At 42.1% G+C, this 144179-nt stretch overlaps 1 protein-coding gene across 6 annotated transcripts; it reads left to right on the top strand.

Moving 5' to 3' along the window:
- Positions 1-38221: 38221 nt before the first annotated feature.
- On the top strand, positions 38222-96216 carry ephb3b (eph receptor B3b). 6 transcript variants are annotated; one of them, XM_086263278.1, is made up of 16 exons: positions 38222-38911; positions 66082-66146; positions 70647-71319; positions 74506-74661; positions 75580-75915; positions 78742-78866; positions 79355-79517; positions 79888-79996; positions 81502-81554; positions 81710-81832; positions 84101-84348; positions 84934-85149; positions 86145-86294; positions 86598-86797; positions 89735-89890; positions 92021-96216. In XM_086263278.1, the coding sequence occupies exons 1-16, from the start codon at positions 38848-38850 to the stop codon at positions 92127-92129; spliced, it is 2946 nt and encodes a 981-aa protein (XP_086119404.1). In that variant the 5' UTR covers positions 38222-38847; the 3' UTR covers positions 92130-96216. The 6 variants fall into 6 exon arrangements, with proteins under 6 accessions (XP_086119404.1, XP_086119402.1, XP_086119403.1 ...); XM_086263276.1 differs by having other exon boundaries at positions 81710-81916; XM_086263277.1 differs by having other exon boundaries at positions 81698-81832.
- Positions 96217-144179: the final 47963 nt, after the last annotated feature.

Here is a 144179-nt window from a genome sequence, read left to right as displayed (position 1 = left end):
ATTTCTCAGCGTGCCATGTTACTTAGAAATATGTCAGAATCATCATGTGAATAGTGTCTCTGATATTTGTATATCTCTTCAGCAAAATCATCCCAGGAGAAAACTTATCCCATGGGAATTAGTGCATCTATAGGAGTGTGCTGTGAGTGGGTATATTTGTCTGTCCATGGGCACATTTGTTTGCGTTAGCGCGTGTCTTCTTGCTGTTGGAAATGATTTGGGTGAATGGGCGAGCATTCGTGTAGATTCCCAAGCGTAACAATGCTTCCCACAAACCCCAGCAACATTAATATGTACATGGTATACAGTGTGTATACACACTCATTAGTCCTGCGCTGCCATCTGAGGAGCAATGTAAAAGGATAGGGGTTAGGTTATATCCACTGAGAGGGTGTGTGAGTGTGGCTGTCTGTGTGTTGGAGTTGGCTGAAAATGTTCTTGGCTCAGCTTGTGCAAATCTATCTGTCTGAGAGCATTTGTCTGTCTGAGTATCTCCTTGCATGTGTGGAAACATGCGTGAGTGAAGAAGCAACTTGTGGGATGTCTCGCCTTCCTGGTGAAGGGAGGGTTTTGCCTCAGTGCAGCGAGGAATGCACCCTAAACTCGTCGGAATAATTTGTTTTATGGAAGAAAAAAAAGATTAACAGGCAATTTTTCCATACGGAGTGTCAAAGACCACAGCACAGACTCAGTATCCATTCATGTCAACTGACATGCTACAAGGAATAATAGAATAAATACAAATCATGCTGCTTAACCCCTTAACACCTACTGTATCATATTTGATACATGTGTTTTTTTTTTTGACTTCTATATCATCACTGTGATCCCCCCCACCCTCCTTGAAAAACCCAAAGAAAAAATTGCACAATAAATTTTAAAGTAATAAATTGCACAAAAATACTGGATGTAGAAACATGGATATTCATATATATTGTTTTTTTTAATAGCCATAAAGTAAAGTAAACACTCCATTTGTCGTGGTTCAGGGTTAAACCATTGTGGCAAACATTTAATAACATTTCAGGCTACTTCTCCACATTTGCAGAATAAATAAATAAGTAACACATCAGGTTAATCTGAAATTCAAATTGCAAATACTTGAAGCAGTTGAGGGAACTATGGAAAAAAAAAGAGCGTCTCAGTTGGTTATGGATAAGGAAATTGATTCCAGGGCCAGGTCAGTCCCCCAACCTCCTGGTGATACTTCATTGATTGGAATTTGACTGCGACTCTGTGGCTTGAACATAAATTAACACCTGCTGACGTGCAAACCTGTGCTCTGCATTAGGAGGGACTTGGCACATCCTAAGTAATGACAGGTCCTCAGCAGCCATCTTGCGATTCATAACACCAGACGGCAATGTATTAAATTTTCAAGTGGCAGCAGTGGGATGAAAGGTTTTTAAGTGTTACCGCTTTGGTCTTCATATTGACTTATTGCCTGCTTAATGCTCAAATCTATGCCTGGTGTTTGACAACGTTAGTGTGAAGGGAAAATCTGATAAGCTGGCCACTCAGAACAAGAAATGCAATCTCTTCTCTGCATTTGACCACCATAAAAATTTGAGCTGGGGGATCGATAAAGAAAACAGATGTTGATTAAGTTATAAACGGCACGGGTGAACTGACAGTCATGCTGTCATAAAATCCAGATTTCTTTTGATCTGCACGCACTGCCTGTCTATTTAGGAACAGGCGGGGAGATTCATGACTCGCAGTGACTTTTGTAAATGCACAGGGATGCTGACACAAACAACCCTGTCTGGTCGCAGGGCTTAAAATAAAGCTGTTAATAAAGACATCAGAGGTGATAGATCACCAAGGTTGAGTTGAAAGTGAGCAGTCAACGCAGGAGTCCTGTCTCCAGACTCGATTTTGCAGGGCAAGCTACGCACAAGGTGCTTGTTATGGCAAAGCAAGGCATCAAAAAGTGCAAAAGGATCCACCCTGACGTTACATTAGCATCCCAAACCTATCCATCTCCCTGACAGGTCACCGGCATCAAGTGCCAGGTAGTGTAACAATACCGACACTAGAGTGTGCCCACACACGCACATTGCCGGAGCCTGAAGATGCCCGCATGTCTCACATCTGGAGGGAGGGCAACTTGATCTGTGTCCACAGCTTGGGGGGTCACAGCAGGAAGAACGAGTAATGGCCTTTTCACTTAAGCTGATCCCCCCTACGTGCCCCTGTGGCACTTGCATATGAGGTCAAGATCATAAAACCTTAGAATGTACAGTTGGAGAGGTTGCAGGGCCCCCAGGTCGAGGCCCCCCGGTGGAGACGAGAACTGTTTGTATCCAATGCTGTGTCAACATATTTGTGTGCATGTTTGCGTCACATGTTTCTGGTACAAGTATTGCTGCATAAGCGTTAGCAGCCCAGATAATGGCAAATTTAGAAAAATAGTTATATATATAGAGAGAGAGATGTGTGTGGGTATGTGTGGCGATGTATGTGTGGCGGTGTAGACAGGAGGTCAGAAGCTGAGACTTTGCCCAGTGTCAGCTGACCATGTCCCCCCATTCATCCTTGTCATGCGGATGGCATTGCAGGCATGTGTGACTATTTGACTTTCCTATGTAATGAAAATTCCACATGTAGCACATAAGACATGCTTGATGTTATCTGTCTTCACTGCTCACTGCTCATCCTGGTCTGACAGGCGCACATTCACCAGTACAGACATACACAAATCCCCTGGAGGAAAAACACAACAAATGGATGGATATAGTGATATAGTGACAGGACGAACTCGATTAAGCCGGCGGTTTCAAACCACTTTAAGACAACGGTAGTTTTTCATGGTACAACTCACTTTCAATAACTAAAAGTCACCAAAAAATGGTTTATATTGCTATCATGTGCTCATTCTGAAATAAAAGTGTTTTGCATCCTAAGGCTTTGCATTCACAAACACTTCTTTGATATTTGTGAGATGCAGTCTTTTCAGGAATTATTTCAGAGATGTCAAATACTTTTGTCAATATTTTTTCATTAATAGGTAATCAATCCAGTGGCAAGGAGATCGCTTCACTGCAAGGCGCCTTCCATTGAGCTGCAAATCGAACAAAGCAAACTACCAACAAGTGCATGAAAACCTAAAATTTAAAAAGTCTTGCTTTGTGCTTTGGCATTCAAACCCTCGTACTTTCCCTCTACGCTTTTTTTCCTTTCTTGTCTTCACATTGTGTCAGCAGCGGACGGTGATGATGGGATGGGATGGATCTGTAATAGGTTGTCTCTGGCAGCACAATGGAAGGAGGGATCGTTGTTAACATTATAACATATTGATCGCTTCGACTCCATTTCCCAAGGCCCTGTCACACAGGAGCCATTACTCACAGCAGTCATCTCCGCCACCACAGCACGTTCACACATAACCTCTTCCCATAGCTGACTTTGACAGCATGTCAACATGATTTTACGATGTTCATTTCTTATGACCCTTTTAAACTTTGTAACCCTTTGTAATCGGAAGGTTGCCGGTTCGAGCCCCGGCTTGGACAGTCTCGGTCGTTGTGTCCTTGGGCAAGACACTTCACCCGTTGCCTACTGGTGGTGGTCAGAGGGCCCGGTGGCGCCAGTGTCCGGCAGCCTCGCCTCTGTCAGTGCGCCCCAGGGCAGCTGTGGCTACAATGTAGCTTGCCATCACCAGTGTGTGAATGTGTGCGTGAATGGGTGGATGACTGGATATGTAAAGCGCTTTGGGGTCCTTAGGGACTAAGTAAAGCGCTATATAAATACAGGCCATTTACCATTTAAACCTTCCTGCTAATCAACAGTTTAGTCCTAAATTTCCTGATTCCATAATTCCTGCTTGAAGGGATGTAATATACAAACCAAGGACTAAAGATGCGCTTTTTAGAAACGTCCTAACCGTGATTCATATTTGTGCTCTAACTCGCATAACTGGCATGCCATTGGGTCAAAGCTTGAGAATTAATCAGTTAAGTCAGGTTATTAAGGAATCCAGCTGTACAAAACAACCATCCTCGTATTCACAACAATTTCCAATACCCTTGCAGTAATCAGCAAAATTGCTTGCCCACATGAATGTGCAGACCGATGTGACCAAAAAATCAAATCCAAATCATTAAAATGTCTCGAAAAGCCGAGCACAGCGTTGTCCCTGGTAATTGTGGGAACTGAAGAGCTGACTTTGCCAGCAGCCACAGTCTTCCAGCGTTAAGCCAATCTGCCGACCACCTGAACTGCCGCCTCGCTCTGATCTCAAATAGCAGCGAATGCAACACAGCCCAGCCTGTGCAGGTGAACACACACACAGACCCCGGCAAAGTCAGAGTAAGTGGAATATTCTTTCATTTGATGGAGAATTTTGTTATCTGGATTTTTAATTTTTACTCGCACTTATGTGCCCCTTTCTTCTTCTTTTTTTAAACAATGCTGTCTTTTTCTCGTTAGTTTTATTTTATTTTATTTTTACATTTGGAATATGAAGAATCTGCTATAAAAAATACCTTTAAAAAACTGTAAAATTGAGTTTTTGTTGAAAGCAGGAGCTTTGGTGCTGTCTTGGATAGGGTATGTTTAATAAATGATTTAATATTTAAGTAAACTTCTTGTGTGACCTACCTCCTTGTCACCTACTTTGAGCCAGTTTGTGACAGGTGGACATGGATTGAATCGCAGCTTCCAAATGGGCCAGTTGTTGGCAGGCTGAAGGAAGTTAAATGATGTGTCCTCTATAAGATTCACCAGCTGGCTATGTAGAAGGTTATCAGCTGATCTTTTTTTGGGTGGTTCAGTAGCTGTGTCCTTTTTAATGCAGCCGGCACATGTGCAAAATGCACGCCATAAACTGGGGTCATGATAAGTCATCATAACTTGAAGAACTGTATTTTTAGGCAGCTCTGCGCTCAAATATATGCAGCGATAACCAGTTACTACAAACGTTATGGAGCTATATTGCTTCAAAATATGGAAGAAGTAAGTTAATAAGGCTAGATTATTTAATGTTGCACTTAAGTACCTTAGTGCCACTTTGCTTCCATTAGTAAATGTTAATAGACAGTGATGGCACTGAAGTGTGTGCAATGAGTAAAACTGCCTCTTTCTTGGTAATTCTTAACTGATGATCTCTTTTTCACCTATTGCAAGCCTACTCATTACTGCCATTGTTACTGGTTTGCACCACAACATAAAAAATCTTAACATCATAGCAAATGCTTTGAAAGTTCAGTCACAATTCTGCCTTTTGTGGTGCACCAGTCAGTGGGGAAAGCCTCTGCATAATTGCCAGTGTAAGTGCCTATAACAGGAGCTTTAACTGCTTGGTCTTTAATCGTAGCACTGTGAGGAGTGGAAATATTGGAATAGTGAAAGTAGAAAAGACAGATTTTCTGGGCTGCAGATGTCCCTCTGCTACGGGCTGTATGAGATAGAACTGACAGGCTTGAAATGTCCAAAGACAGTCTGCTTCAGAGGGACTGTCCAGCCCAATATCAAGGGCGGTGGATCTTCCCGGATGTTAATGAGTTACGATTGTTACCTAGCTACAGTCATGACCTTGTTTAAAGGCTAAACTGTGTGAGTGTGTGCACACTCACACAGTTTGGCCTCTTTGAGAGTATGCATGTGTTTGTTATATAATGTAAAACAGAAACACATTTATTTCTTTTTTTACTAAAGCCACATAACCACATACCTCTGCTTCCATAACTACTGAAACCAAACATGTTCTCTATCCCACTGTTCCCATCACCTTCCAGAAAAAACGCCTATCTAGCCACCAAGATTGGATCCATCACAACTAGTGAATCCAATTGTCTTGCTCTTCACTGTCCTTGTCTATTTGATGACCTACAGATGATTGGTGAGCAGAGCACCACAAGGTCATTTGAGATGCCTTCTTTACCACTCCACCATGGAAAACTTGTGTTTTGATCTTTAGACAAAAATCTGTCTTGCTTTTACTCCACGTGTTGATCGATGGTACGGGAATGCCATCGCATACCATGCAATGTGAGGTCTGATACTTAAATATCAATTTCCCAGCCGGTCATGCATCAGCTGCAGGTTATCTGTCTCACTGTGTTATTCCACTGTGAAATTTTGCTTTGAATTTCTTTGTAGGTCACACTGCTGCCTCTTCTAGTTTATCTATTAAAAAACGTCACTATATAAGCACTAACATGCTCGTATGTGACTCAAAACGCACACTTTTAAGCATGATGACAAGACACAAGACATGAGTCTTCTGAAAATGTTTAGATATGCCCACACTATTGTGCAAAAGTCTTGAGCCACACCTTTTTATTGTCCTTTTCAGTTGAGTTTTTGTAACTGACCATTTTCTTTCAAGCATAAAAAGGCACTTACCTGAAGAGATGAAGCCATGTTATGTCTACACATAACAGAAATCTTGATGGTCTCTGCCCTAGTAAAAGCAAAGACCTGACACAGGACCTAAAGCTCTCTCTGGCCCTTCATCAGAAATCGTTGGAAGGGTGGCTATCAAGAAGCCATTTTTATCAGAATCAGAATCAGAATCAGAATACTTTATTGATCCCTGGGGGAAATTATTTTTTGTTACAGTGCTCCATTTTAAACCAACATTAAGACAAGACAGACAATACGCTAACTAAGAATAGTACAATATATACATATATATACATACATACATACATACATACATAAGTCACTTATAAATAAATATTTGGAAAAGAAACATGTGTAGCTGTAGCAGCAAACAGTGTGTTAAGTGGATGCGTTGTACAGGGAGATGGCCACAGGCAGGAATGATTTCCTGTGTCGTTCAGTGGTGCTTTTCGGTAATCTCAGTCTCTCACTGAACGAGCTCCTGTGACTGACCAACATGTCATGGAGTGGGTGGGAGGTGTTATCCAACATTGTCTTTATCTTGGACAGCATCCGCCTCTCCGACACCACCTTGAGGGAGTCCAGCTCCATCCCCACAACATTGCTGGCCTTACGGATCAGTTTATTAAGTCTGTTGGCATCTGCGACCCTCAGCCTGCTCCCCCAGCATGCAACAGCATAGAGGATCGCACTGGCCACCACAGACTCATAGAAAATCCTCAGCATTTTCTGGCAGATGTTGAAGGACCTCAGTCGCCTCAAAAAATAGAGACGACTCTGGCCCTTCCTGTAAAGTGCTGTGGTGTTTTTAGCCCAGTCCAGTTTATTGTCAATGTGTACTCCAAGGTATTTATAGTCCTCCACAATGTCAACACTGACCCCCTGGATTGAAACAGGGGTCAAGTGTTTCCTGGTCTTCCTGAAGTCCACGATCAGTTCCTTGGTCTTTGCCACGTTGAGCTGCAGATGATTCTGCTCACACCACGTGACAAAGGAGTCGACCACAGCCCGGTACTCTGTCTCATCATCCCTGCTGATGCATCCAACCACCGCAGAGTCATCAGAAAACTTCTGAAGATGGCAGGTCTCTGTGCAGTGGCTGAAGTCTGTGGTGTAGAGGGTTAAGAGGAAGGGGGAGAGGACAGTCCCCTGTGGTGCCCCTGTGTTGCTAATCACCTTGTCAGACACACACTGTGGGAGACGTACATATTGTGGTCTTCCTGTCAGGTAATCAACAATCCAGGACACCAGAGAAGCATCCACCTGCATCGCTGCTAACTTATCACCCAGGAGGGTCGGCCTGATGGTGTTGAAAGCACTGGAAAAGTCAAAAAACATGACCCTCACAGTGCTCGCCGGCTGGTCCAGATGGGTGTAGACACGATTGAGCAGGTAGATGATGGCGTCCTCTGTTCCGAGACGAGGCTGATAAGCGAACTGAAGGGGATCCAGATGTGGTCTTACTATGGGTCGCAGCTGGTCCAGGATGAGCCTTTCCAGGGTCTTCATGATGTGGGAGGTCAGTGCCACGGGCCTGTAATCCTGGGGGCCACTGGGACGTGGCGTCTTTGGTACAGGGACGAGGCATGATGTCTTCCACATCACCGGGACCCTCTGCAGACTCAGACTCAGCATAAACAGTTTATGAAAGACTCCACACAGCTGGGGGGCACAGGCCTTGAGGACAAGGGGACTCACTCCGTCTGGTCCAGCAGACTTGCCTGAGTGAAGTCTCCTCATTTGCATCTCAACCTGGTATTGAGTGAAGGTGATGGGTGGGGGAGGGGTGTCAGGAATCTCACAGGAGGCAACATGTGAAGAGAGAGGCTGGCACAGTGGTGTGGCTCTGGATTCCAGGCTGACTGCAGGTGAGGTTGTGGGGGTGGGAGCAGACACTGTGGTGTCGAATCTATTGAAAAACAGATTCAACTCGTCGGCTCTATTCTCACCTCCCTCAGCTCCCCTGCTGTTGGTTGGCCTGAATCCAGTGATGGTCTTCATGCCCCTCCACACCTCTCTCATGCTGTTCTGCTGGAGTTTCCACTCCAGCTTCCTCCTGTAATTGTCCTTAGCCTCTCTGATCTTGTCCTTTAGTAACACCTGGATCTTCCTCACCTCCTCTTTGTTGCCCCCTCTGAAAGCCCTCTTCTTGTTGTTGAGGAGGGCTTTGATGTCCTTAGTCACCCACGGCTTGTTATTTGGGTAACAATGAACAGTCTGAGCTGGAACAATGGAGTCGGTGCAGAAAGTTATGTAGCCTGTGATACACTCAGTAAGCCCATTGATGTCCTCGGCGTGAGGCTCACAGAGTGTTTCCCAGTCGGTCACCTCGAAACAGCCCTGTAGTTCTGCTAAGGCCTCCTCTGACCACCTCCTGACAGTCCTGGTGGTCACAGGTTCCCTCCTCACAATTGGCACATAGCGGGGGGTGAGGTGAATCAGGTTATGATCTGACCTACCAAGTGGGGGGAGGGAGGAGGAGCTGTATGCATCCTTGACGTTAGCATACAGTAAGTCTAAAGTTTTCTCTCCCCTGGTGGGACAGTCCACATATTGTTTGAATGTTGGTAGTGTATTGTCCAGTGATACATGGTTGAAGTCACCCGAGATCACAATAAAGGCACTCGGGTGCTGAGTCTGTAGCCGAGCTATGGCAGAGTGGATAGTGTCACATGCAGCTGTGGGGTTAGCAGAGGGGGGAACATAGACAGCCACCAAGATGACGTGAGAGAATTCCCTGGGTAAATAATACGGCCTGAGTCCAACAGCACACAGTTCAGTGTCCGGGCAACAAATCCTTTCTTTGATTGTTATGTTGGCAGGGTTACACCACCGGTTGTTAACTAAAACAGCAAGCCCACCTCCTTTACGCTTACCGCTAGCGATGCTGTCCCTGTCCGCCCGAACAGTGTGGAAGCCTTCCACGGAAGCATTCTCATCGGGAATGACCTGGTGCAGCCATGATTCGGTGAAACACATCAGGCTACACTCTCGGTATTCCCTCTGACTCCGTACCAGTGCTGAGAGCTCGTCGATTTTACTTGCCAACGATCGCACATTTCCCATCACGATAGACGGCAGACACGGTTTAAACCTCCTCCTCGCTTCGAGCCTCCGCTGTCTCACCGTCACCTTTTTTCTTCTCTTCTGTCCTTGACCTCTGCATCCCCGATGTGTTTTCCTCCAAATTTCAGCTGGTACTTCTGCGGGCCTGGCCAGCGAGCCGGCCGGCATCAGGGCGATCAGCTGATCTCTGGAGTAAACAGTCCGTGCGTGTAGGAGATGTGCCGCGGTCCCGTTCCATGATAAAAGTAACAGTTCCACGGCCACCAGAAGAACAAAAACTCTCTCAATCCACATGATTGAGTAAGAGGTAGAAAACGGAAGAAAATACAAGTCAGAAAAAAAAAAGAATACGTAAGAAAAAAGAGCTAAACTAAGAGAAAAGCAGGAGCGACTGTAACAGGCTGCACGCTGGTTGGCGCATGCGCACTATTATGAAAGAGAAACAGAAAACTCGAAGTTGTTCCAAATTGCACAAGATCTGGAGTAACAGTCAGCGGCAACAGGGTCTTTCTCATCATCAACATGTGCAAATTAGGTCTGGAGACACGTACGACAGTGAGGGTCTACAGCCTTCTGTAAAATACCGTAGAGGCTCTGTCATGGTTCAGGCGGCTTTTCAGTCAGTGGTGTTGGGGATCTTGTCAAAATCGATGGCCTCATGAACGCAGGAAAGTACTGTCAGATTTTGATCCATCATCGAATACTATCTGCAAAGTGTCTTGATTGCTGTGTCATTTTTCATCATGAATATGATCCCAAACATAGCACCAACGCAGTAAAAGGACAGCATAGGTGGAAAAACACAAAATTGACCTCAAAATTACTGAAGCAGTGTTGGATCATCCTGACAGAGTACAGAACAAAAGGCAGCCAACATCCACAGAAGAGCTTTGAATATCCTTCAAGAAGCCTGCAGACCTGTTCCCGACGACAACTTGAAGAAATTACAACACAGTTTAAGAGAGTTTAGCTTGTGATGAAGAATAGAAGGAAGTCGCACCAAATACTGACTTTCAAGCTCGTTAGAATTGTACAAACTCTTTCTTTGTCTTATGTACTGTATTTCCATGTATGTTTATACATGTGTCAATAAATTTCTGTATCTACTTCAAATTTTCCAAGCAGAATATAAAGAAATGAGACTCTTGCTTAATACTGTGAATTTGTCTTGTTTTTAAGTGATTTTTTTCCTCCACCATGTAGCTATGAGTGTAAAAAGTACAGTAATTTCCTTTGTACACATAAAAACCTTTGATGTTTTTTAGAACTGGAAATCAAGCACTAGTTTACACAGACATACCATCACTAAAGGCAAAAAGAAAGGAAATGCTTTCCCCACTGCTGAAAAAAATCCGCTCTTCAAGGACATTCTTAGGACACGTTCCTGTTGATCAGGATCCACAAAAGATGTGCGTGAAAGACTGAATGAGTAACCTCGAAGCAGTATTATAACAGTAACCACAGAATGTCCTACTGAACAAATCACTGAATACGTAAAAGAGTGAAAATATTGAGTGAAAAACCAATAAAATCATATTAAGGGAATCATGGCCGTGGATGGCACGTGACTCATGGACTGAGAAGCGTATTTGGCATTTGAAAAAGTAGCGTAAACTTATTATATGTATGTTTAACACAATGAATTGATTGTAAACAACAAACTGCTTACAAGGCAGCCGGAAAACATTAGCATTCCTGGCTTGGAAAAGTTTTCATAACTACAGAAAATTAAGCATGCAGTGGGCTAAAATCTAATTACAATCTAAATGTTAAACTTCAGTTCACTACCATCCTGAAAGCTACAGAGCACCATGTACATGTCTGTTCTGTCACTGGTTGAATAATTTAGTTCCCTGCTGCATTGTAATTCAACAGAGCATCTAATTTTCACCTGTTCCAAGGTGATTCATCACACTTCCCCACATTCACTCATTTGATTATGCCAACAATGTGCCTTGTCTGCTTTTCAGGTTTTTTGGCAAGCAGAGGCACAGACTCGGGATCTCTCAACAGTTATACATTAACTATTCTTTTGCATTTTTCCAGTCCTCTTTGTTTTTATAATCTAACTTTTCCTCGCTTGTTTACACTGCTTGGATGCAAAATGATAGACTGAGGTCACAAACTTGGAGAGTTTATGAGACAAAAGGCGTCTTACTTGCGGCCACGCTTTGTGGATGAGATTGGAGGTTTCGCTCGGAGATTCAGCACTCAAACTAAGAAAATTAAGATCTCTTGTCATCTTCCACATTTCGTCCGTTTTCATTACCTCCTTTTGTTCCTGATTTTCTGTAAGGCCACCCTCTTGCTTTATGCCATCTCCATTCTCTCCACTTTTTTAAAGTCCCAGGTCTTCCGATGGAGGCCACTGCTGTCCTTGAGCAGGAGAAGGGTCAAGAAACTAATTTGTTGTATGATTTAGAAGCCACCCAGCCCAGTCTGTGGCTCCGACCCTATTAGATTCTTGGTGAATTTTAATCACAGGTGAAGGTATAGTTGGTTATTAGTGCCCGTTTGCACCTTACCTGAAGAGTTATCTGCGATAGCCTCGCTGCCTGCGCTGCCAGTCCTGGCTGCAACAAATAATCATGCTTGGGTGTGGTGAGTTGGATTCTAATTCATCTGTTAGTAGCTTCAGCTGAGAGTCACATGGCATGATGCGCAATATGGTGCAAACTGACATTAATGATAGACTGTCTGTGTCACTTCATGTACTGATTAATAGATATTAGTGTGTGATAGCCCATGTTTGCAGAACCATGGATATTTCCTAAGCAGCGTTTGGGAATCAATGTGCGTTTCTCAAAGTTGGGAGTCGGAAATCTGAAAAAAGAACTTGGCTCAGTTAAATGTTCTTATCACACTGTGCTCATCCCACCTATTAGGCTGTTTTGTCCATTTAGTATTTAACTTCTACAACAGTACTGAAATCATTGTAGATGTTATTTAATGAAAATATAAAAATCAGTCCTGAAGAATAACACATGGTCTTTCTTACGTCCCTCTCTGTTAGAATCTGCTGTCAGCATCACTAACAGTATAACTCACCTGTTGATGAATTTGTGTTTATCAGTATTGTGTTACACTGAATTTGAAAAGTGTTTTATAGCAGAAAAAAAAGACAAATGTCATATTCTGATTTTAAGTGCACTTTTTCCAAAACACCTTAACTCCTACTGAGACCCATGAAGCTCATTTTTTAACTGTCATATTTCAGGCCTACTTATTGAACAAATAGGCGGGGTGTGCTTTTAGAATTTAGGTGTCTATGCAGCTACCGTTGGAAAAAAGCTGAAACTATACTAATGGTCATAAAACCACGTCATTATTTAATGAATACCGAGGTGTTGAAACTGGTCATTAAGGGTACTGGGGGAGCTCGTCAAATTTAATCTTTAAAGTTAGATCTTTGGATAGATAGTGTTGTTTTGTTAACTTATGAAAACCTGATTCTGATGCCTGTAAGTATATAATCTTCCAAACAGCATTTGTCTGTTTGTAAATTGTTTAATTTGGTCTGGATACCTCTTCAGGGTGTACCCTAGTCTGAGTTTTGGGGGGTTTATTGGGGTTTTTATTGGGGCTTCATAATGAAATGCAAAATTAGCAATAGTTTTAGTGCCTCCTGACAGATGGCTGCTGATCCATCAAATGATCCTATATATTGTGCTCCTGAGGTTCGACAAACTTATCCGCTCTTCTCCCCATCCATCCATCCATCCATCCATCCGGCCCTCCCTCCTTGCCTGAAATGCTCAGCACTGGGGTTGTGCTTGAGTGAAGCATTATAATAGCTCAAGGAAATGGCCCTTCTTGAGAAACTTTCAGAGAGCTGTCAAGGGAGAAGATTAATGCCTGGCCAGGCTCTCCAGGGGACTGGGACCCCCCCCCCCCCTAACATTTCTCTCTTCCTTACCGATTTTTTCTTCCACCTCCTTCCTCCTCCCTTCTCATCACCCTCTCTCAGCCAACAATGGCATGTCCCTTGCAAACCAAAGATTTAACAGCAGAATCGCTCTAAATGTCATACAGATAATTATTTTGTTTAGTTGCTAAATTGTCGGTATTTTGCTATTTTCAGGGGGATCGCTTTGAAGACGAATGCAGGAGCCACTATCAATGTGCTCATTATTCCCTCCTAGATGACTTCGTATCGCTCAGGCTGACATGTTGGAGAACGTAAACATGCAGCTGGCTGTCATTTTAAAGTCACAATTAGGTTGGAATTTGTCTTGCAGGCACCCAGATATTTCTGCAGGGAAAATCAATCTAATGCTCACCCTCCGAGTTAAAAGCATAGAAACTTTGCAATAAGGTACCGGGGAGTGAAATCCATCTACACACATGCGTTTGTCCGGCACTAGCCGCTCCTGTCATCAAAACTTCTCTGCCCCCAGCTGACGCTGATTACTTGGAGGCTTGTCTCTCTCTCTGGGTCTTTTTTTTCTTTTCTCTTTGTACCCCATCACTATCTCTGCCTCTCTTCCTTCTGCCTGTGCTCTGTACTTGACACAGTGGTCTGCTCTCCCCTCCCCTGTATCTGTCTGCCTCCGGTCCTCCTGTCTGTCTCTCATCATCCTTTCACCTATTTAAACTGATGCACTTGACATGCGTGTCTGGTCTGTTTGCAATGTGGCATTTTCAGTCTGACCTTAGCAATGATCACAGAAGACCGAGGTGGACTCTCCACTAAACTCCGTCCTCTGCTATTTTTGTTACCTTCAATAGTTCCATGTGTTCCCCCCTCCCTAATATAGATTAGAGTGCCCGGTTTGTTAGTATGTGTGCCACTCTGTGACTGAAAAATGAAAACAAAACCCCAGTACAAGACTCAACTTAGCTTTCAAGTTCTGTGATGTGTTGTCACTCCACATTCTTCGCAACCATATTCTCCATGTGTTTGACACTCGGAGCTTGTAAACTCCGGCCCATCCTGCTGCACAGCTGCTGAGAAGATGGCCAGCTTCTCAAACCGTTTCTCCTTCTCTAGTTCCCCTCCCCACCCATTCCAACCTCATCTTTCCCAGTTTTTCAAAAAAGTGAGTATCAGCGGGGTGCTCACATTCTCTGCTCTGCAGTAGAACCAGCCGTCCTCCTCGGGGACTTCTTGTTTGAACTTTTAGAATCAGAATTTGTAACGATATGAAGCAGAGAAGATGCAGCCGTAACAGAGCAGCGCACATCAGACCGAGGCGACGAGGGGCCAGATCAAACGCGCACCTCGGGGAGCGACGCTGAATCTCCAAGCGAAACCTCAAATCTCTTCCACAAAGCGTGGCCGCATGTAAGACGCCTTATGTCTCATAAACTCTCCAAGTTTGTGACCTCAGTCTATCATTTGCATCCAAGCAGTGTAAACAAGCATGTTATTTGTGCAGCATTCCCTGGGCCACCCACCCATCTCTTCCACTGACAGCAAAGGAAGAATTAAACCCTTGGGGCAATCCACAGTTTTCTGCAGCAAACACTTTGAACAAAGACAGCAGACTGGAAACCCCTCCTAGCAGAATTTTATGAGCCAAGATATTTCATTTTTTTAACCCGATTCCAAATTGCTTTTGTACATTTGTGTTGGCACTGCTGCAGTGGCTGTGCAATAGAGATGACAAGGCTAATTACATAGCTCAGAAAACGTACACTGAGAAACTAAAGCAGTCTTGTTTTTTTGAACGTTGGACTGAAGCACACAGCCAGTGGCACTGACCCCAATATCACACCGTATTTATTCTTCTGACAGAAACCAGCACCACGGCGCTGATTTTATGCCACTAGAGTTTGTATGTATCGCACTGCTGTTTTTAAGTTTTGCCAAGCCAAACTAATGAGCTGAAACAAACAGTTCTGTATTCTTTAAAGAATGGACTGTCCCTATGATTAGACACAGGTGAACCTAGGCCAGCTCAGCTCTAAAGACAAAAACGGCCATATAAAGTGGTTAAAGTCCCGGCCTGCACATAAGCTGGATGGAAGTGAACTTGCCCAGGAAGAAAACGCCACGAAGACCCTTTAACATCAGGTCTATCGGAGATTATGGGGAATAAGAAAGGATTTTCTGTAAGTGCTCTGTGAAATCCCTTTTTGCTGTAGCTAGTAACTGTGCCAATATGTAACTATTTGTAGAGTGCAGCACATTGTGCTAGAGTGTATCAGTTTTAGCATGTGTGTGTGGGGGGGGGAGTGGGGAGATGTCTGTGGGAAAAAAAAGGAATAGCCCTCTAACAGCTTAAATCTTTGAAATGAGGCCAAGAGTAGGTTACGGAGGGCTGGCTTATAGTTCACCATTTTTTCTTTTTAAATTTCACTTTGATTCAATAAATGTCAAGCTTACTTCTTAAAACACTTCATGCTTGGGATTTATTTAGGTTTGCAGATCAGTGCAGAGTTCAAAAATTCTCTGACCTCGAAAGCATTAATATGAATCTGAAAAAGTGCATTGAAGGAAAAAAATGCTCACACTCTCAAACATGTGGTTTATAATTACAGCCAAAACCATGTTAGACCTTTTTTTCTTGGAAATCGCCAGAGCGAGGAACTGTCATCTCAGCTCATGCTACAAAGACATACTGTATACAGTATATAGCAGTTTGACTGGGAGATCAAAGATAAGATCAGAGTCATCACTGTTTCAACAAACAGGTTTGTGCTTTGTTTTCAAATACCTTGAACATTTCAAATATATTGGACGATGTCATGATTATTACCCACTGTAATCACATTACATTTTTTGGTAACACAGTAATGTTACGCGCTCCATCATTTTTACCAATTCAGGGTCACGGGGGCGCTTGGAGCCTTTCCCAGCTGCCATGAGGTGACAGGCACAGTTACCCTGGACAGTGAGCTTAGTTTGTCACAAGGCTAACACAGAGAGACAGACTACCATTCACACTCACATTCAAATATAAAAACCTGTTAATTTAACCCCACTATTACTCTCTCTGGGTACTCTGACTGCAGAGGAAGTACCTGGAGGGAGTCTTCGCACAGAAAGTATGTCACATTTTACTGCAATTATATTGTTACTTGCAATACAATGGTTCTTCAGTTATCTGTTATGAATAGAAAGAAAACAAATCAAACTGTGTTCAGTAGAGAAACAACTGCATTATACTGCTACAGTACTGTTACCCTTGGCTAGCTAAGAACCCAGAACGATGGTAAAGCAGAGTGTATGCTGACACCAGTTCAGCAGCCAGAGCCTGATCTTCAACAGGTGACAAAAGCAGTGATGAGCAGTCAGGCATCCTCCGTTTCTACCTGTTTATGTTATAAACTATCACCATGGCGACCACTTTGAATTTTCTTTGCTTCGTGTTGTCGGTTCTGTGTTCATACGTAAATATGAAGAAAAAAAACTACCCCTCTGCATTTCCAGTGAAGTCTGCATGAGATAACACACTGGGACCCAACATAGCTCGGATAGTTTTCACTGTATCTTATCCCTCGTACACATCGAGCTTTACCTACGGCAGACGTCAACATTGACAGTCTCTCCACATTAGAAGTGTTTAAGTGGCTTCAGCCAGCAGCTCCTCATCTTAAAGGTGAGTAAAGTGTTATTAGCAGTTGCTCCTCCTGACCTCCTTAACACAGCTGGGTCCCCCTTAACCAGTGAGGTCATAATGGGTCAAAGCAAAGCTAACCATGTGACCGGGAAAGGTCTTGGAGAGAGGTCAGAAGATCAAGTCCACTTCCAGAGAGGGCAGAGGATAGGGGCGAGGAGGTGCTGGTTATAGTCAAGCTTTTGTGTTGCTTCACAAACAGGGAGCATAAGTTTGTTCAGTGCTACTTTTAAAAGTAGACTCTTAAATAAAATGTGTCTCCTTTCTTTTACCCCAGCATTGGAGTCATGGTTCATTATGAATATGTTTAGGCCCGTGCACGTGTGTGTCCTGCTTAATAAAGCATAGCCTCTGAAATTCAAGTCTCTTTTCCTCTGACTTCAAAGACAATTACTGGCAAGCATGCACATAAACTCACACAAGAACCTTTGTAAGTGTGTCAATAGGCACACATGAATTTTTCTGTCTCTTTTCTTCTTTGATCAACTTCTCAGTCCTCTGGTTTTTTCCAAATCACTTTTTCCTCCACCTATTTCGCAGACACAACAAACCCAGATACACAATCAGTCTCACTTCCTCTCGTCACTCGCACAACATGCCACGTGGCTTTATTTCCTGATGTCTGCTATTTAATTAGTTATACATTTCCTGCTCACTCATCCTGAATTTCATAGATACTTTGGAGACTAAAAACTACGAAGTGAGCTGATGGATTTAAAGTTTGAGAGCACACTTTACTTTGATGCGATTAAAGTATTACAGTCATTGCAGTTGCAACATCCCTGACAGCAGGCATTCAGATTTTTTTCCATCAGAACTGAAAGGGTATGGTTTTACTTTGAAGCTACCTTTTTTTGTGCCACTTAACAAAAGCTAGAGTGCAAATATTTGTGTATCAGTTTGAATTCTTTTCAAATAAGGATTTGGCTGTCTCTAGCCATTTTGTCTCTGCCCTTAAAACAACAATAACAGCCAAAGCAAGATTGCATGTCTGTTTACTTACATAAGAATAAACTGTATCCCCTCAAACGGACCACCATCTTCATTTTCGGTTACAAGGATAACCCTGCATGCTCTGTAATGGTTGGGTTAGAGGTTTAGCTGGAAAACATCTAAAGTGTGTAGAATGCAGGTAACAGGTCATGATTAATGTCTTCATTTTTACACATTAACTGTTTAACTCATAATAACTAAAACCAATGAATGCATTTCCCCCCCCCCCCCAGACTTTTTGTTGTTGCTTATTCTGTGAAAACCAGGAATTTTCAGGGGCTGCAAGGAGACTGATTTCTCCCAAAACAATTGTTCCACTTTGTTGTTTCTTCACAGTGAAATCGGTCACAAAGTTTTGCAGATATGGTGAAATGGGTAAATGGTGTAATTTACAACACATAGACCTCCACGACCTCTTGGATGTGTTAACAATGGGTTTCCTTTTAAGCATCATCAGCATAATACGTATACTTGTGTTTTCTGTTGGAATATAGTGAAAATCACTGCATTCTCATAAGATGATGGAACCACTTACTTTGTCAGAAGTGCAGTGCTGGTACGAACAAACATTATTCAGTGTTGTTACGTTACACTTTACCAATTGTGTGAAATGAATTGATGATAAGAAATTAAAACTTGGCTATGCACAACTGAGTTGAAGGCATATTCTAAGCAAGACTTATTTAAAAATGCAGCCACACATACATGTTCACACATTCTTTTCTCACCTCCTGACTTCCAGCAGTCTCTGATGTTTTACTTTAGTCCCCCTGTCCACCCACTTAACACCCACTCACTAATCTCTTTGGCTTACTGATGCCAATCACTTAGTGTGGCTTCTGGCAGATAAAGCACCATGTAGCACATCTCCATTTACCTTCCCCTCTTATTTAACTGCTATCAGAAGACTTTTTTAAGGTCTGCTATGGCTAAAGCTATCGGATTATACGTCATCATTTTGACAGAGCAGTCCTTTCCTGGTAAACTTATCAGAAGGAAAGTGTTTTGTGTGCACCAATTTCCTGGGGTGGTTGTGTCGAGCATGAGAGTTAAGGAGGAATTCTGGGATCCATATTATCACTGGTCAAGCTGATGGTGCCATTGCTCCTCACGGGCTGTCCGGCTGGTGTGTTGTAAACGTTTAACTAGGGTATTACAATGAGGGGAGACCACACCTTTGAAATGCAAAGTGAACATAAACGGGACTTGATAACCGTGATGTTGCCCTCTTTTTTTACCAGGAGAATGTTGGTCAGAATTTTATCAAGGATTAAATTCATGCTCGCTCTGTGTCATTTCAATTTTGGAGACTGTTTGCTCACAGTCTCGATAACCCTGAGGTCTGGTGTGACTTTGAAGTGGTTTTGTTCCAGTCTTTTCTCTTTTTTTCTGCCCCAAGAAATTATGAAACGGCCATAGTTGGAGAATGAAATTACTGGGCTGTTGCATTCCCATTCATCATATTAAAGGAATGTAGTCATCCAGAAAAAAAGAACGAATAAAGAACACAGGGGGATCGAGTGGAATAATCCTTCAGCCCACTTAAGCTTGAATCATTTTTTTTCTTTAATTACATGTGAACCAGGTCACTTTTGACAGCCTGGTTAAAGCAAAAATGGCAATTGCCATGGTACAAAAGACCTTATTTCTGACCATACAAAATGTGTCTGGTATGTTTGGTTTTGGGGACACTACTAGGAACAAATGGTGAGGGGTTAGTGGTTTTATAATACCAGACAGCTTTGTGCTTTGAACCAGACAGTCTTAATAGACTAACAGCCACCCTAAAACACGATTTGACACATTCAGCAGGAAGTTCGAGCCACTTGGCCACCAGGATGTCCTGTGTGACTTGTTTTCAAAGGTGGTGACTAAGCTTCTTTAGACTTGGTGAGCGTGTGTCCATTGAAAAGACACCAAAACTGCTCAATTTCAGTAAGCTGAGGCGTAAACCACCGAAAGCCCCTATATCAAAACAACACCAACCCAATCAAGCCTATGAACATATATAAACACGAATAATGAATGCCTGCTTGCTGAATAAATGCATTTCCAATCCTCACATTTTGACTAAAAAGTAGCAGGTTTATGTGTTGAAAATCAAAATATGTAAATTTTTCATCCCTCAGTATACAAGACTGCAAGCGAAATGGTTTGCATTTCAATGACAAAATCCACACTGAACCTCCACTCAGACATTTAAATCCAAAGTTGGAATTTCAATTAGAAAATTTTCATTTCAGGTTCCTTCATCTCCCCCATCTTGCTGGCATCTTACTCTCTGATTGACACCCAGTTAGTGTCTGTGTTCCATTTAGTGGGATAAATGTGGATTTCCCTGACAACCACATAATGGAAGTGAAAGCTGTTTATTTTCAACATGGCATTGTAGCAAAAAAGCCATTAGAAAGACACGCAGACCAGTGTAAAACGCTGCTGCTGAGAAAAGAGCATGAGTGAATGTAAGACCAGGGCCAAATGATGGTTACAATAAAGATATGTTTAGAGACAACATCACTGTTGTAATGTTTAACTTTAACTGATGCATAAAGAAAATATAGAGAAAACCTATATTGTATGATACACTGCTTTTTCCCATAAGACTTCATCAATATGTTGGGACAGGAGGCTCAGTAAAACACAGTGTAATGAGCCAGGTCCACGCTTCCAATAACAGGTCACTGCCAACTTCTTTTTCTTGACTCCAGAGAGCACTTCTTTACATAATGAGATGAACCTTTTCTAAATTCTTTGCCAGGAAGTTACTTTTTGCATTTACATCAGTGCATTTACAATGGAAATTGTAATTTAATCAGCCATGCATTATTTATCTGCATTTTTCTAGGGCAACATACTGTAGAGTCGCTGATGTAGACAGAGAATGTGAGATAGGAAGATGCAGTCAGGCTAATAAGAACAGTCTCAGAAGAGGAAAAGAATTCCTGAAATAGTTTATTTTTCTAAAATTTTGGGTAGTGACAATCTGTCCATGTTCATACAATATATCTATCTTTATAACTGTAAAACGTTATATAGGCCATCAATGTTAAATACTCATATAAATTGTCACTTAAGGTACACTGTGTCTAACTAAAATTATTTTAATAATGCCAAAGACTAAGAAAAAATACATACCTGTCTTAAGTATTATATTACTGTTTATTAGAAGGTCTGAGCTCATAGAAGTCCAAGAAAAGAGCACAACCGCTCAACACTGCACGACAAATTCATGATTCAAAGTGTGTTAAAATTGACTTCCAACCAGCAGACTTGAGTTTATTATGTTTTTTTTTAACTGTAGGACTCCCCCCTAGTTCTGATTGACTGGTTGAAAAAGAAGTTTACATGAAGTGGTGACATTCAGTCTCGTTATTGGGAATCTGGGCTCCTAGACTAAAGATAACCAAAGAAAATGATTTGTAACCGCTGCCATTTTTCTGACTCATTATTCTGAAACATGTCTTGTCATTTTTACCAAGCAGTTAATTAATGTTAGACATTTACCATTAACACATTAGATAGACAGTTTCCTGGTTGACAGGACATATTTTAATTTGTATTTGTCAAAATGCACTATCCAATGAAAGGATTAGTCACAGTTAGCAGTTAGTCCAAACCAAATTTGTACCCAATGTTTTTGTGTAAGTGTCATCAGGGTATCATGGTGATCATTGCAAAAATAAGAAACAAAACATTCTTAAAATATAAAGAACAACCGACCTATTACCCAATGAAATTACAGGCCTCTTACTCGTCTCTCTAATAAGGGGAAAACATTCTGATTCATGCTAACAAATGGTGAAACTGTTCAGATTGGTTTCAGTTGGATAAACTGCATTTACTGAATCAAATTTCCAGGGATGAAAAATAGATATTTTAAATATAGACTGTTGATTTGCTCCCCGGGTGCTTCACTGAGTGAATGGGTTAAATGCAGAGAGGAATTTCCCCACAGGGATCAATAAAATATACATTATATTATTATTATTATTATTATTATTATTATTTTAATTGTTATAGATAATTGTCAGTATAGTTGTTTTGCAGCTTCAATGGTGCTGTTCAACCATCGACAAAGACATTTGAATACCAGATCCTCTCTCGAGTTCTCAAGATTACTTATATGAGAAAATAGGCCTGTAGAGTTGTACGCTGATAGTAGTGCTAGCTAACTTGGTCAGCAATCTGCAAAGAAGTAACTAAATAAAATCTATGCTAACACAAAATTACCTGTTTCTCAGTCTGTACATGTTTAACCTTGTTACAAATTACATTAAATTGAATAAACACAGACACACAAAGAAGGCATTTGCTATAGAAACCCAATGATTTGAAGTAGAGAGCTGTAAACATACATGTTCAGTCTTTACCTTGCAAACTATTTGAGGATCTGCAGTTTTTTTGTGTCTTCATTGTTGGCTTTGAGGTTTGTTTGTGACAACACAAAGTCACTCAGCTGCAAGTCAAACCAAATATGATATTTCATTAGCAAGACCAGACAAAAACAACATTGTTATTTCAATAAAATGTCAGCGACCAAAGTGGGCATAAAGTCACCTTTGCAAAATTATGGACACACTTCCCCTTTACAGCCCTCTCTCCTTTGTAAAATTGTATCCAGGCTCATGCACCAGGCACAAATTCAATCAAGAAACCAAGTGTGAAGTGAAAGGGGGGGGGGGGGCTATTCTTAGGCTACAAAAATTTAATTTGTTTTTGCTATTCCAGGGATGGGATCCCAAGCCCCTCTCCCGTACACACACCCCTCCCCAAGAGCACCTTTCAATTTGCCAGATTAGCACCACTGTTGTACCTCTGGCATGTCCCAGAGACAAGCAACGGCACAGCCCTTGAAAAACACCAGTGCTACCCCCACTTCTCACCTCTGTTGCTCCGACCAACCCCCCGTCTCCCCAATCTTATTAAACTAATTAACTCTTTCCCCCTCCACCAATATTATTCCATCTCATTTAGTTTCTTCTGCCACCCCCGACCCCATCTTTAATCACGTTTAAGGTAAATTTAATGCACCTCTACCAGGCTTGCTTGCTCTCAGGCATCATGTGAGTGACAGAGAAGAGCTTGCTATTAAGAATGTGTTTGTTCAAACTGTATCTCCTGAAAAGGAGACCAAAAATATTCAGTTTCCATGGCAATATGGACTTAGTCAAGCTTCAAGTAGCATACCATATGAGTGTCTTAGGCTGGACTTTTCCTCAAGCAAGGAAACTAGCAGCAGGTACTACAGGCTGAACATTTTTTTATACAAAATCCATTTATTTATTTATTTTTCCCCTCAAATTTCTATTTCTCAACTGTTAACTTGTAGTTGGCTGATCATGTTAATATGTGTGAATATTTCAGCTGTAATGATGCATTGTTTTAGTGCAAAAAATAAAACATGGGCCAACAAAATTACTTCTAGATTTAACAGAAGCACCAAACAACAAGTACTTTTTAAACAATATATTTGTTACCCATACAAATGGTAACAAAATTATTTGTTGCTTAAATTTGATTTAGTTATTTTTTCACACAAGTGGTTTTAAATATTTCCTGTGATAACTGGTTTAATTCGTACAGGTATGCCAGTTCAGAACTGAAATAATGCACTCTTTCCAGTCAGATGCTGTATCAATAAAATTTACAAACTACACATGTAGATCTTAGAGAAGAATATTCATCTTGAAATGTGCTGCTCTCTGTGTATTTTATCCAAGCCAAATTATTACTACCCTTCTGCTTGGCTGTTTGAAGCGTTATCATATTTCCACCATAAATAAATCATAAACATCTTGAATTAGGCTTACTTTGACAAGTCTATCAATCACAACACATACCGTGGCCTCCGAAGTGAAATTTATAATAAACATATGTGGTCCAACTTTAATCTTCTCAGTCGTGATGTTTACACCAACACATAAACAGAGACCGGCAACCAAAATTCCCCTTCCTCGAAGCACACACCTCTCTGTAGGAAAGGATGCGACCTTTTGATTTCAGGAAGGAACACTTTAGTGTGATGAGAGACATTTTATGACAGTGCTAGTCAAGGGAACCCAGAGCACCTTCCTTCAGAATAACATATCTTTTTGTCGTTGTTGTTGTTTTCACATTGCCAGCCTTCAGTCAAGAAAGCCAGCAATTTGTAAAGAAATAAACTTCTAGCGAATGGTGCTCCTTACAAATGATTGGCTTTAACGTGGCTGAAATTTTTCATGCTGCCTGGATTTCACCGCAGGTGGTAATGGGCAACCTACATTCACTGAGAGCGTGCTGGTATTTGTACTGAAAATCATATTTTATCAGCCTTTGAAAACCTGTCCATACCAGAGCAACATTTCACACTAATTTCTTTAATAATACTGTGCTCAGGTAGGGCCCAGCCACACTGCAAACAAGATATCATATAAACAACCACAAGGAGAACATAATGGAGTTAATGCAAAGTGAAAAGGTTGAGATTAGCAAGTCGACTTAATGCTAGTCAAATCTATTTTGCCATCCGACCCCAGCAAATCGGCTTTCCCTCTGCCATTTTTCTTGCATTATTTTATGTTTCTGTTTTTATGTTTTAACCTAAATGGATCTGACTGAATGGTTCAACATTATGAACAGTCTGACCTCTCTTTACCTCTCTTGCTAAATAAGAGAATTCTGCTGGTTCCTTCTGAGGTGCTTCTAGGAGATCAAAACATCTTGACGAGAATAAAGACAAAGCTTCACGCCTCCACATGACTGCAAGCCGTGAGTGGGTTCTGGCAGTTTAACTAAGATGAATTAGAAAGTGGGTGCTAGGCTGGTCACACATCCCTCTTTCTTTAACACTGACTCTGAACAAACTTCCTCCAGCACAGCGCCTTAAAAGCAAAGCCACACCCTGGAGCCACACATCTCTCACCAGGCATCAATCCGTGATTACAAAGTCCAGATCCTGTCTTTTCTTTACACACCCTAGAAAGCAGAACTCAAAGGGTTAGGAAAGGCAGGAAGTGACAGAGAAGGAAACAAGGAAGAGATGGAAGGATGAGCTCCTGTTGATGAGTGCTGGAGCGGCAGCTGAGAGAAGCCACATTGTCAATAGGGTGTGAAATTCCTGCTTAGATGGGACCTCCGTCTGGTACATAGCTGCGGGGACAAAGAGGGGAGGAAACGCGTCAGCCTGTCTGCCCACACTGTTCCCCTGATCCTTCCCATCATGCCCACAGAGAGAGGACGGTTTATCTGTGGTCACTGATGCCCAACCTATCTCCCCACTGACCTCTGTTGGCAGCCGGCAGGGAAACTGCCATAAAGGCCAATAAAGCTCTAGCTGAGGAGGTCCTGCTGTAAAGGTGTGTGGTCTTACAGAAATATCAGTAATATCGCTGCCTGGGACCAAAGGGTAACAAATGAAGAAAAAAATGCATTGTGTGAATGAGCATACAGCGCAAAGAATTCCAGGAGTGTTTTTGCCTCAGCACATCAGTGTTATTTCAGAGATGATGTAATGTGAAGAAATATGTCTTTTGATGAAAAAAAAAATTGAAAAAAAAGTTGGGCATAATAGACTCAGCTGTCAACACAAATCCACAGCTGTCACCACAATATGGCTTCAAAGCAGCCTGAATACATTGCATATTGTCACCATATTACAAAGATGTGACAATCTGGGCCTTTTAACAAGAGAGACCAAGGAATCAGGGTTTTTTTTTTTTTTTGCTCTGTGAGACGTGTGTATAACAGGCTGATACAAAACTTATCGCGGAACACCTTGAAACTTTCATTAGCAGAAGAAATGACACGGTTACATCCTATTATCAGGGACCTCGACCTTTATTGGACTGGGGTCACACCACTCTACATCGTCTCACCTCAGACTCAGTGACACAATTCTCCAATAACAGCCCATTAATTAGTTGAGCACATTACACTGTTCAGAGGTGGGACAGTTCTTTGCCTGGAGCTGGCCACCTCGTCTCAGGCGGATAGACACATGCAAATCTGTTTGTTTCATCAAGTGTGAATTCAATTTGCAACGTTCTTTTTAATCTAGAGCACCTTTGCCCCCAGCGCATAGGAGACCACAAAGCTCCCGTTTGGTAAAGTTTTGATGAAAGGAAGAAGAAGGGCAAAAGGAGAAATAGAGGAAGTCAAAAAGTGACAATGAAAGGCAAAGGTGGGCCTGTGTTATGGAGGGAGGAAGACTCAAGGTCCTGTAACCTTGGAGAGAGTCTACAAGAAATGTTGACAGGATTTTTCTTTCCCCGTCACCACCCATGGGAAACATTTGAACATTCAAATAGAACAGCAGATAATGCCCAAGACAAAATGACAAATAATGACAGATAGTAGAAGACTGAGACGGGAGGGGGGAACAGAAAAGACTGACGTTATCAGCATTTCTGTATCGGCGCACAGTGTTTGTAGTCTGTTTTGTCAGGGTGTTTCTCATGCTTGTCTGTAGAATGTGTTCTCTTTCCCCGGTGGACGCAGCCAGCTGAGAAAACAGGGATTTGCTACAAAGACAGAGCATCACTTTTTTGCTGGAGTGGGTAAAAGAGGGTATCACGGTCCCATGTGAAAAGTTTTTTTTCCTGAAAGCATGAGAGGAGATGTGTGCTTGATTTGTTCACTGGCACATGTAAGAATGCTCACATATTCCCGACACATGCAAACATACTTTAAAGCATGCTTTTATTATTACACTCCTCCCACAAACCACTTTTTTCCCTCTAATTTATCCAGTCATGTAATCCCATACTGTACTACTGTCACCGTATTTGTGTATACACATGATCAATATGCACAACTCATACTCCAGACTGTTGTTTTGGTGATTTAGTGTGTTGGAATGTGTTTGGGAAGTGGAAAAAGAGGCAGATGAGGTTGTATCCTTGATGCTTCATTCTGGTCTGAGTAGGTGTAGGCCTGGATGTGTCATTGTGCGCCAGACAGTGTTGGCTATCAACACTGACTGCTGTCAAAGATGAGGCATGCAGCAGCACGATATAGTCTGTTATCACATGAATGTGAATCAGCCCCAAAAGCAACAGACTACAAATCAACAAGGCAATATTTTTCATTTTAGGAGGAGGGCAGCGGGATGAGTAAAAGGCCCCCAGGGCCAAATGGAGATTTTGTCTGTATATCTATTTTTTTGTGACAGGCTGAAGGTTTGTCATGAGAGCGACTGTAGTTTATGCAAAATGATATCACGGGCCGGCTTTTCATTATTCTTTTTTTTTAAACAGTGTTTTAAGCTATTATCACGGGACTCTTCTTCTTCAGTTGGTTTTGGCAAAAGGACCACAACAACGTGTTTTGAAACATGCTCTTTATTTCAAATTTAAATCCAGCTTGGCAAGTGCCACTACACAGACGACTACACTCTCCTTTGTGTTGCTGGGAACGAAGTACACCCAAAAAAAACTAAAAATAAAAAAGAAGCAACTTCTCTTTTTTTCTTCTCTCCAATCCTTTTGACGAGGGAAGAAAGCAGGAGGAGTGGGAGGGGTGTAAGCTTGTTAGCAATATTTAGGGAAAAAAATCAAACTTTTATTGGAAATGTCCAAAAACTGAAGCATCATAATCATGGATGAAGAAATGCTTATTCTGACTTTTCTCTTTCTTCTTCTTCTCTATCATCTCAAGCTTATGTGATAATTAGCTGGTGTTTGAATTTCCACTTTAGCTGCTGTAGTTTTGGTTTCCTCTCTTACACGCTAATGATGATGAAGATGAAAATACATTCGGTACAGTTTCTTGTAAACAATATTAGTTTGGTTTTTATTCTTTAAATTAACAAGGAAAATAAAGGTTTGTCTTTTTTACACATCTTGAGCTCACTTTGGTCCTTCCTATTTTGCTTTGGGTGTAAATGTTTGGATAGGCGTCCTTATCCTCCAGTGAGCAGTTATCTGCTTGAAAGCCCGGCCTGCATTCTTTTCTTTGGGCTTCTTAGCGAGAAAACTTAAATTGGATGAAAAAAAAAAGTCATCTTTACTTTGTCTGTGTAAAATAAAACTTTTTTTCTTTCTAATGAGAAGATGAAACACTGCAAATCCTTTGGGTTTTTTACTACTCTTTATTTTTACAATGGATATTCAGTGTGATGACCCCAATTTTTCCTCAGATTAACAGTGAAGCTCTGGGATCTGGCTTAGCTCCGTGTGGCGAACTGTTCAGATGACAAGTCCTCGCAGCCTAACGGGACGACTACTTGACACACACCACACCGCTGTACCGCAGCACCTCTGAGGGATGCAGTAATCCTACCGTATACCATTACACTGCACATAGACTAAACACAAAACCAGGTGAGAGAATGACAGAGTGGTGTGTGCATGTGAGTTCATAGCATGCATGTTTGTGTGCCAGAGCGTTCTTTCTTGTGTTCGTGTGTGTGATGTCAGTGTGTGTACATCCACATGTGCATGTGTGGGCCTGCTTGGCCAGCTCAGCCTGTGTCTCCAACACTACACGTTTGTGGTGAACAACATTGGATGTGTGTGAGAGCCTGCTCGCAGAACATAATGCAGAACAGCCTTGCCTCCCACTCCAACTTGAAACAAAAAAAAAGTCACAGCCAGGAGGCCACTTTGAAATACCAGGTGCTCATTTGGCAAATCCAGGCAACTGGGGTGTTTACATTTCAGCGACTGAGAGGGGAAAAAGACCAGATGCCCCCCTTGAGCAGCTCAGCAGCAGCGTCCATAGAGGCATCACTCACCTCACCGTGGGTGACAGACCTCTGCGTGTGTGTGTGTGTGAGTCACGGAAGGAGAAAGGGTATAGAGAGAGCAATGTGCAAAGTCATTAAGCACCATATGACGACCTGCAGCAGAGAGACATAAAATAATGCAACAATGCTGAAAATTGGCCACTCTGGAGAAGTTTGTTTGTTTGAACACCCATTCACTGGCCTTGCAAAACACGTGCACATCCACATCCCCTACACACGTGGCTGTTCTTCGGACTGTTTCTTTTTCCCCTCCTGTTACCCTGCTTTTATTCTCTCTGGCTCTTGAATGGCTCTATTGTCCTCTGTTGCTGTTGAAGCACTGTTTGCAAATAGCTCAAGTACTTCCTTATCAGTTAAAAAGGAAACAATGGGACATCAAAAAGCGAGCATGTAATGCTGGGATCCGGTGAATTGCAAGGCAATGAATCTCGTCCGCCACGCGCAGCACATGCACGTGCAAATATGTGCGCACACAAACATCCGGCTACAGACCGTCTTGCCCTGGCTGGTGCTGCACACACTTTTATTGTTTCATTATGCCTACTATCAATTTACTGGCAGTAAATTTACTCTGTCTTGATAAAACATTGCCTGTAAATTTTCTTCACAGCACCTGCTCATAACAAATCACCGAGGCTCTCCTTCTGACTGATTGCTTCTTGGCAGAGCATTTTGTGTTGTCTGTTTGTATCAATGGCAGGCATAAGGCCGCTGAATGGTGGTTGTTGTGCGGGTAAGTGCTGCCAGTGACTGGTTTTTCATACATGTATCTGGGCTATAAAGACTGGTGGGATTGGAAATGTGGAGAAAGAAAAGGCTCTGTCTGCACGCATGTGTATTTCCACACATAAAAGAAGCGGAAGTTATGATATATTACATCAATTATATTCCTTCTAAATTAATTACTCTATGCAATGTGAAACTAAATACCTTTATGCAGTCAGCTTCAAACATTTTCCATACCTGGTAAAATGTTTTCTTGGAGAGTCATACTATCATATTGTGGAGAAAGAAAGTGTGCTTGTTTGGGTTAATGTCAACCTGTGTGTCATGTAAATGTCACTGGGGATTGGAAAGTGGTTGAACTTGGCCACCTCCTGTGTGTTGCTGTCTGTCAAATGCTTGCTGGGTACAGTCGTGTGTGTGTGTGTGTGTGTGTGTGTGTGTGTGTGTGTGTGTGTGTGTGTGTGTGTGTGTGTGTGTGTGTGTGTGTGCAGGCACAACTGCATGCATTCATCCCTATTGCCATGTGCCATGTGCATACTGCACAGGCTTGCTTGTACATGGGTGCATGTTCTTGAATTACATATCCGCATTACCAAATTACTTTCTCTGCCAGGCATCTTGCTTTACTCCTCGGTCTGCCCCATTGGTTGCCACAGCATGAATACAGAACATGAGAGTAAGACGCTACAGCATTATTCCAAGCATCATATTCACAGCAGTTTGCATTCAGCTTTTAGCTTTGGATTTGTGTCCCATTTATCTTGCAGAAGCAAAGCAACTAAGAGCATAGAGCTTTAGAGCTGACTTTAGATTCTTGGGAGTTTGTGGTGTATACCTTTTAAAATATAAGAACATTCAGTCAGAGTCATCACCAGTCACTCTAAAATTAGGGGTTATTATAGTGATACCAGACAAAATACTATAGAGTGAAACCGATCCATCTGTTTCTATAACAGCAAAACGTGTTGTGACTCATAGGTGAGATGTTATGAACTCCAGCTGAGTAATGCTAGTTTTCCCAAATATTAACACTAGCATGATGTAATCAAGTGTAAGTGCACGGACAAGCCTTTACCCTGAGGCCAACGATGGAGCCGATGGAGGCCGGGACAACTGCAAAACAACTGGTTGGGTTTTTCCGTGTCATAACATCCTCTTTGAGGCGGTATTTACGCAAAAGCTGTAGCTTAGTTCGAAGAACATGTAACTTTATTGTCTTTGCAGAGAGAGAGAAAAAAAACTCGAGTTACCTGTGCATCTCTGAGCTCTGAATCAGTGGGGGTTTTTATCTTTAAAATACAGAGAGCTGTTGTGGATAATATGTGTATTGTTTAACAGAGACAACCTGATATTCACATCCACTACGTGCTGAAAATGATGCCTTTTTTGGGACCAGCCAAGCTATGAATGACTTTAGAACCCTTTTGGGAATTTTTTTACATTTCTAAACAATTCTGCCTCCCCCTCAGCTTTTTTTTCCTTTTAAATTTTACTCTGGCTTTGCATAACTACTTCTTTTTAATGAAAAGACTACAGTTCAATATGCTAAATACAAATTTTCCGTGTTGTGAAGGCACTGAATAAATTTCACAGCTCCCAAATGCACTGGGACTGAGTATTTCCTCCCACTAAATGAAGCCATTTCCATATACAGCTGTTTGCTTCCATGTGACGATAATAATTAAGGCTATTAACCTGCAATTTTTCCTTGTTCCCAGTGTTTATGGCGGTCATGAAAGAGTTACCGCTGTGCTTTCTGTGCGTGCTCGGTAGTGGCCAAGGTGTATCATCTAGTGAGGAGGAAGAAGCAAATACACACATACACTATAAACATTAGACACTTAATGCCATGTCAGTGTATATGCAAAGGTATTAAGGTCTGAGCATGAATGCACAGACCACCACACACCCTCCCAAACTGACGTAATGAGGGCTTGACTTACAAACATTCACACAGACGCTACAGTATTCCACCATCTCGCCAGGTGCTCTTTTACTACATGCCTAAGAGCCAGCAGACCAAGCCAGTTGACCATCTGACTCCCTTTAGGCTCGCACTACCACCCTTACAAAGCAATTCGCTCTCATTTAGACATCTTTACCCTGCTTTCAGATGATTCACCAGAGCTCTCTTACACATACGAGCAAAGTCTTCGCAATTTACTCAGGGATACGGCTGACATTTCCTATCGGGTGCCCACATTTAGCAGTGGCGGTTAAGGCTCTCTGCTTCCCATTATGCATCCTTTGGGTTATGGTATGTCATATACAAGTGGTGTGATCATGCAGAGAGAGCGAGTGCAACCGGATGGGAGCCACATTGAATGGTAGCGAGAGCTAAACTGAAACCATGTGCTTTTGTGGTTAGAAGTTTTGTCATGACTAACTACCTCTGGGAGAGCAGACACAAAGCTGGACACAGAGGGGAAAAAAAACCCTTTTTCATATGACTGACGGTAACTAGACAGGGACGATTTATTGTGATTTGCTGCTCATAAAAAGTTGACACCAAAAGCTACTGACCTCTGCTTCAGTCAACAAGCTAAAGTATTCGCTAAAAGAGAGGGCTGCAGCAGTTCCTATGCTATCACGGGCTTTGATGCGCTTTCAAATAGCGGAAATTTCCTCCAGGCCCGTTTAATGACTTCATTTTCAGGCTTTATTTCAGAGGAATTTTGATTGTGGCCTCCGATGACATACAGTAAGAGAACATCACACAGCATGTGCCACTGTTGCCAACCTTTCAGGTCATGGGCACGATGGATGATTGCGTTTTGCAGCTGGACATGCTAAAGTGTCAAGGGTCAAAGCGAGGACTGTGGGTATGGAGGAAAAATGGAGACCGCTGGGGGAGACGCTGTGTTGACATTGTGTTTGGACACTTTGAACATTGTTATCTCAGACAGTACGGGGCTATGGGCCAATCAATCATTCTGTTATTGGACCGGCTCTGGTGATTATTCATCCTGGACCTTTGATATCAGTCGATGTCAAACTGATCCCTCACGAGCTTCCTTTACTCGCTCACTGTCTGGACTTTGTCCTTGGGAATTTGTCACGGCTGTATTTCCTCAGAACATTTAGGTATTAAAGTGAATCGGGTGTTCATTTTCAGCCCAACGTGAGCGTAATCCACAGCTACGTTGGAAAGGTCCAGAATATTTATTCATCTAAAATGATTGTGTTGGCACAAGTTCCACTCAAGACAGTTCAAGCTCAGCCAAGGATGTAAGAAGACAGCATATTAATCTGTAATACACAGACAGACATGCCTCGGAAGCAGAGAGGGAATAGAACGCACTTTGAGAAGAATAAGCATTTACATTGTCAGTGATAGTAGCAACATCCAGAAGACATGTGTTGGAATTGTTCCACTGTCTTAATGGAAAAGCTTTGAAGCTGTTTCTCCTGGCCAGTGTACCTGCCTTGACGTCCTCCACCTGCTCTGGATACTCTGGCTAGAGAAAATACTGTAACACAGAGAAAACACACGTGTGGGAGTATGAATTAAAAAGAAAGAATAGTTTTAGAGTAATGTGTTCAGCTAATCAAAGGCACACTTCTCGAATTCACCACTATTATGTTTATTGCTGTGTGTTGTCTTGGTTACCCAGTTTTCTACATTTATTCTATAGTTTGGGGATTTGAATCTGCTGGTCATCGGGGTCTTTCTAAGTGCAGTTGGCTTACTCTCCATATGTACACATAGGTTTTCTCTGGGTGAACATGAAGTTTGCATGTAATAAAATGTGCTATATAAACACAATTTCCATTTTTAAAAAAGCCAAAAACAGATCCCTGACCCACATGAAGTAATGTTAAGCAATAATAAAGTTTTTTAAGCTACAGCAGACGATTAAGTTAGTCATGTCACAGGCTTCATATATACAAACTCACACACAGTTTTTGTGATTGTAAACACAACTACGCTTTATTAGCTGCTTTTACAGCTGAGATTGGGATAGGTGTTTTTAGGGCAGTGTCTTGATTAACAGTTAAATTTTATTATCAATTTTTCGAACCATGTCAAACAAGTTTGTGTTCTCTGTGCATTGCTGCCGTAGTGCTGAAGGGTTATTTCTTTTGCTTTTTCTCTGCACAGCGTATAATTAGCATGCTCAGGCAGTTTGTCAGCCGTGTATGCGTGCGCCTGCATGGCGTCATGATCCCCATACGTGTATTTGACTGTGCCCATCTAAAGAGACTCTCCCTCTATCTAAATGCCTTCCTGTCAGTGTCTCTGTCAGCGTACAAACAGCAAAATCAGGATGACGGCAGTTTGAGTCATAAATCTGCAGTCAGCTGAGACAGTGAAGCATATCTTTTCTCAGTTAGGTAAAGAAAGTGCCGAAAGGCGATAGATCACCAGAGACAGACAGTAGCTGATTGTGGCTGAGATTGGGCTCTCAGTCATGGTAAGGAAAGAGGAGAGAAGGTAGCAAAAAGGTGCCGATTTACAGACACAAGGATCTGGAACTGGTATCGAATGTGTGTTTGTCCTGGTGTGTGCAGAAGAGTGTGGATGATGGTGGTCTTCGGGGAGTTCAGTTGGGACTATGTTTGTGATCCTGTGTTAAGTGCTGGGTCAGTGGTGAAGGCCTGGAGGATTAGACCCCCACCCTCAAAACTCTTGTGAACAGCCCTACAGTCTCCTACACACACACACACACACACACACAACTCCTCTCTTCCTGGATTCCAGCTTTGAGCTTTTGTGAGATTCTCCAGAGCCACCAACACTACCAAGTCCTCCTCCTCCACCAGTACTACCAGTACACTTTGGCTGTTCACACACACATACATCAAAAGACACTCTAACATAACCAACAGCTCACCATTCCCCTAATATTGCCGGAGTAAAGCGATCCTCTCACACTCACATCGCATTAGTGCTGCTATTAGACCAGACCCAGACATAAGAGCTACAGTGTGTGTGTGTGTGTGTAGTGTGTGTCTGCATTAGTTTTATACATGCTAGAGGGGTGACCGTGCGTGTTTGTGCTTGCACCCATGCGTGTGATTTGTGAAGGAAGTTCATTGTGTATAATAAAAGGTCTTTTTTGCAATGCTTATGTGCATCTGTGCAGAGCTGCTTTAAAACAGAAAGTAGAGACACTGTTACCCTGGCACAAGATGAGTGGGAGGAAGGATGGATGAGGTTAGTGAGGGTCTGGCGAGGGCTCAGTAGGTGTAAGCTTGAGAAATTTCCATATGGCAGTAAAATGTCTGCCACTTTACTTACTGAGTTTCTAATGTGTGCCAGGTGCTGTTGTGACGCTCCCAGGACTTAGTGGACTGTTTCCTTCTTTGTTTGTGGAGAGTATGTCTGTATATGTATTTGTTTGAGGTTATATTTGGGAAAATAATGGACATGAAATTTCCCACTCGTGGGACTAATAAAGGTATCTTATCTTATCTTAACAATTTCATTTCAAAGAGGCAACATTGAAAAACTGCGAAGTATCCTGCTATTATCCTGTCCTCAGTATATATATACATATATATATATACATATCATAATACCGGTAATAATATATGGTAAATGGCCAGTATTTATATAGCGCTTTACTTAGTCCCTATGGACCCCAAAGCGCTTTACACTACATTCAGTCATCCGCCCATTCACACACTGGTGATGGCAAGCTACATTGTAGCCACAGCTGCCCTGGGGCGCACTGACAGAGGCGAGGCTGCCGGACACTGGCGCCACCGGGCCCTCTGACCACCACCAGTAGGCAATGGGTGAAGTGTATATATATACATATATTAATGTGGAAAAAAACACCCCCTCCTCCAAAGTCTGTTGGTTTATATCAAGACTATATTTATGGTTTGACACATTTATCTTTATCTTTTTACATTGCCAAACACGAGGGTTCTCTAATACTTGCCCTGGCACTCTTTTGCTTATCGTAGACCACGATTTGTGCTCTGTGATCTTCAGAAAGAGAGAAAATCAACAGTGAAAAGTAGTACTTGTAAAATTCTTTAAAAATAAATGCAGCTAAACATTCATAATTTTGAAGTTATAGTTATGTTTTTCTTTCCTTTACAAAGTTGATCCTCATTTCCTGCAAAGAGAAGTTAGAAGCACATAAAAGTAACAAAGGTGGTAGTCATGAACTTGTGTGCTTCAAGTTGCCCATTAATAGCGAGCAGGCAGGAGAGTCTGGGCTTCAGTGGCTTTTGGTAATGAAAAGTCTTCTTTGAAGCCACCGCAGATCCTTCTACCCACGTTGCTAAACTTGTAAAATGATTTTCCTTTCAAATGGACTATGTCATTGTGAGGTATACAGGAATTCTTATTGGAAATGGACAAATTTTGTGTCAGTGAGCCCTAACCCATAACATAGGGAACTTTAAATGCCAAAGAAATTTTACTGCACAGAAATATGGAATATTTTCTTGCAAAAGTAAGTCTGACAGTACATGCTGGTTTAAAATTAACTTTCATATAGAGAGCATGAAGAGCATTTATTTTGCGTTGTGTGGATGTGTGGATCCCTATATGCTGAGTTGCTGTGTTACCAAAAGAGGAGAAACAAAAAATTATTAATAACTATCTGAAGGAAATATTGCAAAAGTCTCATATAGAGTTTTATTACTGTCTTACACGGAGTAAATGTAAGAGAGTATTCATACATAAATCCAACCCCTTTGTGAACTTTTTGTATTCTCATATAAACAACGTTTTTCTCATAATTCCTGAAAAAAAAACCCTGAAAAACTGAAAATCAAAATTAAAAAAGTTAAACTTTAATTCAGTTTTACATGTTAGAACAATTCATTGAATAAATTATACATTAAAAACAAAATTACATTAAACAACAAAAGTAAAAGAGTGCTATGCTAACAGTGGTGTAAACTGCTGTTGTTTAGGTTTACAAGCTAAAGTTAAATTTTGAGAAAATGTCTAACTTCTAATTTCACAGAATATTGCATAATGATAAATGCTTAATTACCAAATAATTAAAATAAAATGTATTAGCTTTTAATGTATTCAACTGCTTGTTGATGACAACAGCAAACTTAAATTCCACAAATTCCAAAATATGTGGAAAATTAAGTCTTTAAATAAATAAATATACAAATAAATAGCAACAATCCCATCGACGCTGGCGACCTAACACACGCAGGAAAACATTGTTTCATCTGTCTGACTGCAGTTCTCAGGATATGGCAGACAATCGCTTTACAACTCTACACTAATGATGACAAACCCCTCATTTAGCTTCACTTTGGCTTCATTGTGTAGCAGCAAAAGCGCTATTAGTTCCGAGTAGAATAAACCAGTGTAAGCAAGATCACTCTCTTATCTCCAAAGACACGAGAGAAAACAGCGTGGTAACAACACTGTAGTTACGCTATTTAATCGCCCACTACATAACTGTTCAGTGGAGAACATTCTCTAACATCTCTGGCATCATATAATTATTACTAAGCATAAAATAACAAACAAGACACAGTTTTACTCACCTCTAAAGTAAGTACCAGTTTCCTATAATTAATCAATAAATCACAGTTTTTGTGCAAATGACCAAATGGCTATTTCCGTTAATTCAAAGTGCTGTAATGACCCCTAAAACTGACAAATGGGGCATAAAGGAAATCATTTCCCTGTGAGATAAAAAGCGATCTCACTTCCGAGTGGAACGTAAACTTATTTCAAACCCCTCTGTTTACTGGTGTTTGAAAATAAAACAACATGGTAGCAGCATGACAGAACGGCTGTAGATTCAGGGAGGTTGAGGAGAAAGGCTGGAAAAGCCCGCTCGTGACAGATGCCCTCTGCTTAACTTATCCAGGGGAGAGGAAAAGTAAATAGTAGCTCCGTGGTCCCGAAGGAAACAAAAACCGCTGCTGGCAACATTTTGCCCGACCAATTGACTTAAATGTCTCATTGAATTATAAACACAGAGAAGCGATTTACATACGGGGGCTGTTCAATGTTCAGCTCAAGTTAAGGGCTTCGTTTCTTTATAAGTTTTTCCATTTTTGTTATTATTTTAAATCTCAAAGAAAAGTCCGACGTTTCCTAAATCGAAAATTGGAGAAAAACTTTTATCACCTTTCCGACTTGAATATAATCACTAAATCGCTTTTTATTTATGTGTGTACTCTTTCAAATAAAAACCAAGATGTAATGTCCAAGGCACCGAATTTGAAAACAGGCGAGGTCCTTTTTAATATATCTGAGAAAAAAACAGTTAAAGTCCGACGGAAATTCCCCGGAATGCTTAAGTGCTCTGGAGTCAAATAATTGAGGAGAAAGAAGTTTTAATCAGACCCTATTCATCGAAACGGAAGCGACCCGCAAGGGGGCGCTGTGTGTCCATGCTTTTACATGCGCTCTAAGCCAAGTCAGTGACCCGCTGCAGAAAAAAGTAAACTAGAATTTTAAAAAAAAACCATCAAGTTAACAAAGCTGCCATTGTATAGGACTGTTGAAGCTTCTTATAGGTAGTCACTACACAGTTAAACATCTGGCAGAGAAGCAGAGAAACCGTCTCCTGTGTTTGCTTTATTGTGGATGTGGCACAAACAAAGGCTGCTCCGGAGATAAGTGCAGAAAAATGTAGCGATGCATTCTTATTTGGAGCAGACACAGATTTTTATTTTAGAATAAATGTGGAAAGTAAATGATTGTCATGGTACAGTTTTTCAGTGCAGCTGCTTCAGCCGTAACCCCTCCTCTTGGTTCCCCCCCCCCCCAGGTCTCTCTCTCGCTCGCTCGCTCGCTCTCTCCCTCTCTCTCCTCTCCTTATTCATCCACCGCCTTGTGCTTCATTCCAGTGCACAAGCCGAGCGAAACAAGACGGTTTACGCGGCAGCCAAAGCCGATAAATTCGCTCAGGGAATAAATATCTATAAACCGCGGCTCTCTCCTTATAGGAATACCACTTGACGCACGTGAGCGTGCACGTATGGGACTATACAGCATGATCCTGACAGCACTGCCGCTATCTCTGCCTCTGCTCTGACTATAGAGAAAGTGCTTGGATCTCTCGGAGAAGGTTGGCATTTCCATTTTTTCTTTCTTTTTTGTTACCGAGTATCATCCAAACGCTGCTGGAAATATTCTCCGGATGGTGACCACGGGCTGGACTACCTGTTTTCAGTGCATTCGCTCAATGCGAGGGGAAGGGACCGTGAGACTTGCGCCTGTTGTCTTTTCCCTGGTTTAATAAGGCACTTTGGAAATCACTGAAAAGGGGAGAAGGGTTGAAATATTTTATATCAAAGGCGATATTTGATTTGAACTCTCACCTCTATGTGTTTTGGTGAATGGAGGTAACTCTGGTCCTGGAGGTTTGACACAGCGGGGACCGGGACGGGACTGGGTGCGTGGAGCGTCGGATCACCCAGGATTGTATTCCTTCCTCACTCTCTCTGCCGTGGGTCTATTTACATGTCCGACCTGACCGCTTTATGACAATGGATTACTTTCTGCTTTTATGCAGCCTCTTGCTGCCTGTGGTGTCTGCCGTGGAAGGTAAGAAATTTTAACTGTTCTAGAGGTTTCATGTTGCAGCTTTCCTGAAGCCTAATATTTCTCCACACCAAGCGAGTCCGCACCCGTGCCTCTTAAAGGCTGGGCACTGCACCCTAAAGCTCATGTAGCCGTACCCAAAAAATGATGATTCCATTTCTACCCCCCGAATTAATTTCATTTTGGAAGTGACCAGCCGTGGCTGATTTCGTTCTTTCTTTTTTAAGCATCTCTAATGAAATTACTGACTTTACAGGATTCAATTGTTGTGCGTCCACGAAAGCTCATCCATTTCAATGATCGTTGTGTATTCTTTTTTGGAGCACAAGATTGTGAGGGCTGCCAGTGCTTTCTTTGTCATTTAAGGACATTAGCTCCACACTGTATCTCACTGGGGAGTCGCGGCTTTCCCCCCACGCACACACACACAGCACTTTCCCCAGGTCAACTGCGTGCATTTTAAGGGATTGCTTCGGTGTGTGGCCTTCTGACATCTGGACTATGCGTATATTTATGTGCCCTTCAAAAGAAGGCGAGGGGATTGAATCATAACCCACATTTTGAATATTTTTTTTATTAATCTGAAATATCTGAAACGCGACGTGTGATTTGGTAAAGTCATTTTTATAACTGATGAGTTGTCTCTTCTCTCATCTGTACAGTAATTATTATTTTAGTTTTATCAGATGTTTTTATTTTATTTATTGTTTTTTATTAACGTGATATGAATTTGGTAATCCTCAGTTATATATTTTTATCAGTTTCCTCTGACAGCTCATCTGTCTTAGCTCTGTGTGGATGTTTGCAGTGCGTAAAATCAATGAGAAATTCCATCTGTCGTTTTTCCCAGCGATGTAAACGACTGCCCCGCTCTTCTATTACGTCTTCCCCGTACTTTGTTTCACTCTGCGATGTTTGGGAATTTAAAAAAATGGACTAGTCGAAATAAGGTTGAAAGAGGCCTAAAGCTTGAGAGTATGAATGTCGGAGCCCAGGCGAGGCTCCCGGTTGGCTTGTGATGCCAGTAGGAAAGTAGGACAGTGGGCCACTGGCTCAGCAAACGCGTCTCGATCTCAGCTTATTTCTCCACCTGTCCACATAACGTCTGAAGTTTTTGTTTTTTCACTCTCAGAAACTGAGAAAAGGTTGTTGCTGATGGATATTTTTTCCCCAAGGTACATTTTACTTTCTGCCGATTTGTCACCGATTGTTTGAAATACAAGTGGCGCACCAGATTTACACTATGAATAAACTAGCCTGCTGTAGATACACAGGGCCTTTGATTTTAAAAAAAACTGACAGCAGGCTGCACGGAAAAAAGAGTTTAATTTTTTTTATTTTTTTATTTAACTGCAGTGGAAAGTCGCTTTGTCTGCTAAGCTAATACAAACACAAATTACTCTAAATGAAGATTGTTTTACAGCCTCTGAGATGGCTCTCAATCCATGTTGTCCGCAATTTAAGAAATTCTTATATCCCACACTTTCTTAAACTCTTCACAACCAATTATTCTGATTTCCACGTAGTAATATTTGCTCGGTCAGGACCTAGAGTCAAAACTCAGTTAATAAGAGTGACTTTAGTAACACTATGGTTACCGGTTAAGATGTATTTTGTTTGGTTTTATTCATTTATTTAATTAATTCTACACAAAAGAAGACCAAAGTAGGCTGTGATTTTTTTTAAAAAAGAAATATTTTCAATGAAAATCTTTTATTAGAATAATCAAATTCTAATATCTATTTCCAAATCTTTAAAAAAGTCCCAAATATCTTTTTTCTTCTTCTTCTAAGGAACCTTGAATGCCACTTAGTGGCCCCTGTACCTCACCGGACCCCAGTGAGGAACCACTGACTTAAAACATATGGCTTTGAATGGATGGGTGGATTCCTGTCGTGCAAAAGTTGTGGGGTAAAGAGGTAGACACCGGGAGTGAGCCGGGAAAGGGAGACAGAGTGAGAGAGGGCTTGGCCTTAACAAAAGCAGAAAGTTTTCCTTCGCACTGCTTGAAGTTGATGTATTTTGTTAGAACAATCTATTCCCTACCTAAGTGATGCCATAAACTCTGCTCTACTGACCTGGCTGTGGGTTTACCTAAGCTTGTAATACAGCCGGATGATTTATGGCTGCTGCTAGGACTTCTTTCTGGGATATATGGGTTTATGGCGAGTTAGGGAGCAACAAGCGGCCCGGTGGGGGGACGTTTGCCCAGGCTCACTGTGCGCCTCTCCGGTCCCGGGGTCACACTGCCCGCGGAAAAGGCTGTTAATTATTTCATGTTTTCTTTTTGACCCTTTGGTTTTACATTTGATATTTTAAAAAGCCATGTAGGATAAAAGTCACTCCCAAGGTCTTCAACAGTATAAATTCAGTTTATTTGTAATCGTGTAATTATGGGACAGTTAAACCCAGGGTTTCTGAGTTCTCCGTGGCAACATCAGCGCAAAACATTAATTTGACTCCTCATTCAGCATACCTCATTTAACTGATTGGGTGTTTGATGTGGCGCACATCAGGCACGTAAAAGCATGACGGTTGTTTTCTTGCTGGATTTGATACTTTTGGTAATTTTCTTAATGTGGCTGTACACGAAACCTTAACATAAGAGTTGTTTATGCTATTGAATTTTATGTAATCTTTGTTATGGGTTGGACTACTCAGATGGGTTAAGTGTCTTAATTGTATCTCAGTTAAATAAGAGATGAAACCATTAACCTGTGTTTATGTCGGGGTTGATTGATGCCCTGGCGTTTTGGGTCGTCCTCGGCGGATGCTACCGTGGCCTTGAACTTTGGGGTGCTTAGCAGTGTGCTGAGGAGACAAATTGCGTCGATAATTGTGCTATTTAGTGCGCAGATGTTTTGGGAGAACGAAGGCACAAAAAAGTATGAACGGGCTTCCTGGTGATATTCGGGACAGGCAAAACACCCCGCTAATACTGTACAAGTGTCTTAAGAGCAGGCCAGATTTTTTCTTATTCTTTCTTATTATATTTTTCTCTAAACTCAAACACTGGACCCACTGGAACTAAATTTTTACTCAATTTAAACCGTTTTGTATTGTTAGCTGAAGCCACATAAACAGCGACAGAGAGTTCCCCAGTCTTTTTTTTTTCTATTTATGGCTGTGTGTTTCGACGACTGATTACGCACAAGCAAGGGCTTTGTAGCGCACATGTTTATGTTTTTATGTGGGTGAGATCACACCTCCACGGGAGCTTTCCTGTGCCTGTTTGCAGTTGGCACATTTCTCATCAAACTCTCTCCCGTGATTTATTCTCGCTCTTTTTTTCCAGCAGGGGAGTCCCCCTAGTCCTCATAAACATTTTTTATGTATATATATTTAATTATCATTTCCAGGTGGTGATTAATATATTAACAACGCATGCATAAAAAATATGCGTAAACTCTGTCCACACTGTAAACGCTCGAGTCTTATCGAACTTGATTTATTTCTCCTCCTTTGGTCATGTGACTGCTTGATTGATATTTCTCACTTTACCCGTGTACAGATTTCAGGTGACCACATCTTGCTGAAACGCAACTAACCTTCGTAATAAAGAGAGTAATTGGGCCATTCTGGCCGGGACCAGCTGTCCCAAGGCCTACATACACCGGGCTTTATTTAAGGGCGCAGGGTCAGTCTGTGTGGCCTGAGCGGGACTCCCAGTGAAGCAGCTAAGTCAAACCTTTCCTCCGGAGCTCGTCTACATAACATTCAAAAGCAAATTTACTGAACAAATCTGTTTAAGGTCACTATTGAAGTAACAAAAGGATATATTAGTGACCCTATGGTGCCTATCACAGAGACCATTGAAGGGCTAAGTGGATGTGGCGCTAAAGAGGCGTGAAAGTGAATTTGCAAAATAAAAGCGTCAGTTCTGCTAATCAATCATTCTACAAGGGGACACGATCTATCTATCTTAATGCGATTATGAAAGATATATAAGATGAATAAAACACAGACGCACAGATGGACACCCTCAACACAGGGAATGCGTAAAGTCTCCATTAATGCGGTCTTATTGATCTAGCCATTCGCCCTTGCTCAGCCTTTCAAAACCACAGATTCAGATTTGATTCGGAACACTGGCTAAAGGTAATAAACGACGCATAAGGATAATTGTCGATATGTCCTGAATCAATTGGCCCGATGAAGGAAGACTGTATGTTGTGAAATATACTCCAAAATGCAATTCAAATAGTAGCAGTGCTATTGCTACTACTATTAGTACTAATAATAATAATTATAATTTATTATATATAAGTATACATTAAATATATAATTTATTATTATTGTTATTGTAATCTATCTATCTATCTATCTATCTATCTATCTATCTATCTATCTATCTATCTATCTATCTATCTATCTATCTATCTATCTATCTATTTATTATTTTGGGGCTCTGTCTCTCATTGGTAATGTTCTCTTCAGAATTGCATGCTGCACGGCATGATGATCTCATCCTATTTACATTTTTTCAATGTTTTGAACAACAAACAAAAGAAATGATAAAGTCATAAGAGGCAGTTGTGCCAGTCAATCAGCCAACAGGGATCCCAGACCGTCTGCAGGTCGTATGCTAGGCTGGAGCCGCGTTGAACAGATGCATTCTGACATAGGTTCAGGCGCTTGGGAAGAAATGGCGTGTGGATGACGACATGTAGGGAGTTGGGATATGATGGTACAGGGGAGCAGTCTGGTGGTTTTCAGGGTGTGGGGTTGGATTTGGATCAGCAACCCAGAGGGCAACAGAGCTGACAGACTTTACAGATGCAGCGGGCCTGCAGGAGCACTCATGCACACCGAAGGACGGTTCATGGCTCTGACGGCGGCATGGAAAGATTCACCGAGCTGGAATTTCACATGCAGACAAGCGGCAGCCATGTCAGGCCTGCATGAGCCTTCATACACCAGGAAGTGAATGAACGAGGATTACTAGTCAAAATAAGGCAGCAAGGATGCAAATAGGGATATAGTCAAAACAGGATATTTTTTTCTGAGGAACTACAGTGAAGAACAATTAATGAATATGAACCTCAATGTGACACATCAGAGTGTGACCAAGTAAATTTTCCTATGTTTGCTTAGGGCTTTAGAACATGGAGGCAGGCAGCAGCTTAGCTTCAGCTTCAACAAAACTTTACCATTTCAGACATATAAGTAAAACAATTACAGAAATATAATAGTTTCTCTAGGTTGTGACTACTTTGCCTTAAAATATAGTTACAATAATCCCACTAAGCAGTGTTTATCATATCAGCGACTATGTTTATATCCACCTCAGATTCACCAAATATTTATATTGGACATGTACACGGCACTGTTAATGAATGACAGTGCCATTAGTCGAGTTTATATAACATTCTTGTGATTACAAGAATGTTATATAGACACATGCACTATTAAGTGAAGTAAAGCACGTAAAATATTTTACCGCACAGAAACCATGACGAATATAATCACACGAATAAACGGCGTGTATGATGTTTAACTGGGTTTATCCTTCTCACATTACTGCCGTGAGGACTTGTTGTTACGTTAATGTAAACAAGCACTTGTAAGTATTCAGAATTGATGGTAGTTTTACAAGAGGTTGTTCCAGATCTTTTTTTTATGCCAAACAAAATGTGTGCGCACAGTTTTTGTGTATGGATTTCCTTGCATATGGCACTGTGTGCGCAGTCTTTCCTGGTCTCCAACAGAGTGGCCTTGTGGGATGGCAGGTCTTTGACACTCAGTGTGGAGAGCAAGCAGGGGAGGGTGAATGTGTCTGGGCCAGCCCACCACACAGACACACTGCTGCTGTCTATATTTAGCCAAGCAGAACACGAGAGAAAGGAAAAGAGACACACACAGACACAGGGAACGAAAAGGAGAGCAAGGAGAGATTTTTCACTTATGGGCGAGGGGCAAGATGGGCTGTTGATCTAAGCGAGAGGAGTGTATTTGGGAGATTACAGGGGTTGGGGAGGGTCTGTGTGTGCACTGCTGGAGGTACAGTTTGTCCATGTGTGCAGTCTCAACTAACTTTTTTGTTTTTTAAGAAATGTTTTGACTGCATTGAGAGATGGAGGCACTCAAGCTCAACGTCCAGCAATGCTGATATTTTTTTGAATGAGAACCTAGTTTTTAAAAACAACTGTCAAACATTAAAAATAAGATCTCTACTATATTTATATTATTTCAAACTTTTATATAACCTGATGACTTTTGTCCTGCAAACTCCCTGCATATTAACCCTTTAATGTGTAAGCTGATGGTTGATTCATTGGTTCAGTTTTAAATATATAAAACTAAAGCGCCAAATCACAACAACAGTTTTCTCAAGGTGCTTTGACTCTGCAGCAGTACAGAGAAAACCCTATAAATCAGATGAGGAAGCACATGAGTGGGATATTCCCCCCGCTGTGTTTAACTGACTTATGATAATGACTTGAATACTGTTAGAAAAACGTTAACTTAATAATAATAATGGCTTTCTGAGATGACATTTTATAGGCTCTGTCTGCTACTCAAATGACCATGTGTCAGAATGTTCATATTATAGGTGAGTTAGTATCTGCTGTGCTTTCCACCCACGCTCAGCCCACATTGTGTGATCCCTATCGAGAGGTCATGAGGGGGTCTTTTTGTATGATTTTGATGTGGGGCTCTCTGCCTAAGGCTAGTCTTGTTCAGTAGCTGAACAATCAAAGCCCAGAGCTTGTCCTATTCCAGTGGGGAAAACAAAGTATATCATAAAAGAGGATGTGCATATTTGTAAAGAAACTTTGGCAACTTTTCTAAGGCTCACATGTAAAAACTCACAAGCAGAGCAGATTTAGGGCACAGTGGGTGACTGATGTGTGCATGACTCCATTTTGTCCCATATGGCTAATCTGTAGATTAGTGGTGTTTGCATTTAAGACTCAGTCTGCTTATGAGAGACGACAAATAGTAAACATGAAAAGCTAACGTGCCTCTTGCCTCTCAGAGAGCCGAAAAAGACCGGGTCAGCGGGAGGTTTGAAAGGTGGAGTTTAAAGGAGCGGACTTCTCCTCGCAGCAGTTTGATCCACCTCAGGGCATCCTCCTACCATTTCTTTACGAGCTACAGGCTCTTGTAACAAATTTTTGCCAATGGAGCAGAAAAGAGATCTTTGATATTTGTCTTTGAAAATGGCTAGTTACATCTGTCGGGAGAGTGGACACAGCTGTAAAACAGCGTGCCTTCAGGGGGAATAAAGGCCACATTACCTGGTTTCAGCCTTTGCTGGCCTTGTTAAATGTAAGAAGGAAACAGAGATGCAGGAAGCGGGGAGGGAGATTTCTTTGTTGAGTTTAACCATAGCTGGGTGGTTAATGGTAAGACATTTTGTGGCAGACAGCCTAGCTCCAGGCCCTTATTCCTTTTCAAGAGCAGGGAAACAGCTTTTGCTAATTTTCAAATAGCCATCCTGAGCAAGCCTATGTGTGATGATAGGCACTGCTTCAAAGGAACAGCTGTAGTCAGAACTGATGTGATGGGCTCAAATGTCCACTGTAATTAACCATAATGCATGTGTGAGAACAGGAGTGTATATTTTACTTGGTAAGAGGTCTGCGCAGGAGTGCTCCTGCTCACACTGAGTACAGTGTTGCAGTAGAACTCTATTACAACTTATTGTGCCCCACTTCTCATCCTGGGTGTCAAAAACACTAACCGCCCACACTTCATCTACACTTCAGAAGACCCAGGAAGACTCCCCACCTCTATTAAATATTTCTCCCCTTTTTTTCTCTCGTCTTCTGGAGAATGGCGGAGGGTTTAACTAGACCCCTGCTCTCTTATCAACAGCTCATCCAATTCACTCTGAACATCTTAAACACGCTCTCCAGCACGGCTCGCACAGGGTGGGTGAAACCAACACATTTGGGTGACAGAAGCAGCAATAACATGTGACCCGATGTCCATATTTTTACATACCGTAATCTCCACAGTTCCACACTGCAGCTTCCCTTCAGACACTGCCGGCTGTGGGGAGCATTTACTTAACCTCGGCTCACAGTGAAACAGAGTTTCAGTGACACCGTGACTTTTATGTTCCAAGTGAGTGCAATATTTAGAGGACGCTGAAGAAAAGGTAAAAAAAAAAAGCCACAACGACTGTTATAAAAGTAAACGTTTCATGAGGGCAATCTTACAAATGTAGAGGCGTCACTTTTGGCGTGTTGTTACTCAGATTGCCCTAACACCTGCCCATTTGGTAGAAGTGTAGATCACATATGGCTATAAAGTGATGTTTGTTGCTGAACCAGAGGCCACCCTGTGGTTTTGATATCAGCTTCAGTCATCTCACAAAGTTGGTGTTTCACTGTTAAAGAAACTTGTTTATTCCGGTTTCTTTTTTTCTCACAGTAAGACGAGCTTAATTGGTTTAATCTTGTATTGCACACAGAAACTGATTTCATTGCATCCACGTATTATCTGTGAGTAAGTCCTGCAAACTGATATCACTGCAAAATCAAATGGAGATGAAAGTTGAAATATGCCATACAATGAGTACAACATATAGAGGATGCTGAAGCAAATGTAAAATAAATAAATAAATAAAAGAATCAAACTAACAAACAAGCCTCAGTGACTGTTATAAAAATAAACATTTCAGGGCAATCTTGCAAATGTGGAGGTGTCGCTGCTGCCATGTTGTTACTGAGATTGTCCTAACACCTCTGCACTTGGTAGAAGTGTAGATGACATAGAGCTATAAACGATGCTTGTTGCTGTGGATGTGGCATAAGAAGGAAACAGAGGCCACCCTGTGGCTTTGATATCAGCTTCACTCATCTCACAAAGCTGGTGTTTCACTGTTAGAAGAAAGTTTATTTCTAAGTTTGCTAATTTGGGACAATTTTAAACACTTTTCTGTGTCTTTGTACCACCGTGCCTGTTTGTCATGGTGCTTGCCGACTGTGACTTTAAAAGGGATTTGACAAGTGCTGTGAAACACTAATTGCAATGAGCCAGATGAAAGCACCACACAATATAGGCTGACCCCCTCCCTCTGTGCCAAGTCAGGCCATAAACAGCTTCCCCTTCCCCTCTTACACCTTATGGAAATCCCTTGTGACCTTTCTCTCTCTCTCTCTCACACACACACACACATTGAAAACACGAGCGGTGACAGTTTCTTAATCACGCGGCTGGACACACATGTGCACATAAATCCCACAAAATCTTGATCCTTACGCCTGCTTCTTAGGGTCAGAGCCCACATCTACATCCATTCACTCCTGTGCTAATGAATCAATCGAGTGGCTCCATTCATTTCATTTCTGTCAGACCCAATCGATCAGCCTCTTTCTTCCTGTCCTAACAGAGCAGCGGGGGACCTCAGAGATTGAGGGGAGTAAAAAAAAGGGTCTGCTTGAAACATCCAGACAGTTGAAAGACTCCTCATTTCTTTTTCTCTTTCGTTTCCTAGAAATGTAGTTTGAGAGCGTTCAGCTGTGTATGTACTTTATGTATGTGAACTAAATTAAAGAGAAGGGATTAAAAAGAATTAAGCTAAAAATTATACACGATATTCAGCGTTCATCTTACCGTTAGCGGGAATCACAGTTTAGCACAGTGGATTCTGTTGATGCTGAAATGGAATAGCAGATAGAAGGTAGCAATGATGCATAAACTAGCCCACACTCCTCTGGAGTTTGAGCCTCTAACTTGGCTAGGGGAGCAATGTGTTTGATGAGTCCAACTCTCGCCACGCTCCACTCCCCCACTGAGTCAAAGTCAGAAAGGTTATAATTTTTTTTCCAAGCCCCTCAAAGTTTAAGCAGTTTGTGTGTGTGTGTGTACAAGGCCATGCAGAGAAAGGAGAGGCAGGCCAGAAGAGAGGGTTCAGAGGGTTTTCATTTTCAAAACCCACTTAGTTCTGTTTATTGGGCTGCCAGTTCATTTCAAAAGGTGTTGAGCGAAGCAACTATGCAGACCAGAGGTTGTTGGGAGCCAAGGTCGCCTCAACTGAGTTTGGGGAGGGGGAGGATGGCCGAGGATGGTAGTGGACAGGTAGGTAGCAGAAGACCGGGAGGAAGGAGTGTGACGAGCTGAGCTTCAGAGGAGGAGTAGTATCTGAGAGATCCATTTGAGCACAACAAAGATCATCCCATCATTTGGAATTCTGCCACTAACCTATCATCAAAGCTTTCACTACACGATGGTATTTCCTCTCAGGTAGAAGATTACACCAGGGAAGATCCACTGCTTCCCATTAGTGCCTTTCAATAACTCTGCACCTTGAACACATGCACATAGTCCCACTTGAAGGAACCAGCCTTTAACAGGCGTGCTCGTGATTTTTTTAATGAATGTTGCAAACGACCAGTAGTAATCAACCGAAGCATTGTACGACAATTTCGAAATGCATTCACTGAAATTATCAGAATGGGGGTCAAAAACACATGAAAAAAATTAGGTCAATAATATGTAAGGGAAGAAGCTCCATCCACCCATCCATCCATCCATTCATTCATCCATCCATCCATCCATCCATCCATCCATCCATCCATCCATCCATCCATCCATCCATCCATCCATCTATTTTCTTCCCCTTATCCAGTTCAGGGTCACAGTTGAGCTTATGCCTATCCCAGCTGTCACTGGGCAAAAGGCGACAACTCCGTAGACGGGTTGTTAATCCATCAGAAGGTTTCTAAACATCTGGTTGAAACTGGCATTGATGGCCTGTACACTTTATTTAGCCTTACTTATATTCTAGATTGTTCCATGTTCATTGTTATCCTACCATACAGCTTGTCTTCTTTCTTCTAAGCAATTTAGAGAATAAAACCATAAGTTTTAAGGCCTTTCAGCTTAAAGGCATGATCTCTGAGTTACACTGTTATTTAGCCCTTTTTTCTTTATTTCATGCTTTTTTTTCTGTGGTTCTTCCCTCTGCCCCTTTTCAGTTACCTCTTCTGTGACTGCAGCTTATCACACTTGCAGTAGGCCCTAATTACAGTATTATTTTCCTCCGCCTGTTATCTCACGGCCTTGTGATATCAAAATCCCAACAGCGACAGTAAGCAGCTGGGAGACAGTTGCTATTTACTACTTGGAGACCCATTGTTGTTGCCTACTGTGTGATAAGGTCTTGATTGTCAAGATGACTTCCCCCATTGTCTGTAGGGAGAGAAAGATACAGTGGAAAGGTGTGGTGAATGTACACCACCTCTGCTCGTTCCACCGACTGAAACAGTCCTGTATGTCACAAAAACCAAATGGTGTTCCATATACAGAAAATAGAAACAAAAAAAAGGTTCAAAGCCTAACGCTTACATGACAGCTTGTCGCTTTTCGTGACACACTGCTTTTTTTCCTTCTTCCACAAAACACGTTCTTCGCCTGTCAGCTTTAACAATATAAAAGATTAGGACAGAAAGAACGACTGCAAAAAAAAGGAAAAAAGAAAGACAATAGCATCTCACTTGGCTGTAACTTAATATGTTGCTTTAGGTGGCAGAGGGTTTCTAAGTGTGAGTTGCAGGAGGTGTCTGGGGTTTAAATACCAAGGCAAACAGCTTAAGAGTGTGAAAACAATTGGCAAAGACATGAAAGTGTAAGCAAGAACACACACACAGGGGTCAGATAACCTCTGGCCAGATGGGTATGGTCAAGTGAACACAGGAGAAAGGTTGTCGGGTGGGGGGTTGCGCTGTTTATGGCACCGATGTCAGAAAAGGGGACTCAAAAGCATGACCCTGTGTGCCAAATTTGGCCTCTGTAAATCCCCCAGGGTGCAGGAACTAAAAGGGTGGTGATGATTGGGGATTCAATTTGGCTTGCTATCAATCAATGCCACCAAGATAGACAGGATTGCTGCTGATAGCCCGTCCTTGCAACCAGATTGGGTTTGTGCCTCTTGAGATTCACGCCCTTTTTTCACGCTTTGTTAATTAAGCGCCCAAGCTGCCCCTGCACTTACTTATTTATGAATCTTGGCTTCGACCGGTACTGGAAACCACTTGGTCTCCCCTAATTAGTCTCTCACTAATGGCCAGGCTTCCAGACAATTTCAAACCGCTGACCCCCATTTTGTTTATGCACACACCAAACCATACGACCTTGACGTTACACAACCCATGTTTTCTGGTGTTGTGTTTCTGTGGTGCTGAATAAAGTGCCCCACATGGGATAATGAGGCGACACTTAAAAAAATCAATTTCCTTCTCCATCTGTCTAAGTAATTCCTCACCTGTTCATTAACCCAAGAATAGAGTACTCTGGATGTGTTGAGCCTTGACAAGAAGAGAACCCGACGAAAGAAAACAAGAAGCTTCATGCTGGTGAAATAGTAACACTTTCCCAGTACGCTCAGGGAAAGAGGGGCTTAACTCTGGCATGATTAATTGTCATTATTAATTATTATTGTCTTGGGTTGTTGCAAACAGCACGCTGCTGACTTTATATCGCTTTATTGATCAAAGTAAGCCAACGGCATGACATCACTTCTCTAAACACCATCGTGCAATTACTTTAACTACTTACTTTTAACTCGGCGAACACCCGAGCATTTTTCCCTTTGGTTTTAATGGCACAGTCACTGTTCAGGGTCAGCAGGCTCATCCACTGTGGCCTTGTGTGGTGTGGTTTGCATCACATAAACACTGGTCCCAAGTCAAATTTACTGGCGAGCAGTCCTGGAGATTCATTTGCATTCTTCCCTCTTTGGCTGGTTCAGGGTCAGGCATGATGACTAATCAGGTCAGGACTGACCCACACCCTGCGGTCGGAGCACTACCAACCCCACCTAGCTCACTTGGACCACCAAGTGTATTTGTGCTGAAGGTAGAGGGAACACACACAAGCTGGATGGAAACGAGCTGATATTTTTGGTGCATCTCATTTCCCATGTCTCCAGTTGTGGAGAAAAACAAACTTTTACCTCGTTCTTGTTTATTCCCTTCAGATTTTATCGCCAAAGGCCACAACAGAACTGAACCCAGCCGAACACATGCGCTAATGGGTGAGCTTAGGCATAAGGGGATTGTTATTTTTTTAACTAGCTAACTTTGCCACAGGCTGTGTTATAAGTATAACAATAATGCAGGTGGGAATGTGAGGGAAACTTTTGGGTTAGTTATGAAAAAAGTTAACTGTTGCTTGACTTGGACAGCCCAGGTGAGAAACAAGCTTTCTGTTGTTCGTGTGCATTTGAAAGCAATTACATTCACAAATTTGTGTGTTTAAAGAAGCACAGGGAAAAGTAATAATTTCATTTAATCTGTTGCTCTCCTTATTATGTGGTAATTAACAATAACCTTAACAAGAACCCATACCGCTACCCTAACTTTACCCTAACCTCAAAAGACGTCCTCACCTCAATGTTAACAACGTCAGTTATAACGACTTTGATTTTAGGCCGCATAACAGCGACACATTCCCAAAATATGAGTAAACCACAGTGACGCACACGCACGTTACACTGAAACCCATGTTTTCGATACAGGAAAAACAGTGTGTGCTAGCTCTGTGTGCTGTGTGTCAGCACATTAATAAATGGGTTCCTGGTGGCCTTGTGACTAGAGCTTCTGTGTGTATGTGTAGGTGGTGGTAGTGTGGGGTAATTGGTGACACCGTGCTCCCTCCAAACTGCCAGGCTTAGTTACACATCAATGAAGGGTGAATAATACATTAGCTAGGGTAGTGCATGTCCCTCCTACACATCCCAAGAGAAGAGGGGGTGGGGGCAAGGTAGGCAGATGACAAAATGAAAAATATCTTAAATTGGGGTGAAAAAAAGCTAGAAAAGGTATTTAACCCTAAGCTCTCCATCCCCTGACATATCTCATTTGTCATCTACACATCTTCAGCCAGACCATTTAAGCTCAGCTTGCCTTGAACATACCTATTTTAGCTAGTGTCCTTACCTTCCTTGTCCTGATGTACAGTCAGTCTTTTTCTTTTGCATTGGAGCTGCTTTCAGAAGAAAGAGGAGACGAGCCGTAAGCAAGCTTGGGATCAGTCGGGCTTGCTTGTAGTGTGTCACGGTGCTTGAGTGTTGATGCAAGTGGTTCTGTTGTCATGTTACAGTGAATCCAAAATCTTGTTGTGCCTTTGTTGACCTGCTCTGTGTGTCTGCAATTTGGGACTTCTGTATTTGCCATTCTGTCTCTTTCTGCGCTAGTGTATATGCATATAAATGTGTGTGTGTGTTACTAAGTGCAATATGATTTATTCCTTCTTTCTCTGGTGTTGCTGTCTGGGCTCCTCTGTGTGTCATGCCAATACACACAGGTCTTTATGTAATTGAAGAGCGCCTCTGAAAGCCCCCCGCCATATGGACCCCAACAGCCTTGGATGGCAGTCTGTCTGTCCATCCCTCAATTTCTTTTAATTGCCCAGCGCCAGGATTCTGTGCTTTGACTGTCTATTGAGTGGTTCCTCAATAGGTTAAATACATTAATATGTAATAAGGTTTGGGACCTCGACAATCCCAGACCATGAGATTGACCAGATAATGCTGAGCGGGGCTGAGGACAAGGAGTGCAAATACTAAAAGTTTTAGTCTGGCTTTAACTTTTCCTACCCTATTAACTCAACTTAAGCTATCCTTTTTGATTATTAGTATTATAGATAATCGGACATACGCTTTTATGATTTGTCATAAAACAATGCTGCTAGTAGTAAACATATGAATCTGAATCAAATACATCGTGGTGGAAGTAGAACAACATTTTACACTACTTGCAATATAAATGTTAAGGTTCTTTGTCTGTACTAGTTTTAAGGTTAAAGTCACAGATTTTCGTATACTTTGATTATTGATTATACTTTGACTCATACATGAAATAAAATTATTAAAAGTCATTATATTTCATGTATGAGTCAAACCAGCTCTCCTACTCTGAGCCTTCTGCAAATTTCCATGGCATCAGACTTTGATATATAGTTAGTTAGTTACAGTTATATAACTTTTTTTTCTGTTGCTATATTTACAGGAGGACGCTTGGCTAATATGTAATTGTAACATTATGAAAGGTTGAGCGGATATTAACACTAACACGGCCGTGTTTTTTCAGATGGCTCATTACTGGTGCTTTTAGCTGCTAAAGAGGCAAAGTCCATTTGCGCGGAAGAGGTCTAACAAGTCAAGTTATTACAGTGGCCAAGTGTGAGATTAATTAACTTAGTGGCAATTAAGAATAAGGGGCCAGAAAGAATCTCAGTGGCAGCAAGGTGGGAGGGAGTGAGACGGAGACAGAGACAGAGAGAGAGCTTTCCACCCCAAAACATATGAATGTGACTAATCTCACAGATAGCTATTTGTAAGAATGTCCTTAAATAATAACAATCGCCCTCTCCTTTACCTTTTATGCTAAGTTATAGGTGCCAAGAAACAAACAAACACATGTATATCCACTATCACAAGCTTCCCAAAGTGACATAAAGTCTGTATTCTGAAATAAATGTGTAAAGCCTTTTCAGCAAAAAGTCTGCTGTTGTTTGCCATCAGAGATCAGTAACAGTTGTGATATGATAAAGATTGTCCAGAATGCAGTTGTCTCACGCAGGAGAGCAATGCCGTCGTCCCGGCTTTGCAAAGGTGAAGCATGAATTGCTCTCACACTGGCTAGTTTGTGATATCTATCAAACCAAGCCTGTCTCGCAGAAGTGCGTAAAATGACTGCCCGCCTTATCTTGAAAAAATGGTCAAATGACAAAGAAGTCGCTGCCTTCTGTGCTACCAGCATTTTATTTGATTGTAATATCTACTGACTGTAACATAAGAGATTTCGAGGTGTTTTTGGCCACTTGTGTGTATTTTTGCAAGACCAGGTGGAGCAGGAGGGAAGAATGAGAAAGAAAGAGAGTGGCAGCGATACGTGTAAAGACGAGGGAATGGTGATGGGAAAAAAAGACAAAGCTGGAAGAAGAGAAAGGATTTGTGAGGGGGAGAAAAGGGACAAAACAATGCAGCTGACCTACCCAGTTTACCTTGCCCAGTGTTGTATATCCTTTGCGTGAGTGCATGTGGGTCATTGTTTCTGTTTTTATTTCCAGTGCTGCGTGATACATTAGAGCTTCCTGATTTTTTGGTTTTTTTTGTCGTAAGGAACCACTCCCGAGCTAGTGTTTGAGGGTACAAAGAAAAAGAGAGAAGAGAAAGCGCATACTTTTGTGCGATCTTTGTGTTTATGAATTTGTGTGGTTGTTACAGAAAGGGTGTGTGTGTGAGATTGTGCCAGTCACTGGTCTCCAGAGACCTTACCCGGCAGGTTGCATTCCTGGCATTAACTGCCCTAACCTCTCTTTTGTTTCTGGTATCTTCGACCTGAATGGCTAATGACTGGGCTACCTGGTAAACTTTAACAAAACGTATGCATACTGATGACAGAGTCTCCCACAAGCCAGTGTCTTCATGTCACCTGGTTCCGTCATCCTTCAAAAAAAAAGTTGTGGTGAGGGATGAAAGGGTATAATTACTCATCTCTTAAAATTCCCCATTCGCCATTATTCATCTTTTCCATTTTCATTTTTATTCACAGGTAAATGAGGGCATACCTGGCAAATTAACATGACTGGCGGTGATAACTGACTTGATAATTATCTAGCAACATCTTCATAAATCATCAGCGGGTGCTCGATGAGCCGAAAGACAGCCTTTGGGTAGACTAGCTGGAAATCCCTGCTAATAGGGTAGTCCCCGGCTCTATTTTGGTTTTGTTATTTTGTTTATCCTGTCTGCGAAAGTTTCCGAGGAGAAGCAGAAAAGAAACAAGCAAACCTCAAAAGCCGGTTGGTTTCGACCGCCGCAGTGTTTTTTAAACTGTTTTAAAGTAATTGGAAGCCACTGGCATGTGGAAAATGCGAACCGCTTTGGGGCTTTGCCCCTTACTGCAGACACACAGGCAGCTGTTCCGGGTGTAACAGGAAGTAGCCATCTTTAATTAGATTCAACACAATCACTACATGCTGCGCAGGAAAGTGCAGTGTAAGGTGACCTGATACGTTGGCAGATGACTGCATTAGCAATGACTGTATTAACAGAAACAACGATAGAGGGACACAGTGTGTGTGTGCTTGTGTGTCTGTCAGAGAGTTAGTGAGAGAGAGAGAGGCCATGTATTTGTGAGAGAGACTCAGTGGCTGTTGATACAGAATGGCAAAGCTGGCTGCTAAGCCCTTTTCTTGTGGTGCTCAGCCATTCAAAAAGCCACGGCTTTTATTCAAAGCCCGGTTCCAGCTCTTTCTAGGCTACACCCCCAGTGAACAAACAGGATTTGTGTGTGTGTATGTGTGCATTTGTGTGCATGTGTATAAGTCTTAATAACATGTCTCATTTTCTGTTTGTATGTGTTGCCGATAATGTGTATGCATTAGTATTATGTAAGTGTATGGTTTGTGTTCCCCTGTGTTTGAGTTTGTTGAGTCAGCCACTGCTGACACACAAAATTGCCTGAAAACTGCTATTAAGAGCTGTGAGGGAACTGCTCGCACACAATCCGACTGCACAGGCAGCACAATAGCCCATCTCCTATTGAACAAAAGGTGTGTGCATGTGTGCACGCTCTTGTGTATGTTTATGCTTCCAGCACCCCCGTGACAGTCAGATAATCAACAGCTTCCACCTATACAAGCAAATGCACATTCATTCATACAGGTGTATTTCAAACACTCTGCTCTGCACCAATGAAATGCTTCCCCTCAAATCCACACATAGATTCCCCAAGGGCACGTTGCTGCTATCGCTGTTTGGTATTTGGCTTCGGAAACCGGGCTGCTATCATCTGTACAGACTGATACCAGGGCAGCTATCAAGCTGTTATGAATGAATGCCTTGGTTAGCAAAGGGCAGCGGAGCAGAGGAAGGCCAGGGAGGAGAGAGCAGAACAGAGAAGTACAGCAGCAAAGTACTAGACAATGGCTCCCTGGGCAGCAGTAGGGCAATGAGCCCATCAGGCTGCATGTTAAACACAGACACTCAAGGCAGGCACACAAACATACAGAAGACACTGCAGTTGTGTACATGCACACAGTCACATACTGTCTCTGAAGGCGAAAGCGTGTTAGCATGCCAGCGACACAGTGGCAAAGAAAGACGTGCCGGGGCTGTGGGGAATACAAGAGAGCGTGCAGCAGCTCTCCATCCTCTCCTCTCCGTCCGCCCCCCACCCCCTTTGTTACCTTACTGGCCCCTCTTTGCCTTTCATTCCCATCTTTTTCCTCTTTGCACCCCCTCGCTTTGTCTGTACGTTGAATATCTCTTCCTTTCTCTGCATTCCCATCCCTCTCTCCCCCCTCCTTCCCTCCCCCAGTTTTCCCTGACTCCTGCCTCCCTCCTTTCCTCATTCTCTCTGTCTGATTTTTGCTGAATTCTATTAAGACTTTTAAGCAATGCCAGTATGAATGAATGTGCATTGAGTTATTTTTTTGTAATCAAAAACGGCCACACCCAAAGCAGCAAACCGTGTTCCCTCCGATTCTGCTTCCTCACTCCACCTAATTCTCCTTTGCATATCTCACATAAAACAGTGTTCAGTAGTTCTTTTCTTTGTACTTTGTGTGGAGGACTGGGAGGTGCTAAGAATTCAATACACATCTTTTTTTCTCTTTAATTTTCCACTGATCATCCCTCCTTTGCTCCCTTTTGTATCTGGCATATATGTTCCAACATTTCAGTATTGCTGCAAAAACTACTACTTTTTGCTTTGATCTGGGGTGAATTACAGTTTTTGAACAAATGTTGTGGTGCTGAGGGATTGATTAGATCAAATATAAGACTGAACTGATGGCTGAGAAAGCCCCAGATATGCTATGCTAAGTGGAAGTAGCAGAGAGCCCTGACTCTCGCCTGTCACAATTAGCCTAGACCACTAATGCCCAAAATCCACCAGAGCTTCAGCTCACAGATAGACACTCATAGGCAGGTAGTGCAAAAAGATGAATGTCTGATTTTTATACCTAAACCAAAAAAAAGAAGTTTTATTTATGTGTATATATATATATATATATATATATATATATATATTAGGGGTGCAACGATACTCGTATTGATATTGAACTGTTCGATACAGTGCTTTCGGTTCGGTATGCATATGTATCGAACAATACAAATTGTTTTTATTTATTTTATCAACTTTTCTTCTGACGATACTGTCTGTGTTGAGCGCTTAGTGGATCTGCGTTCGACTACTCCGCCTAGGCTGCACTGTCGATTGCAGCGCAAGCTAGCAAGACAGAAGCTAAGCCTCAACGCTACCCGAAATTGAACCTCCCCCACCCTCATTCATATCTGGCGTTTGGAACTATCTTGGTTTTCATGTGAAGTATGACCCTGAAGGTAAGCGCGTCATGGACAAAAGTAAAACAGTATGTCGGATGTGCCACACAATGCTCAATTCGTGGGACCTGGTGCGTTAGCGCAGTTAGCTTGTTAACGTGTTGATGCCATCCAGCCGCACGCACGGGGCGATCCGCGGTAACTCGTTAAGGGAGATTTGCCGCGTTATGGCGTTAATGTCATTTTAACGAGATTAACGCTATATATATATATATATATATATATATATATATATAAAATCCGCTGTTTACTTTATACAATTCAAAATATTGTGGTAAATTATTTGTAAAATAATGATTTTAGTCTGTACTGTTTGCAGAACTGCACAACAGCTGCCAAGGTGCCCTTGAGCAAGGCTTTGAACCCTTTTGCAAAAAGGAAGCCTTGGTGAAAAAAATCTGTGTATTACACAGTAGAAGTTTAAAAATAAGTGAAAAATAATTGAGGTGCACATGCTAGAAGATCTGTATCAAAAGAAGTCTTTTTATAGAAGTTTGACATGCGTTGCTGCTCGTGTTCATGCACATGAGTATGCAGTGTATTTGTTTTACAGTCTAGTAAATCAATCTAATTCGGGTTGCAGTTGTGCTATATAGCGTTTTGAATATGAATCGTATACCAGGTATTGCTGCCCCCTCAGAGGGAGTGTGGGGTAAACACTAAATGAAATCAACAGCTGTAGCGACGCACACACACTCCATCATACACAACCACGCAGATGCAAAAAGACAAATTACTCCGCTCCAGCGGCCTCACTCGCATAAAAACAACGAAAAGCGCACATCCAAATGCCCAGAGTTTGATAAGGAGAGCCACATTTCCATATGCACGCCTTTGAGGTAAAAGCAAACCTGCTACTCGCTAACTTGTATTTTTAAGTTGCAGCCGGCTGAGTCATTTGCCAGGAAATCTGATGATGGCATCTAAGCGTCTCACGCAGAGGCACACGCTGCGCAGTTCACCCAGTGCTCGCATTAATTCAGCCATCTAATTCAGGACTAGAGGGCTCTGCTTAAACACTGTTAATTGTCAGCATTTTTTTTAAAGTCTTAGAGTTAAATTTAAAATGTTGTAAAATCTAGAAGGAGAGTGGGGCGATTAATTTCCAGGAAGGGCTGTAAGCAAAAAAAATACTTCATCTATGGCAAAGTTTGAGGCAATAGTTTCCATGTTGGGTGATGTAAACACCAATCATTTCTACAGAAATCTGGTTTTGCGCCCATTTCCTGCTGGTTTTTAAACAAAGCCAGACCTGATGCCCTTAAAGTAATCATTTGCAAACGAAGCACACGCCCTTTCCAGAGCAGGTTGTAAATGATAAATATTACACCAAACCTTAAAAATGATGATTACAACAAAACATTACTGAAGCCTTAATTATCTATTTGCCTCTTGACATTTTTGCCAAAGTACGTGATAGTTTAACTGTAAATGTAAAAAGTGCTGTTCTGTTTCAGCTGATCTGAGCATGGTACATGATGTAATGCTTTTTTTTCAATAATGAGTAAGAAAAATCACAGAGAGCTATATTCAGATTTCAAAAGACAAGGCCAGACATCTCCGTGTGGTAAATCCACAGTGGCTGGAATGACTCCTCCGCGGGAATATTTCAGTAGGGGATGAATTCGAGTAAGTTTTGTGTCACACAGGATGCATCACTGTGAAAACACTATAAAAAACACCCTGAAAACTGCGCTATTGCCTCTGCAGTGTTGTGGAAGCTTGTATCTGCTCATATACTGCTCCATACAGTAGTATATGAATATGACTAGGCAGTGTTTATATTCAGTGGTAAGGCAGAGCAAGAGGAAGAAAGCAATAAGCGGATGTTATGAAACAAAAGCAGTATGGGAAATGGAAGTTGTAAGCATAAGCTACAAAGCCAAGTAATGTGATATGTGATCTTATTGTGACTACTCATATTTTCAGAACAATAAAAAGAATAACTGATCAGGTCGAGGCGCCGTAACAAAGCCGAGGTCGCTCTCCTAATGAAATGCTGATACACTCACTATGAAGGACCTCCATTAAATCTTAGCAGCATTGGATTTTGAAGGCAATCCGAAGTGCTTGTGTCAGCCAATAAAACAAGCGCTAATGACTCACCCCCAACTGTGAATGTGCGTGTTTGAGTGGGTACGTATTATGTTGTCAGTACTGCTGATGAAGGTGCTGCGACTTATTCAAAAGCAGGCAAAACACAGAGCCGTCCAATAAAACCACGGCACAGTGTCGGCTCCTGCGAGTGCTGGGTCTCAGGCTCGGGTTAGTTAAGGTGAGGAGAGGGGGATTTCAAGCATTCCCAGAAAACCAGTTATATTAACAGTTAACTGGGTTGTGTAGTAATTAACTCAGTCAGAATGCCACACAACTATGCAGTAAGCTAAACAGAAATTCTGTGAGTCAAACTAAGGCCCGACGTACACACATGCACTTATTCACTCAAACACGCACACGTACTGACAAACATGTGTTCCCACCCGTAAAGGCACACCTGGTTTTGTAGACAGCTGCCCTGAGGGCTACCTGTTCGTCAGATCCTCTGCGGTTAGTAATTAGAAGTAAAAGGGGGGAGGGAGGGGTGAAGAGAGGGAAGGAGACAGATGAGAGAAGGACAGAAGGAATGAGTGAGTGAGAGAGAGAAAGACAGCGAAGGAGGGGTGGGGGTGGGTTAAGACAAAGAAGCCGGTTCCACTGACAGGACAGGAACTAGATGAGACTTCTGAATGAGGCTATACCCCTCCTCAGTTTGAAGCAGGCACACACACACGCACACACACACACACACACACACACATGCACACACACACACACACACACACACACACACACACACACACACATAGGCCTATGTATTGGCTCAGCTTCGCTAGCTTGCATCCTCCTTGCTGCGATCAAAGCCCTTTCTTTTTCCATTTCAACCACTTTGCTCAGCTCTGCTCTCTAAAAGCATCTCACAGCAAAAAGAAAAAAAAGCTGTTTGTTTTTTGTTTATTTATCACAAAAGTGTCGACAGGTAAGAGATGCTTGACAGACATTGCCTCCGGAGACAAGGTGGGATAAGCAGACAGACGTTCAACCCCCCCCCCCCCCCCCCCTCCCAATGCACAAAAAAGGTATTCAGCCTTGAGATATCCCTTGATGAAGGGAAGGTAACCGAGGGCAAGGTCGCAGCCACGTATTCATAGAGCAAAGATTTAATTTAATTTGACGTTTCCAGTGATGAAAAAACTATATTTAATAAATAAATAAGAGAAAACGACAGAGAGGTAAAGACAACTTACTCATGAAGCTCCAGCAGCATTCCCTGTTAGCATACAGGCAGGACACACCTCTTTTGTGACAGCCATTGTGTGATGACTGACTGCAGTAGTAGGATGAAGTATGTGTGTGTGTCTGTGTGTGTATTTGTGCTAATGGGAGGTGGGGGGGTTGTTGTCATGGGAGGCGAGTCCCTTCAGGAATTCCACAGAGGAATCAACTCCTTGGCTTGTCCATGTTGCAGCAACCAATTACCGTGACTGTGTGTGTGTGTGTGTGTGTGTGTGTGTGTGTGTGTGTGTGTGTGTGTGTGTGTGTGCACACAGGGGGAGTGGGGGTGTGGGGATGCTGAAGGGGAGGTCTAGCTATAAAATGGAGGGGACTTCTCCTAATCATCGCCCTCTGGCCTCGCACAAAGGCAAAAAAGACTGCTCGGACGATTTGAATTTGAATAGCATCTCTCCTCCCGCTTTCCTTTTTTTCCTGCCCCGCTTCCTCTTTCTCTGCCTCAGCCTCGCACTGGATGACAAAAGTGGAGCCAACAAAGATAGCGCACAAAGCAATCAGGCTAATAGCGCTAATAAGTTGAGTGTGGGGTCCTCGCTCTCAGTGTTGACACTTTCCACTGTTTCAGTGGCTAAACAGAGGCTCAAGTGTTTGGCAACCAGACGGCATAGTATTTTAATGGAGTGGCTACCCCATGCCAGGTTGCCATGTGCTTGGTCTCTTCGACTGCAAAAAAAAAAGATACAAAAAAACAACAACAAAAGCAACTCAGAGGAGAGGTGGGGAGAAGATAATTAACTACTGAAGAAGCCCCGAGCAAAGGATTATGGGAAGGGAGTCATTAGGGTTTGGAGTTGAGTTTATTTTTATGTTATTATGGGTTTTCCTGGACGCAAAATCTTGCTTTTGTCACGTTTCATTAACACACAAGTTAGTGGTAATTTCTAAGGTGAAGCCGTTTTGTTTTGCACTAATAGCAGAGAACTTAGTCGGCTTGATTGTCAAGGTGGGAAAAGAACATTTCATTAAAAATATTAGTTTGGTGACTGCTGTCTGAATTTTGAAGAATCACACATACCAAAGACATCCACACTCAGAAGCTCAAAGCAAGACCTGAGCTAAATCACTCACCTGTGTGCTCCCTGTGACCTGCAGCCTTCACCCTGAAAACGACTGCGCATTCCTCCCTCTCAATAATAGCCTTTCTTCTCTTTTCCTGCTCTTCTCCTTCTCTTTTTTCTTTCTTTTAAGAAGTCTGCTTGTTTGAACAAAGAAATATTTTAAGAGGCTTGTAACTCTGTGTATGCGTGTGCGCGTGTGCGTGCTCGTACGTTGGATGCGGCCATAAGGACGAACGCTTCAGTGCCCTCCCCTGTTATTAGGCCTGCCCTGTCATTACAGGATTAGAGTGTAGGGGTTTGGCTTTGCATGCGTGTCTGTATGCATGTGTGTGTGCGTGTGTGTGTGTGTTTGTGTGTGTGTGTGTGTGTGTGTGTGTGTGTGTGTGTGTGTGTGTGTGCATTTATTTGCCAGAGTGCGATCTCTCCAAGCCTGTTTGTATTCCTACAATTTTTCTCACACAGTCAGAGGACACAGAGAAAACAAATGTCACAGCCGTTTTTTTCCCCCCATGGTTTTTATGATAATCCCCGGTGCATTTGACCTCTACCATAAATAACACTTTACTAAAGCAATCCTTAGGTTACTCAAACAGTGACTCGCTAATTGAAAAGTCTTTGTGAGCAACAGGGGGTTGAAAAACACCCCCCTGAACAGCGCATGTCACATCACTGTGCAGCAAGAACACAGGAGCACGGCTGCAGATATTGGCGTCGAAGGCAGAGAAAAGAGAAGGAGATTTTAAAAAAACAATTTTTTTTAGTTGAAGTAGGAGAGAAAAGTGGGACAAGTAGAAGAAACATAACAAACTGGGAGAGTTGGTTGAGAAAGAGATTGAAAAAAGGAGAAAGTGTGAGAAAAGTGAAGCCTTGTGCCTCTCTGTTTGTGACCCATCGATGCCTCCCTCTCACCATGTGTGTGATTTACAGCAGCCAATTTGCATGTTCGTTTGCCTGATTTCCTTTGTTTGCTCCCTTCAATTTTCCCCTATCTCAATTTACAAGATTTGAAAGAGTAAAATGAAATGCATAGAAGGCAAACCAGTGCACTCAGTGTGTTTAGAAATCATCTCAGAGTCTAATTGAGATTTGTTTTTTTTCTTAACCGACTTGTCCTTCTGGTTTTCTTTCCATTTATTTTTCTTTTGTCTCACTCGGGCCCTTAAGTCGTGCTGCCATTATAGTCTTCTAAGCTTTCAGGGCTTGTTTCCTTTACAGAATACCTTTCGCTCTATAATCTAGTTCCTTCTGCCTCCTTCTTGTCCTTTATTATCTGTACGAGTCTGCTTTGCACACTTTATTAGATTTTTTTTGTCCGTGTATTAGATAATTTTAAGATGCTTGGACTTTCAGTCCAGGCTTTATTCTTACAATGTGCTTGTAATGCCAGGTGTGTTATTTAAAATCACAGCAATATAGTGGACAGAGCATGGCAGGCACCCATACACACACACACACACACACACACACATCCTGACACACATACACTGACAGAGAGGGAGCGGCCGGGTTAGGTCAGGGTCATTCACCACTTTTGCTCTGGCCCATTGACTCAGGATTGGTGCTCCACTTTGGGCACAATGCAGGACTTTGCACCAAATACACACACATACAATTGTCCTCTGACACAGACTTGCAAGCACACAGTTATGCACGCACACAAAACACAACCCCGGCCAGATCAAACAATGCAGATGCAGCAAGAAAGGAGGGTTTCAGCGATGAGTGTGCGGTCTCGAATCATCTGCTGTCCCAACCACTGAGTCAGGCTGGACAGGTGTGTCTGTTTGCACTTTGCATATCTATCTCTCTTTCACGTCACGTCCCTTCTGCTTCATCCCCGCATCCCATTCCTTCCCTCCCCGTTCATCTTTGCGTTTTGCCGTGCTGTCATTTTCAGCGAGGCCAGCTCTAATGACAAGCGAGCGCATCAAACACAAGGCCGACTTGTAATAATAAGTACCAGGCGGCAAACATATATAATTTTCACCTCACCGGCTTACCTACCTGCACGGCTGTCAGTAACAGGTCCCAAATCACACACTGTCACAGTATGAGTCACAGGAAGTCCTGCAGCTAGTGAGTGCTGGCCCATTCTCTGAGAAAACACAAGCAGGCCCTCAGTTGCTCACATGTGGCTACATCTGGTTACAAAGGGAGCTCTTAGCAAACACCACGTTCATGAGTTCCCTGCTTTAACACTGGAAACACATTGAGAATATTGCAAACCCGCTAAGCAAAAGGAATCACTTATGATAAAGGCTTTGATTTGGCTCATGGTGACAGTTTTAGACCTTTTTCAGTCAAAGTCTGCAGGGGTGAAAATGAGTGGGACTTCCCCGTTGTAAGAGCATAACACTTGGACAAAGTTAGATATAATTCACAAGGGGCTTGAAGTTCTTTTTGTTTGCCTGAATGTAGCAGTTGCTTGATGTGTGGTAAAAATCCTTGAGTTATAGTATTGTACTTATACCTAGGACCTATTTACAATTAGTTAGCAAGCCAAAAAAAAGAAGTCTGCAAAGACTTGGAAAATCTCAAACTTCATTTGATGACCAAGCACTCACTGGCTGCACCGTTTCATCATCTTTCACTATCTTGTAGAACAGCACAGCGGTTGAGATAATAACGGTGGCTGCACATCATGCCTTGAGCGCCAGGTAGTAAAAGACTCAACATTTATAGTCTTCCTTCCCCGCTCTCGCAAAGCTCCCATCTCTGCCAGTAGAAACAAGAAAGTGGAAAGTGGAGAGCAAAAACGGTTTTGCAGGGGAGATCCTCTGTCCACTTCAACTTGCGCGAGCCATTTGTTGATGTTTTTGTGTGTGAAATCCCCCGTGTGTGGCATATAGATACGTGTAAGAATGTTCTAAACTGAAGTGCCTTCAAGTATTGACGCAAAACGAATCCTATTGAAGTTTACCGACCTCTGTTCCACTCGAGAGCTCCTCTTTTGTGACACCGAAATTTATTGCCCCTGCTCTCCATTCAAGTATTCTGTTGGGTTGTATATCTTGAGTTTTACAACTGTGTCTATATCTTATCAAGTGTGTGTCTGTGTGTCACGTGTTCTGTGGGAAGCGGAACTGTTTCGCAGTGAGAGCTTTGTTTAAGGGAAACACCTAATTGGGACTAATTAGCTTAATGAGGAGCAACAGTAAAATATCACACAATACCTCACTGATCACCTATCGGGACCTTTGTCTCGTGTTTCATTTATAATACATTCACTCACACACACCCACACATACTCACTTGCACATAAAGTACTCCTTTGTCTAAATCAATTCAGTTAGTTGTGAGCTTGTGTGTCCTTTATTCACACAGTTTTCTGAAAGCAGCTTTGGTCAGAGCCTCGTATCTGTTCCTTGGATCATTTTGCAAGTTTTATGAGATTGTTGTAAAACAACTGAAAGTTCTACTGATCTCTTTTTTTCTTCCTTGTTTGATTGTGTTGTTTTCTTTCTGCTTCCATTTTTCAGAGACGTTGATGGACACAAAGTGGGCCACGACAGAACTGGCTTGGACTGCACATCCTGAGACTGGGGTGAGTTTACTGGGCATAGTGTGCATTGTGTTGTGTTAATAATGAGCAATACTCCAGGCTATGTTTTACCATTTGATGCAATTAAAATATTTTAGGCAGCAAAACAAATGATGCACTGACATCTAATTCACCTGACTGACCTGATTGACTCCCTCTTGCCTCCTCTTGAAAAATGCAAAAAAAAAAAGCATTGGTGTTGTCATGAAGTTCCCTTTTAAACGCTGATAAATGTCTCAGCACCCAAATCTACCTTACACAAAGTGTCCATGACAGCCTCACATGGCTTTCCCATGTGGTCTCCACAATGAGGCAAAAAGAGCCTCGACCCCTCCTCGGATATACTTCAAAGACTGCCAGCACTCCTCCCTTGCCTTTGTGTGGTCCTCTGACTTGGCCCTTGTGTTTTGAACGATGGGCCCCCTTTTTTTTAGTATATTTTTGCTCTTACCACAACACACTTGTCAGAGGATTCTTCCCCAGCTGTTCAAAGTCACCCACCCTCCTTATGCTCCTTTTCGCCTAGCCATTAAACATTCACTGTGCCAGACACACACTAGCCACCTCAGCTGTAAACAATCAGGAGGACAAACCCTCTCACAGCCTGGCATGTCCCATTTCTGTTCCCCCTTCCCTCCAAACACACACACACCTCTTCATCCTGTTACGCTACAATGCAGCGGTGATGCTCCCACGAAGTCCAGGCAGACATGGTTTAGGAACCTAAAAAACATGCCTCTCTGTTTCTGTTCCAACAATCCTACAACAGATGCTCCTTCTCAGTAGATGTACATACAGTAGCTGCCCTTTTGCAATCCAGATTTCCCACATTACCTGCCAAAAGGGTGGAGATGAATTTGTCCCCTTGGCCCTTTTTTTTGGGTGGGTGTGTGTTTGCAGCAGAATGTGCCACAGACAGCATTTGTTGTCCCTGAGTTATTTTTCCACCCTTTGTGTGTTTGTGTGCGCGTTTTCCCTCCTTTTATTTTTTCCCTCCCTCCCTCACTTTCACTCTCAGTCCCTCGCTCTCGCAAAATCAATCGTCCGTGTTGCCTTGTTCCTTTCTTCACGCAGACTTTTATTGTATACATGTTTGTTTGCTCTCGCAGTCTTGCGGTGGGAACGACCCAACCTGTTTTTGTTGTGTGTGACGAGTGTTTAAGAGAAACCGATGCCGTGGATAAGAGGACAAACAAAGCAGCCTGCGGGGAAAGGGACGAGAGAGAAAGAGAGAGAGAGAGAGAGACAGGGTTTCAGGAAAATCCAGAGCAATGTCCGTGCGTCAAGAAGGAAAGAGTGTATGAGACAAGAAAATCAGTTCCTCAAAAAGCAAATCTAACACTACACATTCTCTCATTCATGCCAAACACGAATCATATCGTCTCCATCTTTTTAAATAACATTGCAAAACACATGCAAATGAAACTACAAACATAAAGCTACACAGAAGCTGTGTTTGTAAGCGCTGATAATCGTAAGGAAGTGTCTTTACATGCTCCAACACTAGGTTGTTGTGTTTTACACACATTCTTTTAGTATATTCTTTCACGTCTCTGTTTGCTATGGTATGTGCATTTCTCAGTCTGTCTGCATCTGTCTTTATAGACTGTAGCATCTCTGTATGAGGCATGGATGCATGCAGCTCAGCACCAGTTTGGTTGATGCGTTTGGATTTCCAGCATTCATTATGCCTCCATGTGTGACGTGTGAATATTTGTCTATAAATCATGCCGTTTATGTTCCAAACCAGATGGGCGAAGAAGGGGGAATTCCGCTGAGTAGCTCTCCTCAGACCCGGAATGATACCCACAGGGCTTTCCCTAAGCATACGTTGACAACAATATCTGAAGTTAGCGAGCCTACAGAGATAATAAGTATTGTCGGTATATGACTGTCTCCTTCACAAGACCACCTTCCCTGCACAAAACGTGTCATAAACAAGCTGGAACAGTATTAAATTAGCCTTAGTGGGATTATTGAACCGGCTAAACAAACAACAAAATAAAAACACACTAATTGGTTGCATTGAGCTTGTTGGAACTTTCAGCATTTCAGGCAATGCCTAAAGCTAATAATAATAGTTTATCCATGTTGCCATGAAGGTTTCTTAGAGTAAATGTTCTCTTTTAATTCATCCAAGGTCGAAGGATGAAAAAACATGATAAAACTGGCAAAAAAAACAGCTTTAAATGATGATTTTGAGAATTATTGTTGCACCAAAATGTGCAATGTGTAAGGCCCGTGCGTTGCCATCTGGAGGTGAAAGTTAAAGCTTTGATTGGAAAGGACAAAGAGAAAACAGAGAGGCTCGCCAATCTTGCATAACAATTCATCTTGTTGAAAATCGACGCCAAGAAACTTGACCCTTTTTTGCACAACATGCTTAATTCATTCAGGCTTGGTAATCAGGCTCTCAGATTGTTTGCCCACTGGTGCATGTCTGACGGGGGGTTGGTTGACCCCTTTCTAACTGCACGCATACACAAACAGACCCACACCTATACATATATATATACTCTCAAACAAACACACAGAGTGAGCACAAACTTGGCCAGACAAGCTCGCATGAGCAAATTTATACAAACGCACAGCCACAAAACACTTGGCCGCATTGCTCTTTTGCGCAGGGTGATTTATTACACTAAACTAAATACCCATTGACACTTCATGCTTTTAGCCATTCCATTGACCTGGCTGGTGATTATCGATTCCCTCTGGTCGCTTCCTCCTTCTCTCCCGCTCTTGTGGGGCCATCATTTTAATGCCACAGCCAAACTACACCCATTCTTCCCCCTGTGTCCCTTATGGCCTCCACGGTCTTGGATGAATAGCCTTGTCTCCACCACATCCATATCACAGCCTTAATTAAGATGCTTCAAGCTCAGAAGGAAACGACTGGCTCTGAAGAGGAAAAGCGGTATCTATTTACCCGAGTGTTGAGGAAGGCAAATGCTTTGAGGTACAATCCAGCCCCAAGAACATAACTGTAGAGATTTAATTTTACTATAGATATCTCATATAGCAATGTCTCAGGTTCAGGTAGCGAGTTCACCACCAGTTACGCTAAATATGCACTATGCATTTGGTGTATAGTTTTAGCAGTCATCTCAAGGCGCTTGAGGATATTGCAAGGTAACGACCCTACAGTAATACAGAGAAAACCCCCAAAATCAAACAAATTCTGAGCAAGCACTTGGCAACAGTAGGAAGGAAAAACTAGCTTTTGGCAGGAAAAAACGTCTGGTAGAAGCAGAGATTAATAATGATCAATACCTAAATGCAAAGTGGTGTGTTAGCTTTTGACTGCCCTGTGACTTATTGGTAAATGGTTTATATATAGTCACTCAAAGCACTTTATAGAACTTGCCCCATCCATACATCATTTTTTTCAATGTCTCACATTCTCACACATTCACACTCCAGTGAATGCATCAGAGCAACTTAGGATTCAGGATCTTGCCCAAGGATACTTTGGTATGCAGACTGGTGCAGCTGGCAATCAAACCACCAACCTTCTGATTAGTAGGTGACCCGCTCTACCTCATAAGCTACAGCCACCCATTATTCCCTTCTCTAGTATTATTTTCCTCCCCTGTTCCCTCTACATTTAATGCTCTAAAGCACTGGCACGTCTTTTGCATAGCACTGTTAACTACTGTTGTATTTAAACGTGTCTAAAAATACTTTGACTCAAATGTTTGTCTGATAAAAGAAAGGGGAGCAGATCCCTCAGCGTGCGCACACACGCACGCAAACACACACGCACACACTTAGATATATTATACACACAGGAATTGCTGTTTGAAGTGAAATGATTTAATCGCGGTGTCCTCATTCGAGATTGAAAAAAAGAAGAAGAAGAAGAAAAGACATAACATTAACGCGTCTCACAGCAAAGCTTTTACAGTCTGGTTTGCTTGCACTCATTTAATGAAGCTGGTAATCAAAGTTTAGAACATTTAATCCCATTTTATCCCGAGTAATTCACCCCCTGGGTACTGTAGTAGCATTGAAAGATGTAGAGTGTAAAAACAGAAAAGCATGAAGGTTAACTGCCGCCTTTTCCCCGCTTTTATTAGAGGACGTTGCAGTCATTGCTCGGTAATTGAAGCGTAATTGGTTGTGAAGCAGTGTGGCTGGTTCTTCCAAACAGATATGAGGTAAACATGCTTTGGTGGCTCTGTGGCGAGGAGGTGACAGGTTCCTGTAATTGTGATGAATTTGCAGTCCTTGTGCCTGGCTTTTCGCCACACTAATCAGGAATGAAAGGTGCATCATGGCAAAAGCAAGGGAATGGAAGTAAAAGAAATACAGCTAAACTGAAAAAGTCCAATTCTCGCTCCCTCATGACTTGTGTCCTGGTACTTTAATCACTTGCTTTTTATGCCACTTGATTTAATGTAGCTCATCTAGGTTCGATGGAAGATGCCCCGCAGCAACTCAATATCTATCAGACATTTACAGCTGCTAATTTTTCATGTTCTTCATCTGATTTCTTTTCAGTGGGAAGAGGTCAGTGGCTACGACGATGCCATGAACCCCATCCGGACGTATCAAGTCTGCAATGTACGTGAGCTCAACCAAAATAACTGGCTACGTAGCGACTTCATCCCGCGAAAAGATGTACTGCGCGTATATGTGGAGATGAAATTCACAGTGCGTGACTGCAACAGCATTCCCAACATCCCTGGTTCCTGCAAAGAAACATTTAACCTCTTCTACTATGAGTCTGACTCGGATTCAGCTACGGCTACCAGCCCTTTCTGGATGGAGAACCCTTATGCGAAGGTTGACACCATCGCCCCAGATGAGAGTTTTTCCATGCTCGAGTCTGGACGGGTAAACACGAAAGTCAGAAGTTTTGGCCCGCTGTCCAAAGCTGGCTTCTACTTGGCCTTCCAGGATCTCGGTGCTTGCATGTCGCTCATCTCAGTCAGAGTGTTTTATAAGAAGTGCTCCACCACAATCGCCAACTTCGCCGTATTTCCCGAAACGGCAACGGGGGCTGAAGCGACATCGCTGGTGATAGCCCCAGGAACTTGTGTCCCCAATGCCTTGGAGGTGTCTGTGCCGCTGAAGCTTTATTGCAACGGAGATGGGGAGTGGATGGTTCCTGTAGGAGCCTGTACCTGCATGGCTGGTTTTGAACCGGCCATGAAGGACACCCAGTGTCAAGGTGAGTGTTTTCACAATATATAATTTAGGTCAGTTTATGACGTGTTGTGGCGGATTAAGTGGATTAGACATTCTTCAACAGGTTGCTCAAGGTTCAAACCCACAACAGAATAGTGTGCTACTTCATCTTATGTTACAGTCCTCAGATTTCAGGATGGAGCCTTCTTACGAAGATCATATGAGAAGACATTTACGTTTACATTTTGGGAACATGGAATGGTATTAGACTAGTGGTCCTAGTCTTCACAAAGACTTAACTGCTGTGGAAAAAAACACACTGATTGCCTGAGAGATTAATTGGACATTATTTTGGCTACAGGATACACTGTTTTATGCTGGATTGTTCACTCAACACATCGTAATGAATAATTTATTTTATCTTGTTTTCTTTTGACATGTTAATCCAGTGATTACAAGCTATAATAATACAGACTAGCAGGGCTACGCACTCCCGTGACCTCAGTTTTGCCTTGAGGTTGGTTGCAAAATGAATGCGCAGTGTGTTGTCTCTTTATGAAAGCGAGTGGCTAATGGCTTCAGGTCTGATGGAAAACATGACAGGTTCACAGAGGTGAAAGAGAAAGGTAAATTTAAACAGCAAGGTCCCGACTGAAATGGAGTGCAGGTGACAGCATGAGAATAATGAAGGATAAATGGAAAAACTTGTGCTTGTGTGTACGTGGGTGTAAAATTAGGCCTGGGCGTGCAGAAAGTGTGTGAAGAGTGAAAGAGCGATCTGGTGAGGTTATTGATCACGTGAATGCAAGGTGCCCCGTGCGTGTTCGCTGGGCTTCGACTTCGGCGGTGATCCCTGCCTGTCTGGGTCCTTCTTCCTATAATAGAAGAAAGCGATGACGCTGCACAGGCCTTATATTTTGTATCCACTCCACTCCAGGAGTGGGTGGATACTGAATATGCGCTCACCTTTAGAAGGAGAGTGTTTGCACGAGACAAAGGGGAGAGTGTAGTATATCTAAAGTGAACGTGGTTAAAAACTCATTTGTTTGTTTCTGGCACCTCAAGGTTGAAGCTCTGGTGACTGGCCGCTGATAAAATGCTCTCTAATCACTAGAAACCACAAGGGATAAATCTCGCTTTCTTGTTCTCGTTAGGTCCTCTCTCCTTTTCCTTCCTCTCCTTCTATATTATTCCATGCTCATTTCTCATCACCCTTTTTCCGTGCTTTTTCTGTCCTCCTAGCATACAGTATCTCTTGCAGCTCTTCATTTCTCTCTGCGCCAGTCTTTACTTCTCCAATTCCTTCCTAATCTGAAGGCCGTTGTGCTCATTAATAAGCCACTAGAGTTACAGTAAGGATGTCAGTATTAATATTAATCGATGAGCCTTTTTTGCCTTCCCACTCATTAGCTGCACATTTTTTACCCCCAATATTCTTTACTTTTTCATGCCTCAGACTTTCCAATTTCAGCATACATTTTAATCAGTTCCTTAAGCTCTATGTTCTGCATGAGAGGATAAGACACAGGGGAGCGAGGAAGAGGGGAGGTGGGGGTCCTACAGGATTAGCATTTTCTATGCCTCCACCTCTTCCACCTCTCCCTCCCTTTTCGCTCTACCCCCTTGTCTGTCTTTCTTCCTCATTCTTTAATGGTTCCTCTAAGGGAAAATAGATAAAAGGAACAGGATGACCCCTTTACTCGCTGGAAGTGATTGATCAGCGCTTTCAACCTTTTGGTGTAAAAAAAGAGGCTTCCTTTAACGGGAATGCTTCTTCAACATCTTTGCTAACAGTTAAAAATATTTTTTTTCTTGCCCTGTGAGCTCAGAATTAGCTTGCAATTTGTTCTGTGTTAGGTGAAAAAATATGAACAAATTTGTTTAAAGAAACTGTTCTGACACCTAAATTCAAGGTCAGTTCTTTATCTGTTTATCAAACCAAACTTCCTGTTAGCCAGCAGTGTGGATAACTCTGACAAATTGGTGGGAGAACAAATATACTCAGTGCTAATGTACACGGTGCAGCCAGCTGGTGGTTTTGAGCTAATATTGAACTTTCAGAAGCAGGAAAACAGCAGGAGCAGTAAGTGGTCTGCTGTAAATTTGACCTCTGACCTCAGTCGTTTTCAAAGGGGAGCATAAATCCAACATGGAATCTGTGACGATAATTATCATTCGGGGGGGAGGACAAACATTGCAGTTTGTCCTTGACGTTGACGAGCTAATGCGCTAGTGGGTCAGCTAATCAACTGGCCCTTGTAAACTTTGCCTCTCTTACCTGCTCCTGCCTCTCTTTTTTTATTAGGCATGGCGGCAAACTCATTCATCTTTTAACAAGACAGTTTATGAAAGATATGGAGCCTACCCAAGCGTCCTGAATCACAATGTTGCCGTTACAGTTTCCCTGCACGTCTGTAACTTATCACACGAGTTATAAACGTCCAAACAGCAGCTATAAATGGAGATATGGCATTTTCAAATCCTAGCAGTGTTTTCATGTTACTGACTTGCCTTCAAGAACCAGTTTAGGTAAAGTTATGCTGAAAGTAGTTTCCTGTATAGAAGTAGTCTCAGTAGAAATACAGAGAAAAAACAATTTTTAAAAAAAAGAAACTTTGACATGGTCTCTGTCTGTATACAAAGATTTATGTTTGCACGTTTGCATTTCCTGATTTCCTCACTTTGCAAATTCTGAATACATCGTCCACTAAGTAAATGTTATTTGTACATTCAAAAATAATTAATCAATATAACATAAGCACACCAGTCAGATTTTCATGTTTTTGACACTGCGTTTTTAGGAGACCTGGGATGCCAATGTTACCTCTAAAGCACTTCTGTTGCTTCTGTTGTTTAAGTGTGCTGTAGGCTATAAATAAAATGAACATGGCAGTCAACACAAACCGACATGTTTGATGTATAGTTTTTTCTTCACTTCCAAAAACATAATTTATGTAACACAATTCAGTGGGCTACATACTGAAATTAGAAACAAAGTATCAATCCTATTGTGCTAGTATTGATCCGAGACTACTACAAATACTATAGTACTTTTTCCACTAAAAATGAGTAGAATTACAGGCTATTGGCATGGATTGGCAAAAGTAAAATTTGTCTTTTCATTCCAGAGTAAGACACTTTCTAAAATGATAGTGGTAAAATCAGTTTGTTTGTGTTTTTTTTAAGCTGTTGGTCATGCTTTCTTCATCATTCCCTCTTTTGCCATCAGCTTGCAGCCCTGGCACCTTCAAGTCCAAACAGGGGGACAGTTTGTGCTTGCCCTGCCCAGCCAACAGCCGTGCCAGCTCGGGAGCAGCCAGTGTTTGCTCCTGTCGAAACGGTTATTACCGCGCAGACACAGATTCTCCCGACTCCCCCTGCACTAGTAAGTAATGCTTCCTTCAGCCATCTGTATAACTCAGTACGTTTTAATGCTGACAACCTTACATCTAGTCTATTTTTCCCATCAGAACTGGGCCAAATGTGTTGTAATCATAAAGTTAAAGTTATTGTGTATTAAACGTCTTTGGATATTTCCATCAACTGCTGATAAAAGCTCCTAGCACAATGCTCCTGCCACGCCACACAGACAGCAAACAAGTCTGCTTGCTTTCCCAGCGTTATCCACAACTTTATCATCCAACCCCTCCCCTTCCCACCAACCTGCACTCACAACGTCTCTGCCCCACTACGGCCGGAAAGTGAAACCCACTTGTTTTTTTGTGAGCTTTATCTTTCTTTTTTTTTTTTTACTGTTGGCTCTATTAAAAGCAAACAGACACTGAGGGGTGAATTTATTCAGAAGTGAAGAAAGAAGATCCTTTTTTCTGTTGCTGGGGTGTGGGGCTGATTCTCCCACAGTGCAGTGAGAGATAAGGCTCCGGTAATTGGATAAGAATTGCCAAGACTCTGCCAATAGTTTGTCTTGCTCGTTGCCCCCAAGCACTCTGTACACACAGACACACAGTGGAAATAAGCATGCAATTCAAATTTGAACTCCTGTCCTCTTTTTTTCTTTTTTTTAATGAAGAACTGCTGGAACAGTCTCTTGTTACAGTGAAAGAAAAGAAAATGGTCTAGTTAATGCATAAGAAATGTACTAATACCGCAGCGCAGTTATGGAATAATGAATGCATGTGTGTGTAATGATATATAAACTGTGCTTTCCAGTATGAATCTTTTGTCTATTGTCCTGATGTCTCTGTGCTGTCACCAGGACAAATTTCTTTACACCCATTGTGCACGGAGATTGAATGCATTCTCATTGCGACCTATTTTCTTCATCCCATCCTTCCTTTTGCAGCCGTTCCGTCTGCCCCACGCAGCGTCATCTCCAGCGTCAACGAAACCTCGCTCGTGCTGGAGTGGAGCGAGCCTCGTGACCTGGGCGGCCGCGATGATGTCCTCTACAACGTCATCTGTAAGAAGTGCCTCCCCGACCGGGGAATGTGTTCGCGCTGCGACGACAACGTGGACATCTCACCGCGCCACCTGGGATTGACCCAGCGGCGTGTGGCGGTCCGGAACCTGCAAGCCCACACACAGTACAGCTTCGAGATCCAGGCGGTCAACGGCGTTTCCAACAAGAGCCCCTATACGCCCCAGTTCTCCGCCGTGAACATCACCACAAATCAGGCCGGTAGGTGCAGCTTCAGCACTGTGGCTACCTGGCAAAGATCAGCATTGATGTTTCGGGCGATGCCAACTTTCAAAGGCTGGGAAAAGACACAAAAGGATGTCAGAGAATACGCTCTGCGCCTAAAAAGCAGAGATCAATTTCTTGTATGTATGTAGGAGTGTGCTACATATTTTTCCTTTGAACAGGGATTGAGAAGGAAGACATTCTTCTGAATGAGCTTAGAAAGCGACCTTTTTTTCACACGCCCACAGCATGCTCTGTGCTAACACCACTGCAAATAGCAATAGCGAGGCAGTGTATATTCAAAGTGTGGAACCTTTAGTATTCTGGCTGCCCACTGGTTCCAACCCACCGATCCTTCAGCTCTCAGCAAAAACAGTAACTAGGCCAATGTAGCAATCAGAGCTGAGATGATTTTTTTTAAACCCATCTGGTATATATAGATATACAGAGTAATAGAACCCGCTATTGATAAGCCAAGTGATGAAAATAAATCAATAAATGGAGGGAGACTGTAGACCAGGGACGTCAGAATAATTGTATATCGTGCATTGGACCAGTAACACTCCACCTGTCAGTGAAAAAGGATAAGTATCCTAAGATACCTTAATATAAGAAAAAGAAGTGCAGTTTCAACAGTATGTCTCAGTTTTTCCACATGATAAAGAAAAGCTGCTGTAGTAAATGAAAGAAAGCTTTCAGCATTATTCTTTGGGCTAAAATTATAAGGAATAAATGTTTTAAATCACAGAAAAAAATCCGAAAGGTTTAGAAAGTTTCCATTAATTCACATTTTTTGTGGACATACTGTAAAAAACAAGAACTCTTCTTTTTTTAAATGGTTTGTTTATTACTTAACTACTTTGGTGCAATATGAACGGTCTTTATCAGAAGGAAAAACTCCAAATACATTTAAAGTCCAGAATGTACGCCCTCCTTGGATTGGAGTCTTTGGCCACTGAGCCTTATGTTTGACACTATAGCTGGGGGACTATTATGATCATTTTTTCAGTTACCTAGGAAATCTCACTATTCTCAGTGATGTACTTTTACTCACTCCAGTTTTTCTTTTTACTTGTAAATTGAACTCTTTGCTGCTGTGTTAAGTTTGCTCTTTCGGCTAGCCTAGTAAACACCAAGGATTATTCCTTGGCTCCTCCTCCCCCACCCTTTTTCCTTCTCTCCATGGCCTTGTCCTCCTCACCTTTGACCTTGTGTGCCTACTCCTAAAAGATTCTTTAGGAATGCCTTCTTTTTGTGAGTCTGGAACCCAAAGGCCCCACCAGCCCCACATGAGGGCCTCATTGTTTCATGGGGAGGTTTGGCGCTGGGCTGACAGGGACAAGTGTCCACCCTTGGGTGCTTGGGGTCAGGTGGGTGCGGAGGGAGCAGTGAAGAGAAAGAACAGGGCAAGAGTGCATCATCTGTGATCAGATTATCCATTTGTGTAGTCCCAAGACCATCCCTGCATGTGCAGTCACCTTTTAAGAATCAAAATAAATACTGGGTTGGTGATAAGCCCCTGGAGCCACCTCCATGGTTACTCCCAACGTCTCCTCCTGGAGGAGGGCCCCTAATCCCTTGGCTAGAGTAACCAGGGGATCTGCCTAGGAAGCATTGTCTTCTGGGGGAATAAGAGAGACAAGGAGAAATGGAATAGATGGGACTTACAAGGAAGGGGAAAACTCAGGAAAGGGGAGGTGCAGACACCAGAAAGAAAGACAGAGCAACAGAAGGTTGTCTGGTCTCCAAGACAAGCAGCGAGGTTAGAAAGGAAATGGAATGGGGACGATGAAAGAATGTAAAAATGGGATGTAAAAGTTTTTAACAAAGCCAGCGAAAACTGGTGTGTGGTATGGGGGAATGAGAAACACTGATCCAGGGATTTTCCTAAAATGAGTGCGGTACAGTATCGAATAATATTATTGTGCAACACTTGACTTCCTTCACTTCACTTTCCTTATTGACCAGAAGTGATTATCAGCACATCTGTCTTGGTTAGACAGGACATCTTGTGAAGAAGTCATAAAACTCTGGAGGAAGGGGGGGTGGATGGAGGGCCATAGCAGTGAAAGATAAGCAAAAGAGTTGAAAAGTCCACTGAAAAAGCAGGAAGTGTATTATTTATATTCAAGTAAAGGTAATAGTGGAGATAGACAGTGGAAGGTGTGAAGTAAAGTTAAAAGGGTAGACTGAGTGGAGGAGGGAGTAAAGGAAAGAGCGGCATGGGCTTACTGTTAATGCGGCACGTGTAAACTAAGCATGGGAAACTCCAGTGATTACATGTTTCATAAAATAATTAGATTGTATGGTGTGTGCACATTTTTGTATTTGTATATTATATTCATGCGCAGCACTTAAAGAACAAGATCTTTTTCTACAGCCGAGAAAAAAAAGGAAAGCACAGCTCCTCTCAAACATTTCAACGAGATTGTGGAGTAACAGCTCAGCAGCAGTGAAGCAAGTGCACAGACACATACGTGCAAAACTCTGTATGTGCGGCTGTTCCTTAGCTCGCCCGCCGTTAATATATGACAGAGGGAACTGCATGGACCTTATCCATCAGTTTCTAAAGTTTGATTCTCTTGCTACAGGAGAATTAGACATAACCTCTCGTTCCCCTAGGACTCTGGGAGGGAGAATTTGAGCATTAGTCGGGAATGGCTCTGCATACTAACTAGTGGCCAAAGCTTTTCACAAAGCTCACAGCTAAGACTTTGTATTTGGGCTTCTGTGGACAGACAAAGGGCACAGAACTTCAAAAGACATAACACGAAAAACAATAAATAAAGCGGATTTCCCTTTATTTATTTTCCCCCTGTGAAGCTCCCTCTGCAGTGCCCACAGTTCACCTGATGGCGGCCACAGCGAGCACCATGAGCCTGTCCTGGCTGCCTCCAGAGAAGCCCAACGGAATCATTCTGGATTATGAGATTAAGTACCATGAGAAGGTAAGCGCCGATGTTAGAGAACGCCTGTAATTCAATCCAATTTCAGTGACTCGCATGGTTTCTGTATCATCTGTGTTTCTGTAAATGTGGAAAACAATGGCTCTGCTGATAAACACATGTTGGCCGTGAGGCTTCCTTTTCTTCTTATTCCACTCTTTCCATCTCTTTCTATCCTTCCAATCCCTTCCCTGTTGTACTCTTCCCTTTTCTTCTTTTCCCTCCCATCCTCTGTCAATCCATGCCTTAAAAAGTTTCTAAAACCCCAGAAAGTTTAGAGTTTTCCTTGGGGAAAGAGCACAGTCCTCACTATATGCTGTCTTCTGCTGTCAGATTAACATACCAGCTATGATATGGCACTCCTTTTCTCTCTCTCTCTCTCTTGGTCTTGTCTTTTTTATATATTTTTTGTCAACCTACATCAAAACTTTTAGAGAAGGAACAATGAGGAGCAGGGGTGCGTTGTTTAATCCCTGTATTTGTATGTGCAGGATCAGGGTGAGGCCATTGCCCATACCATGACTGCCCAACGGAGCAACGCCCGCATTGAAGGTCTTAAGGCTGGTACGCCTTACGTGGTGCAGGTCCGCGCTCGAACAGTCGCTGGTTACGGTCGCTACAGCAGCCCAGCCGACTTCAGCACCAACCTCCAAAGTACGTTACACCCCGCCTGCGTTACTACCCGGGGATATACTGGGATATGTCTGTACAAATAGTGCAATGCAAAGCTTATAGATGTGTTGGATTTTTTCAAGCGTTTATAGTGTAAGAAGCCAATATGCGAGAAATGAAAAAAACTGAAATTCTTGTAACGGACTTATGATTTGATGAAAATGTACCTATGGTCAGCCAGTATGTGTATCAGCCATACCCTTCCTCTACTTTATAAAGGATGTGCAGATTCTTCTGTATACAGATTAATAAACCTCGTACTTTTGTACTGAGCTGGATTGCAGCTAGTTTGGTCGATGCTTGCGGCAACTGACTAACTAACTGATCACCTTCTCTCTTTAATCTTGTAAAGCTGACCCCCCAAAGTCGCTGCAGGAACAGCTGCCGCTCATCGTTGGATCAGCCACCGCCACCTTAGTCTTCATCATTGCAGTTGTGGTCATCGCTATTGTCTGCCTGAGGTGAGAATCCCGCTACTAAAACAGCAAGGCTTACAGAAGCATTGGTGCCAAACTGTTGTTTTTCCCGTCAATTTGAAAAAAACAAAACAAAACACCGAGATAGCTTCAAATGTCAGCTTTGTTTGCTTGTCCTCCAAACTGCCCCGGAACAGTCTCAGCGGATTGCTTTGCCACCTGTGAGCCCACTGAATGCCAGATTAGCCTTCTGAATCTGTGAATAGTAAACAGCTTTGGCCAAAATGCTACTTTGCTCAGTGGAAACAGCATGGTGGAGCAGCTGTTGGGCCTGATAGGCCTGCCCTCACGGCCCAGCACTCAGAATCAACTGTGCGTTTGCCCGACCACAAAGAACCCAGATGCGCCCCTGTCTGCTGAGCCCAATTGACTGGGAAGCTGCAAGTGGCTGCTCTTACCTTTCAGAAAGTCTGACACTACATCAGCTGGGTCTAACCGCACTCATTTATCCTTTATACCATTCATTTGTCAAGCAGAAAATGCCGTGCGAGGGTGTCTATATGTGCGAGAGGCTGGCACCCACTGCTGACTGGTGCCCACTTGGGTTCTCTCTGCAAGCCAGTTCAGGCAGCTGCTGACAAGCGTGGGCATCGGTCATGCTAGACTGAATAATAATCTCCCTGGATCCCCCTCCTTTTCTTTCTCCCTCCTGCCTCTTCGCTCTCCCTAATTTTCACACCGCTACATTGTGTCTCTCTCTCTCTCAGGGTCTTGGCTTAGCCACTGCTCTGACTGCTACAGAAGAAGGGAGAAAAATAGAAATGATACAAAATACACAGCTTCGGCATATACCAGAAGAAAATTAGAATTTAAAATAAAATGCAAATTACCATCGGGTATTTTTTGCCCCGGTTACTGGTTAGACAACAAAGGAAGCACATTAACATGTGATTTCAACAACCCAGCTCCGTATCCGAGCCTACACCCCATCCCCGCTGGGTGCGAAAGGGACAGATGCATGGAGGTGAAGCTGGAGGAACTGAGTGGCTATAAGAGGACAAGAGTAAATAAGTTCATAAAAACAGAAAAGGGAGACTGACAACCAGAGAGCAAGATTGAATTGAAATGTGCAGTGTGATGTCTGCGGGGCGAGGAAAGCGAGACAGCTGAGCTTGCTGTTTGAGTCCGCTTTTGTCACGGCTGCTCATTTTTTTTGGGGGGGGGGGGGTACTGAGAGTGAATGGCTTTCACTTGCCGCTTCAGACAATAGTATGATATCCTTTTGTTTACACTTGCGCTACAGTCCCCGAGTATGAATCATTTTTACCACTAGGCATTGATACAATCTTTATCAGCGTATCCCTTGCTTCCAGCGCACAAAAAGACTACACATATTTACCATGCCACATCACAGTGCGACTGCATCTCACGCTACAACTAGGCATTATTAGGGATCTGTTTTCTCCCCGTGCCTTTGTTCCTCAGCAGTGTTTGTGTCCCACTGTGCAGGGACCACGTGACTCAGTTTGTGTTTTCATCTTTCTCAACAGAAAGCAGAGAAACGGTTCAGAGTCAGAGTACACAGAGAAACTGCAGCAGTACAGTAAGTCTCTCCGCTAAGCTCGCTTGCCTGTTCCAACGGCAGCATGTCTGTGCTTCTCGCTGTCGTCAGAAGTGATCAGACAGATATCACATTGAATATTTATTGCTTGGCAACGGAGATTCACTTTCCTGTTCTTGCCACTGAATCCCCAATAGTAACGCCGGGAATGAAGGTCTACATTGACCCCTTCACCTACGAGGACCCCAATGAGGCAGTGCGCGAGTTTGCCAAGGAGATCGATGTGTCCTGCGTGAAGATCGAGGAGGTCATTGGCGCAGGTAACCCACCAAAGCTCCTGAGCTACAGGGGGAAGACTGCTAGTCACCTCCAGGCCATACCATTAGAGGACTTCACACCAAGCGGTACTTTCACTCAATTCATCGCTAGCCCTCTTCTTGCTCGCCTCCCTACCGCATACCGTCACCTCTTAGGAACGTTTTTGTGTTTTTTGTTTTTTTAGCCTTCCAGATGTCCAGCACTGTGTTAGTGTGACTCACAGTTCTAGCACCCCCCACGTTTACCACGCCGTGTGCGTTTAAACTAGTTTTAATACCCATTGTATGGTAGATTATTTTTTCACCCATGTCCTAAAAGGCAAAAATTACCCCAATCCTGCAATGGGAGCAATGCAATAAATATGGCACAAGAGTTATTGATAACTGATTAAATTTTTGTAAAAGCACAACCCCATACAGACAGGATTGATTTCTCTAGGGGAGAGTTTAATCCCATCTGATTGCATGTATTTTCCAGTATAAGCTACAAACCTGTTTTTTTGCACACTTATTGAACTTTCGTGTGCACAGATAAACACTGAGCGTTAAGGTTTTGAGTTTCAGCAGCTGCCATCATTGAAATAATGCAGGATGTTGTAATTCTAGTGGTAATTATATCTGGCTACTGGCAGGAATGCTGTAGGATACCTTATCTACCTCTTAAAGTGGGCTTGTTTTCTACTTCTTTCATACCTCATTGCACTACTCTGCACTTCAAAACTGATGCAAAGGAAATTGAAATTTTAAAAGAAGGAAGACTGAAGGTAATGTGAAAATGTACTGTAGTTGCTGTAGCTCACAAACTTGTGTATGTTGTGAAATATCGAGAGATTTACTGGCCAGCGATTGCCTTAATGAGCACTGTGTGAACCTGCGAGGGCGTGATTGTAATGGATATGTACTTTAGAGGACTTAAAGTCCAGCTCTTTGGCTCTGTGTCTGGTTTTGTGTGTGTAAGCTTGGGGAATTCCTGTCTCTAAGAGCCATGGCTAATATTTATCTGTTGTACTCTTCTAGAGGTTTAAATCTGTCTGGTTGGGGTGTAAAATATATTAAATTGCTCCAAGTCCAGGATTGGCTGCCTGTAACCCTGCCCACTTTTTTATATCCGGAGAACCTCTTAATTAAAAAGAGGATTTTTACTGGATCGTTATGTTTGACCTTTTTTTCCCTGGTACTCACACCCTATCCACTATGTGGTTGTAACCCCCTTGTTTTAGAAACCCTCCCTCACATGATGTTGTAGACAGTGAAATATTTTATGTCTTTGATATATTTGACAGTTATATCTCTGCCTAAAAGCTACAGGACTGTGCCATGTGAGGTTCAGATATTTTAGCATATGTTTCTGAGCCAAAAAAGGAAGACGTTGTGATGGCAGAGATGGGAATCGCTTGCTTCTGCTACTACCATTACTACTACTACTACTACTACTACTACTACTACTACGACAGCTCTTCTACTGCTGAGGCAACTTCTTGAAACCCTCGCTCCCCAGCATTCGCCTTTAAAGTGACAAACCCTCAACCCCTGTCTTCCCTGTCCCCTTCCTCTCCTCTCCCCCTTCCTCAATCCATCCCTCCATGCCCCTCAACCCTTTGCCCCCGCCTTCCCTGACCTCCCCCTCTTTGTTACCTTTGCACCTGTGTTGACACGCATCACTTTCATCACCTGATTTTTCTTGGCTTCTTGCACACGCTTGGTGTAGAGTGTAAACATAAAGCGTCCACAACCCCCAAGCTTCTGTCTCCACCCATCTCTTCCTCCTGTGCTCACTTCTCCGGCCCCTCTGAAGCTTAGCACCCCCCCCCCCCCCCCACAAACCCTTGACCCCCCTTTCCCCGTAATCACCCTAAGTCTGGCCTATAATGTCACCCAACTTTACCCTAAAAATGTTATGCTTTTTTTTCCCAGTCCTGTGTCATTTCACATTGTGCCATTATGCCTTTCACTCACCATTTGTTTTTCTTTTAGTATGTAAGTTAACAGTATAAAGTCACTGTATGCCTCCCCTTATATCACAATCCCTTAAGACTGGCCTAGAGTCTTGGCTTCTCTTGCAGTCCCACACCCCCTTGTCCCACTCTGCCCCCAGCTACCCTTCCCTGGCTCCTTGGTTCTAACCAGTTAACTGTCCCCTCTTCCCTCTTTCCCCCCACTCTCCTCCACTCTTCCGTCATGCCTCTCTTCCCTCCCTCTCTCTCTCTCTGTCTGTCTTTCCATCTCTCCTCTTTTGCTGTTTTTCTGGCTGTCTCACCTGGGCTCTCGCAGGAGAGTTTGGGGAGGTGTGTCGCGGTCGCCTAAAGCTGCCCGGGCGCCGGGAGATCATCGTAGCCATCAAGACTCTCAAGGTGGGCTACACCGACAGGCAGAGGCGAGACTTCCTATCTGAAGCTTCCATCATGGGCCAGTTCGACCACCCCAACATTATCCGCCTGGAAGGTGTGGTCACCAAAAGTCGTCCGGTGATGATTGTGACCGAGTTTATGGAGAATGGAGCACTGGACTCTTTTCTGAGGGTGAGAAAAAACTAATTAAAAAAACAAGCACACACCAGAATAGCCTTAAAATTTGTTACTCTGTATAAAATGTGATTTTATGAGTGATGCAACACTACTGGGTAAATAAGCCCATCCAAAGCCGCTGGATTTTTGTTTGCAGTTATCTCACTGTCTTTGCAACCTTAAAAGGTCTTCTTAAGTGCAGCTGCAGAGCTCACTATGGATATCTTACAAATCCTGTATTCTGGCAGTTGGTGACATTTACAGAGCTCAGTCTCCAATGAATCTCTGCCTCAAAGTCACATCATACACTGTCTGCCAGAGAAAAGAGGGGGGGCTGATACAGAGATAATGGAGAATGGAAGAATATAGAATGGGCATGTAGAAAAGAGAAGGAGATTACGGCGTGAGATGATGAGAGATTAAAGATATAGGTAAGAGGACATAAAAAAGTGTAGAAGACACTGAATATAGAGAGCTAAACCATGAAATAACCATGAGCTAAACCATGAAAGAAGAGGCACACAGGCTGTTTTCTCCTTTGAAAATGGATCCTTGATCTGCAATGCAGTTCATACGTGTCACTCTCTCCTCCTTTGCTAGCTCAATGATGGGCAGTTCACAGTGATCCAGCTGGTAGGCATGCTCCGTGGGATCGCAGCAGGCATGAAGTACCTGTCAGACATGAACTACGTGCACAGAGACTTGGCTGCCCGTAACATCTTGGTTAACAGTAATCTGGTGTGTAAGGTATCTGACTTCGGCCTGTCTCGTTTCCTTGAGGATGACCCCACAGATCCAACCTACACCAGCTCACTGGTGAGTTAGTGGATATATTACATTTGACTGCTTTTTGTGTTTGTCTGTATTCCTGTGTTTAAAAAGGCTACATATGTTGTTCCAACATCAACCCATTATTGTTGTTTTCTTTTAATCATCGTGTCCAATAAATGCCCGGTCTGTTCCCACAAGATCAGAGGTTTTTCTTGTCACTGTGGCACAGACACGTGGACAAATTAAGAACAGTTAAGGGTATAGAAGTCTATATTAAAGGGTGTGGAATGATCCAGTTAATGACATTAATGAATACGTGAAATTTAAAGATCACAAGAGTACCTCCAATCGCACGCAGGTGTTACACATGATTTGTTTTAGAGTCCCAGAAACGTTACAAAATCGGTTGTTGACAAATTGCTGGAGTCTCTAATATTCTTCAACTGGCAAAGCAGTTTGGGATTTATGTCTGAAAGGGTATACTGAGGATAATAGACTTATGAATATGAACGATGGTATAAAGACAGCTTTGTTTTTTTCTTCTCAGCTCTGATTCGGCCCGATATGAAAGACGCTCACCATTTTTTACATCCATGTATAGTAAAGCAAAGAAGGAGATAAAGCACAGAACAATGTCAGGAGGCGTGCAGAAGGTCAATTCTCCTTATGGCAGGAAGCAGTTGTGTTCATTTTTGTGCTCTTTACTCCAAGAGACACTCCTAGTATGAGTCAGCAACTGTCTATCGGGTACATAGTTGAATGAAAAGGATTAACAATGACACTGAAAAATGCACTGTGCTGCACATTTCATATCCTTAAAGTTTCACCTCTCTGCACGTGTCATTTGTCTGTAAACGTCTGACTAACCTTGTGTGAATGCGGTGTTTGGGTTCTATGGCATGCACCCATCTGTTGTGCATCAACGTTTCCCTTGGATAGTTTTTTTCTCACCCTCTCTTTCCCTCTTGTATGTGTGTGACTGTGTTTGCGCTCCATCTCTCCAGTATTTCATGCTCACCTACTCATTCGCATATCCACAGGGAGGGAAGATCCCCATTCGCTGGACCGCTCCAGAGGCAATCGCCTACAGGAAGTTCACCTCTGCCAGCGACGTCTGGAGCTACGGCATCGTCATGTGGGAAGTTATGTCGTATGGCGAGCGGCCGTACTGGGACATGAGCAATCAAGATGTAAGATCACAAGAGAATTTATGCTTATATATAAGAAACCACCTTCTTCTTCCATTTATGTGGAAGAGCCATTCTTTTTCTCACCACACATCCACCCACAGCTCCAACTTTTGCTTGCCCTTGTTTCTGTGAATAACCAAAGCCATTTTTTCCTCCTTTATCCCCGGTTTTTATAATTCCCACCATTCACTCTCTTCTGCCGTGCTGTTTTCCATCGACCGCCTCTCTCGCATTGTCCGCCCTCCCTCTGCGCTACACTCTGTGATTAGAAGTGATTGGGATTTCTCTGTTGTCCTTCCCCAGGTGATAAATGCCGTGGAGCAGGACTATCGACTGCCCCCACCCATGGACTGCCCGACGGCTCTGCACCAGCTCATGTTGGACTGCTGGGTGAAAGAAAGGAACCTACGACCTAAATTCACCCAGATCGTGGCCACGTTGGATAAGCTTATTCGCAATGCTGCCAGTCTCAAAGTAGTCACCAACAGCACACAGTCCTCGGGGTAAGCCTTAATATAAAAAGCACATTGGTCACGTTAAAGTCAAAATTAGTATGAAGGCCATGTCAAGTGGAGATTTGCAGTAAATGCTTGTTTATGCTGAGGAACGTGTTATCATAGAAGGGGACTTTAAATGTGAGGGTGTTTTTCTAAATGCCCCTGAGGGCTCTTGTTAAGTGTAATGCTCTGTGTATTAATAATGCATAATTATGGTCATAGCATAAATGGATATTAGTAATGACTACCTTTCCTGAGTCATATGGCGGATTAGGCTTGCTTGGCTTTTGCGGTGTAATATAATAACAAGAACCTTCAGTCAGTTAAGTTTATTGATTTAAGAAACTCAGTCAGTAAAGAGAGTGCTGGTCAGGCAATTTCATTAGCACCAAGGGAAGAGAACTCTGCAAGTATTGCTAAGTTTAAATAGTGGATATGAATGTTCCTGAATCATCTGCAACAGGCTTCTTTTTTATTGTTCCGATATCATCTCATTCAACTCTTTAGTTTGCACAAGCTCAGGGTAAGCTGTTATACAAATCCAAATTACCATTGCTCAATTCGAGCCTTAAAGCAGCTTTATCGCCAGCTGGGAGCTCGACGTGTCACATCTACATTTAGCTGAACTATCTTTCCGTCCAATTGGTTTCTTGGAAAGAATTTGGAGGAACGAGTTGGCACAAAGCTGATGGGGCTGACCTACCTATCTGTCTCTGCATCGGGGTCTTTCTGTCTTGAGGGAGGGACGGAGACAATCCTGGGTTGTGCTCAAGGGGGAAACCAGGGTCTCGGTTGGCCACAGGAGCGACGCTCTTAGAAGATTAAGCTTGCGGTTAATTAGCCCGATTAAGGCGATGCAAAAAAGAGATGAGAGTGCCTTTTAATTAGCCACTAACGAGATTTTAAATGGGCCAGCAGAGAGGTGGCCTCCTGCCGATAGACCTAACAAGGGAGGAGTAAAAGATGTTACAGTCGTCCTGGTCGGCACTGAAGGGTGGCTGGAGGTTAGCTAACGCTGTCTGACATTAAAGACTTTGACTGCGGGAGTTGCACATGCCTGACCTGACTGAATATTTGCCCGCGTGAGCTTCGGTGATTTCTATCCTTTGCTGCAGCTCAATCGGTCAGAACAAGCAAAGAAAGAAACATCAAACTTTTTAAAACAATGACTGCATAAAAGGCCAAACCACTGACTAATGCAGCAGCCATTTTTTTATGACATGAAGTTCGGCTCGTAGTGGACTCACGAGCTAGCTCACAGCACTATCCAGCCTTCCTGCTGCGTTGTGCTTGTGGCTAACATGTGGCCAGCATAAGTCTGGACCCCTTTTGAAGCCAATTTTATGGGAGGACCAACAATACTCCATTAAGAGAAGCCAGAGTCGTGCGTTAACGACAGCCCAAGGGCTTGGATGCCCAAGCACAGGCCTTATTAAAAATCACTCCATCTACACCACTCAATGGAGCCTCTGTATCACTGTTATTAACTCCCCTCCTCCTCCTCCGTGTGCTTTCTCCTTCCCCTCTCGTTCTCTCTCCATTCCTTTTAATTGTTAATGAATCTAATGCCATCAAAAAGGATGACAGGGATCAACGGAGCAGAAAGGAGTGGAGACAGTGGTGCTCTTTCTTGTTTTTTCCCTTCACATCCCAGGACATTCTCTCCACCTCCACCTCCTCTGTCGTTCATCTGTTGCGCTTCGCTCTGAGTTGTTGCGCCGTTTTATTAAAACTCCCAAGGTGGCCTCTCTATCTGCAGCGTTGATCAGCGCAGGAGGTTAGGTTCTTTTTTTCCCCTAAAGAAGCCCTTTTGGGGCTGTCAACAGGTGCGCAGCAACACGCAGAGCGCCCTCCGACACGTTTTCAAGACGTTTGAGGGAAGCGTTGCGCAACTAATCACATTCATGCGCTGTCAAACACACATGAACTATGAGTTTGTGAGTCATTTCTTCCAGAGTCCCCAACATTGCAAGTCGGCGCTAATGCGAAACCGCGCACACATGTGAGTGACATCTGTGTTTACATTTCAGTGTTTTTCCCTCTTTTCCTGAAAGCAATTTTTAAAAAATATTTCCACCTTTGCGGACTCGTGTTGCACACAGTGTATCATTTTATGCATTGGTAATTATGCACTGAAAGGCATATGGCTCCCAGCCCGTCGTTTAAGCTCGTGTTCTCACAGCCGGACGAAATTTGATTTGAACTGACCTGCAAAACCGCAAAGAGTCCAATCTTTCCAGATCAGATTTAAAGCACGTTTGTAGATGGTTTAATAGTGCAATCAGTACAACCACACAGATTGAATTTCAAGTTGTTGTTGATCTTTTGTTTTTTTCCTCCTTTCATCAGTCCCCAAACAATACACCGACATCTCTTTGCAACAAAAAGAACGAGACGCAAAACACAAAGACAGAGCTTTTCAGATATTTCCAGGTTTTCATTTCTTGAGGTTTTCATAAAGAAGGCACTTTTCTGCATTGTTATTAACATTATCACCATCACCGATGCTGCCAGGCAGATGCATTCCTGACTAAAACGATCTCCACTTGGTTTCTTTAACACTTGTTGCTGGTTTAAGCTAGATTTGAAGCTCTGTGTGTGAATACACGTGACCTCCCCTCACCAGCTGTTGCGCCAACATCCACCACCCAAGCCTCCAGCCAGTCTCTCCACAGTCACAACTTGCTCCTCACCCACCCTGTACATTCCCTGGGTCCTCGCCCCGCCCCTCCACTCGCCCCTGCACACAACTCAGTACAGAGGAGAGGAGAGGAGGAGGGGGGGGAGAACAGAGGAGGAGAGAAATGGAGAGGTGGCGCTCAGCGGGGGGCGTTTGGGGGTGAGGTTGGCCGGTAGAGGCACACAGAGTGACGACCTTAACCCTCTCTCTCTCTCTGTTTCTCTTTCTCTCCTCCCTCCCTTCCCCCCTGTCCCCTAATGTAGGGTTTCTCAGCCCTTGCTTGACCGCTGTGTGCCAGACTATACCACTTTCACCACTGTGGGGGACTGGCTGGATGCCATCAAGATGAGCCGCTACCGTGACAACTTTGTCAACGCAGGATTTGCTTCCTTTGACCTGGTGGCCCAGATGACAGCAGAGTGAGTGGAGCTACTCAGGTCTACAACGCCTGAGCGGGACTGAGATTCAGAGTCAAATTAAAAACACTTAAATATGATGATGAGATGCGGAAAACAGGTCTCTGAACCAACTCAGATATCACAGAATAAGAAAAAGAATACATTTATATTTGTTTTCCAGTAGGTATGCTCACATACTTTGATATATGCTGAACACTAGTTTAATAATTGAAGATGTCAGACATAACAAAGTGATTATATTTGGTTGATCAGAAGTTGCTTGCTCAGAAACTGATACTTTGTCGCCCGTTTTAGAAGCAAACAAATCACCGTTACACGATTGCACAGCACCGCAGCCTACAATTTTTAAGCTAACTCCTGCGGCTGTTTCCTTTACTGCAATTTGGTTCAGCTTTGATCATGTTTACAAACAGGAAATGATGCAATGGAAACCATGGAAATTGCAGGCCAGTGATGATTAAATAAATGAATTAGGATTATAATGATAAATAAATCATTCTCATTAGGTGCATAATAGACAGTGGAGGTGGGAGTAATTTGTTTCAATTTGGCTAGGCTGACAGGTGTGGTGTACTGTGGCTCTCTGTTGCCCTTAATGGCCAGTAATTCCTCTAATGGTGCCCATTTATTATCATTTCATCCTCCGTCACTGTGCTGATGGGGTTGGCAAAATATGGGGGGTGGGGGAGAATTTGTTTGTGTGAAGTTGTGGCGACTCGAATGTGACGAGAGGACAGATGTGCGCTGCGAAATTGTGTACCTGCGATTATGTACATATCTGGTTAAGTGATAGACTTCACTGTATACCTTTGTTTTTGAAGCAGAGAAACTCATAAAGTGAGAAAGCATGTTGTCTGTAGGTTATATTAGATCAGAAGGGACAGGACGCGTACAGAGGCAGAGCACTCGTGGTCAGCTGGTCAGCTGATGGTCTGCTCTCTCCTCAGCTATTATCTGGAGAAGTCAACTAAGTGTATGTATAGACATATTTATACTAGTATGAAATTACTGACATTGAAAATATCCTTCACACCATTACACCACAACCAGTCTGAATCATCGACATAAGGCCGGATGGATCCATGTTTTCATGTTGTTTTAAGTTCTGACCCTTCGAAATGTCGCAGCAGAAACTGACACTCATTACCCAGGCACCTGCTATGGTCCAGTTTTACTTAACCTCTGCGTACTGTAGCCCCTGTTTCCTGTTCTTAGGGGTGACACCCAGTGTGGTCTTCTGTTTCAAGGTTCAACTTGTTGTGCATTTGGAGATGCTCTTCTGCATACTTTTGTTGTAACAAGTAGGTATTTGAGTAACTGATGCCTTCCCATCAGCTCGATGCACTCGCAGGAGGCATTTTTAACTCAGAGAACAGCCACTCGCTGGAAAAATTCTCTTTTTTAAACCATCCTCTGTAAACCCTAAAGATGGCTGTACGGGGAAAATCTCAGCAGATCAGCAGTTTCCAGCCCGTCTGACTTTGCCACGTTCAAAGTCACTTGACAACCGAGCTTTGCAATGGAGACGCTCTGTTTGAACTGCAGCAGGTTGACTCGACCATATGCACACGTCTAAATGCATTGAGTTGCTGCCACGTGATTGGGTGGTTGAAAGATGGACCTACCTGCTGAAAGTAGCATGTAGTTATACAGAGAAAGGCTGTTGTTGATGAAGAAAACCTTTTGCTTCCGTGTTCCCGTGTTTTTTTTCTCGCCAAGTGACAGACGGGTATAGACTCTGTGAAGTCTGCCACCTGCCAGACAGTAGCGAAGTTTGCACTTTAATCATTAACTGTCATTACTGCTGCTCGCCTCACATCCTCATGCCCACCTGCTGGGTAACAAAGGTATCATGCATTAAGACTAACACTCAGATGAGTGCTCCCATTTTGTTACCTCACTCTCAGAATCCATTTTATGGTCCATCGCCAAGGTGAGGCCTATGTTGCGTTCCCACCTGGTCGAGTATGTGTTCACTTGTGGTGAACAGTGAAATTTGCACTTCAGCTTCATGTGATGTTTTCCTTCTTTTATTTCTTTTCTTTTCTTTTCTTTTGTTTTCACGACTGAGCCACCTGTTCTCATTTTTCCTTTTTTTTTTTTTGTTTCCTTTTTGTTCTTCGCTCACAGGGACCTGCTGCGGATAGGGGTTACATTGGCTGGCCATCAGAAGAAAATTCTTGGTAGCATTCAGGACATGAGACTACAGATGAACCAAACACTTCCTGTCCAGGTGTGAGTGAGAAGACACGCAAACCGATGCAGTCGAAGGACAGCCAGACGGAAAAAGGGGGAGAAACTGTGCCAGAGATTGCCACTGGAAAACCCTAGCTGCCTGACCCATCTCTGCCAATTAGACACTACGAAACTGGCTTGCAGTGCCTCTGAATATTTTTTCTTTCTTTATTTCATTACCACTTACATTTCCTGTTTCTGCATTTTTTGTTAGTTTTCTCCCCCCATCCAATCGGAGCTTGTGTGTTTTTGAAAGAGGAGAAATAGTAAACCCCCGTATATCCTTACGCGTGCCTCACCAGCTCTGGAGTGAGTTGATGTTTGCATGCATGTGCATTGTAGTGGAGTTGGCCTTAGTCCTGTCACTTAAATGTCACACTCTTATCCTCACACAAGAGCCCCTCCCCTTGATTCCTGTTCCCAGCTCTGCTGGATGATCTATGTAGGAAAGAAGGAAGACCCTTGTATAAAAAAAAGTGAAAACGTTTTTACATATAACGAAAATCAACGCAAAAAAAAAAAGTGTTTCAGACCACGAGAGAGCGAGAGGACAGTTTCCTTGTTTTGTTTTTTCCTTGCTAGAAGTTGTTTTATTGTGCATGTGTGTTGTTCTCCATCTTCATATTGAAGGTGTGTTATCTAAAAGGGCACTTGCTGGAAAAGGGTGGGGTGGTGGAGGAGGGCAATACGATGGGCTGCGGTCTAAAGGTCGAAGGAGTGACGGAGGTCAATAAAGGTCAAAGGGAGGCGGCCATATTTCTGGACACCTGTTTTGGTTGCTGGATCCTCGGTAGCTCAGAGACGACCTCTTCACTCTGACCTGAAGTGACTCAGGATAGTTTCCCAGTGTGGGAACACCTGCTCATCAACTGCATTTTACACCTGGTATTTTGCTTTTCTACTTTCCTTTGTCTGCACCATATTTTCTGTTTGTCAGATTTTTTTATTTTAATGTTTTTCTTTCTTGATCATATTTTGGGAGATTTGTGGTTTCAAAACGACTGGTCAGACTGAAGTACCCCCGCTGGATACGCGGTGACGACTGGGGGGGAGACGAGGACTGTGGCAACAAAATAGAAAGACCCTTTTGGCCTTTTGTGTGCATTTTTGTATGTGAGCGTGCGTGCATGTGGGTTTGTATGTGTGATCAAGTGCGACTGGATGTGCGGGTGTGGCGAGTTGCACACAAATATACTGTACAATACGGCTTCCGCTATTTGCCACCATGGAGAATTTACGCATGAACTGAACTGTGATAAGGAGCAAATATATCTGAAACACTTATGCTATATTCTGTGGACAACTGTTAAAAACATTCTTTTTTTTATTGAATCCAAAAAAATGGACTTTGGACGTAAACATATATATATATGAAATTATATATATATATATATATATGCATCATGCAGAAACTGAAGACAAACCATGATGGACACTTTAATTTCTACTTTCTATTGTGTGGGTTTTAGAAATAATCAGAATCCTTGTTTTAATTTCTTGGCGTCCTGCCCTATGTATTTATTTGTACCTCACCAACCAACCCACACACCCCTCCCCAACACCCAGAAGGACTTTAGGCCGTTTGGGGACTTGGAACAATCAGAAGGAAGAGAAACTCCCAAGAGGATTCACCTATTGAATTGATGATTATTAAAACAAGAGAAATTGCATAATAATTGGATATTGTATTTTTGTTGTTGTTCTAAACAGCCTGTACATGTTTTGTAACAAAAAATAAGATAAATAACAAGAGAAAAAAATGGTGTTTTGACAAAACGGACGTGCTGTTGTGAAATGTTTGATTTTGAGCGAAGAAAAGGACAAAGGAAGAAGTGGGGAAAGTCAGGAAGTAGGGTAGAAGAGTTGAACACCATTTGTCTGGGTTTCCTCTGAATGGTCAACTCACTGTAGGTGTGTTAAAGTTTTTGTGTGCCATTTAAACTCGATATTAAGCTTCCCTGAATCCATTCTCATTCGCAACATGAAGAGCGTTTGTGAAGCTGTACTTAATCGTCTTCCAGGCACATTATTTTCACTCCTGAAAGTCACTTAAATGCAGACCAACACATCTTACCAAGGACTGTTATTATTAGGGAGCAGGTCCAGAGGCATTGTTGTGTCAGACTAGTCATTTCCACCCCAAGAGGTGGAACTCCATCATGTGACCTGCACTTTCCTACAAAACGATACTCACGTGAGAGACATCAGAGGAGAACCCTGCTGGTCACTGTTGGTTAAAATAATGCAGGTGGCCCATCGGGTCTCACAAGGATATAAGCATGCGGCTGACACAGACATCCAGGGCAAGATGACCCATCATTAGAGCTCTTCATTCCCTCTGTGGCCTGTAATCATCCTGTTTCAGCTCATGCCGCTAGTGCACGATTAGTACAGTGCAGGATCAACAGCCCAGACACGCAGTCAAAATCTGCAGCTCCTTTCATCGTAGCTGAAAGCCACAATTCTGAGACTGCACCATCTGCACTCCTCACGGAGAGGTATTTCAAGTTAGCTGAATAGGGATCCGCAAGGTACATCACCGGTGTCACCTTCCAGAGGTGATCAGCACATTATGACAATATTATTCCGTAGATATGTAAGGACAGCATGATGTTAGTGACTGTGGAGCGTGCCAACCCCTCATAAGTTCTTTCAAATGAAGAGGACGTTATGCAAAGCACACAATGCGTTCCCACCTTTGCGTGTTCTCATTCCACATACATGTGTTGTCACTACTGCTAGTACACTCTATTAAGGGCTTACTAACATGTAACAGTTGTAGGGGAAACTCAAATAGGAATTCTGCAGTTAAGTCAGACTTCATTGAGGTCGCCAAGGCATATTTGACATGATGGCTCACAACCAGGCGTGTCAGTCCCGGCGACAACATTTGCTAACATGAGTAGAATCTGTTGGCAGGCTTTAATTTTTTTCCACAAGTATATTGTTTCCTCTTATGATGCAAAACACTGTTTTGTTGGAAAAGAGCGATAGACATTGAGATATGACAGAAGCAGAAATAACAGACTCGTAGTCTCACTTTTTTCATTTGTCAAAGTTTCTTACCATACACTTCCTTCACTGGGCTCAGTCACTCAGCTTAACCCCACTGTTGTCAACTTGGATGCGGTGCCAAACGAGACACAGCTGACGGGCAAAAAAAGCTGGAAAACAGGGAATAAAGGGGCTCAACGAAATCAGAAGGCAGACATGCCTAATCATGAAAAATGACAGTTTTGGAGCTCGCATGAACTCTTGATGAGGTGCACATGGTGTTCCGGACCCTGGAGCTGGGTTCACCAAAGTTAACCGGCCATGAGTGATGAGCTCAAATGGCAGCGTTGCACATATTTAAAAGATTAAACCGTAACCACATCAACGCAAACAATTAATCTTTAAGTGTATTTTTCACACATTTGGGAGAGTGTTTCGTATTTAACATCGCTGAGAGGAAATAGCTTTCTCTCCTGTGTTCTTTGTTCATTTATCAGACTTTATGATGCTGAAATTGAGATAAACTGGTACTTTTAGTCTGTGTGAGCATGTGTGTGTGTGTTTGTGTGTGAGACCATATGTTAGAAAAGTATTGCCGTTTTCATCATCAGAGATCGGGCTTTGTCCGCTATCTCCTTGTGTGCCACATGGATTTAAACTATCCAGACATTCCTGCCTTTCTTTACATTTTACATCATCCACCACAGCACATTCACCCGCCCTCTCCCAACCCCGCCCCTACCCCCGCCCCTCACTTATATATCTTTAGCTTTTTTTTCTTCAGTTGTGTTTTAAATAAATATATACAGTACTGTCTTTTCTTCTGTCTTCTCTTCTCACTACGCATATGTCTTCTCGCCACTTTTAAACACCCTCGTAAAAGTAAGCGACATGTTTCAGAGAGTACTGTACATGTTTAGTGAAATGGGGGTAGGTGGGGGTGAATGAAGAACTGATAGACTCAATTGTTGATTCCTCTTTGAAAAGGATTGAGATGTATTTAATGATGCAGACATAAACAAGAAATTACTAAAAGGTGATGATGCATTCTTGTAGAAATATTTTTAAAAGACCCTTTTGCATTAAATTATTTAAGAAATGAAGCCTTTGTGTTGTGTTTTGAATTGATAATTTATGCCTGTGGACTTGGACGTGTATCATGTTCTTATTTTATGCCATGCCAGTTCGTAATCACTCACTTGTTTTGCAGTCAAATTATTGCCCGTTACAAACATTTAATGTTACTGTGACAAACCCAGGGCTTTAAAGTAATGACAATAGCATGTCTTCTTGGGTAAAGCAACATCAAAGCCTTCATCAGGACAGAAAGAAAAACATATTAATAAATAAAAATTACAAAAATAAAAGACAAATCAGGTTTAGCTTAACCAGGGGTAGGCAACTCCAGGCCTCGAGTGCTGGTGTCCTGCAGGTTTTAGATGTGCCCTTGATCCTTGCAGCTGATTCAGATGGCTAAATTCCCTCCTCAACATGTCATGAGGTTCTCCAGAGGCCTGGGAATGAACTAATCATTTGATTCAGGTGTGCTGACCCAGGGTGATATCTAAAACCTGCAGGACACTGGCACTCGAGGCCTGGAGCTGCCCCTGAGCTAAGATCCCACTCTGTGGGCAATTTAGAATAACCAGTTAACTTAACCCCACTAATTCCATGTCTTGGGACTGCGGGACAAGCCAGAGTGCTCAGAGAGAACCCATGCAAACATGAGGAGAGTATGCAAACCGTGCACAGAAAGTCCTTGGCCAAGTGGTGGAATTGAACTCAAGACCTTCACGCTGTGGGGCAACAAGGTAACTCATCATACCGCGTGCTGCCTTCTTAACTCCAACTGAAGCAATAAGGCTTAAGGATGTTTCAGACAGGCTTAAGCTGCATTACTGCTCTTCCCACAGAAAAAAAAAACAAACCAAACCTGAAGATAACAAAATCTTTAAGACACTAATAAATAGAAACTGATCTATGGAAGACGTTACCTGGAGTTCATCTGTTTCTGCTGCACCTGTAGTTCCATGATGGCATTTACAAAGCCAGTTGGTCCGTAATGTGCGTGAGTATAAAAAAGGAACATCTTAGAGAGGCAGAGATTCCAGAAATAAAGATGGGCAGAGGTTCACCAGTCTTGCAAAAAACTGCACCTACCCAATGAATAAAAGGAATATCTCCTCATCTACAGTTCATAATATTGTTTCTAAAAATACAGAATCTGGAGAAACCTCTGTGCACAGGAAATCAATACTGAATGCCCTTAATCTCGACTCCCTCAGACACAGCTGCATCAAAGTGAATCAAATGATTCTGTCATAGAAATCACTGTCTGGGAACACAGTTCACTGTGCTATCCACAACGCTTGCTGAAAGCTCAATCATGCAAAGCAGCCATATGTGAACATGATCGAGAAATGCTGCTGTCTTTTCAGGGCCAAAGCTCATTTAAAATGGACTGAGACAAATTGGAAAACTGTTCTGTGGTCAGCGGAGTTGAAATTTGAAATTCTTTGTCAAAAACATGGACGCCATTTCCACCAGATTAAAGAGAAGAGAGACCATCCGGCTTGTTATCAGCCCTCAGTTCAAAGTCTACGTTTCAGCTGAGGGCTGATGGTGTGAGAGTGCATCAGCACCTGTTGAACTGGCAGCTCGCACATCTGGAAAGACACTGAAAGGTAAACGCAGGTTTTGGAGCAACATATGCTCCCATCTAGATGGTGTTTCTCAGGGAGGGCCTTGCATATTTAAACAAGACAATGCTAAACCACATCCTGCATCTATTACAGTAGCATGGCTTCACAGTAGAAGGGCGGTTAAACTGGTCTGCCTGGAGTCCAGACCTTTCACCAGCTGAAAACATCTGACCGTGCACGAACAGAAAAATATAGCAGAGACCTGGGACTGTTGAGCAGCTAGAATCCTTATTAGATCAATTTTAAAATCCTTTCTATAAAACATGGGTGTACAGGATGTTATGTTTTTATCTAGATTTTATTTACCTAACATATAACTGGATGTAAGCCGTAAAATATCCTCTAAAGATATTTTTTCTTTTCTTTTAAAATTCTACAAATGCATAGATTATCCAAATATACAAAATAATGACATTAAACTATTTTGGTTATGTAAGTTTTCTTTTTAGAGGATGGGTTGGTATTTCTTTTTTTTCAGTTTCAGCTTTTAGATCGGTTGTAACGAACCATAATAAGCTTGGTCACAATCAAATCAAAAAGTTATGTCAATAACCGACAACTTTAAAGCTCCCCATATTTTCTTTCAAGCTCACTAATTAATATGAGCTCAACTCCTCTCTGCAGGCACTGAGCAACAATTTTGTTTTCCAGCAGAAAGGCGAAGACGCTCAGATCATAGATTCTACCTCATTTGCCCCTCACCTCGTCCCTTGGCTCCCCTCTCCTTCGTTTCTTCTTCCAATTAAACGCAGAGCCTTGGATCAGTCCTCCTCGGTGTCTGGGTAAATCAGATATTTTCCAAATGCTCCACCTGTAGTAGATGTGCTCAGAGAAGTTTGAACATAGAAATATTTGAAATGCGTTGAAGCGAAATTATGTTTTTAGCCTTCTTACAGATTGATTTCAGTTATTGTAAATAGAGATAGACCAATCCGATATTACGTATCGGTATCGGTCCGATACTGACCTAAATTACTGGATCAGATATCGGAGAAAAATAAAAAATGTAATCCGATCCATTAAATATCACGAAAGCACCTCACAAAACTTGCAACACGCTGTAACTCACCTCAGAACGTTAGCACGTCGGAGCAGTAGGCATCACCTGATAGAGCGGCTGTGGCATGCGGGACCTGTCGGTGGTCTGGATAGCATGTGGAGCTTCGCTAGCAACCCGGCATTTCATCTCCGACAAAGTTATCCCCGAGAGAAGTAAAGCAAGTGTGTAAGTCCATCTCTGAATGTTTGTAAAGCATTCCTGCGTTAAGCTTAACGAGCGATATATGGAGCGACTGCCTCTTCTTGCTGCTACTTCAATCATGAAACTGCTTAAATGATCAGCTGATCGGCTTTTCTGTCGCGAGTCTGTCTCTAGTTTGCTTTTGGCCCACTTTGCACCAGAAAGAGCAAACCAGCGGCTGAACAACAGCAGCACGTTTAAGCTTGATCAGCTGTTGTTAGAATTTATTTAATATTACTTTCTACACCAGGATCTTTTTCTACGTAGCTGACGGCTGGTAACTGTGCAGGGGCGGATCTAGCAAAGTTTAGCCAGGGGGGCCGATAGGGCATTAACAGGGAAAAGGGGGCACAAAGACATACTTTTCTTTCTTATTCTCATTTAAAATGTCGAGCTTTTAATAAATAATTATCTGACACCCAAAGTTTTAATTTGATGTAAAAGGAATAGAAGTCAATTACTGTATATAGTGACTATTAAGTCTAATATATATACCCTAGTAAGCTATAGTACTTTTTCCTTTGGGAAGGTACCATCTGTGCAGTCTGCAATTTTGTTGAAGAAAGATGTTGAATCTATTTAATATTTCTTGAAAAATAATTGATTTCTGTGCATTTTTTTTCACACTGCATCAAATTAAGGTTGATTACGTCGATTAAGCATCATGAGGTGGAGCGTGAGGGGTGGTTCCCTATTTTTTATTTATTTATTTTTGTTGTTGCTGGGAGTTGGAACCCTATTAGTTAGGTTGCTTAATATTTATGCTAAGTACTCTTTAAAATACCAGAATAGGGAGGATGGTGTAGGTTTAAGTTTATTAGATTGATCAGTATTGCTGAACTATGAAATATTTTTTTTTTGCATACAGGTATAACAGAATAGCTTTAGTGTAGTTGTTGTTTTAAACTTGAGTATGAACTTGCAGACTTGCAAAATGCAGCAAGATATTTTAAAAAACACTTTTGTTGATTAAAAAAACACTATCGGATTCATATCGGTATCGGACATAAAAAAGTGGTATCGTGCCATCTCTAATTGTAAATAAAGTAAAAGATTCACAGGACAATTCTTGATATTTTTAATCAGACACATACAGTGGGGCAAAAAAGTATTTAGTCAGCCACCGATTGTGCAAGTTCCCCCACTTAAAATGATGACAGAGGTCAGTAATTTGCACCAGAGGTACACTTCAACTGTGAGAGACAGAATGTGAAAAAAAATCCATGAATCCACATGGTAGGATTTGTAAAGAATTTATTCGTAAATTAGGGTGGAAAATAAGTATTTGGTCACCTCAAACAAGGAAAATCTCTGGCTCTCACAGACCTGTAACGTCTTCTGTAAGAAGCTTTTCTGTCCCCCACTCGTTACCTGTATGAATGGCACCTGTTTGAACTCATCATCTGTATAAAAGACACCTGTCCACAGCCTCAAACAGTCAGACTCCAAACTCCGCCATGGCCAAGACCAAAGAGCTTTCGAAGGACACCAGGAAAAGTATTGTAGACCTGCACCAGACTGGGAAGAGTGAATCTACAATAGGCAAGCAGCTTGGTGTGAAAAAATCAACTGTGGGAGCAATCATCAGAAAATGGAAGACATACAAGACCACTGATAATCTCCCTCGATCTGGGGCTCCACGCAAGATCTCATCCCGTGGGGTCAAAATGATCATGAGAACGGTGAGCAAAGATCCCAGAACCACACGGGGGGACCTGGTGAATGACCTGCAGAGAGCTGGGACCAAAGTAACAAAGGTCACCATCAGTAACACACTACAACGGCAGGGAATCAAATCCCGCAGTGCCAGACGTGTTCCGCTGCTGAAGCCAGTGCATGTCCAGGCCCTTCTGAAGTTTGCCAGAGAGCACATGGATGATACAGCAGAGGATTGGGAGAATGTCATGTGGTCAGATGAAACCAAAGTAGAACTTTTTGGTATAAACTCAACTCGTCATGTTTGGAGGAAGAAGAATACTGAGTTGCATCCCAAGAACACCATACCTACTGTGAAGCATGGGGGTGGAAACATCATGCTATGGGGCTGTTTTTCTGCCAAGGGGACAGGACGACTGATCCGTGTTAAGGACAGAATGAATGGGGCCATGTATCGTGAGATTTTGAGCCAAAACCTCCTTCCATCAGCGAGAACTTTGAAGATGAAACGAGGCTGGGTCTTCCAACATGACAATGATCCAAAACACACCGCCCGGGCAACAAAGGAGTGGCTCCGTAAGAAGCATTTGAAAGTCCTGGAGTGGCCTAGCCAGTCTCCAGACCTCAACCCCATAGAAAATCTGTGGCGGGAGTTGAAAGTCCGTGTTGCTCGGCGACAGCCCCAAAACATCACTGCTCTCGAGAAGATCTGCATGGAGGAATGGGCCAAAATACCAGCTACTGTGTGTGCAAACCTGGTAAAGACCTATAGTAAACGTTTGACCTCTGTTATTGCCAACAAAGGTTATGTTACAAAGTATTGAGTTGTATTTTTGTTATTGACCAAATACTTATTTTCCACCCTGATTTACGAATAAATTCTTTACAAATCCTACCATGTGGATTCATGTCTCTCACAGTTGAAGTGTACCTCTGGTGCAAATTACTGACCTCTGTCAGCATTTTAAGTGGGGGAACTTGCACAATCGGTGGCTGACTAAATACTTTTTTGCCCCACTGTATCATTCTATTGCTCCTTTTTATTTGTTTTCTTAACACACTTAACCACCTTAGCAGAGAACTCTAAAAACCTGACTAGCTGCTAGCATAGATTTTGAGCTAGCCCTCGAAGCTAGTGCTCTATCAGTACTCGATCTGTAGTATAATCTGTCAGTCTGAAGTAAATATGGACAAATGCCAAGATGAACTAGAGCACTGTATACTTTCCTACGCCTATTGACATTGTGTCACGTTACTCCAAGCTGGAGAATATCGATTGTCGGCAGTCTAGTTTCATCAAAATGTGTCACGGGGGACACATTTTGCAGGGGAGAATTATTAAGACGCCAATAAAGATTAATTTCTTATCCCAGCTCGGTCAGTAAGGCAGCATTAGCATAAATATTGCTATGCATTAACATGTCTTAGGCACATGTCGGTCAGGAAGAGAATCAATGGAAAACATGGATCATACAGCGGCAGGGAAAAAAGGAGAAATCCGCTCCCTCTTCCCCTCAGAGTCTGTCTGTCCCTTTATTCTCGCCTAGTCCCTGCAGACTACCTCCCATCACACCCCCCCCCCTCCCCCCCATGGGCTCCTCACTAACACCCGCACAGCCCATTCTCTGTCTACTTTTTTCATCCTCTCCCATAATCCTTCTCTTTCACTTCAGCTTGGCACAGCTAATTGGTCACGTCTGTACTATGACATGGGGACCTGACATAATTGCTGGACAAATAGCGAGGCGTTTAGCTTCAGACCTGTCTCAACTAAGCTGTACACAGACACCAGCCGACTGGAAAGCCCAATTACCACTCCAGTCCCACAACTTGCTAATTGGCAAATACTCCCAACAAAAGAATATGTGTATGCCTCTGTGCACGCGTTTGTCTGCAGCCGGCATTTCCTCTCTTGAATTAAGGGCCTTTGAAACAGAATAAAATGAGAAAGAACTCAACTGCACAAAAAAACTAAAAAGCAGTATGCATGATGCGTCACTGAAGAGTCATGCAGCGATTATCCTTAAAGTGTCACTTGTGTTTTGTCATACATTACATGCCTTGTTGCTGCTGTATTATCTTGTTGTCTGTTATGACGGTGCTAATTACATGCGTTGCTGTTTGGTTAGATTAGGTCAGTCCATTTTAACATTCCAACAAAAGCACTCACTTCCATGTTTTCTGCTAACCCAGTCTGATATTTTAATAAATCCAGAATTGTAAGATTTTTGTTCCTTTCATGTGTCCTGACAGTGAATCGATATATTACCGTGCATAAACAAAAGGGGAAGATGAAACAGATCATTTTCTGAAAAATTGTGTCATGCTGTTTTGCATAAAAAGTAGGAATGCATCGTCTCGACTGTACAAAGAAAACCGTAAGCTTCTCACTTTATTTAATGCTCCCAAAACCTTCAGACCATTGCTTCCTTTCAAAGAGACATCACAAAGGATTATCCCATTGCAAACCCCCTGAAATATCTGACCACCCGTTCACATCGCCCCCTTCCCCAAAAGAAAAAAAAAGGGGGGACCCATCCTCTTCTCCCCTAGAACAAGCATCCTATTGTTGGGTGTTTGGGTGCAGCTGCATGGGCTTTCTGTCTGATGGGATGAGTATGTCTGCCAGGGAAACAATATTCAACAGGACTGCGCCCAGGGACCAGGGGGTGACCTGAAGTTCACAGTCACAGGACTGGACAGTTGTGGGAATGTGTCACATGTGAGAGGTACGGCAGCCTTCAGGTACACCAGCGCCACTGAGCTATCGCATGAAAAGGCCGTTGCATGGAGATAAGATGTCCTCATGGCTGCAAAGCCTGAATTTACTGTAAACAGATCATGATACTAGCCCCACGCAGTGCAAGTTTAGACTGAGAGATGACTGGACACTAGAATCCAGCTAACATTGTGTCATCATCACAGTTTTATCAGGCAGCATTGCACTCGTGTGCCTTTGGAGGAGCTTAATTCCAGTGATTCCAATGTGCAGTGTTTACAAAACCCTCAAAACAGTTTTTATTGATTTGAATTTTAAAGTAAAGAACTGTATGCTCGGTTACTGGAGTCAACTTTTATGACGGGGCGCCGGCGACAAACATTTAAGACGTGCTTTTCATCAGCTAATTGCAACCTGCCTGAATGAGCCTTTTGTTGTCTCTCTCTACTTATTATCTAAAAAAAAAAATCACTCCTTTGAAAAAAACAAATTATATTAATTGTTATCTTTTTAGCTGACAAAGTCAAGAAATGTGACAACTGCCGGCCGCTTCTTACAATCAAAACAGTGCAGCCGCTTTATTGATGATCTGGCACCAACTAATATGTTGCGCTGCTTTTATGAAAGACGGTCGTGACATTGCAAAGTCGAGGTCATTTTTCCTCTCCATTGGTGTCTCCATAGGCATGAAGGAAAGGGCCTTGTTCCTGCCTGACATCTCATTAACTGCTCGTGGATATTTATCAGTCTTAATCAGAGCTGTGGCAGGTCCGGTGTGATTACTTCCTGGGTGTGAAAGCAATCACACCTCGTCCTCCCCACTGTCCTTGATTTATGGAGGGAAAAAAACAGCCCGGCATGGTCGAGGAAGTCTGAAAGGACTACGTCAAGAGAAGATGCAGTTGAAAAAAAAAGAGCATATTTCCCACCTCCTGCCTTATCGCTTCTATTTGCAAATACACCGCGCAAGATGGAATATATCAGAATCCAGGCTTGGCAGCCATGACAGACTATTTGTTTTTCCTTTCTTAAAATTTCACGGGGGGAAAAAAACCTGTTGTTTGCGCGTCTGCAACATAAATAACCACGATTTATAGAACAGCCAAGATTTCACATCTCACAGTGTGCTGAATACATAACCATGCCCATCTTTTACAGGTATTTTCAGAATAACTTTAACAACCATTTTGCCCATCAGATCATTTATTTTGTATGTGATATTTCCTTTTTGTTTTTCATGGCTTGCGTTATCTATAGAATCCACTCGCATTTTCAAATGAAACTTGAGCGCAGAAACAACCAATATTTAATCTTGATTTCCAATGTGGAGCTGGGAAAATGTTCTTACCTGAAAACAGCAATACTAATAAATCAGAAAATGATTAAATAAGAGAACAGAGTGAATTGAAAACCTCGGGTTGACACTGCCTTTTATAATTCACGTAATTCTTTTTTATTCATTCAAGATATATAACTTTGTCGGGTCACACAATGTGTTTTTTAACCCCTTGAACACCTGAGTGCTTTCTGTCTTGTTTCAGGCCTGCTTATAGAACAAAATGACTGGTTGCACATGCAGCTACCCTTGGGAAATCCCAGAAATTAATCTAATGATGGTAAAACCATATTTTATACATGTGTATGTACATTAAGGGTACTGGGGAGGTCACCAAATTGGCGTTCATAGGGGAAAGATTTCACCCGAGACAGAGGCAAACAAATGCATCACAGGTGGATGTTACGGCGGGGTGCGCCGATGTGAATGGAAACAGGACCCAAAAGCAGATGCTGAAAGGCGGAGTTGCTGGCTGAACAGAAGACGATCCTTTATTTGGATGTTGGCACACGAAAAAGCATGAAGCTATGAAAACTAAGAAAACTGTGAACACTCAGAAAACTAAAGGACTAAGAAACTCAGTGAAAATGCGATGACAAACTATGAACACTGAGTAAACTATGACGAAACACTATGGGGATGCAAACAGACGACCTGACAATGACATGCAAAAAACAGAAGGCTTAAATACACACATGAGGTGATCAGGGGAAGTGGAGACACACATGGGAACACAGCTGACACACATGAACTTAACGACAGGACAGAAGGAGTGAAACTGAATACACTGACCGTGAATACAGACTTTCAAAGTAAAACAGGAAACATGGAGATTAAACAAGACACATGAACTGGGGAGACGTAGTACAGGGGAGATGACATAACTGACAGCATGGACTTGACAATATAAGACACGCAGACATAAACACACGAAGGGCAAGGGAGACTTAATACACGGGTAATATGTACAAATGGCTGGACTGCCTTAGTGACCCTAAACAAAGAATAAACATCAAAATAGGCTAAAACACAAAACACTGGGTCGCACGACCCAGGACCATGACAGTGGAGGGAAGAATAGTCCTTCCATGCAACATGTGGCTTCAACATAAAGGGACAGCGGAAGGTAAAAGACAGAAATGCTTTTTTCAAATAAAGCATTTTAGCAGTCAAAAAAGTCCCTGGTAGAATAAACTGCAAACAAGCAGAATAAAATTAATTTCTCGTTCACACACAAACTGTGTCTGCCATCAGGTGTCCGGTCCTACTCCTTGACCTCACTAATGACCTCTAACAAGGCCGGCGTGGACCAGTCTAATGTCAGGTGGCAGGGACACAAAGGTGAGCCAATGGGGGGTGTTGGATAATTCTCGCAGCTGCGAGTTGTTTCTATGAGGAACAAAGTGTCAACTCATTAGGAACTTGGATTCATCTTTCTGGCTCGCCAGTGACCTGTAAACAGTACGAGTTACAATGAGTTGTCACGGAACAAAGGCGAGGGTTTAGAAAATGTAAGGCAAGCGCAGCGGGACGAAGTTTTCTCTGTTCGGTAAAATAATATGACTTGCGAAAAGTGAAACACTGACAGATTTCACAGATTAAGAGACTTGCCGCTTTTTTCCTGCTATATTTATTGGTGTTGCTTGGTGACACCGCTCCACACACCAGTCAGTCGCAGCAGAGAATTCCGATTGGTCAAAAACGAACGTTACGCGATTCCGCCCGCAGCCAGACGCTGTCACCGCGGTGGACGGGGGGTCACGGAAAGGCCAGATCGTGATGCATGTTGGGTAAAAGCGTGCCCTCTTTTTCCACGAAGGAGGAGGAGCAGTTGTGGAAGTAAAAATGTAGGACAGCTGGCAAACAGAGAGGCCGTCATTCTGTTAAACTAGACACAGATTTAAATAAACTAATCAGACATTAATGCTCTGAGGATAGTTGTTGCCGTCGTGCCACACCAGCAAGCGCTGTGTTTAATAGCCGTATTGAGACAAGCCTAAACACACAGTACTCACATATCGCTCATTAACCAAGATTTGCATCAAGCCTAATTTAGCAGAGTGCACTATCAGGGTGCAAATGGTGCCCAATAAAGAACAATAAAGGCTTTCGATAGCGGCGTAGTTAGCGTTGGCAATTACCTCTCATTACATTCTAGATCATTAGAGCCGTCATATTAAACACATGGAAAATGTGAAATAAAAGCTATACTCCACACATCAAAGACATCCCATAAACTCAGCTTCCATAATAAGATTAAAATGAACTGATTTGTGAAGCTGCATTTTAGAGCACTGTGTTGCAAGTGTTTGAGAAGGGGAAGAATTTTTCAGATGCACTTTTAACAGCAGTGACATCCTGTTTGTTCTGCACATCTGTTCTACCCTTAATCCTTCTCCCCTTAATCCTATGCTCGATTCTCTCAATATATCGGTGTACAATTACAGAGCATGCTTTAAGTACAAAGCTAGTGATTTACAGCTTTCGCAGCGGCGTCGTGTGATAGCATAAACGGGTTCAGTTGGTAAAATGTTACTGTAAATGTTAAATTTGGCATTTTGAAAATGATTGGTTCCTTCTGTGAGCATTTTAGCTGAAGTCTATCAGCTGTAATGTGAGTGTTTTCACATGGTTCTACCTGTGCTTGACTCGTGACTACTGTACATATCAATCTGTGACTGAAACTGAGCGCCGTTGCCTGCTGTTCATTACTGCTTTCATGTTTTCATACTGAGCTGAAAGACTATGTGCGGCTTTGCTATGTTGTTGACATATGAACGCCATCCCTGCCTGACGGGAGCAGAAAAAAGGATTAGCAGCAGGTTTAAAAAAGAAAATCTAGACATGCTTGACAACAACAATACAAGCATACCTCCTACCACACATGCTCCACTAGTCCCGTGTGATGTGATAAAAACCATCACATAGGCTGAGAGGCATGGCAGACAGTTGGGAGACATGCACAGACACAGCACAATCCAATAGATATCACTTGTCTCGGCGCACTATGCACCACTGAGTTGAGACGAGGCCGCACCTGCACCTTACAAAATGGCTTCAACGCGACAAACACAAATTTAACGTGACACATTATTCGATCTGTTTTATTTCCAAGGAAGGCGGCTAAGAAAGTGTAACATTAAATGACTTACTTTGATTTGATTTTCTGCCTTACACTCACATGTAACATTTGACTGTATCATATTTACAGAGTTGTCTTTGTAGTACCGTGCGTAAAAATAAACATCCACTCTACACACTAACATTACTTACATGTAGCACCCGTTTCCTTTTTTTAAACTGTTGTATATTCTTAGTGTGCCACTTTAGATAGTGAATCAGTGGCTCAGTTTTTCTGTTCTTGGGCATTGAAAATCAGTTGATAACAAAATTCTCTTGATGTTAAAGGGTAGATTTTCTAAACGGGCCAGAATAGTGTGTGAGCGCTCCAAGGTGTCGTTAGTTTTTTAAAAAGCTGTGCTGTTTTCTAAAAACAGGTGCAATTGGTTAATTTCAATTGCAAAAAATAAGACTTGTTTTGCATGTTGCAAATGTTAATGTTTGCACGCCATCTTTTCTTATGCTTATCTTAGCTACCATAGGGCGACAGGCAAAGTCGACCCTGGACAGGTTAACAGTCTGTCCCAGTGCTAACATAACCATTCATACTCACATTCACACCTATGGGCAATTTAGAATCACAAATTAATCTAAACCCACTAACCGCACATCTTTGGAGCTGGAGTACCCAAAGAGAACCCACGTAGACATGGGTAGAAAATAAAATTTGATCTAAATATTCTCTTTACTGTATTTTACGACTTGAAAAATGAACTCCCACCTCATAGACACAATCCTGTCACTACATTATCAACGTAAGTGTCAACAGTACCTTTTTTTACTCCAAAACACAGGCCTTGAGAATGGTCAATGACCCCTGCCATCCTCCATGTGTAGTCCCCTACAGTTTGGTGTGTTTGCTGCAGATTGCTGTCTGTCTGTGAGTGAAATCTGTCACAAAGAAGGTTCTGTAGCAAAGACCTCCTGTGGCTGCTTTGGTCAGCAGCAGATTGTCACAGTCACCTGTAGTTTGCATGGAAGATGATGACTTATATGTAGACTCTTGGTAAATATCCGCCTTCAAAGTAGTGAAACTTGAAAATGCGTGATGCAAACTGGAAGGTACAATTTGTGGCCTGCTGGCTGCAGCCGACAAATTTCAAACGAAGCAACTTTTACTTTGTTTCTGGCTTGCGTCGCTTTTCTCACACTTTCACGACTGCTTGGCGAGTAGATGGCGGGTTTTTACAGACCAGTCAACGTCTTGCAAGCACACTACTGGCAATTATGGCAACCTGCTAGGGACCAAAGAAAATGTATGGACAGTGATAGTACAACATTGCTAGCTAAAACACAGCTGCCAGGAGGTTATTGACCAGTCTGACTGAGGTCCTGGGTCACTGATGTCATTTTATCTGTAATCCATTAACTGATGAAAGATAACCCTATTTTTGTGCTACTGTAACGATAATGTAATGAAATGCTAACTCGATTCAGACTTTTAGAGGCAAAACGACATGTTGCACACCTTCTTGTTACAGTTTCTAAATTGGTTTGAACTGCCAGCTCTGGTCAAAAGCTCCCGCTGTTAACTTGCTGCCATGTGTGGTTGAGATAATGTGGCTGTAGTTACTGACTGAGACGATTTTTTCCTCCGGACATACACGCTCTCACTGGACTAGTGATTATTGCCAGACTTAATTTCCTCTGCCAGAGAACATTTCTCTCTATACACACACAAGCACTGTCCATATTCTCCTTCCTCTCTCTCTCTCTCTCTCTCTCTCTCTCTCTCTCTCTCTCTCTCTCACTCACACACACACACACACACACACACACACACACACACACACACACACACACACACACACAAATGTTACATGCATGCAGTGTCAAGCATTCCTCTACACATCGCTCACCTTAAACACAAAGATACTGAGGTTTCTCCCAGAGCACCTGGAGAACACTGGAGGAGAAATGAATCGAATTTGATGATGGTGGAGTAACTGCGATTATGGTTATATGTCTTTGTTATGGCATACTGAAAAGAAGAAAGAAAGAAAAAACAATACAGCTGGACTGTAAGAGGGGTGTTAATTTCTCTCTACTGTTCCCTTTTGTTGCGTCGTCTTTGATCTCCTACGCCTTCGCTCCCATCATCCATCTGATGCGCTCCTTTTTAATCCTCGTCAACATCTGCCCGCCTGCTCCGAGTGTCAAAGAGAGGTCATGTTCATGAAATCAGGTTCAGTTCTAGTGAGAAAGTATGAACCTACTGTAGGTTTAATACAATGTGAGCGAACAGTTCAGCCCGTGGGAAGCACATTGGCCACGTTACTCCCGCTGCTGTCTGTGCTTCTCGTTCCACCCACCGCTTCAATGCAGTATGACAGCATGATTCCTACATTTACCAAGTAATATCCTGTATGTCCCTCTTTGCGTTTAGATGGTTTGCTGAAGCACAAAACAGAAGGTTATTTCAACATAGTCCATCTAACATACCTAATCAAATATGTTCAATGAGGTCTGCCATCTGAGTTGCAGTGAACAATAAATGACCAACGACCAAAGAAAATACCAGCTAAAAGACCTTACATTAGCCTTAAGGTAGTGAGTACAGGCATACAACTACTGTATCTGTATTACATGGATATTTTTTTGAAGGGCTGAGATGAGACACACACACACACACACACACACACACACACACACACACACACACATATATGTATATGTGTATGTATATATATATATATATATATATATATATATATATATATATATATATATATATATATATATATCACATCACACTGGCAGTGAAGAGACTGCCAGCTGTGATGAATGGCTTTCAATCAGACAAAAAAATGGGTTCGCACACCTGTTGAAAAGAGTTTAGTCAGATAGGGCTTGTTCAGAAGAAAGGGTATTTGGATTGTAAAATTCATTACAAACTGATGAGATGGAATGGCACTTGAAATATGTCTTTGAGGTAATTTGTATTCACCTGAGATGAAAGTTAAATTTCATTTGTGTTTGAAAGTTGTTGAGGTGAATGAGCACCATGAAATGCCATCAATTTGTAGAATTTAAAAGTGGTCGACTGAAGTTATATCAGCATTTATTTTATTACATCACACTGCATTTACTCTTGATTGTTATTTTCTAGCCAGACAACAGTGGATTAAATAAGCAGCAGTTTAGAAAGATATCAACGTTAGTGGTTTACTGGTACATTATGCATTGATGGTTTTGCTAGCTTTAAATCACATACCAGTCATTTGTATCTTTTACTGTTATGGGTGACTGCACTCTATAATGTCCAAGTACCACAAAAAGGAAGGTAACAGCAACAGATCTGCAAAGTATCTCTGTGACACAACTTATAGCTTTTCATCATTTTCATTTTGCTCGAGTTAAAAACGTGTGTAGCAGGTTACACATCTGTAACAGCTAGGGATGGGAACTGTGAGAATAAGATAGGGATAAGAATTTAGCGATTGTGATTTCTGGTAACAAGCCACGCAGACATCACTTATTGGTTTGATTCTCTTATCGGTTCTTATTGGGTTTTCATTGACTCCGAAAGTGACTGGCATTGCTAAGCAACATATCAAAGACATTAAATTGATGCAAATTAATTGCAAGCTGTGGGTCAAATGGTTGAAGGTATTTCCACTCTTTGTTGTGATCAGTGTTGGGGTCGTTACGCAAAAAGTAATTATAGCACATATTACACAAAATGCTTTCCTTAAAAGTATTGCAGTATGTCACTCGCCAACAGCACAAAGCAAAGATGAAAACCAGCACAAAGAGATTTCAAAGTGATCGCCACGGTGATTGTACTTTAGAAATATGAACAGGTAGAAGCAGAGGCTGCAGCCTGACTGCTTATCAGTTTGTTACCTGATGAAGTTCATGGTCTGGGTCGGCATCTGGGTCAGCATTCACTCAGCTTTAGTCACTCTAGGTTCTTGGCTAGCTTAGCATTAGCATGCAGATGCTTGCTAAGAGCTGGAGTTGTGTTAGCAGAACAATGCAGCTGTTTCTGTCCTGGATGCAGTTTCCGCTTTGCTATCTCTCATCTTTTTGTCCTATAAAAATGAAATTTATGTCCATATCCATGCTGTAGACTGCACAACTTCCTCCTGCAAACAAACTGAAATTAGCAGATTGTAATGCAAGTGCAAGTGGAACTAATAATTGGGATCAATTGACAAGCAGGCTAACAACTCCAGTTGGGAGTCTGAGTCTCGATTCCCAACCCTTATAATAGCTGTCAGGTTTCCTGATGTCTCTGAGTGTCTTTTGCATATAAACAAAGCTATGTGGTCATAGTTATGTTTGGATCAACGTGAACCAGATAGACAAGAATGTGTTTGGATCAACGTGAACCAGATTGTCACTCATGTGTATGATGCTGATTTAATTCGGTCAAACAGCCAGAAAGTCCAAAATATACAAGAATAAACAAACGGAAAAAAATCAAAGCAAACACATGATTTGATAAGAGGAACTAAACGGCAGAATTCACTGTCACGCTCTTGCTATTGCTGTAAGTGTCCATTTCATGCTATGGAAGAAGCACTGTTAAACCAGTCCAAAGCCGGTTATCCTGACAAGGACAGGTATGCTTGCTGGTGGACTGCAAGGGAAGCAATCCCACTCCTTCTGCAGCCAGCACTTAATGCATGTCCAACTATACTACACAGAGTCAGCACTGTGATATGCTTTTTCCTGCCCTTAGACAAAAGGATTTCTGTATTACTTAACACTTTATCATTTCGTTGAAATTTAAAGCTTTTCTTAAAGTTTGAAAATTTATTGTATGCGTTTACAGGCATTATGTGGATATGATATAACGATGTACAGCAATGTTAATGTAGTGCTTTCTACTTGTGATTAGAAAAGAAAAGGTTAAAAAAAAAGCTTTCTATGTACTCCTGAATTCCTGTCATTGACTGTAGTGGCGTAAAACTTAGCACAAGTTGTTTAAAGCCTTATTGCATTAAATATTAAAATACATAGTCATTGTGTGATTACAGATTATAAATTAATGTAAAAGATGTAAATATTATTTAGTATTGTACATAAAAATTTTTAAAAAAGGAGGCTGACCTGCTTCACTTTAGATGTAGAAATAACAGTCATTAACAGCTATTCAAATAGCCTCCCACTTTGGGACACACAGCATAACCCACCATAGCATAACACAGCATAACCCACCAGGACCGAGTGAGACTTATTACCAGGAATACAGACAAACAGGGTGGGGTGTTCCCAAAGCACCCTTCACCGGATCCCCAGAGGGATGCAGTCAAAGTTTGTCTCCAAGTCAACAGAACACATGTAGAGGAAGAGATGGTCTTGTTGTTCATGAGTGAAAGATGAACAAAGCGGGACATTTACCTGAAAGAATTAGATCAAGAATACAAGTGTTTGAAATTAGCTTCTTTCAAAGAATTGCTGGGCTTTGCCTTAGTGATAAGGTGAGATGCTGGGCCATTTAAGAGGGACTAAGTAGAGTCAACACTCCTCCACAATGGAAGGAGCCAGCTAAGTTGGCTGGAGCATCTGACTAGGATGCGTCCTGGCTGAGGTATTTCCCTGAGAAGGCCCCCAGGGAAGACCCAGGATATGTTGGAGAGTTACATATTTCGACTATCTTGGGAAGGCCTTCAAAAGAGCTGGAGAAGGAGGCAGAGGAGAAGGAAGTCTAGAATTCTCTCCTTAGACTGCTGCCCTCAATAAGCAGTAGAAAATGGATGAATGGATGATTACAGATGTGATGGATAACATTTTAAACTGCTGAATCCCAATATTAGATGGAGCAGGCTACCATATTTAGAAATCCTCACCCAGTGTGCCTGCAAGGTTGTGGCAGGTGAGAAATTATGAGATAGGATAATAATTATCCTATCTCAGATTGTTGTCTTGACAGAACCAGAGAGGGCTGGGGGTAGTGGTGGTGAAATCCCAACGTCATAGCCAAATCACATACTGCTAGAAGTCAGCACTGAATGGGGGACAGGTTATGCCCTTTCACCCTTGGGTGTTCTGCTATGTGGAACTGTAGCCCTATCTGGTCCAGATAATAGTACTTTACTGCATTACTCCAAGAAATGACCCGAGGTTAAATATCAAAGCCACAAAGGCCTCATCTCAGTTAGTTTCTCACATGTGAGCAGGTTTATTTGATAATCTGAGAGGGTTTGTTCCTTTTTATGCTTTTGTGGTTGCAATTTAAGGTGATAAATCAATACAGTGCAAAAGTAATTCAAAAGAATAAATCAATGATTTTCATAACGACAGCGTAATACATAATCTACAAATATTCTACCTTTAAACCTCAATTCCATGTGCAACTCAATATTGTTTCATTCGCTTCCCCTCAAAGACTGGCACATTATCCAAAGCCATTACCAACCTCTTTCCAATTCAAGCTTACTTTGCCCCAAAGTGGAATAAAACACGATTAATGATTTCAATTACTCTGACCCTGCTTGCCGTTTACAGTGCCTGAAGTCTGGGTGAGAGAGCTGCGCTGCATAAAAGCTGATGGTGAAGGACATTTACTAGGGGAGTGATTCAGTGAGGAGGCTGGCAGTTTGTGCTGGCTCATCAGAGGGGGAACAGAACTTCTCTTTGTGCTGGAGGCTCCCCATTGCTCAGCATGGAAACCACATTGTTGAATCACACTGCTGATGCTGCTGGTCTGCCAGTCTTTCTTTCTTTCTTTTTTTTCTTTTTCAGTCTCAGCATGGGATACCTGAGATTTGACAGATTGGTCTCATGATAAACAACAAAAACTGTTTAAAATATAAAATGTATACATACTGTATTGTGGGGAACTAGGAATATATTTAGACTGAAGTATCATGCCACAGTGCTGGCGATCGGTTCAGGGTGTACCCCGTCTGAGCTGAATAAATGCTAAAGAAAATGTATCACAGAGGTGAGGATGGGTGATTGATGTGACTACTTGAATGCAAGAACATGGACTTCTTAACCTTCAGCCTTGTGCGCAGCAACATAATTCCAAGTTTCTGCTTCTAGCAGGAACAATGAACAGCAAAATATTCAGGAGAATTTAATCCATTGTCACTTATTCTTTATTTTCATTTAACACACTAATTGTTGTTATCCTCCTTAAGAGAAAATGTTTGGGATAATCCTAACATGGCAGCAACACAAGCAAAAGATGACTAAATAGACACAAAAAACATTTTTTATTCTACCAGGAATGAATGCTTCTCAAATTAATACATCGAGTGACCAAAACACCAATTGTATGCAATTCTGCTTTTCATCTGCAGGCTGTGAAAGCAAGAATAAGCTGGCTTTGCCCATTTGCCATGAAAAAAAAAGAAACTTTACAGAGTTACAGCGGCCAAGGTCGATTTCATAGATTATCTATTTTATGGGAAAATGTTGTCACAAATCTAGGTTTTGTAGTTTAAAAAAATAAATAATTTGTTTAAAAAGTTTGAAACATAGTGAACTATTTGCTGCATGAAGCATTCAGCGTATGATAAGATGAAGCGATGTGACGGTAGAAGGAATGTGACACTTTCAATTGAGAGGAGAGAGACGACAAAAAGGGGCTGTCTTGCCCAAGGTCTAAAGATTCCCTTTAACAATAAACTTAGCTCTGGATAGGTTTTTTTTCCCCAAATTACCTGAACTCCTTTAAAGGTTTTTAGGGAATGTAGTACCTGATAACAGAACGTAACCACTGGGATTGCCATCAGACCTCAACTACATTTTAATCTATCCAGCGCTAGTAACACAGTAAAAATGTAGCTGCCAAATACAACTAATATGCTGCCTACATGCATCAGTAATTCTCTGGTGTTGCTCTGCTTTAGGGGTACAGGCAAGGACAACATTTGGCACAATTTTGCGTGCTTGCAAACTCAGTTGTAGTCAACAGAAAGGGACGCAAAGGTCAAATTCTTTGTGTGTAGACTACGGCTACAGAGAACAACTTTTGATGCCGATGTCCTGTACTAATCACTGGAACATTTCCGCATCTCGGGTCAGCTTAGCATATACTGTACACACCATGTGTAGAATACCCAAGTACGCCTGATTGGGAAAAAATTACAATAAGCCTCTTCCAAATGCATACGAATACTGTATCTTTTGCTTTGACAAATGTAGCAAACTCTGAGCTCAAACGGAGCCGAGTAACTGCAAAAGCACCTTTAAAATCTTCATGCTACGCCCTGCGACCCTGATTCTGTCAGAACACTGGGCGTCAAAGGAGACAGTGACCCAGCTCAGTTGTCATGTTCTTAGAATCCAAGCTTGTCATTCGGTGTGGTGTTAAGTATCATGTACTGAGCAATTATTACGACAAGAAAGAAGCATGTGTCTCTCTTCAAGCTACACTTCAAAGCACTCCAGTCGCCTTTGAAGTCATAGCGTGCCAATGCCTAGGTGCAACAGATAGAAAGCAATCCCATTTGTATATAATTCCTCCTTTTCATATCCCCACCGCTGAGCAAATAGGAGGGGAAGAAAAAATAGAAATACAAAACAAAACATGTTAAGTGGATTCCTTCATCGCCTGTAATCTCTGCTCGCTGTTGAAATGCCTCTGGAACTCGGCGGTGAGCTCGGACAGTAACAATGTCCTTTTCAGCGGGCGATGAAAGAGCTTCAAGTCATTCCCTATTCTCTGTGGGACTTTGGGCCCCTTATCCACTTATTCAAATCAGTATAAACGGCAGTGTGTCATATTAGCAAGCTGAGAAAAAGAACTGAAAAATGCTTTGATATGTGTGGAAACAAAAGTGAAAAAGACTAGCAGAGAGGGCAGAGTGAGCACACAGGCCCAATGCACTGATCCTAGCTGGGCTGCTTTGTGACATTCCTGCACCGGCAGAGGTTACAGGCAGCCAGTGTGTGTCTGGCAGACTTTTACGTTCAGCTCTTCACACTCGGACACCTCCCACCACATATAGGGAAAGGAATTCTGGAGTGTCTATCAGGCAGACTGGGCCCCAGATTGACACAGTCAACTTGGAGTGACAGATGATGTGAGGAAAGGGAGAGGGTGGGGGCTCTGGGAGTAGCATGAGGAGGCTGCAAATGTCAGCACCATATCCATCATCCCAACATATTAGTGAATGCAAGAACTATGGAGAATAATTGTTAATTAGCTGGGGCATGAACTAGCCTTGAAAGAAACCCAGAACATTCCAAGGTCTTCCCACCCTCTCTTTTGCTTTTATGCTCCCCTCCACCCCCCCCCCCCCCCCCACCCCCCCCCAGCACTTCCCCAGTGGTCCTATCTCTCCTTTTACAGAAGGGAGGATAGCCGTGACCCTTTCTCACCCAGCCGTCCCATTTTATCATTTGAAAAGACAAAAGAAGAGGGTAGAGGGACTGGAGGTAGGAGAGGGTACGGGGGGGAGGCCATTCAGAGTTCTGAGAATGTTGCTAAACAGGATTAGATTTAGTTGGAAGAGAGGTAAACAGTAGCATGCTGCATGGGGGGGCAGTAGGAGTTTGCTCGAATGGGGCTGGGTGCCGAAGACAATGGTTAGATTAGCCATCTGTGGGGCTTCTGGTGCCCGGCGTCATTAACAGGCTTAGGGCCTCACAGTAACACCAGACACCCTCTTCCCCTCCATGCATTAAGCATCAAGGCTTGTGAGCCTTGTGTGTGCATTTGTCGGGATGGCTGGGTGACAGAATGAGCTAGCTGTGACATGGTGATGTCTGAAGAAGCTCATAATTGCATATATAAACACGCATGCACACATCCACACATGAATAAGTGCACTAATGTGTGTTTTTGCACATTTGCTTGAATACATAAGCCCAGTGCACCCCACCAACCAGTCCCTACCCACCCATTCCTGCACCCCTGGTCCCCAGTTCAGGGGAGCAGAGTTTGACATTTGCTTTGTCTCCTTTTTTTTTGTCTCCTGAGTAGATCGGTGCCTATTTGCATATCACTGCAGTTCAGTTGAAGGACACACATGGCTATCACCCGAACCTTTTTCAAGTATCTTTTCCACAGAACAGAGAGGAGAGATAGAGAAGCACAACATCTAGTGTCTTCATATATGGTGTTTACGTTGCTTTTATAGCTATATAAGCAAATCTGATGAGCACTCGCTTTCCCAAAAGTGGGGCTGAACATTCCTTGCAGCTCGCACTGTGCGTTCTCTGTCACTGTCATTTAATTATTGATTACTGAGCCCTGTTTCCTGCTTGATTCATTGTTTTTTTTTTATCACTGTCTTTTTAGATTAATTGTGTATGGGTTTACTGCAACATCACACCAGTGGGAAATTGAAACACTTTGAGAGAATAAGATGAAAAACTGATAATATAATAATAAGTTAACTTGTCACAGTGACTGTAAATCATTCATCACTGCACAGGAAACAGCTCTGTGCAGACTCATTAGGGCATGCAACCCCCTCCCCAGCTCCCGTTGAGTGTTTACACCAATATAAACGTATGGCTCACTGTATGGAGTGCGAATGCATGCGGTGTGAAATAACAGTGGCACAATTGCAATGATAATCTGAATTGGGTTCATTAAAATGCTTGTTATGCAACATGTCATCATGTCATGGAAACGAAAGTAAAAGCTTGATCTATTTGAACCTACTGTACCTGATTAAGGTGATCATTGAAATCTCATCTTTTACAGTTATTCAAATATCCTCATGGTTTTTTATGCACGCAGTCTGCACCAATGGAGCCTTTTTCCTTGATGATATCAAGATTTCTTTCAAGTCGTGTTAGCTGTTCAAGATGCCATGTTAAATAATTTTCATTCAATTCAATAAATCGGATTTACTTAATAAGAAAATTACTTATAGCTGAAGATTACTTAATAGGTTCAAGGCTGGTTGGGCTGGAACTCTCCCTTTATGCTTAGCAACAAGATAACTAGGTGTGTATGTGTGTCTTGCTTTGTAAGTGCCATTGTCAGCTCACCTTGTAATCGTCCCTGACATCTTCATTCTCAATTGCAGAAAATGTTGGCCTAAATAGCAGGCCGATAATCGATTTTTTTTGGTGTGACTGTAACAGAAGCACAGGAACTGGCAGATTATGTAAGACTGCAGGAGGATGTTATAGCTACTAAAACTACACTAAAGAAAAGCCAAATGAGTAAAAGCATGAAATAAAAAACAATAACTACCCTTTGAGGGAAAAAAAGGCAGAAATTGTATTTCTGTAATTCCAAAACAAAAGGAAAAAAAATACACAAAAAAAGAGAAAAATCTTTAGTTTTGGGGTTTGTTGATTTGTTTTACATGGTCAGCAAAGCCTGTCAGAAGAAAGTGTTGATGCTTTTTATTCACTGAGAGCGGGATAAATTATGGTTGGGTGTTGTTTTGCTTTAATTTGTTACTGTTCGTATGTTCTTAAATTATAAATCTATCAAATACCACCCACACCATGATAACAGAAGCTAACTAGAATAGACTAGAATAACCACTTTATTGTCACTCTGAGCATACACGCGCTGGACTGCACAATCTAAATCTAAAGGGTATTAAAATATACAAAAGAATGGAATATGTATACAAATAAGAATGCAATAGAGTTTTGTCTATATAGATTATTATTAGTAACTAGTTAAATTCATTGTAACAAAGCAAACCATACAGCAGCTGTGGTTAGGACACATAGGTGTAGTCGATCATGGCCATAATCACAAGATCCCAAACCTTTCGGGATTTGCTTACCTGGATGATTGAGCATGCATCAAGACATAATCACAATCATTTTAATATTACATTATCATATCATATTGAGGGCATACATAAAAAATGTATTTAAAGTCACTGGTATTTGTCCGTTATCATAGATCATGTATACTGTTATTCCCCTCCTGCATTTTAAGCGCCGCACATGAGCCCATTCTTTTGACACTTAGGCTCCATGAAACCAGCCCCCTCCCCCCCAGTAGGCCATTAACTACATGATCATTTTAAACTGGAGGGGATCTGTTTGCTTTGGACTGATTAGCACCATTGTCTCGATTAGACTTCCTGATGGAGCCACGCAAACTCAAGTGGCACTTTATGATGACGCCCATGTGCAAACGAGATCCCGATTAATGGATCATAAAATTGTTCATTAGCACTCCACCTGCCAGAGCAGAGCTTGAAAAATGCAAATTGGTTGTTGTTTTTTCTCCCCTCCCCCAATAACCTTTCAAGTGCTGTTTGAAGTGCAGATAGGCTATTAGTAACATTTGGGTGTGAGTAACTGGTTTAGGGTGAAGGTTCAGCTCAAATCCACTTCCACAGAAAAGCGCTTATTCCGGTGAAAAAAATAAATAAATACAGGAAAGGGGAAAAAAAGGAGCTCTTCGTTCCGTGATTCTGGGAATTTATTTCAACAGATACTCAGTTCAGATGAATGTATTCAGATGTTCCTCAGAAGAATCCAATCAAATTATTGGACATTTGTCTTCCACTACATCTGTCTATTTCTATTATACTTTCTTCTACACTCTTCCGAGTATAAGCTAAAGTATAAGCATATGCATCAAGGATATTTAGGAATGTCACCGACGAGAAACTGTCCCGTATTATCTTCACTAAGGTCTCAACTTCAAGGGATTTCAAGTGATGTAAATTTATTTTAAAAAAAAACATAATAATTTTATCAGGTACATATTATTGACATGTATAGGTAAACCATAACACATGGAAATATGCAATCATCGTGAAAGTCATGACATCATATTTGGCTATATGGGTGCTCATTTAGTTAGAAGACAATCTTGTATAATGATTTTTAACTATACCCTTTATGGGGGTGGATAGTGTGCTGTACTTATTATTTAGACAATGCGTGGTTTACCAATCATACATAGATGTAAAAGCATTCTCTGCGTATAAACGCGCAATGGGTCCCATATTTGTCTTCTGTTTATTTATATAAGCAACATCTGTATTTCTCAGTGTGATTATATTATCAGTTTGCCAACTGCACGGACAGACCAAACAAAACTGCGGCATGGGCACGTTCTACAGCTAATGGAATATTTGCTATTTGCTATTATAACCACTAAGTGTCTTGTTATATATGAAGTGGTGAAAATCATCAATTTGTTGATTTTGTTAAACAGCGAAAAGGTTATTACATGTTTTTGTGATGCTGTTGCAAGTCAAACACTTTCCAGATGGTATTGCATGGTGGATGAAAATCTGTTGATACTTCATAATTCATATTTCCATCAATTCTGACAAGATCCCCAAAACATTTTTGAATATGTGTTCTTCTAAATGTCTGCTATTAACAAAGTGTCTAAAGATGCAATTTAAAATTGTTTGTTTGCTAAGTTGTGTTATGTTTCATCTTACCCCTTTTTTCATCCCTTGGGTTAGATATGAAACAAGACTTGTGCAGAGTAGTTTATACACACATTTTTTCTACTCTTGAATATATTGAATGCCAGTGAGAGAGGATGACAATGAAATGGTAATCTCAGACACACAATTCTAGCTGTGAGTATAAAAGCCCCAGCCATCTGCCAAATCGTTTGTTTGCAAGGGACAGCCAATTAGAAGAAAGCTGTCTTAAAAGGTTGGGATGGGAGATAAAACTGCTTGCTTCTCAGCTGACTGTGCTTCTCAGCTCACCTCAGCTGACTGTGCATCAGCTGAGGTGTTGCACCAGGCTGCACTCAATATAACATTAATGAGGATTATGTTGAACTGTGATTTATAAAAAGTTACTCTGGTGGAGTCTTCAATAAAGGCAGTTGGAAATAAGCAAAACAGTTTTTTGGAATTCTCTCTCCAGCAATATTCTCATGGAGTTCCTTCAGGTAGTATTCCTTTCCAACTAGCAGTGATGGAAGAGGCTTTCTGGGGATTGTGGAGATTAGGTGTCCTCCTAGATTAGGGCTGACAGGGCGCCATGGCTCATCTCTTTAGTCCTCTTGGTATTTACACAGTACTTGGCTTACCCACAGGTGGCTAATATGCCATGAGCCTTCACCTCTTATATGGCTTGTGTACATATGTGTGTGTGGAGAGAAAAAAGAGAGTGATAGATAGGAAAGTGTTGACTGGCTCCTGGATAATCAATCAAACAAACAGAAAAAGAAGTGTGTATACACAGGTGCGTTCAGAGTCCCGTATCACACAAAGGAATGCACATTCACAAATACACTTCCATACACACTCACAAAAGCAGGCAGAGCTCTTTGATTGCTTGTATTCACCATATCCAGAGGCTTCGTGAGTTTCTCTGACTGTATCCAGGTGGTCCGAACACTCCAAGTCCAACTGTCAAATTAATTTTCTCAGCTTCAAGTCACAAATCATACGTTTGATTAAATATAAAGAATTACAGCAAACATAAATGGATTTTGTCTTTTTCCCGTCCAGCACTGAGTGCTGTGTTTCCTGGGAAATTTAGAGACTAGATTCCTAAAGACAACACTCACAAGTTTTACAGTACTGTGCAAGTCTTGAGCCACCCTTTTTAATTTTTGACTTTGACAGACTTTCTGAAGTTTTTTCATTTTTTACTCATTCAGTCCAGTCTTTGTACCTGACATTTTCAGCCACTTAACAATAACCAATGAGTCATTCAAGCACACAAAGGCACCTACGTCACGGGATGAACCACTATTGTGTTTATACTTAACAGACACCTTGGGAAGGCTCTTACATGGTTTCAGGACACATTTCAGCCACACTGAAAAAAAGGCCATGTTGGATTCACTTGATTCAATAGTGGATATTGGTTGCACACAAATGTTTTGCTTTAGCAGAAACTTAAACAACTGAGTTAAATCAACACAACTTTTTCATATTCAGTAAACCTGTGCATTTTGTGTTCATAAAACGCGATTGGAACATGTTCAGATGAAGTAAGTTGAGCTCTTGAAATATTTTTATCCTTCACAATTTTGTCATTTTATTTCAACACTATTCAATAACTTTTACCCCAATACTACTTGGTCACTTAAATACTACACACTGTCTTCATATTACATAATGTTCAACAAAGTCTAGATCCTGGTTACCATAAAAATTGAATGGGTCTTCAACAACTACCATCCTTCTATCTTTATCCTGGTTGCAGGAGGGCTGGGAAATAATCCTGAAGTGATAGGTTACAAGGCAGGGTACACCCTGGACAGCTGACCAGTCTATCACATAGAAACAAACAACCATTTACACTTACATTCACAGGTAATTTAGAATCACCAGTTAACCCTAACTCTAATAACTGCATGACTTTTAACTGCGGGAGGAAACCAGAATACCCAGAGAGAAACCTGCAAACTAGCCAGAATGTGGATTTGAACACAGGACCTTCTTACTGTGAAGCAACAGCACTAACCACCATACCAACAATCTAGGAAAGTTATGATTTCCTGTATTTGATGCAGAATTTTTTTTGTTTTTGTAATAATACACAATAAATAGCAATAGCATGCACGTGGTGCGTGTGTAGTTGTCTGCCTCTTATAACTCCAGCGATTTTCCTGCAGTTTGAAATCTTGTGCGATCTTGTGAATTTCATGAGTTCAGCAACTAACCACTCTTACTAGATTGTATCATATCGTCTCAACAAGAACAAAATTAAGTTGTTGAATTTCGTACAGATTCTTCATGATTTAATTACGTTCATAGAAACATGAAATTATTGTGTTCAAATTACAAGTTAGACTTTTTTAATGTAACAACCACCCAATTTACTTTTTTTTGGTATACTAAAAAAAGTAGAGGTGGCTGCTCGACTTGACTGAGATGGATGCCTTCCTGAAACCACGATCTAAAGAGCGCGAGTCTGAAACCCGTGCAGTGTCGCAGGATTTAACATTGATATATTATTGACTTACTTCACTTGAACATGATATGAACAATTTAATCTAGCCTCTCTGCATATCATGTAGTTTCTACACCATGTAGTTACACTTAACTTTAAAGCATGAGGCAATTGTGTTAAATACACGCAAGATGCTTACGTAAATCCAAGAGCTGGCCAATCCCTTTTTTTCAGTGCAGTGGTGTTGGGATCTTGTCAAAACTGACTGAATTATGAACACAGAAAAGTACCATCAGATTTTGATCCATCATGCCACACCATCTGGAAAGCATCTGATTGGCAATAGCTTCATTTTTCAGCTTGACAATGATCCCAAACACACTGTCAATGCAGAAAAAGCAAACAACTGAACACTATCAGTCATGGATTTGCTCCCCCCAGAGCCTGGACTTCAACATTATTGAATCAGTGTGGGATCATCTGGACAGCAAATGGAACAAAACTATGAACGTCCTTCCAGAGGCCCGAAGAACTTTTCTTGGAGTCTACTTAAAGAAATTACAAGAAGCTTGTCTAAGAGAGTTCAGGCTATGTTGAAGAAAAAAGGTAGTATTGGAAGTTTTTTGCCTTTTTCTTTGCCTATATGCTATATTTTCATGTATGCTAAATACAAGGAATACTAAATACAAGAAAAATATAAATAAATAATGAGTGGCTCAATACTTTTGCACAATACTGTGTACAGTACTTGGTAAATTATGTTCTCTGTTTTTAATAGTTAAGCTAAAGCAGCTTCTCCAACTCAAGTCTGTTCCTCTCTGCTATTCTATTCATCCTAAAGCCCGGTAACCTCAATATGCTTCTTTTTATTGGTTGGATCTTTTGGTCTATTTGTCTAAAGTGTGACTACTACCCTGGTACATGTTACTCAAAGTAATTATGTGTGCATGTGTAGTTCATGTGTCTGCGTGCATATAACTCCGTGCAAAGCAACCACCTGTTTGAAACAGTTACTATTGTGCAGTAATTAGTTGTTGGTGTTGTTGGTTCAGAGCCTCTTGGGAAGTTGGTCATACATGCAGTTAATTTTATCATGCGTGCTTTTGTCAAGGAAAAAAGTATTGTTATTCATCATCTTGAGTAAATGTACCTTCTGGTTCACTTGGCATTGTAATTCATTAAAAATTTAGGCTGCTAAGACTGCAAATGGGGTAAAAAACAATGAGAATGAAAAGCTGTAGCTGTGTTCAAAGAAAAAGAGTGCACATGGGAATTTCATCAGATATTTCAAACTCATACTCGACTATTTTTCTGAAAGGGGAGAGTGTGGTTATACAGGTGTGGGGAGCAAAGTGTCTAGAAGTAGACGTCCACATAAAACTTCCAGGCAGCTTGGCACATGTGAGATTTGTTTTCACTATAAGGGGAAGTCAAGAAAAGTCAGCTGTTTGAGGACAATAATACCTTTTAGATGACATGCTTTAATGTTTTTTTTAATGAGTTTTGGAGACTTTGGCATCATCGATGAGATTTTTGAAAAACTTCAATAAGTTGCAGAATAAATTTTAAAGACATTTTAAAAAATGCCAGATGTAGGAAATAAAAATGAAAAGTCATAATTAACATATTTGTCCGATGGTTCAATAAACTGCATTTTCAAAAAATTACAATTTTTTGCAGTTATTTCATGGTACAGGCTTTAAAGGGTTAATTTTATGCAGCGTCCACCATTCCTCAGAGATAGACTTTCAGTTTAAATGGTACAGACTCTACAGCAGTGCAGTTCAGTGAGTGGGAGTGAATAGAGTGGGTTTGTATTGTTGTGGGATCAAGTCCAGCTTACAGCCACTGTTATGTTTCCACAGTCTTCCATTTTGTTCTGTTGCTCTACGTTAAAAACATTGGAGAGCCAAGTTTGCCAGGCTCCACTGAAATGTCCGTGATATATACTTTCCTAAAATGGATTATGGACAAATGTAATCCTAAAAATCAATTAAAAAAAATTAAAAAATTAAAAGAACTAAAGAAAGGCATTTCTGTGCACTTAGTACACCTCAGATCTTCAACACAACTCCTACTCTGACCGCTCTGCAGTGGTTGGTCGTTTTATTGATAGTGGATGATTTGATGGTGTTTTCTGAGACGAACCATCTGCTTCTAAATGTGAATAACACCAGTGAGATGGTGATCGACTTCAAAGGGACGAGAATGGCTACGTGACCCATGTGTAGGATGTTGATGTGGTGTTCTTGGTGTTCCATGTTCTTGGGCATATATTCATTGATAATATGCTGAACTGGAAGACCAAAACACAGGCTGTACATTATGAGGAGAGCAGGGACTGATTTCCTAAGGAAACTGACATCCTTTAGTCTGTGCAGCAAAATGAAGGAGGTTTTCTCTCACTCAGTCATGGCGAGCGCAGTGTGCACTGCTCTAGTCTGCTGGGTGATACCAGAGGACTGAATAAAGTAATGACGAGGATGTCTCTATGACACGACTGGCTTTAAACTGGACTCTTTGTCAAGCTGTGGTGGAGAGGAGGGTCACAGAACAAACCATAATCCATCTTGGATAATCCTGACCACCCTCTGCACCACTTACCGAACAGGAAGAAGAGCAGCATCTCTAACAGAGTGATTCAACTTCAGTGCCACAAATACAGAAGCAGGAAACCTTTCATACCACATGTTATTATCCTTTAGAATATATTTGTCTGACAGAGATGCATAATATATTCTTCTTATTATATTGTTATTTTCATCATCATTTTAATTGGTGTAACAAAAGAATTTCCCATATAATTTTCAGTCTAAATTTGAATTCTAATAAAGGTATTCAGCTTGAATCGGGCAAGTAGGACATGAGCAGATAAAAAGAAGGAAAATTTGAAACAATAGCCGGAACCCTTAAATCAATTGTAATGGCTCAGCATGGGAGGAAAGAGTCACAACTCACAATAATTTCTATTCAGAGCTCCGGTAGATTTTCCTAATGTACAGGCTGTGATCAGCTGATCTCCTGCTCTGAGGTTTACTGCTCTTTGTGTCCGAAGATGTTTCATGAATTAGAACCTGACTACAGCACACGGTTTTACCTCTTTTATCGCTTTTTATGTGACATCCGCTGGTGATTAACATGCAGACAGGACTGCCTTTCATGCATTACTGATTAAGCTCAAGTCGGTTCGATATTTGAAGGCCTGCAGAAACAAAATAATAACTCCCCTCAAATGCGTTAAACCAAAAGTAATAAGCATGTTTTTTAAAATGTGAGGAGTAGAAAGTACAGATATTTGTTTAAAGACATAGGGAGTACAAGTAAAAACAGTAACAAAGTATTTCTACTTTGCTACTTTCCATCTCTGCTGATCAGGGATGATCAGGCCAGTATGGCCATATGGTCTGACTTTGTGAATGAGAATGGGCTAGACCACCCTAAACTCTTTTCCCAGGTTCAGTAACCCTGATTCAGTGATTATCCTTCATTTAATCACTTTTACTAAGCACCACTGCCCACCGGGGGGACACCACACAAAGACCTGATTTGAAGATGCTCTTCTAGCAAAGTCAGTCAGGACGTAACAAGGAAGTCGATGTTATTCTCTTCCCCCTTTCTGTGCTGTTGAGTGCTGTTATGTATTCATGCAGCAATTCTTTAAATTGTTTTCTGAGGTGTTTCTTAAATTAACTTGCAGGGAATCATCGTATCACCTGGGCCTTCATGACCAAAGTGTCATTAATTACTTCAGTTAAGCATGAACACTCGGTCCCAAGCTGCAACAAAGACGAAGGTGTATCAGCATAGCTTGATAAAGCCCCAGTCGTGGTTAGAGCTGCAGTAGAAATAAACCACAAGTACATCTTCAAGCTCCATAGTGCTACAAATTTGACTTTATGCTTGTATTTAATTGCTTCATTATTATATTGTGATTATTATGGTGTAGTGGTTAAGGCAAGCCTCAAGCTCCTGGTTCGATTCCAGCTGGAGACACAAATCCCCTTCAGGGTTGCTCAGAAATTATATCTGGCGTAAAACTCAGTCAAATCAAACACGTGGATCTACCCACTGTGCCGATCCGTTTGACAAGCGAGCAGCTGGAAGTAGTTATTTGACAACAAAAAGTATGTGGTAAGAAAACTGATCACTTACTGTGCAGGTACACTGCTGCAATGGAGGGACATGTTTCATCCAAGTCAAAGAGCACTATTAGTGAAACGCTATGTCCCATATTTGCTGGAGGAATAAACAGTAACTTACAGTTTCCATCCATCCATCCATCCATTCGCTTCCGCTTATCCTTTTCAGGGTCGCGGGGGGCGCTGGAGCCTATCCCAGCTGTCATAGGGCGAGAGGCAGGGTACACCCTGGACAGGTCGCCAGTCTGTCGCAGGGCTAACACACAAGGACAAACAACCATTCACACTCACATTCACTCGCACATTCACACCTAGTGGCAATTTGGATTATCCAATTAACCTATCCCCACAAACTACAGTTTCCCTACTCTGAATAACTGTAATGACACAATCTTTGAAGACCTAAAAGAAAATGTTTTTTTCATATAGGCGGATAAACACACATAACACTTAAAACAAGCTCTAACCCCAAATGTGCACTCTCACATAAATAAACACAAACACTCAGTCATCCAGTCATATGCAGTCTGTGCGAGCGGAGCTGTGATGCCGATGCTCTATATCATGATCAAAGAGTGTAACATCTACAAGAACTCTGTGTGGAGGATGTGGGTTTGCATTCCTGCTATCACATTTCTTCAGTTCATTAAGAGATGTGACAGCAGTTCATGTAATAATAAGTGCATTACTATGGTGGGTTTCAGTTTAAGGTGATAAACTTATTAAAAAGGAAATGAAAGTGTCTTAATTGAAGCAATATTACATTTTCTGCCTTTTGCTTCACACCTTACTCTAGAAAAGCATTGGTTCCCTCTGCTCTTATTAGTTTTGCTATTTCTTTTTAGAATGTGTAGATAAGTTGCTTTAAAAACACATTTTATTTGCTGTAGTAACACTGTTTAGCTTTAAAGTAGCCAAATTGGTTAGGTTAATGCATGAAATTGGTAACTGGGAGAGAAATGTGTTGAAGTAAGTGTGTGACACAGTGCTGCACTGCTGCATGCAATTCTGAGATAGTGTTTGTAACCATGGTGCATTCAGTGACTTTAGCTAACAGCATAGCGCTTGTGCTCTAATTTATACAAGAGAAACCCTTTGAAAGTTTCTTCAGAAAATACTTTGTATTGGATATTTAACATGTTACATGCATATATTAGATTTTTATATATTTAATTTTTGCAAAGTAACTCTAAACTAATATATTTACTTTTGCTTCACAACCATAAATCTGATGCCAATAGGACACGTGATGGTTCTAAGGTCTTATTGAATTTCAAATAAAAGACATGGATACATGTATTTAGCCCTACATTAGATTGGCAACCTGTTTAGGGTGTACCCCACCTCATGCCCTAAGGTAGGTGGGAGGCTCCAGACCCCCTGCGATGCTGATAAGGATGAGCAGAAGAGGGTGGGTGGATGGATGGATGGATGGATGGATGGATGGATTAATGGATGGATGCATGGATGGATTAATGGATGGATGCATGGATGGATTAATGGATGGATGCATGGATGGATTAATGGATGTATGCATGGATCGATGGACACAAGTATTGAGACCCACCTCTTAATTGTTGAATTCATGAGCTCTAAAGAACTTGCTGAATTCAAGTGTTGTACTTTAATAGCATGCCATGAATGCAACAAATCAGTTTGTGGAATATCTTACCTCCTACATATTCCACAATCAACTGTAAGTGGGATTATTACAAAGAATAAAAGTCCAGGAACCACAGCAACTCAGCCAGTAGCTTAACGTTACTCCTTCACATTAACATCAGCACAAAAACTATGTACCAGGAGCTTCATGGCATGGGTTTCCATGCTCCTATAGGTGTAATGCATAAATGCCCCAGTACTTTCACCTATTTAGTGTGGACGCATCAGACACCACATAAAGTTTGACAGTTGGCTGCAGTTTTGCGAGTGTAGAGACCTTTTTGGCATTTACTATCTGCAAGTCCATGTGATCAGTTTGCATAATTTACAGCTACTGTGCCAGAAAACAAATCATTAGGTGCTCTTTTCCTGCCTGATAAAACAAGTAAGCTCGTGTTCCATATAAATTAAACCAAGATTGACTTTTATATCTTTGACAGCTTGAAGTCTTTAGCTCTCTTTGCATGTCAGTGACACATGTTGTGAGTTGATGTACTAGATTTAAATAAGTAGTGTTATATTTGGCTGGGGTGATGTTCTATCTACAAGCCTAAGCAATCATAGGAAGAATAATGATAGTAATCACTATTAGACCCCATGGAGATACTTGTTTACAGTTATTAGTCAATACACTACTCTGTTCTGCATGATACTCATTAATAATGCGCATGTGTGTGTGTTAGTGAAGAGGAGCGATTAAACGTTTACTACATGACAATTTTGGTTTAACCCTCATCCTAGAGATTGTGGATAGTGACCAAAAGAATGAAATCATAGATACAATGAGCTTCCTCTGAAGGATTTCTGGGCTCTACATTAAAAATTGGGTGAGGAACTCAGTATGAGTATGGCCGCTACTCCTCCAGATCAATGGAGCCAGTTGACGTGATTTGGCCATGTGACCAGGATGCCTGCTGGGTGAGGTGTTTAGAGCATGATCTACATGGAGGAGGCCCGGATCTCTGGGCTGCCTGGTTGTGTGTCTGTTTTAACTATTTTATACGGGAGTCAAAATGACCTTAATTCGGTTCATCCTGCAAATCGAACACAAATCTTTTTTTTTTTTAATTAAATCACACCACGGTTAAAGGATGATAAATACGATTTGTGTTATTGTAGCTGAGATAAAAGCTGCAAGCTCTGTTTAAGAGAAGTTTGGATTTTTATTGCACAAAATATGCACATTAATTGCAATAAAATCTTTAGATAAGATTAATTATATCTCTAATAATGTATGAGAGAGAAAAAGTTTTTGCTACTTTTATTTTGTTATTGTTTTCCACAGTAAATTATTCTTTGAGTGACCCCGTTTGGTCGTCCACATGTGTTAAATATATCGGTAGTCTGAGGGTTAAAGTTTTGACAGTTTATATGTTGTTTCACTTGATTTTATAAATGCATCTGCATCTGGGTTATATCTGCATGTGTGTGAAGGCAGCGCTTAGGTGACTTTTTGCTGCTCTCTTTCAGCTCACTATCCATCTACAGCGAAGTCATCCATCAATCTGTCAACTCCTTAGCCCACCGTATCACCTTTCCTCTTCCCTCTTGCATTCTTCTCATCCTTCCTTTTTATCTCACACCTCTCTCTTTCCCACCTTATCCTACTTTATCCTTGTCACCTACTCACAGTCCAGCTTACGGTATTTTCATACCTTAGACAAGAAAGCAGGCATGTGTGCGAAGCAATTTTGAGCCAGGGCTCAATCCCAGTTCTTCACATAGGAATGTTTTGGTGATGACCCTGAACGTCAGATTTTAACATGTTGAGTAACCTTCATCAATAATGTGAACGGAGGCAACTTATACTATATACTTCTTCTAAGTTTTGGTGCTGAAACATAACCAGTGTGTTAAAACAAATTTAACAACAACTGAAATAAAAAAAAACCTGCATAAACCTAAATAAACAAACAAACACAGTCTTGTGATTTATGCAACCACTGCTTCTTTTACCTCTTCATTTGAATTCTGAATGTGTTTTAATCCACAGTATACTCCAGAGGTGTGATTGGCACTGACAGAACAGCTTTATTTATTTTTCTGGCATGTATCCATCCATCCACTTTCTATTGCTTATCCAGGTCCAGGTCACAGGAGCACTAGTCGAAACAGAGATGCCCAGATCTCGCTCTCCCCAGCAACCTCCTTCAACTCCTGAGGAGGCATTTCCAGCCCAGCTAATAGATATAATCTTTCCAGTGCATCTGTCCAAGGGCATCTTCGCAGTATGACATGCCTGAATACCTCACCTAGGAGTAGGGATGGGTACCGGTATCCGGTGCCATTATGGCACCAGGTTCTGACATAAACGGTAGTAACCAGACCGAAAAGCAGCGTACATTTCGGTGCTTTATTTTTTTTTTTCCTGAGATGTCATACACTTTGGATTCCAGCCAATCATTTTACCTTTGTGAGCGTAGTAGGCGGGCCCAGGTACGTACGTTCTTTTAGAGCAAAGCTACAGATTAAAAATGCCCAAAGCGAAGCGGTCAAAGTCTGGCTGTACTTCACAGCAAAAGATGCAAACTCAGCAGCCTGCAACAAGTGCTTTAAGGTGATACTGTGCAAAGGAGGTAAGTCCTCAAATCTGATGAAACATCTGGTATAGCATTTTGTTAAAAGCTGAGAAATGCGCCGTATTTGATAGCTTGCTGCGAGACCTCACATCGAGCACATCTACTGCATGTGGGTTGCCTGTTATCTGACCTGGAGTTAGCAACATCCCCCAAAAACCCGAAGAGTAGAGTCCTGGCTCGTAGCCCTGCCAGTGTAGCAGAAATGATGACGGATGATGATGGCAGCCGTTCTTCTCTGCGTGAGTAGCTGAATGATGTTCGTGTGTAATTTACGTTGAGTAGGCTAACCACGTTATTACATTAATGCATGTAAGGTGAACTAGCAAACACCGGCGTAGTTACATGCGGCTGTCTTCTTGTTTGATGGCAGATACTCCCTTCACCCTGGCCAAAAAGGCTAAAATGACCAAAGAAAAAGTGGAAAACAGCTAAACATGAGAGGTTTTTGGACAAAGTTTGTGTTTTCCATTGTTTAAGCACTGCTTCCAGCCAAGAGTGATACCATAAATCCCCTATAGCTGCAAAAAAGGCTAACATTGTTATCTTTTTACAAAAAAACAGTTGAACATGAGAGGTTTTTGGACCAATTTTGTGTTCTCCATTCTTTAAGCACCGGTTTGAGCACCGTTTAAGCACCGGCACCGTTTCAAAAGTACCGGTTTGGTACTGGTATTGGATAAAACCTAAACGATACCCATCCCTTCCCCATAAGACACCCAGGAGGCATTCCACTTAGACGCTTGAACCACCCCGCTTAATGCTTTTTGACATGGAGGAGTCCAAGTCCCTCACAAACTGTGGCCCCCAGATTGTGGAACTCTCTCCCTTTGAGCCTGAGATCTGTGGACTCAGTGGTCGCTTTTAAAAAACAGCTAAAAACCCATCTTTTTAAACTTGCTTTTAGTTGATTTTTATTTTTAGGTTTTAGCTTCTGTGAAGCACTTTGTGATTTTTATCTTGAAAGGTGCTATATAAATAAAGTTTTACTTACTTACTTACTTACAAATGGTCAAATTCGTACAAAGACAGCCCAGTCGCTCTTCAGAAGGGACTCAATTCCACACTTGTATCTGTGATCTCCTTCTTTTGGTACTTACCAAGAACTTGTGAGGGTGGAAATGTAGATCGCCAGGTAAACCAACAGCTTCGTTTATACATTCAGCTCTCCCTTCACCACAACAGAGAGGTGCAACATCTGCATCAATCCATCTATCAATCTCCTGCACCACTCTCCCATCAGTGGTAACCAGGACTCTAATAGCCCTTTTCCACTAGTACCTACTCGGCTCAAATCGCTTCCATTAAGTGATCGTACTTGGTACTAGGTACTTTTTTAGTACCTACTTTGCTGGGGCTCCAAACAATCTGAGGTGATTCGAAAATTTGATGTCAGCAGACTGCATGCTACTGACTGGGGTGAAGTGGTGTGACTTGAGTCATGATAGCGTCTCCTTCATGAAAATCAAAAGCACCATTTCTTAAACCTGGCAATGAGAGAAAAGCCAACATAAAAAACCCACCATGATCCTTGAGTCTGACAAAACGTGATCCCCCTAGCAGCAAGTATGCCATTACCTCAATGTCCTCCATTGTTGTGGTGTTAGTGTCTCATGATGTTACAGGCCTTTCAGCCATGCTGCCATATTGACCCCACACCTTTAGGTGGCACTAAACTTTAACCAAAAATGAAATTAAGTCGAGCTGCGTCCCATTGAGCCGAGTAGGTATTAGTGGAAAAAGGCTACTTAAACCTACTCATCTTCACTCATCTCTGGCTACGTCCACGCTAGCCCGGATAGATTTGAAAACGGCGTTTCCGTCTGAAAACGCTCCGCGTGCACACTATCGTTTTCAGTCATTTTCACAGAGCTTCAAATGTATGCATTTCAAGAGAAATTTTTAAAACGCTGCGTTTTCCTTGAGTGAAAATGCCGTCTCAGTGTGGACGGGAAGCCAAAATGGAGAGAAAACGATGCGTTTTCAAACAAAAACATAATAGTGTGGACATGGCATAATTGACTAGTAAGTGGTGTGACTTAAGTCATGATAGTGTAACTGAAAATCAAATTAAGTCAAGCTGTGTCCAGTTGAGCCGAGTAGGAATTAGTGGAAAAAGGCTACTTAAAGTTATTCATCTTCACTCATCTCTGACGCTCAAGCCTGCCACTTCACACACAGCTGCTAACCACCCCACTGTGAGCTGGAGGTCAAAAACTGATGAAGTCGACAGGATCACATCATCTGCAAAAAGCAGAGACGAGATCCTGCAGCCACCAAAGTGGAGAACGTCTCCCATTTGGCTACATCTAGAAATTCTGTCATGAAATTTTTGAACAAAATCAATGACAAAGGCCAGCTCTTGCAGAGTCCACCTCCCACTGGGAATGAGTCTGCCCCAATGATCGTTGTCATTCTTACGGTGTACATTTTAGGACATCGTCAGGTCTCAAGAAAAAAGTTGTCAGGTATCAGACAAAAAATTATCAGGTCTTAGTTCTCAAGAAAAAAAGTTGTCAGGTATCAGACAAAAAAATGTCAGGTCTCAATTCTCAAGAAAAAAAGTTGTCAGGTATCAGACAAAAAATTGTCAGGTCTCAGTTCTCAAGAAAAAAGTTGTCAGGTATCAGACAAAAAAATGTCAGGTCTCAGTTCTCAAGAAAAAAGTTGTCAGGTATCAGACAAAAAATTGTCAGGTCTCAGTTCTCAAGAAAAAAGTTGTCAGGTATCAGACAAAAAAAACGTCAGGTCTCAGTTCTCAAGAAAAAAGTTGTCAGGTATCAGACAAAAAAAACGTCAGGTCTCAGTTCTCAAGAAAAAAGTTGTCAGGTATCAGACAAAAAAAACGTCAGGTCTCAGTTCTCAAGAAAAAAGTTGTCAGGTATCAGACAAAAAATTGTCAGGTCTCAGTTCTCAAGAAAAAAGTTGTCAGGTATCAGACAAAAAATTGTCAGGTCTTAGTTCTCAAGAAAAAAGTTGTCAGGTATCAGACAAAAAATTGTCAGGTCTCAGTTCTCAAGAAAAAAGTTGTCAGGTATCAGACAAAAAATTGTCAGGTCTCAGTTCTCAAGAAAAAAGTTGTCAGGTATCAGACAAAAAATTGTCTGGTCTCAGTTCTCAAGAAAAAAGTTGTCAGGTATCAGACAAAAAATGTCAGGTCTCAGTTCTCAAGAAAAAAGTTGTCAGGTATCAGACAAAAAAATGTCAGATCTCAGTTCTCAAGAAAAAACATTGGACATTGGAATGCCCAGTGCAGTAGCAAATCGCTCGTGCTTCACTGCACAAGCTGGACCCACAGAGTCTGCTAAGGTTTGTCACTCCCAGATTACATATGATATTTATATAAACCCGTGAGGTCCATGTAAATTTACCATTCTCTATTTGTTTATCTTCTGACAGCGTATGATTAAAAGTGTGCTCCAAAGCTTCCTTTGCTTGTTAGACGTGGGAATGCTGCAGACCATCAGGGAGTGTATGGTCCATCAAGCCCACAGAATAGAGCCGGACTGGAATTTGTCAGTTCATGAACTGATGGCATTCATTTCAATCCTGTTTGTAAGAGCAGTCATGTGTCCTGTTGGTGCCATTGTGGATTGCTGGTCAGAAAGATTTCTGGTGCCAGTAATCAAAGAGATAGATTCATTTCAATTATGCAACACCTTCGATTTGATGACAAGGACACGCGGGCAGAACGGGTGAAAACAGATAAATTTGTGGTGATCTCCGACATCTGGACACGGTTCAACAAGAACTGTGCTAAGAGTTTCACTCCAGAAGAACACATGACCATAGATGAACAGCTGTTCCCTACCAAGGTTCGTTGTCCATTCACACAGTATATCGCAACCAAGCAAGACAAATTTGGGATCAAGTTCTGGATGGCCACGGACTTGGACACCAAATATGTCTGCAGTGCATCTCCTTACTTGGGAAAAGACCCCAGTCATCAGAAGGGAGAGAGGCTGGCAGAGAACGTGGTCATGAAACTGATGGAGCCGTTTTTGGATGATGGGAGAAACGTCACAACAGACAATTTCTTTACTTCACTGTCACTGTCGCACAGACTGCTGCAGCGCAAAACGCCATTATGGGGCACGGTGAATAAAGTCTGGCGTGAACTTACTCAACTTGTGTGGATGTATTCCATAAGAGCAGCAACACGCAGGTGGTCAGTAGCGGTTTTCTACAATATGCTGGACCTGGCGGTGGTGAATGCCTACATTTTGTACAAGGCATGTACAGGGTGGACAGGAAAAGGAAGATTGTTTCTGAGTATTCTAGCTCAGGAACTTCGTTGCAGATTCATGTAGCACAAGGAAATATTAGCACAGACGCAGGCTGCTGAAGCTGCTGCAGCTGCTATGCCAGGGACTGTAAAGACAACGCAGTGCCAGTGGAATTTACGCAAATTTGCGCAGGGCTAGTAAATCTAGTAGTAGGGACTTGCACCAGGGGAAAAAGGCTCAGTAATTCTAGTGTTAAGGTGTGAAACAGCTGTGTACTGCCTTTTGTTCCTGGAGAAGGTATTTAACTGAGAGCCATGCTAGGCTCAGGGAGACTCTGCTGACCGTCTGTCCCGCGGTCATGCAGGGACTTCATCAAGCTTGGTTGTCTGTTCTTTGTGTGTTTGATTAAAGAATGTTAGCTACCGCTCACCGCTCGTCTGCAGGCTTTATTTAAATGGAAAACTTCCACAACAGCCAAAAAAAAAAAAGCTTTTTGCTAAAAAAAAAAAGATTTAGAGCAGAAGTTTTTTGGAATGCATTTTAAAATGAAAACATATTGCATTTATTTACAATTAAAGACACAGAGCAGAAAGTGTGTTACTGTTTTACATCCACAGACACACAAAAAAAGAAGCAGGCAACATGAGGTCAAGTTATGGCAATTTTATTTGTGCATTTCAGTACATGTATTTAGATTAGAGTTTTTAAAAAACAAACAAACGTCCCAAGAAGAAGGATGGGGTGAAAGAAAGGTGGAGAGAGGGGGAAGGAGGAAGAAACTATTGATCTCCTCAAACTTGATGCTGCTGGGTCAGTTCTTTCTCAGCAGTCTGCTCCAGAATCCCCTCCTGTCCTCGGCTTTCTTTTCTTTTTCTTTTGCCTTCAGTTCGTTTAAGGTTTTGTTGAGCTGCTCCTCGGCATCTTTAAATTTTTCTTTCAGCTGCTGTTTGGCCAGTTTCACTTTGTGTTTGAGGAGCTCTTTAGCTTCCTTTTTGTGCTTTCGCATTTCCTTCAGTGCGTCTTTGCAGTCTTTCTTGGTCACCGTCATTTCTTTCTTGAATACCTTCACCTCAATTTTCTCTTCTGCAAGTTCTTCTTGCACTTTCATCAGTTCCTTCTTCATGTTTTGAGTGTAGCTCTTTGTATCTTCCATTTCTTTCTTTGCTTCTTGTATTTTAATTTTCTCTTCCTCCAACACTTTTTGAGCTTCCAACAATTCTTTCTTCAAATTTTCAATCTCATTTTCTGCCTCATGTTTACGTTTTTTCTCCTCTTCAAGTTGTTGCTTTACATACAGTAATTCCTTCCTTAGTGTTTCAGCTTCAGCCATTACATTTGCAGCTTCTTGTGTTGCCAACTGCATTTTCCTTTTTCCCTCTTCAAAAGCTTCCTGCACCTCCTGTAATTCCTGAATCACATTTCCTGCCTCCTTCTTTGCAGTTTGATATTTATTTTTGGCTCCTTGTGCTGTGCTTTTCTCTTCCTCCAACGCTTTTTGAACTTCCAACAGTTCTTTCTTCATGTTTTCATTCTCGTTTTCTGCCTGTTGTTTTCCCATTTTCTCTCCTTTAAGTTTGAGACCCACATGTAGCAATTCCTGCAATACTACTTCAGTTTCAAACTTTGAATTTTTAGCTTCTCCTCTTGATTTTTCTGCCTCTTCTTTTAATTTGACATTTTCAGCCTGTATCATTTGAAATTCTTCTTGCAGGTTAATCAGCTGTACTGAATTGTGAGGTGAAGCACTCGCCGATGCTCTTCTCGTTCTCCCTCGATTCATTTTGGCCTTTTAAACAAAGGAGCCAACGTTTTGTAGAGGAGTGAAGTGAAGTTTTCGATGTTTTCTTCGTCAACTGTCGTTTGTCCTGCACAGAGATGCTGCTGTAGATGTGTCTCTAGCTGTGTCTGGATACAATGAAAAATGCTGTAACTAAGTGCTTGTGTTGTACAGTTCTACTAACATTCCATTTCATGCATGCTCCGCCCACATGGTCAGGAATGTCAGGTGCTGCATTGCCAAATGCTGCTCCCGTTGCCTAGCAATAACAGCTGTTTACTTTTTGGGGTCTGGTTCGTTATTTAATAAAGAAAACATGTCCAAGTATTGGGTGCTGAGGCTCAGCGCTTATTCTAGCCTGCTGTGTGGGTGGGCAGCTAGAAATCACTGGTGGGCAACATGAGTGAGGAGAAAACTGGAGCAGCCAAGCAGGGAGCTGCAGGTTGCTGGTTTGAGTCTCTGTTCAGATGCTGGTGTCTCCTCTCGCTGAGATGTCTGCAAACAGTCCCAGATAAAACAATAAGGATAATAAATAAACACGTGACTAAAATAACAATTATGACTCTGATGTGTTTCATGTGTAGCAGGATGGCCTCTATACAGCAGTCGCTGCAAGCATCCACATCGCCACACTCACTTTTCTTTAAGCAGGCGTGCTGGGCTCCTCCTAAGGAAAGTTTGAAACTTCATTTCCTTCATGCTGGTGAACTTTTTACCAAATATTTTCATCAAAGCTTCTCCATCACTGACAGGGATTGTTTGGATCTTCACACTCATCTGCACGAACCCTAAAAAATGAGTCTCACTTTGGTCATATAATGCCAGGAGTGTCTCCATATTTCACAAAAGTCTGTGCAAACATGTAACAGTATCCCATATTCATATAAATATTATTGATATTATAACAAAAGCTGTCACCAACACAATTGTCCCAAGTGCTTTTTTTATTAGTTATTGCAAATGCTTGATTGCAGTTCTTGCTAGATGACAAAACCACTTATTAGGTTTAGAAGGAAATGACTTTTTCTACATGAGGTAAAGTTGGAGAGCTGTTTCCCCAAACTAAATGAAATCATCATTTAAAAAACTACAGTCTGTATTTACTCTGAACATCTGTGTTAACATTTGAAATTGGAAACATGTAAGTGTAACAAACATGTTAAAACATAAGAAATCAGGAAGGGGCATGTATAGGAATTTATTTTACTTATGTATTAATCACATTATTTTATTGTATGATACCTTGGTGCCACTGGATTTTAACATAAACCAAGCAGATATTTGATTTTTACACAGCTACTTTCTCACCTGAAAATATGTTAAAAGTTTATTTTGTGACCCAGAAAGATTAGTATGAGTAATTTTAAAACTTAGTAGCAGCCGTCATTGTTGGAAACTGGAGTTTGGCTGGGCCGCGCTATGAATTCTGGGATATGGTAGGCCACGAAGGACACACTCGACCCATCCTTCAAATTCGGGGAAAAGGAGGACGCATTTGTCGGCTGCATTCGGAGGAGTCTACAAATTTGGACAGCCTTCGGCGCATTGCTGTGACGTAATCGGTCTACAGGAGGATGCAGCCCATGAATTTGGACACGACCAAAATTAAACTTACCTTGGCTGTATCCCAATTCAGCATCTGCAGCCTTAAAGGCCGCATTTTAAGGCCAATTACGTCACAGCGACACGACGAAGGCTGTCCCAATTCAAAGGCTGCTCGAAATGCGGTCCTCAAATGCGTCCTGCATTTCATTGAATTTTAAGGATGTGGCGGTGTAGACTTCGTAGCCCAACATATCCTAGAATGCATAGCGGGGCGGTGAGTGTGGATAATTTTGCCGGAAAAAAAAACGGCCGAAGAGGAGCGGCCGAAGAGTAAACTTTTAAAAGTAAGTACTGAATATTATGTTACTTATTTATGTGTGAATGTTTAATAACGAAGAACATTAAAACATTACTGTTGGCCAAATGTTGGCAAAGTTATGTGACATTAGCAATGTTTGTACTAACTTGGTTTTAAAGCCTTTACTTTAAAATATACGCCATTCAATAATTGACCTTAATCTTACAGAGAATGTGATGATTTTATGGATATTTAAATTAAGCACTGAGACAAATTTAGTAATGCCAACATATTAAAAGAACAATATTTGTCTCTCATATATATAACACAGTTATATATACTGTGTCAAAGAAACCTGTCTTTGAGTGAAGATTTAAGGTGACAGGAAATATAAATAACATAAATAAATGCAGCTTGAATCTTTACTGAAGCTCAGTATTTGAAACAGAGTTCATTCACTGCTGTAATAACTAATAATGATTGAAATTATAACTTTAATATTGGCCATATTATATTTACATTACCAAAGTGAGATGACTTTAATCTCATGAACAACATTAGCTAATTGTTATTTACTAGGTAATCTTAAATGACTGTTCTGTACAGAAGTGAAGCCCAATAATCATGATTTCACAGTCAGCCTCAGATACTTATCAAATCAAAGCTCATGTACAAACAAACAAACAAATGAACAAAAGATTTTCTCCTTCATTTCTGTCAAAGCTGTATGAAACGTTTCCAGCTGTTAGTGTAATGGTTGCTAGGCATCCAGGGCAGCGCGACGGAGGCTAGACCGTCCCATTTCACAAGCCTCTCACTTCCGGCCTTTAAGTACGCGGCCCTTGTGGACGGTTAAGGCTGCGCACTTTAAGGCTGCAGACCCTGAATTGGGATATAGCCCTTGTGTCGTTAGGAGCCTGAACCGCAGTAAAACTCCGGTGAGGTCAATGACCTTACGCTCTCCCACTGTCACACGTTGATGACGTAAGGAAAATCGCTATTGGTTGTCCTAAAAGTCGCTAGAAGTCGCTAAATGATGTCATCCCTAATTTGCATAATTGGTTATGCTAATGTAATTGTAACCTACGCTGTTGGAGAGAGAAATAACATCGTGGAAGAGACATAAAGTCAGTAAAAAACGTCTTAAATGCATTTAGAATTTATTTAGAACTACAAATTAAATTTCTTTTAGCAATTATTGTTTTTTTTGCTGGGGTCTTTCTGTGTGGAGTTTGCATATTCTTCCCGTGTTTGCGTGGGTTCCCTCTGGGTACTCCGGCTTCCTCCCACCGTCCAAAGACATGCAGCTTGTGGGGATAGGTTAATTGGATAATCCAAATTGCCACTAGGTGTGAATGTGCGTGTAATGGGCTAAGTTTCCATTCAGCTTAAACACTCCCAAGAAAATCTCCAGGACTCAGACGATTGGATTCCAGAAGTTTTTACTGGGCACTTTTGTGAAACTGTAAACACAATACAATGAAATATACTGTAAACACAATACAATGAAATATATGAAATGTATTATAGATGCAATAAGCTCAAAGCATCTGGCTAATTATCACAGCTTGACAGCCTAGCCGCATAGCTTATATGAGACACAATAAAGTTAACCGAATAACAGACAACGGTTCAAAACGCTTCACCGCTTAATTGTACAAAATGAATTATACTCACAGACTATGCCTTAGCGAAGAGAAAAGGATTAATCCTGTAACGGCGGAGCTGGCGGTTGAATGAGCCCACACGCTAATATCCCGAGTCACACAGTAGATTCACTTCCTGACTCTCAGCGTAAACTGCTCTCGTGTTGTCATGGTTACGAAAATACACACACCGCTCTAAGCTACGATAGCGAGATAAAGAGAACACAAAGAACACATTTCTGGGGGCATAACACTCCCCGCTTGGGGTCTTTAAGAGCCCACATCAATTGGCAGAGTCAGACTTTGGAGAAAGAAGCAGAACTACTTCTGTAATGGGACGAGAGAATCCTCTTCTATTTCCATCTTTAACGACCTCCACTTCGACTCTCCGGACCAGACCGTCCTTCCCTGGAAAGGCTTTCGTGATGATGCCCATGGGCCACTCATTTCTCTCTGCCCGATCATCCTTTAAGAGAACTACATCCCCTTCTTGAAGATTCGGCTGTTTCCCTTGCCACTTGTGTCGAAGTTGCAGTGTTTTGAGGTATTCACGCCTCCATCTGTTCCAAAACATGTCTGCCAGGCCCTGAACTTGTTTCCACTCCTCCCTGAAGAGATCTGCTTCCTCGAACTTGCCTGACGGCAAAGGAGGCGCGGAGCCTGTTTTGAGAGTCAGGAGCATGGCTGGTGTGAGGATGCAGGGCGACTCGGGGTCGGATGACACTGGAATGATCGGCCTTGCGTTCATAATTGCTGCTACCTCGGCCATAAGCGTGGTCAGAACCTCGTGCGTCAGGCGAGACTTTCTCTGTTCAAGCAGCATGCAGTCCAAGATACGGCGGGCAATGCCGATCATCCTCTCCCATGCGCCACCCATATGGGATGCATGGGGTGGGTTAAACACCCAGGTGCAGCTCTGTTTACTGAGGTACTTCTCCACCCTGTCGAACCCTGAGTTTTCCTTGTCCATCCCCAGCTCACGGGAAGCGCCGACGAAGTTAGTTCCGCAGTCCGAGCGTATCTGCTTCGCGGGGCCCCTGACCGCAAATAATCTCCTCAAGGCGTTAATAAAGCTGCTGGCACTCATGGCTTCGATCACCTCAATGTGCACTGCCCTGGAACACATACACGAGAACATCACCGCCCATCGCTTGGAGTTCGAAACTCCTCCTCTTGTGCGGCGTGAAACGATGCCCCACGGTCCAAAGACATCGACACCTATGTAGGTGAAGGGAGGTGCTACTTGTAACCGTTCTGCCGGCAGGGCTGCCATCCGTTGATGTTCGGCCTTCCCTCGCAGCTTCTTACAAGTGATGCATCTGTAGAGCAGACTGCTGATACAGCGTTTGGCTCCCACGAGCCAAAAACCTGCGGCCCGAACGGCACCTTCAGTAAGATGTCTCCCCTGGTGTTTTACTGCTTCGTGATAGTGGGACACAAGCAGAGTTGCGAGGTGATGCCGGCCAGGAATGATGATGGGATGAGTCTCGTTCATGCCTAAGCCTGACTGCTCGATCCGACCTCCTACCCTGAGTAGTCGATCCTGGTCCATAATGGGATGCAATCTCCACAAGCTGCTGGAAGATGGTATGTCGACTCCAGAACCGATACACTTGAGCTCTTCCGCGTAGCACTCACCCTGGACACTCTTTACGATGCACACTTTGGCTTTCAGCAGCTCCTCTTCCGTAGGACGACAGATGTGCCAGCCTCGACATTCGCCCTGCGTCGAGCGAGCGAAGGAGCTAGCTACGTGGATCAAATGTGCAATGGCTGCATGGAGTGTGCTGAACTTGGAGAAGCGTTCAAAGCGTTGAGGGCGTACCACGCCTTTAGCGACATGGGTGAGTTTCGTTGTCACCTGTGGACGCACTTCGGCGTCGATGTCGGGGTCGACAAGATTGTACGTCTCTTGAAGCTCGGATGGATGCCCTGATGCGTCGCAAAGAAAGGCTGGTCCTTTGAGCCATGGTGTACTGCTGAGCAGGGCTGATGCTACAGCTCTTGACCCAACGTCAGCTGGGTTAAGATGCGTTGGAACGTACTTCCACTGGCCGGGACAGGGTGACTGAAGGATACGTTGGACCCTATTGTGTACGTAGACATAAAATCTCCTTGACTGTTTATGGATGTATCCCAGTACAACCTTACTGTCTGTGTAGTAGGTGATGTTGTCGTACGTTGTGTCCATCTCTGCGACTATCATCTCGGCGATCTCGACGGCGAGCACAGCAGCACAAAGTTCAAGTCTAGGGACAGTTAGGCTAGGTTGGGGAGCCAACTTCGATTTCCCAAAGACAAACCCAATCTCAGTTTGTCCCTGCTTGCCAGTTACCCTGATGTAGGCTACGGCCGCTATTGCTCTGACCGATGCGTCGGCGAAGACGCAGAGTTCTCTCCTTAGGGCGCCTGTGGTGGAGAGGGACGTATAAGGCCGTGGTATTTGGAGCCCCTCCAGGTCTTGAAGAGACTGTTTCCATCTAGTCCACTCGGTCTCCATGTCTTTGGGAAGGGGTGCGTCCCAATCTTCCGCTTGCAAGGTGAGTTCTCTTAGGATCCATCTTCCATCAACTGTGATGGGTGCTAGAAACCCTAGGGGGTCGTATAGACTGTTCACGGTCGAGAGTACCCCTCTGCGGGTGAACGGCTTCTGATCGATCTCGATGTGGAACGTGAAAGTGTCCGTGCGCATGTTCCAGAA

This window comes from Aulonocara sp. 'chitande type north' Nkhata Bay, linkage group LG15, assembly GCF_057382095.1.
Source record: "Aulonocara sp. 'chitande type north' Nkhata Bay isolate Kocher_YH1m ecotype deep benthic linkage group LG15, A_spYH_male_GT1.1, whole genome shotgun sequence".
NCBI lineage: Eukaryota > Metazoa > Chordata > Actinopteri > Cichliformes > Cichlidae > Aulonocara > Aulonocara sp. 'chitande type north' Nkhata Bay.
Note: the sequence above shows the minus strand (reverse complement) of the source record. Positions and strands in the feature narration are given on the sequence as shown.

What these genes read in the sequence shown, in the direction of transcription:
- ephb3b (XM_086263275.1), top strand. Translation starts at nt 38,848, where the DNA reads ATGACAATGGATTACTTTCTGCTTTTATGCAGCCTCTTGCTGCCTGTG. An exon ending in AGAGAAACTGCAGCAGTACA is followed by an intron (nt 81,555 to 81,697) that starts GTAAGTCTCTCC and finishes TTCTTGCCACTG; the next exon opens with AATCCCCAATAGTAACGCCG. An exon ending in GGGACATGAGCAATCAAGAT is followed by an intron (nt 86,295 to 86,597) that starts GTAAGATCACAA and finishes GTCCTTCCCCAG; the next exon opens with GTGATAAATGCCGTGGAGCA.